Genomic DNA, 115,906 nt, shown 5'->3' with positions numbered 1-115,906 from the left:
CTACTGTGTTTTATATAACAAATTCCCACGGAGTTTTAAAGCTTAGTTTGAGTAGCCTATTATGAAAATGCAATAAATAAAATAATTAATAAATAAAATTCACCATTACACAATTTCTCCTGTCTATCCCCCCACCGAGATGTCTCACATACATGTACCATAGGTTGAGAACCCCTGAACTAGAGGGTCACACACTTCATTGCTTATATAGGCCAAGCTATACACGCAATGAGAGAGAGGAGTATATTAAGCTGCTGCCTTTGATATGTGTAGGCATCAACAGGGGGTGGCAGAGATTTCATTATCTGCAACACCAAATAGGCATGCTAGGGGCCTGATTTTCTCTCACTTACACCTGTGGAAATCAGGCTTTTGGGTTTTCCAATATTCACCAAAATCTGTAGAGTTCTGCCCATTGAGACCTAGAACATTGTCTGAAATCTTGGAATTGATGGGCTGTGGTATTCAAAAGTTATTGCACAACAGACAGACAGACAGACAGACAAACAGAGAATGCCACTGAGTTGAGCATGTGGCCTTGCTTTGCTTGGCCAAACAGACAGAGAGACACTAAAAATTATCCACCCCACTAGGTATAACACAGGACCCAGTGCATGCTGGTAGGAGTAATTTATGGGGTTCTTATACAGCTATCCCAACCAACAGAATATGTTTAATGTAGCCCTATCCAGACCAATAGAATATGTTGAATGTAATTTCAGGCCAAATTTTCAGTGGTACAGGTTTATGTGTACTTGACTTTTGACAATTTAGAATTTAAATATTTAAGTTTTTGTTGCTACTTTAAATGACTTAAAGTCCCTGTTTTCTGACATAAGTTTGCAGACATTTTCAGCTTAGTTGTTCTGTGAACCCCACCAAGATTTGAGCCTATTTCTTGCACAAAGTGATGGTGAAGGTCTCACTACTTGAGTATACTTCAATTGACAGGATAAAACACTAGGATGGGATTTTAAAAAATGCCTGAGGGAGCTGGGCACCAAAACCCTATTTAAAGTCAATGGGTGTTTGGGCTGGTCAGGATTCCTTCCCCACTCTAAACTCTAGGGTACAGATGTGGGGACCTGCATGAAAGACCCCCTAAGCTTATTTTTACTAGTCTAGGTTAAAAACTTTCCCAAGGCACAAATTCCACCTTGTCCTTGAACAGTATGCTGCCACCACCAAGTAAGTTAGGCAAAGATTCAGGAAAAGGACCACTTGGAGTTCCTGTTTCCCCAAAATATCCCCCAAGCCCTTCACCCCCTTTCCTGGGGAGGCTTGAGAATACTCTACTTTAAAGTTACAAAAACAGGGCTAAACCTCCCTCTTAGCACAGTGAAAATTCACATGCTAAAACAAAAGATAATCTAACACATTTCTTTGCTATTACTTACTATTTCTGCAATACTAGATGCTTAGTCCAGGTATGCTTAAGGAGATGTATTTTTCCTGCCTGGTTCCTTGCTGACTTGAAGAGAACAAAACAAAGACACAAACAAAACCCTTCCCCCACAGATTTGAAAGTATCTTCTCCCCTTATTGATTCTTTTGGTCAGGTGCCAACCAGGTTATCTGAGCTTCTTAACTCTTTACAGGTAAAAGAGGAATTAACCCTATACAGGGTAAAGAGGGATTTTATGCTACCCTTAGCTGTATGTTTATGACAGGGCCCTAACTCAAATACACATTTCTGAAATGTCCATCCCTGGACAGTATATTACAATCAATTGTCTGAGGAGGTATGTGTGAGAAGGGGTGGACTAAATAACTTGACAGGTCTCTTAAATCTCTCATTTATATGGATGCCCTTGGACATACACACACAACTTCAGATCCTGTTAAGTGCATCTGACATATTTATTTCCAACCGGTAGCAAAGAACATTTCTTTGTCCTTTTGAAGTCATGAAGTCACTCTGACATTTCACTTAACAGAGACATCACACAGTACTTAAGCGGAGGCAGAGAAAGTTGAGGCCATTACAGTTTTAGTGAGTATTGTATGAAATGACAAAATTGTACTGATTGAAAGATGGATGAGTCTATTTTTTAGTTTGGAGAGCTCTGACCTTTCCTTTGGTCAAGGATATATCATTGCTTAAATGTGTGCATCATGTTTTATGCTATAATTATCCTTTTTTACTTCCACATTTGCATGATTTTCTTTCAACAGATATCATAATTAATTACTACCTAGCCACAGAAATTCAAACCCAGCCTAGTGCCTATGTAAAAAAAATCATGTTGATTGTGAGCTGTAAAATATTACTCTGTGCAGTGTAGTTTCCATTTCTTTTACCATTTGACTCAGGATTTACCTTTTTTTTTTTGGAGAGATTTGAACTTTACAGTCTGATGTTTTATTTTGTCTTCCTACTCACCTATTTTATAGTTTTAACTTAAGAGCTGTTTTTGAAAAACAAAAGGGTTATATGCACTTTAGGAAATAATAGCAAACAGTGCAGTAGCTTTATCATATGCATGCAATGTAACTCCTAATAAGACCGAATTACATGACTTGGTGCTTCAAAGATTGTTTGCATTAATATTATACTCACGGGTTTATTATACGCACATGGTGTTACTTATAGCACGGGATTTCTTAAAGGGTAAAAGAAATGTCTTTTTTATAATATCTGCACTATCAACCATACAGATGAATTGTTCATTAATAAACAATTTATATTATACATTTTAATAGTTGAAATTTAAAACACTCACACACATATACCCTTATGTGCACTCACTCACTAACCTCCCTTCAATTTTAAAATGATCAACACTGCTTCTTCCCCTATTATAAGTTTCTGCTTTCTATAAGACAAGTTCTACTTAATTTAAGTCTATGGGTATTTTAGCTTTGACTTAGTTAATGGCAGGATTTGGTCCTTTGATTTGGTATTTTGCTGATTTTTTTCACAAGCTATAATCTATTTTGTTTACAATCAATTTAGATAAAAATTATTGGAAATCATTCACTTGTGTACATTTCTAAAATAGTCTAATAAGCTTGGTTTAGTTTTTCAAAACTATATGGGGGTGCAAAAGTGCATACTTAATTTGCATATGCAGTCATACCAAATGAGCATCTGAATGGCCATTAATTGATCAGTCTAGCTGGACCTTTGTGTGGTCATTTACAGAAATCGCAGGTGCAATCGTGGTAACAGTTTGAGCTATTGCACTTACAATTTTGCGCATGGATTTTTGAATATGTGCATCTTAATTTTTAACTTTGAAATTACAGGGAGAAATCATCCCATTTGGCCTACAAAAGCACAGAAAGGGGAAGAGCTGTCAAATGATATTCAGAAAATTGGATGAGCTATTTATGCTTGACCATCCTAATGAGCAGTGTGAAAGTTTCCCTGGGCACAAGGAAGAATGGCTCTTAGCTGAAAGACCACACCTTGTGCATTTAAAAGGATGCATCTGATCCATACATATAAAATGCTTTAACTCAAGTATGGTGGTGTTTTTAACTCGAGTTGGCTGGCCTGAGAAGGGGCATAGGCTCAAACTCAAGTGAGCACAACTCGGCAGGTGCTAACATAACCACTCTGACATGTGGACTCAGGCTGGTGTCACCTGAGTGTGTCACAATAAAAAGCCCCTCTTTTCCCCCTTAGGGTCCCCGGGGTAACCCCCAGTGTTGTATATTGCTAACGCCTTTATATGCATTGGAAAGTATCTGAGGAAGGGTTGAAGGTGTGAGTGTGAAGTGAAAAATTCCTTTGCAGGTTACGAGAGGCCGCAGACAGAGGAAGGGAGAAAGGAATGGGTTAACTCAACAATCCAGCTAGGCTCAAAGATAAGGAACAAAACTGCAGCCCAAGGCCAGTACACACAAACAAGCTCTCTGCTGCCAAACAGCCAGAAGCCTGTCTCAATCCTGGCCAGTTGTGAAAAAGAAAAACTAAGCCAGACAGATCGGAAGGGGTGCAAAACTTATAAGACTGCGAAGGTCAGTGAAGGACATAAATCCACACCGTGTAGAGGTCAAGCATAGGAGTTTATTACACAGAGCGCTGGCGGAGTGTCACCTGGCTTATCAGGCTCAGAGACACTGTCAATCAATTGATTACAATAGAATATATAAATTTTCCATGGGTGGAGGAAAGTGATGGGGTAGGCAGTTCCACACCCCGGGATAGGTTTTGCAGCAAGACAAGATAGCACATTAGCCAATGGTTAAAAGGTTACATAATGTCTCCACCCATGGTCTCAAGTTAGCAAGTTAACATGTAATTAATACTTTGATAAAATGTTGTTAGTATAAAATATATATGTTGAATTCTGATTTGGGGTCCATAGGAATGGAGCAACTCCTTTGATTGTCCAACAGGTACATTCCTAGGGGTTAAAGCAAAGAAACAGTGAAAGTATATGACAATAAAGATTGTTTTCTTTATGTCTTAAGGCAGGGATTGGTCCCTGGGAAGGGAGGTGGAAGGATGCCATATCTTATACTGACGTGCCAACTTTTCATAAACTCAAGGTTGGATCTGTGGAAAGAACGTTCCCTACAGAAGAGACTGACACAATAGGAACAGGGATCCTTTGTTCAATTTGCAACTCTGAATAAGACACAATTATTTAGTTCTTAGCTCCAACACCTGGCAATTTGCTGACCAGGCCTATTTTAGCAAAACAAGATTATCTGTTTACCCCAGCTTTCTCTTAGCTAATCACTATTTGCTAGGCCTCTGGTCTCTTGACCAAACTCTAGACTTTGGGTCTGAGAAAGAGCTGGCACAATCCATATACTAATGGAGTGGTTGTTATATAAAATGCACATGGATTTTAACCCTTCAGTCAGTAAGTTAAAAAACAACAGTCTTGCGACCCTGAGACCAGTGTGTTTTGAGAAAACTAAGGGAACCGAAAGGCTGGTTCGAACTGGTACTGAGAGCACGGGGGACAAGGGTCCCTGGACAAAAACACCCCCAGAAAAACCCAGGGCTTAAAACCCTCCCAAAAGCTAAAGCAAGTCAAAAATTTATAGCAAACCCTAAACAACCTGTGCACAAGGCAAAAATCTCATCTAGCCTTCCCCCTCTTCTTCTTACATTACACCCAAGCTTGGCCAGCCTTGAGTTGTGCGTGTGTAATTATAAAAGTGGGTTAGGGCTCGGACACTAACGCTTTCCTCCTTCCTTTAAGTAACGTGGGGCGCACCCAGCACTCACTGCTGTTATTTGGCTAATAAAGCTTTAAACTTAGTCAGTTGGTGTGCTCCTTCATCTCCTCCCCTAAAAATCCTGCGGCCTCAGCCTAATCACCTGAAGCCCCAGGCAAATTGGTAACATAAATCTGTCACAAGTGCTTCTAGTCCTCCTATACCTTCCCACATTTCTCCTTGTGTGCCCAGGAAGGACAGACAAATTCTCCCACAATACAGTGCAAAAGAATTCATAGAGCAGCTCAGCTTACTGCAGTGCCAAGAATCATGGTACTTGCCGCCAGAAGTCTTAGTGCCTCACATGAGTGAATACAGCCCCAGTGTGGACAAAGCAACTTGAGCTAGGCTAACTGGAGAGGAAAAACTCAAGTTAACTCTGCAGTGAAGACATAGTCAGAGAGACTAGTTTAGTATCTGCTTATGAAAGCTCTGCTCCCATTGAGGTCTCTTCTTCTTTTTCCTCTGGTAGGTTACACCCTTACCTCCTTTTGCACCTAGTACCACTGTGATATCCAGCTTCTTCCATTAACTCTAAGGATATTAACCCTTCAACACAGGGCAAAATGCATACGTTTGAGCTCTTGAGCACAGCAAAACAATGCCCTATGAGAGGGAGGGAAGGATATGTCATAGGTTCCTTTTCTTTTGTCCATTACCTGTTGTCATGTGGCAAACCCTTTTATTAGTTATGGGCTTTACTTGTGAGCCTCACTCTTGTTTTCTTTATCTGTATGCTCCTGTGCACCTCAAATTGCTTTCCTCTATCATTCACATTGCAACTTTGGCAGCTGGAACTGGAGTGAAACCACTAAGCTTATTTTACATGGCCCTCTGAAGAGTTGTCACATGATAGCAGCTTTCAGTCATTACCGAACTAGCAAGCTAGATGAAAGGATCCCTACCCTGTTACAACTCTCCTGAATCATCTAGTCTCCCTTATAAGAAACCAAATTGGATCTAAACCAGTCTTTCTTCCCTCAGCAGAACAGATGTAACCCACACACCTCCTGGGTTTGGTGCTCTGTTCCCTCTAGTGGCACCGAGACCTATAGGCACTGACTCCATGGGTGCTCTGGGGCTAGAGCACCCACAGGGAAAAAATGGTTGGTGCTGAGCACCCACCGGCAGCCCTCCATCAGCTCTCCCCATCCCCCGCCACTGCCTCCTGCAGATCAGCACCTCCCTCTCCCTCCCTGCATCTCCCGACCACCACAATCAGCTGTTTCACAGCATGCAGGCTCGGGGCAGGGCGGGGGTGGGGTGGGATGCGGGGAGGAGAAGCAAGGATGTGGTGTGCTCGGGGTAGGGGGCGGAACTGGGTGGGAAGAGGTGGGGTGGGGTTGGAGTGGGGGCAGGAAGGGAAAGGATAGAGTGGGGGCGGGCCCTGGAGTAGTGCTGGGGGTTGAGTACCCCCCAGCACTTTGGAAAGTTGGTGCCTGTTTCGAGACCACTTCGAGATTGCTGAGTCTGCTACAGCCTTAGCTAGGAGCCATGTGGCTTTTCACTTATGCAGTAGAAGCTCATACACTAAGCTCCAGAGGTCTCAGGTTCAATCCCACCCACCAATGACTGGGGTCTGTTGGTGTTACACAGAAACAATTTTTGTCTACAAATCAAAGAGATAATGCAGATTATTCTCCAATTGTCGAAAAATGCCTATTTGAGCATTTCTAAAAGTTTGTTCCAGACAAACCCACACACATTTCCTTTTTCTCAGTTTCCTGCCACTCAGAGGGCTAATTAACATAAATTAAACCATGTGTTGTCTCTGTTCCTCTCGTGGTCCCATAGGAAAGCTAGAAGAAAAAACTGAATTGTAAAAACACTTTGCAGGAAGTTTAAAGACTAGAGCTTCACAGTGTACTGTAATTTTTGTGTTCTTTTGCTGTGATTGTATTAAAAGTGGTAGTAGTTGGCCATTCAAATGACCAGTTAAATGTCAAACTGGTTACTTGTACATGTGATTATCATAATTTCATGCATTATCACTGTAATTGCATCCACAGCATGTGTACACAAACGTGTAGTGATGCAATCACAATTGAGCAATTCTGGCTCATAGAATTTTGTGATTCAGCTATGTCAAATTGCCAACCTGAAAATAAAAGAACAGGGAGTAAATGTGGAAATACATTGCCTAAATTTAAGAGCATCATTTGCATCCTCTTGCTATGCTGAATGACACACTTTATCTGTTTAAATATTTGGCCACATCACATTATAAAAATGTATTGTAATGGTCTAATGCAATATACCTTACAGTAGTGATAATCCTTTCTTTGGTCGATTACTGTAGAATACAGAAGGATTTTTTAAATGTTTTTGATTTTCAAAAAGTTCAAGTTCAATAAACTCTGACACATGAGTGAAAACCCTGATTTGTGCATGCATAAAAGTAAATTTGCTGTAAGGGCCGGCCTTTCTTACTTTTCCTTACTTCTAACATAGGTACACAATAGGTTTTGAGCTCCCAAGGTTTGCCTTTAAGTAGACATTATGGCTAAAGAATTGTAGAAAAGTTGATCAGAAATATCCTTGTTTAGTGCCCGTATGCTGATGAATAGCCTTAATTTATAAACTCTTTGTTTGAAGTGTTTTGCTAGGCACATGCTGCACAATGTGAAAACCAAGGCTTTACCAGCTAATAATCGGCAACTAATGACGGAATAACAGTTTACAGGGATTGTTCTGGTCCTCTGCCAGTACAATGATCATTACCTGTTTCTATCTGAAAGAAGAGCTATTTACATATCATTGCTCTTGTTCTCAGAAATGTGCAAGAAAATTACACTAGTAGTTGACAGGGATTGTGAAGAAAGATGGATACACCTATTTTAAATGGCTTCAGACTTACCCCATGTCAATTGGTTTCTGACTTTTTGTTGTCAGCATTCAAGAGTTTCATTTAGTGTGGCTGGGTACCACATAGCATGCTGTCTGCACCTCATCCACCTTCCTGGCCAATTAAACATTCTTGAGTAGCTTTTATGAAAGGTTGTTTGAACTCTCTCTCTTCCTCTTCCTTTCAATAACATATCATGCCATACAATGTGTAACAGGGTTCATGCCCCACCCCTCTTCCCAGGGCCCGCTTGCTGCCCCCAATAAGGCTCAGAGAGGCTTCAGGGTTGTGAAACACCCGTGTCTTTATTTATATAAGGTTCTCCCACCACCAGTGTCTATCTATATACAAGACTTGCAGAACTAGTCACCTCCTTTACAGGCAGAGTCGGCCTTCAGCTAGGAGGCCTCCCTAACTGACTTCTCCCTGGCTGCCCCCCACCTTCTGGCTCCCTCCCAGCCTTTATAGCCCTTGGCTTCTCAGGCCAGCAGGTGTTGCCAATCCTCAGGCCAGCATCCGGCCTTTTCCATCAGCCCCAATCTGTTTTCCCGATTGGAGCTGACTGAGCAGGGGCTAATTAGGTGCTTTTGCACCAGCACCCTGCTACAAATGACATTCACTTGACATGATACAACATGCCACTGACATGTAAAGAAATAATGTAAAAATGATATAAACAATATAAAATGGGGGGAAAACACAATAAAATATATTTCAAAACATAAATTTCATTTTGAAATGAAATTTTCCAATATGAATTTTTTCTCTTAAATATTTGTTTTCTTGGGAAATTTTATTGAAATCATTATTTTAAAAAAGAGTTTAATCCAAACAGTACTTTCTGACAGCAAACTGTTTCAACATTTTTTAATTAGCTCTAATAGCTCCATTTTACAGATGTGGAGCAGAGGCACAGAGAGAGATTAAAGTAAAAAATATCCACTAATCTTGGGTGCTGAATGTGAAACACCAAAGACCAGATTTTCTCAGAGTCGTTAGCACAATATAGTACTTCATATATTCACGCAAGCTCCCATTGACTTTAGTTGCAGTGTGAGTGCTCAGCAAATCAGGCGCCAAAGTCGCAAGCTGGGCACCCGTAAAATGAGAACCACAGAAGTAGTGACCGCATTTGAAAAGTTTGGTTTAAGTGACTTGTTAAGCATCACAGCAGAACCCTGTGGAAGAGGCAGGGATAGAATCCAGTTCTCCAAGGGAGCATTCAACTGCCTTAACCATGGGAACCTCCTTTCTCTTCCTGCGATCACCTGTCTTTCACTATACACCTTCCAGCTTCTGCAACAACTCTGTGGATGCTTTCTTTTCAACAGTAAAATGTTCGAGCTCTTGAGCACAGCAAAACATTGTCTTGCTGTCTCACATGAGAGGAAGGGGAGGATGTGTTGTAGGTTTCTTTTCCTTTGGCTGTGATACCATTTTAATGTGTCAAACCGTGCTTCCTTCACAACTGCTGCCTAGACTAGACAACCCTAACTTATCCCAAAGCAGGTGCATTCTCTGCACTGAATGAGGCAGAGAGTCCTCTGGAAAAAGTAGCATGTGATCATGTAATTAAACATTCTCAATGCATATGCATAACAGGACCAAATTAAGGTTGCCTGGGCAACCTTAATTCTAGCCTTTCCTAACTTTTAAGTGCTGAAATTTTCAACCTTAATGTTCTTTTTAATGTAGTGTTTTGGATGTAATGTGACATTTACAAAGCTTGTACAACTCTAGTATTCATCATAGATACGCTTTATTAGTTAGAAGAGGACCAGATTTTTTTTTTAGTAAGTTTCCGATAGCCTTCAGTAAAAAGCCAGAAAATTCAGTTCTTTTCAGCATGACATATTTTATAGTCCACCTTCATTCTGGCGTTTCCAAGTTTTTTGCTGCTAAAATTTCAAACAAATATTTTTCATGTATTTTTTGTGTACAATTTCCCATTATTTTTTTTAAAAAGCAAACTGAAAAAACAGAAATTCCATCACATGGCATCATATTGACACCCACATGGTTAATCAGGGTTGGAGCCTTTAGATCCACTGCATAGACAGCATCTGCCATTAGAGCTGATGGAGTAACTGACAGCAGTAGTTGTTTTTCATCCTCTCTGTGGAAGTGGGGATGGGACATACACTTTGCCATTGGGTTTTACAGATATTTGCTGACAGCAGGGGAATGATGAGGAGACACAGGAATCTTGGGTTCCATTCCAGGTTCTGGAGGGGAGCTTGCCGACTTGCCACAGACTCTTCTGCTTGTTCCTCCCAAGCTTGATTCTTTCTGCCCCGTGCCCTCTAACCAGTCCCTGTCCCAGTCCTAGCTCATCCTCACCTCTGGTTTCTTGTCCAGGCCCATTCTCCTCAACTCGCCAGTCCAGATTCTACTCCTCAGGCTTCTCGTCCTAGTCTCCTTGCTCAGCCAGTCCTAATCTCCCCCTCAAGGATTGCTGAGTCCCAGTCTCTCCCAGTCCCAGTCTCTCTGACCAGCCAGTTATAGTCACCCCTCCCAATCCTTATCTGATCTGTCTCTCCTCTTCCCCTTAACTGCCTCTCCGTCCTAGTCTCTCTCTCCAGGCTCTTCATCCAATCTCATTCTCCCTCACCTCCTCCCTCGCTCCTTGTCCCAGGCTCTTCCTCAAGCCAGTCCTACTTCTCCCCCTAGTACCCTAGCATTGTCAGATCTGTCTCTCCTTCTCCCTGTCCCTCCCACTCAGTCATAGTTCCACTCTCCTTCTTCAGCCAGTGCGAGTCCCCACCCAACTCCTTGTCCAATTTCAGTGTTCCCTACTACCAGCCAAATAGCTCCCAATCGATCCAAAGGCTTATAACTTGATCAAATATGGGCAGATTTTCATGGGAACAGCTAAACTGCTAAAGGCAAATCCCTACGCAAAGCCTGGCCCCTTCCCCAGCCAAATTTTAAGTCTCTGTTCAAAGCATGGAAGCACTAGAGAAATTCAAAGAAAAGATCTCAAGAATTTTCTTTTAACATGGCTAAACAATGTATTTTACCCTGTCTTGGTACTGGCGGAATCCTTTTGACTTAAAAAAAGAAGAATAAAATAAAATTCAGCCCGAGGGAGACACCCAATATGGAAAATTTCAGTCCACGTAGTTCTAGCTTGGCAAAGTAATACAAAACTGGAAACAAGGTCTCATAACATGAAGTGTCAGGCAACCTTAATGATAGACCAGCCCTGTCTGTAATATTAAACTATTCAAGTTACAATTACAGCCCCCCCCGCCAAATACTTTTGTGTGCTATTGTAGCAGATGACAGTGAAAATTCTGGCCCAAGCATGCGTGATCTTCTTTGTCACTTTTTATGAGTTATAAAATGTGTGTATGGTGATCACATACGGTAACATTGTTCTATGGAAATATGCTAGGGAACATGGCATTTTCCCATATAATTCTGTCTTGTCTTAGTGAGTTTGCCCAGGGAAAAGTGTAGTTGCAGATTGCCGACTGAAGGTGCTGTAAATGGCTCATGAAATGATATGCCATAAAGAATATTATTTATTTGTATTCAGGGCTTTGAATTTAAATTTGCATTAGGGCTTTGACCAGGAGGTGGGGACCCACTGTGCTAGGCACTGTACAAACATAGGAAGCTGGAACAGAAGTAGACAGACAACAAATTAATAAAGATGTTTAGGAAGTAGGGTATAGTGGTGAGAGCAAGGGACATGGAGCCAGGACTGTGGTGTTCCAATCCTGGTTTTGACACTCAGTCAGTGGTTGGTCTTCAGCAAGTCATGTGATCTTATTGTGCCTCCGTTTATTTATCTATAAAACTGAGATAATTAATTTAAATAGTTTAATTAATTATGTTGTAAAAGCATATTGAGATCCTTGAATGAAAGTTGCTATGGAAGGGCAAAATGTTATTCCAAATACCTGCTATCCTTTCAAAAGCCAAATGCAAGGTGCTTGTTTCATCTTTTTTTCTCATATTATTATGGAGAAAACAGTGCTGTGCTTGAATCTGTATTGAGAAAGTGTTGAAAGTGTTAAGTGTGTTTGCAGTTAGAACAGCCCTACAGGGTCATCCACAACTGTTTGTTAATAGCTGAGGACGCACTTTATTTCCTAATCAGCTAATTCTGAGTCCTGACTGGATGCTTTTCTTGGTATGCAGCTTTATTCCATACACGCTGACATTCATGCAGAATCCTAACCAGGCATAATACGAAGCCTGGATGAGATGCATGCTAATTAGCCATTTTTCCTTCTCATAACCACACTAACTCATGCAGAGTCAGCTGGACTGACGTCTTCCTAGGCACCTTTTCACTGTCTCAGTTATCAGCTCATTTTTTGTGATGGCTTCTTTGGGTTATGTTGTTCCAATAAGGCAGCTTCTAAAGATGGACAAGCACTTAAATATCCAGACTGTCTGATCCTAAGATTGATGTATTCAGTAAGCAAACTCACGCAAGACATCATGTGATAGCAGAGGCATGTGCGCAACAGAACAGCTGTCATTCTGCATAGCTCCAGGTAGGTGTTTCTTTACTTCTATGTTACTGGGCAGCCTAAAAAAAATTGGTCCTTGAGGAGGGCTCAGACTAGAGTAGCATAGTAGGGGTCCTTTTTTAGGCAGAGGATTACAGACACAAAGGATTTCTCTGGTCCTCTGCGAGTTATTGGAATGAAAAGCACAAGCTTGTAACACAGCCTGATAGATATTTAAAAGGCTGTGGATCTTACACAAAAAGACTAGCTGGTCAGCAAAGCAGCAGAGGCACTATTGTGCTTATAAATCATGAATCAGCAAGATATTTAAGCACGTGCTGAAGTGAGTGTGTGAACAGTTGTCCTATTGGAGTCATTGGTGCTATTCCTGTCACTAAAGGTAGGCCACTTTGAACAGTGACAACTAGCACAGATCCAGAACAATCTTGAAATCAATGGGACTAGCCACATACTTACAGTTAGGCACATGCCAAAGTATCGTGTCAAAATAAGTCTGTTGCCACACATGTTAAAGCCAGACTGATGGACAAAGCCCCCAGACCCCACCTAAAACATATGAGTTTAGATTGTGGCACCTATGCCACATCCTGGTATGGATCTGCAAAACTCCAAATCTGATCCAATACAACAGTTCCTGCGTTCCTCTATTCCACAGTCCTCACTGTCTGTGATTACTAACCTACTTCCATTGGTACACGGGCAGCTTGTTAGCAGTATTCAATGCTCAGATACCACTGGGAGGCCTTTTAAGTATCTGGGTAGACAAATAGATAAGGTTCAAATCTTGTTGTCATAGTTCAGGGCTAGCTGCACTTCTGTCCCCTCTTGGTCTCTCTGGTGCACCCCCGCAGGTGTCAGCTTTGTACCTTTCCCTATTCTGAAGTGGAATTCCACAATTCTCCCACTCTTAGGGTATGTCTACACTAGAAAGGTAAGTCACCCTATAGTGACATGCAGTGATTACTGAGGTGGTGCATGTCCACACTACCCTCCTTGGGTCAGTGGTGCATGTCCTCACCAGGAGTGCTTCCACTGGCCTGAGAGGGTCAGTGTGGGGAGCTGAGAGCCCAGTCTCTAAGCTCCACTGGCAGCTCCCTGCTGGGAGCCCGACTGCCCCACAGGCTCCTGGGCTTCCGGCGGGCTGCCCCTCCCCCTCTGGTCCCCGTTCCCTGACTGGAGTGGGGAGGAAGCCACCCGGGGCTTCTCACCTCCCCGTTCCCTGCCAGGAATGGGGGTATGGAGGGAAGTTGCTCAGTGCTTCTTTCTCCCCCACTCCCCTCCAGGAGCTGGGCAGCCTTGTCAGGGTGATGGGGGAGGCACTGCCTGGTCTTGTTGCCCCGTCTCCCAGCTGGGAGAGGGATCCAGTCGCCAGCTCTGCAAGGGAGCAGGGGGGCAGCTGGGCTCCTGCCACGAAATTGACAAGACAGCCAACAGCAGATGTAAGTACTACAGTGTCTACTCAGACATGGCCTTGCCCCAACTCTACCGACATAAGCTTTCTGCCTCTCGTGGAGGTGGATTTATTATGTCGTGTAGTAGGGCACTTAGGCAGGAGGAAGGCTGTAGTGTAGACACCGACATAAATTGGTTGAAATAAGCTGCCTTATGTTGATCTAACTGTGTAATGTAGACCAGACCTTAGGCCCTGGGCTACAATGCCCTGTGTATCAACCATACTTATCCAGCAGGTCCATGAGTTTGGTCCCTGTGGTTCTTCCCTTTGGGAGTCTGTGACCAGTGGCATTCAGTGATCAGACAGCCTTCTGAAAGCCAACATACTGTTTATTTTATAGAAAGCATTTCTAGACAAAGGATTTTAAAACAACACACACACATCGTTCTTACCTAAAGTCTTACCACCTCTGATGGCAACACAGGCCTAACTTCTTCAGATACCACCAAGTGGTGGTATCTCAGTCTGGTTCCCTTAAACAACTAACCCCCTCTCTTGAGTGAGGGACCTTTTTTTTATCTTGCCATAGTTCCTTTGTCCTTCTGTGTTCATGGGTCTTTTTCCTGTCCTCCCAACACTAGTTTTGTGGGTTAGCTGGAGAGGAGGCAAATCATCACACCTAATAGCTCTCCCATTGTCCCTTAACAACTCTTAAGTGTTTGCTGAGAGGAGGCTTACCTTGAGCCATTCTTTTCCTTCCTATCTTTTCTTCCAGACAGACTCCTGTAAAATTAAACCAATGTAGTCCAATAATCAGGTCAATATGCATTATCCATAAATCATTACAAAATAGCTCCAAATCTGTCACATTTGTCTTCTGTCTTTGTACTTCAATTATGATTTACTCCCAGTGCATATTCTTGCAGGTAAGATTGTTACATTTGTAGTGTGTTGAAAAAGTGCCATGATGGTTCCCATTATATCTGTTGTGAACACAGAGAAATGGCTGTGCCGCTCTTGACTTCTGAGTGTTTGATTTCTCAACCAGAATAGTGCACTAATGGTTGGCTATATACTAAAGTAAAGAGGTACCAGCAATAATTATGCTCATATATGGATACTGAGAGTATACTTCACATTTGTGGGGGAAGCTGAAGTTTCTTCATAGCATGCTACACTGTGCCTAATACATTTGATGAATATTTTAAAGGTAGCAGGGAGCTTTGGGATTTTCGGGACTTGTGGGTGGTTGGGCTTATTCATTTTGACTCACTGCATTTCTTAAATAAACTTGTTTAAAAGAAACAATGCATAAATTCTGGCGAGAGACTTGGGGGTCCCTAATGTGATTCATGAGTATCTTCGGCTGTTTAACGCCGATGTACATTTTGAAAAAACACAAGCAGTAAGTTGGTCAGAAGCTGTTCTCTTTCATCAGCTACATAAACCGAGGGACGTACTGGCCGCTGGCTTCCAGCAGCTCCCATTGGCCTGGAGCAGCGAACCGTAGCCACTGGGAGCCGTGATCAGCTGAACCTACGGACGCGGCAGGTAAATAAACCGGCCCGGCTCGCCAAGGGCTTTCCCTGCACAAATGGTGGAACAAGTTCGGGAACCACTGGCTTAAATGATCCATTACCATACCAGAACATGCCAATGAATCATCTAATCTACTCATTTTGCTCCAACTGGGGTTAATACCAGGGATTTCAGATGAAGATGGAAAATCCAAATGATGTATCTATTTATGCAATGCTACTTATTATTTATTATTTGTATTGCTGTAGCACCTAGGAGGGCCCAGTCATGGCCTCGCTGTGCTAGGTGCTGTACAAACAGAAAAATGGTCCCTGCCCCAAACATCTTACAATCTATGCATGAGCCAAGAGACAGCAGGTGAATACAGACAGGCGAGCATAAGGAAACAATGAGACCATGCTGGTCAGCATGGTGGGTTTTGGTCTCAGCTCTCCAACTGCCTATGCATGGTCACGCTTTTTAAAATACTGTATATTTGTCACTGTTTTGCTGGGCAATGCATAGACACACAGTGAATTGTAGTCTCTGCCCCCAACAGAGATCAGATTCTTGTTGTGCGAGGTGTAGCACAGACACATAAAGGGAGGTGGGGGCAAATGTTTCTTCCTGACATAAGGTGGTGATCAGTTCATGCCCACTGAATTCCAGTTCTCAGCATGAATTCATGTGTGGAGATAAAATAAATGATCAAATGCTTTTTCATTAATCCATTCAAAATGTTGTGACAATTCTGATGGTCAAGGATGTATTTTTCTGCATTGTCTCTGCCTCCCTGAAAATCCTGCTTTCTGAAAGCTTACATACTTCTGTCCTTGTGCTCAAGGCCTCAGCCACCAGACATATCACATAGCTCACTCAAACACCAAAAAAAGAATATCCTGTTTTACTAGATCTTGCTTTAAAACCAGACCTCTCCAGCTGCTTGTGACAGACAAAGCTGACCACACCAATTGTGTTGAAGACTCTTTATTCTATAATACTGTTGCCATTCAGGTTACGTTGAAGTGCCTTGATCCACCAATCACTCCAGCCCAAAAAGAAAAGAGAAAACAGGGGTGACGATAAAGGGTTTACAACAGAGAGACTGAGCATCAGTAAATTTCAGCGTATGACTGATCTAATAATGTTCTTCAGCTAAGAACACAAAGGAACTTTCATAACGTTATCATAACAAGCTGTACTAAACGTGTTTTTGTTCCCTTCCAGGTATGAATTATGTGACCCATACTCTTTTTTAAAATTGCTTTTCATTATATAAGTTTAATAGGTTTCTTCCAAGGAAAAGTTAAATACATTAACTAACTCCTCTGCAGGTATTTATTCAGAAGATCCAGGACCATAGAGATCTGGTCTCCGGAGAGAAGAAATTATCTATGTTCTTACCCTGTGCCTAATACTTCAGATTAGAAAAACTCTAGGACAGAAAGATTCTGTGCTGCGCCTCATAAGAAGTGTCGCACATAAAGGGTAGCCCAGGGGAAGATAGGCAAAACCACCTTTATGCCTGGCTGGGGACTGAATAAATTAGAGCAGCTTTTGGGGCTGCTCTATTTCATGTCGGCCTTACCAAAGTTACCTGAGGGCTGTATTGCAATCCAGAGCAAACTAGGTTTCCCATAGCATCGAGTGGTATGGGCACACCCGTCATGCCCTGGGACACCGCTAGATATCCCCACATGGTTATCACCCTGTTACTCTGCACCACATCAGCAGGGGTTAGCCACACGCTGCAGGCGGAGGAAATCACACACCCACCGCTGCTGGGCATGTTCCACCTGGGATCAGACTATAAAAGAGAACAGCTCGTCTCAATCTGGGCTGGCCACTGCTGAGAACAGGTGTGGGTTGCAGGCACTTGTTGGGAAACTGCCAGAGCTCCAGGACACAGAAGCCAGCCAGGTTGAGACTCCAGCGGTCGGACCCCCAGCCAACACTGATGGAGGAAAGACAGCAGAGGGCGTGAGACTACCACTGCTGCAATGATGAAAAATATTCTTGTGGGATTGGGTGGACAAGTAACATTATTTGGTGCTTTAGAACAGTGGTTCTCAACCAGGGATCTGGGGCACCCTGGGAGGCCACAAGCAACATTCAGGGGGTCCGCCAAGCAGGGCTGGCATTAGACTTGCTGGGGCACAGGGCAGAAAGCCAAAACCCCACCACATGGGGTTGAAGCCCAGGGCCTGAGCCCCGCCATCCAGTGCTGTAGCCAAAGCCTGAGCAATTTAGCTTCATGAGGCCCCCTGTGGCAGGGGCCTTGGGCAATTGCCCTGCTGGCTACCCCCTAATGCTATTTCTGGCTTTTATATGCAGAAAACCAGTTGTTGTGGCGCAGGTGGGCAGTGGAGACTTTATAGCATGTTGGGGGGGCCTCAGAAAGAAAAAGGTTGAGACCCCCTGCGTTAGAATAAAATGGAGTGAAACGTTACCTCATCACTTAAAATGCTTCTTACTAAGTATGTTGCATAAGGGCCTAGGAGAATGGCACTTTTAAAAATATACGAAGGACCATATTCAGCCCTGGGATAAGCAGGCCCAACTCAGTTCATTTAAACAGAGTTGTACCCATTTAGACAAGGCCAGAACTAAGGACAGAGGTGGCATAATGCTGTTTTTGCCCTTGCCTTCTCTCTTGGGCTGTGACTTCTGTGCTGCATGAACTTTATTTTTTAAAATAAGCTAAAGGGCCACACCCTGCTCCATTCACTTATGGGAGCAGTTCTGTTGAGGGCAGTGGGCCTACTTGTGTTACTGGTGAAGACAATGGGGAAGGAAATGAGCAGGATTCACCCAAAGTTTCATTTGTCCCACATTCCATCGAAAGAACTAGATCATCTGGGCCCTTGCTTCAGCCACTTTTCACATCTGCTAGCCCGGAGCAGCCACAAAGCTGGCTTAACTGGGGATTGCCCTCGGGCCAGTGACTTCTATGCCATTTCCCCTGCTTGACCCCGATGTAGGGCACATTGCTGGAGAGCCTTTCATTCCTGATTCCTTGGCTGCTGTCAGAGCAGTCCTAGGGTGCAGCTTGGCACTGGCCTAGGGACTGGAGAGGTGTATAGGGGCTGAAAGCCACTTTCATGACTTCTTTCTTCTGAGATGCACCAAGTAGTGAAGGCTGGTCTGTGGATCTGTCCCAAAGCTTTTGATTTTTAGTGCCTGTCACGGAGGGTTCTAGGCATAGGCACTGACTCCATGGGTGCTCTGGGGCTGGAACATCCATGGGGAAAAAATGGTGGGTACTGAGTACCCATCGGCAGCCCTACTATCAGCACCCCCCCACAGGCCCCCAGTGCCTCCCGCCCGCCAGCAGGTGCTCTGGATCAGTGCCTTCCCCCTCCCTCCCAGCGCCACCTCTCTGCCGTGATCAGCTGTTTCACGGTGTGTGGGGGGAGTTGGGGGGTAAGGATAGGGTACACTCGGGGGGGGGGCGGAACTGGGTGGAAAGAGGTGTGGCGGGGGTGGAGCAGGGGCGGGCCGTGGCGGGGTGGGGGGGGGGACTTGGGGAAGGGTGGGAGTGGGGGCGGGGCCTGGGGCAGAGCCAGGGGTTGAGCACTCCCCAGCACTTTGGAAAGTCGGCGCCTGTGGTTCTATGGGTAAAATAGTCTACTTCCATCAATGGATTTTTGAGCTATGGCTGTTAGCTCACATTCTATCCCTTACCCTACTCCTAGTCTATGTAACTGGCAGGATTTGAAGGAACCAGAAGAGCAGGGGATGAAAAAGCTGTCGTGGCTGGGCAGCTGCTGGAAATGCTAACTGCAGCTAGCTGTGCAGAGCAAGGCTGGCTCCTGGTCTGCAGATACTCCTGGTCCTGGCCTGCATTTATGGATCTCTGTGGTGGGGGTCGCAGAGTAGCTAGATGGAATTTTAGCTTGCCTGTTAGCCTGTGATGGATGGGAAAAATGCAGCATAGAGGATTCTCCCACCTGTTTCTGGGCTTCACCCCTTTTCCCCAAGCAGGCAAGTGGATGTGTGATGGCCACCATTTCAGCTGACATTGGGGATTGAACTGTGGACTTCCAGAACTAAAAGCATAAGCTGCTGTGGTTTGAACTAAAGATTCCTACTTGTGACACAGCCCCATATCACCTGTGTGGGGGGCATCTGAGGGGCATGAAGCCCTGTACCACACAGCCACCAGTGGTTTACAGAAGCAATGGGAGTAAATCTGTCTCTTCTCCACTCTTTATGAGCCCCTGTGGATGCAACGTGGATGCAAAAGCCTAATAGATATTTTTCTTTATTTTCACACAGCTCAGTGGAGGCAGTCTAGGATCCAGAGTTGCTTGCCAAACAGTGAGCTTACTATCCAGTAACATATAAAGTGCAGAATTCTCAGCTGGGTTTTCTTCAGATTATTTTATTCAACAGGTAAGTTTTTTGGTCAGCAAATTCAAAAAGGCCTTTATTCAGACCATCAGAGGCAAAGCACAGTAAATAAGTGTCACCAACAATCATTTTAAAAGGAAAAGGTACATCAGGTACAATAAGAGCTTAACACACACGAACCTGAGGCAGAATATCATAACGAATCAAGCTCTAGAACATAAAGTTACACAGAATAGGCTATTGTTAGGAATATTAACAACAATGTTCCCATTTTCTGAGAAAGTTTACTTTGAGTTGTGCCAGCTGGTCTCAGTATGACACAGCAGCCATTGCAAAGATAAGACAAAGTTAAACTAAGAAAACACTTACAAAGATCGTAATATTTCAGAGGTCATTGGATGCTGAGTGCCTATGGTGATCAAATAAATAACCTAGACAAGAGTACTATAAATGACAGCAAAGTGTCCCAGGAAACAACAAACAAACTAATGAAGTGTCTTGAGACTAAAACAAATTGGTTCCCAAGAGGCAAATCAATAGATTTTGAAATGTCTGAAGAGAATATATAACAGAGTTTATTTGCATATGCCTTGTATGCAGTTTCTGTTTGCCTATAGTTCTTGATTTTTACAGTAAGAAAGTATTTGAAAGCAACCAAACGTAGTATAAAATTTCAGCATGATTCAGTGTTTTCACATCTAGAATTGTCTGTCCATATTGCGTGTCCATCATAGTATATAGAATACACTTACAATGTACGTTCAATGACATACACTATTTGAAGGTCACTTATACGTTTTGCTTCTATGAAAAACACAGGCCACTTTTAAATATTGTAGTTCAAGGCATGCTTCACATTTTTAAAGGCTGCCAGCTTGCACATAGAGTGTTTGAAAAAGATATGCAAACAGTGAATTTGATTTTCCTTCCATATCAGGTCAATCAGGAGTCATTCCACTGAAGTCAATGCATTTACACCAATATACAGCCAGTCTAAGTACAAAGCAAAACAGGCCCACTGTCCATATCCCTCACCCCAATAATACTGTATTTTACCTATACATTTTATTTCTGACAAATGTTTTTCCCAGTCAAATTGCTGTCTGTAAAAAGTCTGTTTCCATTTACTTCTCAGCATAAGACAAAAGCTAAGTTCAAAGTGCAATGTATTTTAGCTGTTTTCTAGGTTTCATTCCAAGCTTTCTTTGAAACCATCTAGTGATAGATCTAATTGGTACCTTCTCATCAAAAGGTGACTTTCTGTGATTTTCTTTATTGATCTATCTAACAATCCATTTCTTAGCATATTATAATTACAAAGTTACTTCAGTGATATGATGTCCATGTACCACAGATAAGAGTATAAATGCCCAGTTAAATCACACCACTTTAACTTAGCGGTGAGCTGATTAGTTCACACTGTTGCTTAAACAATATGTAATTGCGTTGGTTTTCTTAAAGGAATATTTCAGCATCTCAGGTGAAATGTTTGCTTTTATCAGTTAAAGATTCTCTTAAGTTGCTTTACTGGCAGCAGCACAAGTGTCAATATAGTCCTTTCTTTGCATTTTTCAGATGTTTGTAAAGGTACCTACAACATGTTGTTACTTGTCAGTGTTCTGATTCCTCTTAGAAATGAACAGCTTTCAGTAGCTATCACTCAAGATAGCCCTTTTGGATTATATTGACTTGGTTGATAATGGCATAAAAATAAAACATTAGGGTAAAGAGAATTACATTTGTCTGTCTGATATAGCATTTACTTAATAGAGTCATTTTTTCAGAGTGATTGAACTCTGAGCTATTTTGCAAAAATGCTCTGGCTTCACTTCTGTTATCACCGTGTAAGCAACAGCAAATGATAAATCGCCTCCCCTTTTTCCTATTGAAAAACTTTCTAAAGACATCAAGTAAATTCTCTCTCTTTATTGTTTTTATTTTTTCTGTACCCTTCCTTCCGTCACAGACTGTAATGTGGAGCTGCTGATTCAGTTTAGATACATACACCCAGTGTGTGTATACCCTTTCCATACCAAGTACAAAACTGGACATTTACAGAATGCACCGTCCCACACTCATACCATAACAGCAACATACTAACTCTTTGAATGTCTTTCTCATTTCCAGACTCCGGAAAGCATAAATTAGGGGGTCGATGACCGAATTACACATAATCAGGACCAGATACGTGTTGAAATGTGAGGTGTAGCAAACACAGTGTGGGTTTGTGGGGCAAGAAATGATGAGAATGAGATGAAGGAAGAAAGGTGCCCAACAAACAATGAAGACCCCAAGTAATATAGTGATTGTCACAGCCCCCTTCATACAGGTCCGCTGATGAGGAACCCCATCCACTGGGAGGGCTGCGATCCGTTTAACATGCAGGCGTGCAAACAAGAACATGTGTACATAAAGGGAGGCCATGAGAAGAAGCATGGTAAAGAACATGGTGATGAGACAGACAATGACAGTTTTGCTTTCTGAGTAGACAATGAACATGATGCCGCAGATTATGCAAGCAATCCAAATAACCACAATTAGAGCTAAGGCTTTCTTTACAGTCATGATGCTGTGATAACGAAGAGCGTAGAAAATAGTAATGTACCTGTCAATAGCTATAACCAAGAGGTTGCAAATTGAGGCTACCAAAGAGATACAGATCATTGAGTCAAAGACATTGTCCATATGCTGGATAAAGTGGTCATCAATGATCAAGTAGCCATTGCTCAGGATCGCAATCATGATAGTCTCCAGGGCATTTGACATGCTCACTAGCATATCTGCCGCTGCCAAGCTGCACAGGAAAAAGTACATGGGGGAATGTAGGTTTCCGTTCTTCAGCACCGCAAGGATTACGAGGATGTTTTCCAGCAGGCTGATGATCCCTAATGTCAAGAAGACCTCGGCTTTAATGAAGACTTGCTCACAAAATCCATTGCTGCTCCTGTTGCTGAGGAGGATTGAGTCATTGAAGTCCTCAGTGGTATTAACCAGCACAGGCTGAAATGTAAGTGCACAGTGTGTAGTATTCATTATCAACACGGGACTTGATTTCACACGCGATTACGGAACTGGCATCAGTTCAGTTTGAAAAAAAAAATCCTTCCAAACTGTCTCTGGGTTTACCAAATGGGATCAGATAGGGCTTTGTTTTTGTTGTTAAAAATATAAATGTATAAAGTCTTTTTGTTTTAAAGTGAGTTTTTTTGTCAAACATTCAAAGACTCTATTTTTCTCCCTGAAATCAAAGTGAACAGCAAATTTCGCAGTCATCCGTCTGGGGAGAAAAAAAAAATCAGCAGCACTTTTATTCTCTTTCTAGTTCTCCTGTTGATTAAAAGTGAATAGCTTTCTTATCTGTTACCATGAGCTGGGACTACTGCAGGGCATCCTGGTTGGAAATCATGTTGCAGCTCAGTGAAATACCTCTTGCTGTTCAAGTGCAAGAAGTGGCGAAAAAAAAGAAAATCAAGGAATTTATACGTTCATGAAAGGAAAAACAACTCCTACTTAGTCTCCTGTACAGCACAATGGCCATTAGAGAGCAAGCTCCTTCCTGATTGACAGCTACAACCACCAGGTACAGCATCCCCACTGAAAAGTCCTCTTTAGTCGGATGTGAAACTATTTGGTGCCCTCTGCAGATCAGAGATATAATCTGTTTTCCTTTTAAAATATAGAACCGGCTGCAAAACAGAGGCTCAGTGGGAGTGAGAGGATAGGGGGTGGGGGAGCCATTTGCTGCACCCAGAGGTGTTGCTCCAGGATATGGGAGCACCTTGCAATAGTGGTAGGACAGCCAAATATGGCTACTTGTCTCTACTGTGAATGAGACCCACATGGAGAGGGAGTCTGGAACCAGTGCCTTCTGGTTCCATCTGAGAAAAAGGCACTCAGAGGTGCTGAGGGTGTATTAAGGAACCCATCCCAGAGACACCAATCCCATACCAACTGCCTCTATCCAACCCAATATTGTGAGGCTCCCGAGCCCCCCAGACTCTTGTTACTCAGGTGTGGCCCCCAGACCTCGCTGGGGCCCTCTTCTGGAGGAGTGGGACTGGATGTTGCTGTGCCTGCAAGCCATGAGGGAGCAGGCTTCTAACCTAGCTGTTTTCTCATGGGGGAAGGAGGAGCTGCAGGCTGTGCTGGGTGTTTTGGGTGTCTAGTTCCTCTGTATCATCTGTAGACTGGTCACTGAGCTTGCTTAGCCACATCAGATGTGTTTCTCATAAGATCTTTTAACGCTCTGCCAGATATAGCAGAGGGTATTTTATACACCGTACCAGCTAGTGGCTGAACAGTTCCTGGCCTGGCAATGGGGGCCTAACAGTGCCCCCACACCCAGCATTAGTGTGATGATTTGGGGAATCTATGTGCAGCTTAGGAATTCTGGTTGATCTTATGATATGGCTGTATCATTGAATATCTCGGGGCTGGTCTACTCTTAAAACACTACAGTGGCATAGCTGCAATGGTGTAGCTGCACCACTGTAGCGCTAATCAGTGTAGCCATTCACGACAACAGTGGGAGGGGTTCTCCAGTCAGCATAGTTAATTCATCTCCCTAGCTGATTACAATGGTCCCTTTTGTCCTTAGAATCTATGAATCTAGTGTTTCAGTGTTTTACCCTGAGCCAAAGAGGAGTCTGGGGCAGCTACTTATGACTCAGGTTATACTTAAATAAAACTAATGAGAAAGAACTGAAGTCTATTTCTTTCATTTTCTTTTATGCTATAATACTATGTGGTGATAGTTCATATTCTTTGCCACTGAAGTGCAACACAAACCATTTGTATTCATCTAGCTTTCCTGTACAGCTGGCCCAAAGAGTTTTTAAGCCCTAGAAATTCTGATTTACCATTGAAACGCTAATGGCACATTCTAATGATCCTCCATGTTTTTAATTTCATATAATGGCTGCACTCAAATTATACATGCACATGTGCCTCTTGCTTTCACTAATTTTTTAGTATAAGATTTTTTCCCACTTGAGAAGTATCTCTCATGTTTTGTTTCCTGTTAGTATTGCCATGGAAAAATAACAGAAAGTATCTAAATAAATTGATTGATGAAAGACTCTCAGTAACTGCACGCATGCTTCCAGTTTCATTTCAGAAATACTTTCGTCTAACTGTCACAGAAGCTAGCCATCATGGTTCGTCTTATTTTTATCAGACGCTCTTGGTATTTGTTTACACCATCTTGCTAGTTTCTTGTTTGTTCTGTTCTCAGTCACGCCAGTGCAATGCCAGTAACTTCTGCAGAATAACCAAGAGCGGAATTTGGCCCAATAGTTACTGATTTAGAGAGGACAGATGGCCTTGTCATGAAAGCACCAGACTGGGACCCAACAGATTTGGATCTAATTGCCTGTTCTGCCACAGATGTCCTGTGTGACCTTGGACTAGCTGCTCCATCTGTCTAGGCTTCATTTTCCCTACTGCAATATGGGGGTAATAATACTTCTTTTCTACCATCCTTTGTCTCTGTTTAGGTTATTAAACTATTTGGGGAAGCAGCTGTCTCTTGTCTGTATGTTTTTACAATGCCTATCATATTGGGACCACAGTCTGAGTCTGGGCCTTTAGGTGTCGTAAAACAAAAAATAAACATCCTCACCACAAATACAGCAGTTTACACAATGTCAGAGGCTGAGGCAGTATTGCCCAGTGGCTGGAGCGCTGGACTGGGACTCAGGAAACCTGTGTTCAATTTCTGCCTCTGCTACGGCTGTTGGGCGACCTTGGGCAAGAAACTTCTCTTCCTCAGTTTCCTCATCTGTAAAATGGACATCATGATACTGATGTTGGTTGTGATGCCCTTGGAGATCTGCTGATGAAAAGTTAGGCATTGTTATTAAAAATGTAACCATTTTCAGCCAGTATTGACATTCTAAACCAAATTTTCAGAGGAGCCTCAGAAACAGCCTACAAACTCGATGCATGTGTACATTCTGAACTGATACAAGAGGCTCCTGTGATTCTTTCATAGTGATACTGAGCCCTGCTTGCTCTGTCTATGTTGATTCTCTCTCTGTCCTGGCTTGCAAATCAACCTTGGCTCAGATTTTCAAAAACTGCTTGGCTGTGCAATTGAATGTGCACAATGGGTGTGTTAAGTGTGTGCTAGTTTGCTCATATATACCATGGTAGCATGCACACATCAGGTATCAGCATGCACAAATGGCTAATTGGGCATCTTTCTCCATTCATCCATTTGCATATGCAAATGTAATTATGTGTGCTTTTTGTACAGGCAGGTACATATCTGAAGTTTTTAAAATAGCTGACCCCTTCTCTGTTTTAATTCTGCAGAACTCAAAATTGCTATTTTATAGTAAGTAAGGCAGCTTGTGAATTTTTGCCCTGGATTCTCCATTCTAACTTGTAGACAAATATATTGACATTGAGCCACTTAGAGAGTTCAGATGCTACCCTAATGATACATTTTGAAGTGTTGAATCCTGCTGTTCTGTAGTGTGAAAATGGCCTACAATAACAAGTGACCCAGTTAGGATGATTTTCAAAAGCACCTAAGTAACCAAGTCTGACCTGTACCTCATTGTGGTGGAGGGGATTGCTCGTTGGAGCTACGCCAGCAGTGATGAAGGCTTGTCCGAAATATCGCCTTGGGCATTATGCGAGGTGGACAGATCCAACGTGAACCCTGAAAATGATGGTTAAGGCTGGTGGTGAAGATGCAGGGCAGCAGCTGCACCTAGCTACCCAAGGCGAAGGAAGTCACTGAGAGAGACTCAAAGGCTCGGGTCACACAGCGTGAAGCCAGTACTGGTAGACCAGGAAAAGGGTTGCGTTACTGCGCCTCCAGCTCATCCCAGTGGGATGAGGTAGTTCCCAGGATAATCGTTCGCTCTTGGGTTTTTTGACCATGAATAACTTAGTACTCAGCACCAGGGTTAAAGCCCCTGCCTTACTTTCAGCTGTAGATGCCTCGTCAGTGCTGTCTCCCCACAATGCAAACATGACAGGTTTGTGTCAGAGCCCCACTGGGGTTGCACGTCCTCTGACGTCAGCAGGCACGTCTGCAGTACATTGTGACAATGCATCGAATTGTATCTGGGATCTCCGACAGTCCACCAAAATTGAAACGTGGAATGTTGCAACTCTTCACAAGCATAATCATCAGGTTGCATGGATCTCTCGTGATGGGGTCACTCAGAAGGAGTTGGACTACATCATTACACATGATAGGCATCTCTTCGCCTCCGTAGAGTATATTGTTGGTCAGAATGTGCGGCGAACACAGATCACATCTAGCGGTCGCCCGTATGGTGTTGATGCTCCAACAAGCAGGTAAGCCCTCTGCGACGATGAAGAAGTTTGACATCAAGGCACTCCATGTGCCAGGTTTAGCCAACAGGTTTTGTATTGACGTCAGCAACAGATTCTTGGCTCTAGCCAATCTGCCAGACTACGTAGAGGTTGCATGGTCCCTGTTCACTTCTACCCTCAACGAATCTGCTGAGCAGATGATTGTCTATAGGCTTCCAGCACACCGACCATGGCCATTGGAGGAGGCCTTCCAGATACTTAAATTGAAGGTTGCAGCCCGCTAGCACAGTGATAAGCGCACTTGTAATCAGCTGAAGTGAAAATTTAACACCTAGCACTCTGCGATTGCAAGGCATATTATAAGCAAGTGGCAGATGATGTCAAATTTGGCTTAGCCAGGGGTGACTTGAAGCCAGCATTCCGTGCCATTTGCAGCCTCAGTGGTCAAGAGGTAGTCACTACAAATGGCATCCTGAACAACAGCCAAGGCCATCCATGTAAATTGGATGATGACTTTCTCTCACGTTGGGTGGAACATTATCACAGTGTCCTGAACCATCCTCCAGCTGCTGCTTGTTTCAGAGCTGCATGATCTGGCAGTCACTGCGGTTCTGGATCCAGACATTTGTACTGATGCACCAACACTGGATCTATTGAAGTGTGCCCTCGCTAAACTGAAAAATGGTCACGCAATCAGTGCTGATGGCATCCCCTCAGGGCTACTAAAGTGTTCTATTGATCCTGTAACAGAATCACTTCTGGCCATATTTCATCTGGTGTGGAGAACTGGAACCCTGCCAACCGCCTGGAAGGACGGTATTGTAATCTCACTCTGTAAGGGCAAGGGACCACACAGTGAATGTAAGAGTTACAGGTCGATCACCTTGCTCTCAGTTTGAGGGAAGGTGTTTGGACATATTTTGCTGGTACACCTGGAGCCTTTGCTACATCAGAATCGTTGTCCCCAACAGTCAGGCTTTACGAGAAACATGTCCACATTAGATGCCATTTTGGCCCTTCACTTGTTGTCATAGATACATCGTGAGTTCAGGAAGCCCCTGCATGTAGCATATGTTGATCTTAAGACTGCATTTGATTCAGTAGACTGTGTCACGTTCTGGAAGGCCTTAATGGGCGTAGGTGTTCCTACCACTCTTCTGGACTTGATTAGAGAGCTGCATAATGGAACCCCTACCCGTGATCGTCTGGGGATGCCAGCACCTTTTAAATCAGTATCTGGTGTTAGGCAGGGCTGCATTCTGTCCCCTGCACTCTTTTGTTGGGCAATGGATTTCATAATTCACATTCTGTCAGGTCTATAGGCATTGAGATCGGTGATCTCTCGCTCACAGACCTTGACTACTCTGATGACGTTGTTCTCTTAGTACAGAGCCCCGACAGGTTTTGTGAGGCACTCCAGCATATGGAGGAGGAGTCAGCTAAGGTTGGTCTCCATGTTTCATGGTAAAAGACAAAACTGCAAAATCTAGGACCAGGTCCACCCGCGACTCCAATCTCTTTGAACAATGAAACCGTCAAATCAGTTTCCAGATTTTGCTATCTGGGTTCTATACTTACCAGCTCCTCCAATTCTCACACGGAGGTTCTCCATTGGATTGGCATCACAGCATCTGCCATGGGCCATATACAACGGATATGGAATCAACATCATCTTTGTAAGACAACCAAGTTCAGGATTTATTCAAGCTGTATCCTTCCCATACTGTCGTACGGCTGTGAAACATGGACACTACGCCGCGCAGACTGGACAAAGCTGGAGGCTTTCCACACAAAATGTCACTGTTGTATTTTGGGCATAAAGTGGAATGACTTCATCTGTAATGCAGATGTTTGTGGTCGTTCAGGTCTACAGACTACTGGGGCCATTGTCCGCAGGCGGCGCCTTACGCTTTTCAGACATGTCGCAAGGATGCCACAAGACGTTCCAGCGAACACTGTTTTTTGGGTGGCTTGTAACACCCAGGATAAAATTCCACCAACCGAGGGGTGGAGGCAGCCCAGAGTCAGACCCCCTCTTACATGGGTTTATCGAGTCTGTTCCGATGTTGGACACTCAGGCTGTCAAGCCTTTGCGGTTGTGCAGGAACGGACCAAATAGCAAACGATCGCTACAGCCGACTGTCTGGCTAAGGGTTGAAGAAGAAGAACTTAGGTGCACAAGTCCCACTGATTTCCAACGGGACTTATTCTCCTTAGCCACTGAGGCAGTTCTGAAAATCCTGCCTGTAATATTTTATAAACTGCTCATTGTGAGCAGATATGGTGCCACAATAGGAAAACATATATTCATGTACCTTATTAATTGGGAGCATTTAGCTCAGTGAAGATGACTTACGAGGCATGTCACTTCTTTTGAGTGTCAGTCCAGAATTATTTTCATCTTTATTGTTGTAAATTATTGAAATCAGAAATGCTGAATCATGAAATCGAAGCAATCCAAATTGTTGAGTTGGAGCACAAAGTGATTCCAGGCTTCCTCTTTCTTTCATTGGTGCTGCATTCCTCTTTGCTACGCATTTCAAAGAGCCATGTCACAGATTTGTCCAGCTGTAAGCTCTGATTTAAGTTCTGGAACCAAAAGTCATTAAATAACTTTGCAACAAAGTGAACTTAACTTCCCAATGTGTCATACAGCCTACATGCCATTTGCACTGAGGGCACCAAGTGCAAATTGAATTTGTTATGCTCCAAAGTGAATTAATAGTACTACCTACTGAGCAATTTATATGCTAAAAGTGGCGAGGGCTTGGAAACCAAACTCCTGTGATGTTTCTAATGCTTGCAAGCTCAGGCTCAGGTTAATAAAGGTCAGTAGAAAAAAATAAAATGGGAGAAAAGCTGTGTCTGCATAAGAGATAACGGCATTTTGGCTTCTCTACTCTCACAGTGCTGCAGCAGCACTCTACCTATGTCAAGGGGAGAGCTTCCTCCATCAGTGCAGGTACTCCACCACCTCCCCGAGAGGTGGTAACTATGTCGATAGGAGAAGCCTTCCCAGTGACATAGTGCTGTCTACACTGGGTTTTCCACACCCCTGAGTGATGTAGTTATACTGACGTAAGTTCCTAGTGTGTCCCAAGCCTTAGGCCTAAGTTTTTAAAGGTGTTGTTCTGCTCAGAGTTACAAGGCCTAAGTGACTTAGAAAGCTAAATCTTATTTTCTAAAGTGATTAGCCACTGATGGCCAGCGTTTTAAAAGTGTTTAGTCTTCTAGTGGATTTTCAAAAGCACCTAGGCATCTAACACCCATTGAAAGGAGTTAGATGCCTAGAAGTTTTTGAAATTTCTACTAGATGCTAAAATTGCTTTAAAATTCTGGCCCTTAGGAACATAAGCTCCAGTGACTTTCAGTGGGACTTAGGCTTCTAAGGGCTAGATTCACAAAGGTACTTGGGCATTGCTACACTCAGCCTTGCAACACCTAACCGCTAGGTGCCCTGCTGCCTAGTAGAATTCTGACTTAAGTTAGGAGTTAGGCACCTAAGAAAGGGATGCTCAGAAGCCAGCAATCTGAGTGAGAAGCTGCCTAAACTAGCTAGGCATGAAATGGAGAGGAAATGGGCTTAGTTGCCTAACTCCCATTGATTTCATCCTTCCTGTGGCTGCTGTAACCTTTGCCACTTGAAATGAGACAACAACCTACAAGGGAGCACAGACTGCTTGTTCCAGCCTATTCCTCCTCCAAACACTGCTGAGGGGGGTCACAGCGCGAACACCATGGAGCTGGCACAGACCACCTATGTGGAATCCCCAAATCTTGCCCTCGACATAACAGTTCAATGAAGTCCTCTGTGGCTGCAAAGGCGGCTGTCAGACTGGCCCCTGGATGAGATCATGAACTATGTTGCTTGTTTGGAGGGTTACTTCTCTCTTTTCCATTGGATCCTCCAGTTTAAATGGATGGAGATTTAAGAGGACTTGGTGGTTGATTTGTGACTCTTGCTCTTGTGTTTTGGTGAGTCTCTGTGAGATTATGAGTAGATTTGGGTAGAAAACAGTTTTCCTGTCTGTAATAGGTTACTGGACCTTTAAGACTAGAGGCAGTAACGTGGGACCAGTGCAGTTATCCCATTCCAAGTGTCCAGAATAACTAAAATGGACATTGGTTGAGGGGATGATAGTTCCTGGCAATAGTTAGTGTCTGGGAATATAAAGATATAGGGAAAACTCAGGCTATTGCTCCTTTAAGGGTCTGGAACTAGGAGCCTCACAGACTGGACAGAACAAGCTTCCCCTCTTTCCCTGCTGGCCCAGAAAGGTGTTTGAAGTTATTGGACACACCTGGGATGGATTAAGGGCCTGGTCAGATGACTGGGTGGGTGAATTTTAAAAGGAGGCTCCAAGCCTCCTGAATGAGGAACTACTGAGGGGAGGAACTTAGCACACAGTTCCTAGAAGGTGGGCTGTGAAACCCTGATCTGAAGGGGTGAGTTCATGGGCTGAGGAAGCAGGACTCATAGAACACAGTCCCAGGAGCAGGGCTGTGGAAACCCTGAACTAAAGGAGCCAACTTGCAAGCCAGGGAGGCCATGACTTGAACCATATAGTATCAGAAGGAAGCTTATGGAAACACTGAACCTGGGGTTTGGTGAAAGGGGGTCACTTTAGAGAGGTGGATTATATTGACTAAATTAGATCTCAAGAGAAGGGAAGTATGATTTTCAAGACTTGCTGTGAGTAGATAATTTCTGGGAACCTCAAATGGAAACTGGGCACCCTAGGCCACAGTAGGGCACTCCAGGACAGCACCTGGATACATTGTCCTATGACTGTTTTTGAGTTTGAACACTTTTCCCATCCAAATTAAGATTTTTACTTTTTAGGGAAAAATCTGTTAAAAAAAATAAAAATAAAGTAAAAAACTTGAATGTGTTTATGAACTAAAAAATTGAAAAAATTTTCAATTTGGGTCAATTGAAATGTTTTGCTTTTTGTAACTTTGAAACATTTCATTTTGACTTCAACCCTTTCTACCCCCCCTCCCTTTTAAAAAAATTAAATTGTGATTAGCTTACTTCTCAACAGAAAAGTCATTTTGAACCAGAAATTGTATTTAGAAATATGATGAAATATTTTGGCACCTCTGAAATGCTTCTCAAATTTTTTTCAAGTTGCGGGGGTTTGTAACTGACCCTGTCTCGCAAACAGTTTTGGTTTTGCTGAACTGGTATGGTTCACAAAAAAAGTTTCATTGGAAAAATTCCTGACCAGCTCTAGTTACAAGCTTAGTGGGGCTTGTTTGAACTGCAACCTCACTGCAGCTCTGTTAAAGTATAGAACCATTATTTTAAATAACCTTTTTACTTTTAAAATTGATCAGTGAAATAGCTCTCTCACCTTGTCTCCAAGGTTTTGCAGTCCATGATGAATTTCCTGGTATTCTCTTCAAATGCTCTTAGAAACAGAGGTCTGTCTGACACCCAATGAGCAATAATGTTCTCCTTTCCACTGTGTAGTGCTCACCTGGGTTCAGACAGCAAATTCACTACCTAGTCTTTGTCAAAACCATTGCTGAACCACCTGATGCTTTGAATGAGAAATACTTTGCTAGCTGCACTCTTAGTTGCTATGCAGCTATTTCCTCTTCTCTGTTCAGTTCTGACTATAGATTTAAATAATGACTAGGGCCCCCATTCTGCAATATGATCCACTAGGGCCAACCTGTGAGGAATGATATGTTTGCAAAGTAAACCGAACACTTCATGAACCGTACCTAACTTTGGGTTTGTATGGAAGCATTAAAGTACTGCTGTTTAGTAGGAACATTTCTTGGCTCTGTGTACCTTTCATCCTAAGCATCACATTTCACTGATTTATCCCCAGTTTGTTTTAGGTTTGTTACACAAGTTCCTATGGTGTAAAAGGTGCAGGGAAGACTTTCTGGGTCCCTGATTGGCTAAGCCAATTTCACATGATCAGAAGGGACAGCCATGTTGCTAGTTGTGATTGGATATTCAGAAAATGTCCTGATTCCTGTTGGCAAAAGCACAATGCCAGCTCTCTCACATACTCTTCTCCTATAATATACTTAAGTCTGCAGACACACAGAATCTTTGTGTACTGTGATCAGGGAATGAGACAGATGTTATGTATTTTTCATTTGTGCAGTGTGGAGGGTTTTGGCCCTACAGATGAAATCTGAATGAATAGGTGTGGGAGACAGTTCTCCATAGAGCTTGCCTCTTTCTGGGCTTCAGAAGGCTGGTTGGCCCTTTCTCCTCCTGAAATCATTTGTGGTGCCTACTTTGAAGGCCTCTTCAAAGCCTTGGATAGCTAGAAACCAGAAATCCTGGCCCACTTGGAAAGATAACTTTTCAAAGAGTCTAGAGGCCAAAATTCTACTGCCAGAACTGTTCTTTGTATGAATGCCAGCATACTACTGAAATGTTTTTCGATTAGGGGAAACAATTTTTGTAGCCCTATGATGCATTTTTTTCATATGCCTAATTGACTTAGGCATCTGAGTTATTTTCAAAAGGGACTTTGGGCTAGAGTCACAAAGGGATTTAGGTGCTTAAAAGTGGCATGCCCCTAAGTCCCTTAAGTTCTTTAAAATTATTACCCCTTGTCTAAGGACATCCTAAGCCAGAGGTTGTGGTTTCATGTCCCATCTGGGGTGAAAAACTCCTTTCTTCTTAGGGGGGATAGCTCAGTGGTTTGAGCATTGGCTTCCTAAACCTAGGGTTATGAGTTCAATCCTGGAGGGGGGGCAATTTAGGGATCTGGGGTAAAAATCTGTCAGGGGATTGGTCCTGCTTTGAGCCAAAGCTTGACCTAGATGACCTCCTGAGGTCCCTTCTAACCCTGGCATTCTATGAACTAATTGCTTTTTCATCATCCTTTAAGTTCTTTTAAATTCTCCTAATTAGTCTCCCACAAATAGCCTCATTCCTGAAATATTAGCAAGAATAAAGAGAAAGCGTAAGCATGTATTGACTGCTAACAGAAGGATTGAAACTCATGGTAAATGTTAATTAGCAAGATTTTTCATTCAATAGCTTCACCAAGGAAAATGTTTAGAATATATTGTAACGTATTTAGCAGTAAATGCAATGTTTTCTCTTGCTCTTAAGGACTGAACAAAATAGCTAGTGAGGGGAAGTGGAATGCCTGTCATAAGATATAAAAATAGAATTCTTAAATAGTAAAACAACACTTCTAAAAAACAGGTTGAAGATATTACAGAGGAAAAGGAATTCATTGTACAGTACCTTATTGGCAATAATGTAGATGCAATAGTAATCAGCTCACTGGTAGCTGAAGTCCATCAGACAGCTAAACAGAACTCTGTTATTTAGCCCACAATAGATTGCTGACTACCGGGGGTGGGGTGGAGTTGAGGGGTGAGGGAATTTAGAATGAAATTGTGGCCCCATTGAAGTCAATGGGAGTTTTGACATTGACTTGACTGGGGCCAGGATTTCACCCTTGGTGATGAGGACAAAGAGTATTCCCGAATGCCTTCTTACACTACACGCTAGATCATATTACAAGAGAAATCCTCTGTTGAGCATGGGCTGTTTTTGTGTACATAGTTTGCCCTCATACCTCAGAAGAACTTTGATAACAGCCATGAGTGTTCCTGGAGCCATCATTAAAGTGTGTAGTGAGAGATGTGTTAGTTTACTACCAAGATGAGGGATTTAAGGGCTGGGGATTAATTTTCTGTTTGGGGGAGTTACATTCTGAAGAAGCCACCAGCATTCAAAGTTAAGCAGTACGGCATGCCATGGTATAGAAGGATATTAAGTCATGTGCCTCGTACTTCATAGAGTGCTGAACTGAACTGAACATGGCATGACAAGATGACTTGTGGCATGATTACTACATATATGATTACTGGCATACTACAGATGTCCTTAGACAAGTGGTAATAATTTTAAAGCACCTAAATCCCTTTGTGACTCTAGCCCAAAGCATACTTGACTGAAAAACACTTGCCAGCACCTGCAGATTCTGTGTCATATTCAATAGACATTAAGTGCTTCAGAGTAATAAATGCTGAGGATCAGTTATGTCCTCTTGTTGACTTGTGAAGAAAGACATGTAGATGTGATTGACACAGCTGCATTCTTCTGGTCATTTTCACTGGTGACAGATATCACTAGCAGTGGTTCTTATTGCCTCAGCTGTCAATGGAAAATCTGGGCAGCAGTGCTGTCTAACCATTCCCGTTGACCTGCAAAGCTGATTCTCGGTAGTAGGGAGTAGACGGATCATGTTGGCTGTGAGTAAACTTGAATATAGCTGATTTGAGTGCAAGGTTAAACTGTATATGAGGGTGTGACAGGCTATGTGCTGAAGACAGTGTTTTCAGGCTAGTTGAGAAGTGGGAAAAGCTTGACAGATAGATAAGGTGAGTACATAAGTGATTGGTCCTTACATGTCTGGACATTGTAAAGATCAATTATATTAAGTAAGTGTAGATGTTAGTAGCTAGGGAAAATGTATATAAATGGTGTGATGTGATTTGGAATTGTGGGATCACCCTGTCCTAAACCCCCTGCATCATGGCCTAGCCAGCATGGGCTCAGAGCTGTTACATGCCTAATAAAATGACCTGACTGATGAGCTGGAGTTGAACTGAGGTGTGTTTTTCAAATACCAGAGAACTGGATGAAGTGCTCTCCCAGAACAGGTGAAGTATTCTGGATAAGCCATGTGAAAAAGATCTCTGCGGGAATCCCAACATTGGGTATGCTCTGAATTGAAAAGCCACAGGGTCTGATCCTAGATGGTGCTGAGTGACCGTCACTCCCCCAGAAGTCAGTTGATATTATTTATTATATAGGCCAAATCCAGAAGTTCCTATTCAATCTTTATTCAGATTATTGTTTGTGAGACAGTAGCAGTGGGCAGTCCCAACTGAGATAGGGGCCCCATTGTGATAGGTACGCTACAAACCCATAGTGAGCGATTGGTCCCCATCCTGAGGAATGTAACATCTAAACAGATCAGGCACACGAAGGATGGTTGGGGAAATAGAGGCAAAGACAAGTGAAGTGATTTGCCCAGGGTCACAGAGCTGGTCAGTGCTGAGAATAAGTGTGATCAGATCCTACTGTGCTATTTCCACAGGTAATATTGCCACTGACTCCTGCCCAGCACTAGTATCAAGATGTAAGACATTCTTCCTTTGAGTTGGAGCCTTTCACTTTTCTGTATTCCAGATTCATGCATCATATTTCTAGCAATGTTTGGCTTATCGGACTGGGAATTCTGGTATTTGCCTTAATATTTATGTGCATCCAGAAGTAAGTACGATAGGAAACAATTCACAGGAACCTCTTCAAATAGAAGTCACAATACACTTGTCAGTCTTGTTCAAGTAATCTTTTACATATTACCTGTGGATAATAAACATACATGAAAAGTGCTTAGCAACTGTACAGTGAAGCCATTTCTCAGTCATTTTTTCTCCTTACCATTGTAAATAAAAAAAAATGCATGTGGTCACTTGCACAACATTCTTCATATATTGCAATTGTTTATAATTAGCAGCTGCAGTGTGGTACACTTTTCTGTTCAATATACTGAAAGTAATCTGTCACTCAACATGAGCAGAAACCTTGTGATAAAGTGGTGTCGTGCAAAGCTTATATCTGTCATTCATCTTACATAATTCCTGATGACAAGGAACATTATATTTAATTTCAATTCACCAAGGCCACTTCTGTTGACTAATTTCAGTTAAGAACTTAATGTTTTATAACCTTGATATTCTTGATGGGTTCCTGAACTGGTACAAGCTGGTATAACTCCATTGAAGTCAAGTATAGTACTTTGATTATTCAAATCAGAGTAATATTCAATCTATGCTTTATAGTGATATGTGTGGGGGGTTTTATTTTTTATTTTGTTTTGTTCTTCCCAAGGCTATGTGAGATGGCTGCATAAAATCAATAGACAACTCTGAAGTTGATAGAAGTTTTGTTGTTGGGTTCACTGGGCACAGGATTGGTTCCATCGTTATTCTAAAGAGCCTTACTGTTAAATCAGCATTGGCAAGGAGAAAGGGTGGAAGATCTAACAGGGCTTTCTCCTTGTCTCGGACTTCTGTGGTTCTTGGTCACCATATTGATGGATAAATCTGCTCTTACAGTGCATTTGTTATGATGCTACTTACATATCTTGCTAAGCATTTTCTGTATGTGTGAGATCTGGGCCAAATTCTGCATTCAATCCACCATGCGAGCCCAGACTAACTGGATCTTGTGGAGGTTCAGGAGTGACCATGGTGCAGAGTACTAGCAGAATTGTTTGCCACCCACTGCTGCAACCTATAGTGTGTACTTATAATCTGTAGTAGCTGCCACAATCATGAACGGAGAGAGAGAGTCCCTGCCCCAAAGAGTTTACCATCTAAATAAACAAGACAGTCCAATGGGGTGGGAGAAATGAAGTTTTATCACCATTTTACAGAAAAGACACAATAAGATTGTGTCTTGGCCAAGAGCACATAGAATAACTGTGGCAAGTGGCATGACTGAGAATTAGACCCAGATCTAACAAATTTCAGTCAAGTGTGTAAACCACAAGATCTTACCATGCCCGCCCCCCCCAGAATACAGAAATCTATATGGTCAATCTTTAAGTCTGGGCTTCACATTCTCAATAACATTTTGTGAATCCACATAAAGCGGGTGAGATTTTTTTCTTTATAATCTCTAAATGTTCTCAGACTAAATGTGAAGCTGAGCCTAAATGAGGCTGTGACTATTAACCTGTCCCCCCTGTTTTTTAAAGTAATAACCCAATGATGCGTAATTCTGGTAAAATTGAAGCTGGAATTTTGAAAAGCTTTTAGTGAAAATTGGCCATTGGACAAACAGTTGGTGGCTGTAATTCGTAAAGGGAAAAAGGCTAAAAATACACATAGAGAGTGCAGCAGAGTGCTCCCCACATCCTAAAATATAGGATAATGATAGACACTTCCTGGAGGGCAAATCAGCTATACTGAAGCAGGTTGAGATCTTGGTTTAGTTCATTTAATCTTTCCTCTGTTGCTGCTGAAGAATGTCCTTACACCTCAATGATGCAGACTGTTCTCTGTGTGTTACCATCTCAGTGATCTATAACTGCCACAAGGCTTGTTTCGCCTAAATGTTAACACATTAATCCATCAAAAGTTTACATTGACATAGCTGATTCAAAAAGTGTGCATTCAAGATGTGCAAAGTTGTACTTTGCATGCTAATTAGTCAGGTTGCATGTGAATGCTCGGTAAAATGATACAACTGGCCCATTAGATACATAGATCCTGATTTTCAAAAGAGATATGCAGCTGAGCTTGCAGATGTCTGCATAACTGCATGCTTAACTTATTCATGCAGTTACCACGGTTGTATTTAGAGAAAAGGTAGGGTGGACATTCAGCTTGCCAACTAGGTGGATAAGTGGTCTTTTGCTTGCACAGCAATCTAACCAGAGCACGTAATGGCAGTAATTACATATTCAAGTTAGATACACAATTGTGTGCATAACGCTTTGAAAACTGGGTCCTAAGTGCCTAAATTATCACTGGAAACCTGAAATTTAATTCTTAGCCCTAGTCACTGAGGGCTGGGTTTATGTCTACAATATGGGGATTGTACTGCTGTAGCTATGCTGCCATAATGCCATAGTGCAGATGCAGCCTACATTGATGGAAGGGGTTTTTCCATCACGTAGGACCCTAGCTACCAAAATGATGGTAGCTAGGTTGACAAACATCCTTCCATCAACATAGCTGTGTCTATGTGTCTGTGGGTACGTCCAGACTACCCGCCGTATCGGCGGGTAGCAATCAATTTTTTGGGGATCAATATATCGCGTCTCATCTAGACGCAATATATCGATCTCCGAATGCACTCCTGTCAACTCCGGAACTCCACCGGAGCGAGCGGCAGTAGCGGAGTTGACAGGAGGAGCCACAGACGTCGATCCCGCGCCGTGAGGACCTGAGGTAAATCGATCTAAGATACTTTGACTTCAGCTACGCTATTCATGTAGCTGAAGTTGCGTATCTTAGATCGATACCCCCCTCCAGTGTAGACCAGTCCTAAGTTAATTCAGCATAAGTATGTTGCTCAGGAGTATGGATTTTTTCACCCTCCCGATCAATGCAGTTATGTTGACTTAAATTTTAAGTGTAGACTGAGTCTCGGTTTTTAAACAAAGTGTGTGTGTGAATGAACCTTCTGGAAATGAGGATAGACATAGAGGCTATCACTCACCAGTAAGGTCTCACTCTGCCACACTTGCATTAAGCATTAATTTGTTTCCCTAGGAGTAGCATTTTCTAGAGCTGGTCAGGAATTTTCTAACCTAATGCTTTCCTCAGACCTATCTGGTACTCCCTCTCTGATTGTTGGAACCCGCTGCTCACCCTACAGGTGCAGTGCTGACTCTTCAGACTCACCAGTACTTGAACGTGGTCTACACAGAACTCCTCCCAAAGGTGAGAAGTGTCTGATTCACAGCTTTTCTCTCAGGGGCACACAGTAGTTCTGAAGCAGTCCAACCCTACCCCAACCTCAACCCAGCCCAGTCTAACATCTTTATGCTCTTTTATTTTAATTATGCAAAGCACAGGAAAGCATAGATCATACAAAACAATAAACCCTCCTGAACGCAATGTCTAGCTCACACTTCCCTTGGAGGATCACTTGTGTTCTGTCAGTCAGGCAGGATCCTCTACCCCACTGCCTACTCTGTCCCTGATCAGCCTCCCTTCTCTTTATATGGTGCAAAATGGCTCTCCCTCAATGTATGTCCCCTCACCCTTCCCAGGACACCCTATACAGACTCCTGCTGGGGCCGCCTGCTTCATTTTGTTTTGCCTTTTGGTAATTTTTCATTACTACTTCTCCCTTCAGACAAGACGAGGAAGTGACTTCTCCCAGGTAGAGCAAAGCAAGCGTCTCAAGGTGTTTTACTTTGAGTAGATGATTGGTCAGTGATCAGCAGCACTCCCCATTGTCTCTGGCCTGGCAGAGACATGCCACAACCCTGCTAACCAATAGCAGTGAACCTGCAGCAGCAGCACTGTCTTTGGCATGGACTAGCTGCGTGAGTAATTTCCCAGGGTTCTGGTCAGGCTAGTGCAGCCCATGCTGCCGCAGCTTCACTGCATCAGTATCTGAGCTAGCCCAGGTATGTCTAGGCGAGGTGCAGTCGCACCCTGCAGTTGCACTGTTAACAGGAGAGGAGGCAAAGCTGTAATTTTACAGCCCTTAATTAAGTGCGATGTGACTAGTGAAGCTGGAATAGTGGCCTTATCCCTCAACAGTGATTTCATCGTACACTGGGACCACAGTTTAGCATGGTGCTTTGAGAAGCCTGCCCTCAACGCACCCCTAAAACAGGTGCATGTGGGACCAATGTGGAGAACCTTTCTGGGGTAACTGGAAGATGTGGAAGCTCTGAAACTCTACTGGTTAACTTCCAGTGCTATGTAGTGGGCTTTGCTCACAGGCTGATCTGCATCCCTAGAGTTAGTTACAACACTCATGTATGGTTTTTAGTTTTACTCCACTTTGCAAACTGGATTTTTAAAAACATCTTTAGTGATGGTAAGGTAGGATCTGGCACCACCTTGTGGCGTGGCTGAGTATTTCTAGAATTATCAATGAAAGTCCAGTTAAACTTTAGTGGGCACACACACATTTGGTGTTATTGCATGTTTACTATGAAGAAAAGCGAGGTGCTGTGGGTCTCTGCTTGCTTACAAGAAGCTGCTCCAGCCACGCAGAGTGTGGCCCCCGGAAAAGACTGTTTATGTGGACTGAGATAGCCCAGGAATCCTCCATGGATATCGCTAGGAAACTTTCATGGAGGTACTCTGCAATCCTTTGCGGAAGGTTTTTGAGCAGGGCAGTCTTATTTCTTCCACCATGGTAGGACACTTTCCCATGCAACTCCTGAATTAATTCTGCTGGCATCATTGCAGTACACAGCATAGCAGCATAAAGACCGGGTCTATAGCCAGATGCTTGCAACATCTCTTTCCTTTCCACCTCTGTTACCTGCGGGAGACTGATATCACATAGGGTCGCCTAGGGGAAATGGAGAAAGTCCTCATTAAAAGTGCTCTTACACGGGAAAAAAAGGGCATGTAAACCCCCCCCCCTGCCCCCCCACATTCCAGATCACCAAACCATGCGGCAGCTAATGTGCCTTTACTGCGCTCGGCATGGGTCAGCAAGTAGTTTAAAGAGGATCATAGGGGACTGGGGCCCCACATGAGAGATTTCGCAATTTGGGAGTGAAAACGTTCCCGCCACCCCATTCGTAAACAGCTTCCCATGGTGCTACAGGGAAGGGCCATTGTTCGACTAGCTACCTCTGCTCCTGATTTGAGCCTGCCATAAACTTCAATAAAAGTGCGATCACCCATGACCTGGGGGGGAGGGGGCATACTCACCATGGCTGGAGCTGCAAAACAGCACAGTGAACGGTTATGGATTCTGATTAAACTAGGTGCAAGCCATAACGTAATGTGTGGTTTTTTTTAATGAAAATGGCCTTGCTATGGAAACATTTTATTCATGTACAATGGCTCCTTTATTTTTTCCCCTGGCTGACAGCTGGAAACGTGTCCTTCGGCATGTCATCAACACCCGAAAGCAGACTTTTGGTGATGAGAAAGAGAATGTGCAAGGACATATTCACCGAGATAATGAATGCCTCCAGGACAGTTGACACCGAGCTGAGATCATGCAGGATTTCACTGTCTGAGAAGTTAGACATGTCTGAGGTTCCCCTGTTTATGCATCCAAGGATCATATTAGTCCTTTTGGACCCAGCGCTCATATTCAGTTGATGATCCACCACAATCCCCAAGTCTTTTCCAGAGCCATTGCTTCCCAGGATAGAGTCCTGCATATTGTACGGAGGGCGTACATTCTGTTCATTTACATTTAGTCATACTAAAACACATATTGTTTGCTTGCACCCAGCTTGCCATGTGATCCAGATCACTCTGCATCAGTGATCTGTTCTCCTCATTATTTATCATGCACCTTTGACCTTCACACCTGCCTTCTGCCAACTAAGGTTTTGCCCTGGAACTTCCTGCAAAACCCCATCTGCCATTTAATAAAATCCAGCTCTCACAATGTTAAAGTTTGCTATTCCATGACTGCAGATACATGGTGTCAGGAAAGATTGAAAACTCCCATTGACTCCAGTGAGCTTCGGATCAGGCCCTAATCTAATGATAACTAGAAGCAGCAAAGAATCCTGTGGCACCTTATAGACTAACAGATGTTTTGCAGCATGAGCTTTCGTGGGTGAATACTCACTTCTTCGGATGCAAGCAGTGGAAATTTCCAGGGGCAGGTGTGTATATATAAGCAAGCAAGTAGCAAGCTAGAGATATTGCTTATATATACACACCTGCCCCTGGAAATTTCCACTGCTTGCATCCGAAGAAGTGAGTATTCACCCACGAAAGCTCATGCTGCAAAACATCTGTTAGTCTATAAGGTGCCACAGGATTCTTTGCTGCTTCTACAGAACCAGACTAACACGGCTACCCCTCTGATAATGATAACTAGGTGGCTGAACATAACACAAAGGAATTTTTGTATTTAAAGACACCATCTATAACTTCTGTTTTAAAAAGAGAGGCTGAGCATAGAAATAACCAAGGCTGAGTGTAATGGGGTGACATTCCTCTTTAATGGCCAGGAGACTGGGGCTAGACAGTTCTATTCAGTTGGCCCTGCCTGTGCCATAATTAGATTCTGCCCTGCCTGTGCCCTAATTGGCTGCATAATTAGGAGGCAGGACTAACTGGGGTGAGATAAGGCTGATAAACTCACAGGCCTCATAAAAGGGCAGAGAACTCTTGTTTGGAGGAGGAGGAACCACAGGGAGTCAATTGGGCTGCTATGGAAGGCCCTGACATAGGGGCTGGAAGAAGGAGGAGGAGTGTAGTGGGATGGTTACCTGCTCCTGCCTTAAAAGGCTTAAAATAGCCCAGGAAGAGGGCTGTGGCAGGGAAGGAAAAGTGGGGCTGATTGGGGAAAGCAGCCTCAGCTGGGGGCCATGCCCAAATCAGGCCCAAGCTGGCTCAATGAGGGCCTAGCTGGCCCTTATAAGAGGGCTGGGGCCACAAGCCAGAGATAGATTCTCTCTAGCTTTGAGGGGAGGGACTTGACTGCAGGGAGCTGAGAGATGGTACCTGGAATGGATCAAGGCTGGGGGAAGGCCAAGGGAGCTGGGGATAGAGGGTTGAGGGTTCCCTTGGGTGGAGAGACCCTGAGACTGTGGGGGCATTGCCAGGGGGCAGCACCCCAAAGACAAGGGGCACTGGGTCCTAGGAGGGACATGGGGGCCAGCAGGACACTGGCCTGCAGAGGGTGCTCTGGAGGCTGGGCAAGAGCTAATTCCCAATGACCAGCAGGAGGTGCTGCAGCAGTGAGTCCCCCACCTTTACCAGGGGACTCCAGGGAAGCAGCCTGGGAGCCAGGGCTCTAACCCAGAGCGGAGAAGACTGAAAGGTAGCCTAGAAGGGGCTGGGAATGGGGCCCAGAGAGTGGGCTGAAGAGGAGCCCAAGGAGGCTGGAAGACATTTTTCATATACTTGGACTTTTTGTTATCCTGGAAAGGGGCTGAATTCCGAGACTGACCTAGCTACAGGTCTGAGCCACATGACTCCCTGAAAGGGATGGCAGCCCTTGGTGAGGGGAAATGGAGGAAGAGAATTCCTCCAGTGCCACACTTGGCCATCCAGAGGTGCTATGGGGCATGTGACAATAATGTAGGTATGATACCTGTCTTTTAGTTAGCTGTACACGCTCCTACATCCTCTTATGTAGGATGCTAATGCTGTTTGTGAGAGAATTTTGTACTGATTGGTGATGTCCACTAGATGTCCCTGTTGCCCTGCTATACTTGTGTGTACAAAACTGATGGATCAGTCAGAAGTTTGTATTTTGAATAAACTTTTTCCCTTCTTTGTATGTGATGGACAAGGGACCCTCCATTATCTAATCTGTTCATAAATATTTTTCTTAATTAAAACCAGGATCAAAATCAGGTCAGATAGAAGCATCTTAGTCTTTCAGTCCTATGCCTGGGATGTTCACCTTTTTTTTTTTTAAAGGGTGTGGGGGAGGGAGGTCCTCATTTAATAAATCTGGATAGATTCTCAACTTCCAAAACAAAATGAAGCTGTTATAACATATAGGCAGATAAGGGCAGCAATGTAACATGTTAAGGCAATAAAGCAACAATGCCCCTCTCAGTCCACAATGCATTTAGCTTTGCTGCCTAGTGAAAATGTTTTGCATAAGTTTAAGATTATAGTAGTTGTCTCATAATGTGATTTTTTTTGTTTATTTCATTGCATTTTCCTTTAAAATTGACAGTGTTTGTGTTTTGATAGTCCATGATTTTGTGCTGCACCAAACTTCTTGTTCTATCCCCAAAGGGCAGGAGACCTCTGTCTTGCTCTGAGATCCACTGTTTTCTTGTGACTAAAATTTCCTGAGTGGATGCAGAAGGTCTTGAAGATACCAAAAAAACCCAAACCAAATACCTGATCTTGACTATAACAGGGCTTAAAAATTGAACTAGATAAGTTCATGGAGGATAGGTCTGTCAATGGTTATTAACTGGGATGGGATGGTGGCCCTAGCCTCTGTTTGCCAGAAGCTGGGAATGGGCAAGAGGGGATGGATCACTTGATGTCTGCCTGTTCTGTTCATTCTCTCTGGCACTGGCATTGGCTACTGTCGGAAGACAGGATATTGGGCTAGATTGCGGTGAGGGCCACATCTGGGAATAGAAATGCTCACAAAATAGGGGTTGGGGTGTGGGAGTGGGTGAAGGCTCTGGTTGGGGGTGCAAGCTCCAGGATGGGGCCAGAAAAGAGGCGTTCAGGGTGTGGGAGGGGGCTCTGGCTGGGATGGTGGAGTGCAGGGTGTGTGTGTGGGGTGGGGGTGTCAGGGCTTTAGGATGGGGTGGGGGATGAGGAATTTGGGGTGCAGGAGGGTGCTCTGGACTGGGATCAAGGGGTTCAGAGGGTGGGAGGGGGTTAGGACATGGGGGTAGGTTCAGGGGTGCAGGTTCCAGGTGTCACTTACCTCTGCTTTCGGGAATCGCTTGAGGTATGTACCTTCTCCAGCTCCTATGTGGAGGTGTGGCCAGGCAGCTCTGTACACTGCTGTGTCTGCAGGTGCCACCCCTGCAGCTCCCATTGGCTGTGGTTCCCAGCCAATGGGAGCTGCAGGGGCAGTGCTTGGAGTGGGGGCAGCATGCAGAGTGGAGCCCCCTGGCTGCCCCTTGGCATAGGCGCTGGAGAGGGGCCAGGCCACTGCTTCCAGGAGCTGTGTGGAGTGGCCTCCAACCCTGCTCCCCAGCTGGAGCATGGGAGCAGGGCAAGCCCCAGACCCCACTCTCCAGCGGGAGCTCGAGAGCCAGATCAAAATGGCTGGTGGGACGGATTCAGCCCACGTGCTGTAGTCTGCCCACCCCTGGGCTAGATGGACCTTTGGTCTGACTCAATATGGCTGTTCTTATGTTCTCCCGCCACCCTCCCAAGAAAACAAACAAACAACCCCAAATCCCAGGGCTGACAAATAAGAAGGATGTGGCTGAATTACTTTGTTTCCTATTCATTTGTGAATGCAGGCCTTGAATGTTACCCCCGACCAGTGAGCCAAGCAGTGATGTCAAAAGGGGGATATATAGTAGTAGGATTTTAATGTTTGTATTTTCTATGATTTAGAATGAAGGAAATTGTAGCATGTATTAAATCTTTTGGTGTATGATTTGATCAGATCCTGCCAGCCATCCTTTTTGAATAGCAGAAAGGAATGGTCTAATGGGCCATTTGGTAAAGATGCATCAGCCAGAATCTTTCTGGGCTGATTTCAAGGCAGTAACAGATGTTTTAAGGTCACTATTTGGTTGTAGATTTAGCATTTTAAAATAAGTAAAAGAATGCCCTGATTGCAATGCACAAGAAAACAATCTGATGTTCCTGTTCAAAATGTTCTGTGTAAATTCTGTTGTGTGTAAATGAGGAATGTATATGTAAAGAGATAAGTGTGAAGGCCATTGCTGAGCCAGATGTACGGGGGAGGAGCCGGAGACAGATGCCCCTATTGAAATGTCAGAGGAGGGCAGATTGACGACTCTAAAGATGAGACAGGCACATATCTTGTCCCCACTGATATCTGTGATAAAGAATGAGAATGACAAGCTTGTTAAATTGTCCAATAACAATTGATTACAGCATGACAGTGCAAAACTCATTGGTCCCAATGAAGAAAAATCACTAAACAGGGTGCCTTGCCATAAAACTTTGGTTTCCTGCCAAGACTTCCCTGGAGTATCGTGTCGTGACCGACGGAACCCTGCTCCTTCCTACGGGTGGTCAACCTAGTGATCCAGACTCTGGACTGGTAATTTATAACATCAATTGGTGGGACAGTGTGTGGGGTATGATTAAATGCACGCCCCTCTTTAATGTTTGTATCCAAACTATTAAAATAAAGGAGTTACATATAGGTTGTCAGCATTCTCAGCAAAGGGGCTGGGACTGAATGGACCTCCTGGCTGTATGACTGTCATGCCTAGTGATAATTTCAGGCCTGACCCTTGACTGGTGTTACTCAGCAAAGTTCCACCGACCTCAAAGGAGCCATGCAGAATCTGACCCAGGGTAGCTCCAGGTTGGGGACTGAGGCTACACAGGCAGGGCAGTGTGTGTGGAAGCTTACAGGGCCCATAGTATTCTAGGTCTGTATATAAAGGACATCAATCTTCTCCCACTGCCAAGCTGGCAGCTTTAAAATAACAACTAAAACCAAAAAATGGTAGAGGTTACAGATTGCAGTGAGTGGAGGTTTGAGTGGGAAGCCAGGGTTCTACGGTACTTAAGCAGCCAATTGAAATACAGTACAGTCCCAGTGTTGTAGTCTTTATTTTTTTTTTTTTACTGGTCTCCTTTTATATAAATGTTTCTCACCTTGTCTTCTCATCTTGCCCTGCAGATCCATAACTGTGCGAAATGCATCATTTTCCTCTTTTGTATGTTGCAGTTCAATGCAAAATCTCTGCTTTGGTAGCTGAACTGTACATGTCACTCTTTCACTGTGACACTGTCCTTTCCAATCCCTCTTAGTTGGTTCCCTGATGCACCCCTTAGCTAAGGCTGAAGAATGGTGTTTTCAATTGCACTATATTTCCTTTGGAATACGTCTGCCACCTCTTCTGATCCTTTCGTGGGAGCTCAGTGAACCTTTCTTTTCTCTCTTTTCCTCAAAAAATTGACCTGCCTTTTTTTCTATTACACTCCATTTCTTTCCAGCTCTTTTTTCTTTAGTTTACTATGACTTTGTCTCCCTACATCTTTCTTCCCATTGATAGTCCTGGTACAGTTTCCATTGTACTTGGTTAAAAACAATAATAGTGCACATAGCATCATTAGGGATTTTGGTCTTCTCTTTTCAGAGGCTGCTCTAAAGAGGAATACACCCAAGGTGTAGGATACGCTTATAGAAAAGCTGATGGGGAATTCAAACAAGTAGGAAAGAAAGCTACCACTAGTGTATGACTCTTGTTCCTGGAATTTGTAGTAATGCCATGCATGGTAGGGTTGATAGGTGCTATTGTAATACAAAGAATAAATAAGTTACACCCAGCATTGCAATGTTTAAGTCCCTTTTGTGAATCTGGCCCAAGGTGTGCACTGTATTCATTGAGTTCTTGCTTTGTGTTCTCAAGTCCCACCTCTCAAAGGAAGTTAGGTCCATAATTGCAGCTCTAATGTGTTCTACTTTGATTGGCATAGGGACTAGAACCCAATGCCTTTACATCCCACAGGAGCGTCTCTACCACTGGGCTATACAGTTGCTCAGGTGCTAGCACCCTTAATATTGAATTATTTTATACAAAGTGGAAGAGTTTCATCAGCAGAGGATGAGAGCACTGTCCCAGGATTCCTGTTCAGTGCTGTAACAAGGGCGAGGCGAGTGAGGCACTTGCCGTGGGTGCACAAAGCAGAGGGGCGCAGCTCTACCGCAATCGGTGGCGCTGCTGCTGCCGCTTCTTTGGCGGCAATTTGGCGGCGGGTCCCTGAGTCCCTCTCAGAGGGAAGGACCTGCCGCTAAATGCCGCCGCCACTTCATTTGTTCTTTGGTGGCAGTTCGGCAGCAGGTCCTTGTCTCGGAGAGGGACTCAGGGACCTGCTGCCGAATTGCTGCCAAAGAGCCTGGAGCTGGCCCTTGCCTCGGGTGCAAAAATTCCTTGTTACAGCTCTGTTCCTGCTAGTCCAGTGGTTAGGATACTTACAGGGAAAATAGAAGACCTGGGTTCAAGTCCTTGTGTCTCTCAGGCAGAGAGGGGAGATTTGAACCCAGGTCTCCTATTGTCATGAAGGAAAGGCGCTAGGTGCCATTAGCCCCACTCATGCCCTATATGTACAGTTACTACTTCTTGTATTGTCTCAGGGCCTCAACCTGCATAATTGAAATCAAGGGGAGTTTTTTTGCCATTGACTTCAGGGGAGGGGGCTAGGATCGAGATCTCATAACTCTATGCTATGGCTTCCTACGGTTAGTGCTCCTGTGCTCAGGAAAATAGGACTCTGTACATTCTTTGTAAATAGCAAGTTTTCATCAAAGATACTTATCTCCAGCATCAATTTATCCTCTTACAGATATTAACTGGTAGGGTCAAAAAGAGGTAACAGTATTTTGTTAATAGTAGCAGCACTATGGGTCAGGTGTTTTCCAAACACATAGGAAGATGCTTCTTAGTTTGAGGAGCTCAGAGGCGAAGCCTGGACAGAAATTAGGGAACAGCAATAAGACATTTATATACAACTCAGATAAGTTTACTGTAAGCAGAATGGCAGAAATGGGTACTCTGAACTCCAAACGTGGTGGTGTCTTTGCATGGAGGTTTAAGTCCCACCTCTTCAAGAAGCTTTTGCTCATAAGCGAGATTGGAAGAGGAGTTTATTTAAATAGAGAGTGTTCCCAAGTGTTTGCTGCAACCCACAATCCTGGCATATGTTTGAGTCAATTAACATAAGGCCTTGGGGGAAAAAAAATCACACGAGCAGTTATTAAAGGAAGGTGTAGTTATCGACTTCAGATTAATTGAAAATGTTTGCTCTAAAAGTAGCAATTGAGCTCCATTCTGATTAATTGCTTTCTCACATATTATGAATGTTGCAAAAAGTGCTGTTCTGTAGACTGTAGAGGGAGCATGTCTAATGATTCCACTGAATTTTTATAAAATAAACCCATAATTGTGCAATGCTAAAATGTTCTGCAGTGCCATAATCAGATTATCGACAAAGTTCCATGGGATTCCTTCATTCAAAAAGAAAATAGAAGTTCTTCAGGAGCTGGAAAGATTCTAAAGGGAAATCAGATGTCTAGATATTTAATTTTATGAATAATGTATGTTTTTAATTGAATGATGGTATCAAAATGATCCAACAAATTCCATAAAAATGGGTAAATATATTGTCCAAACTGTCACTTTTTAAAATAATAGCTTCCACTCCATCACTTTGGCTATCAGAGCAACGTGGGTTAAAAGTGTTTGCGAAGAAAGAAAATCTTTTATTAAACTTTCAACAGAGCAGTGCTTGCCAGAGCTACTGAGTCAACAGCCCGTGTCCAAGTTAACATCCTTACTAAAATAAGCCCCTATGCTTTGTCTATTCAAATTAGGAAACTTGTTTTTAGCAACATTTATTTGCATCTCTATTATGCCTGTCCTCCAAGGATCTCCAAATGTTATACAGCCATCAAACCTCACTGTTATGAAAGGGTGGAATAGCTCAGTAGTTTGAGTATTAGCCTGCTGAACCCAGGGTTGTGAGCTCAATCCTTGAGGGGGCCACTTAGGGATCTGGGGCAAAATCAGCACTTGGTCCTGCTAGAGAAGGCAGGGGGCTGGACTCAATGACCTTTCAGGGTCCCCTCCAGTTCTATGAGATAGGTATATCTCCATATATTTAATTTCTTTTTGGGGGAGAGGGATAGCTCAGTGGTTTGAGCATTAGCCTGCTAAACCCAGCATTATGAGTTCAATCACTGAAGAGGCCATTTGGGGAACTGGGGTAAAAGTCTGTCTGGGGGTTGGTCCTGCTTTGAGCAAGGGGTTGGACTAGATAACCTCCTAAGGTCCCTTCCAACCCTGATATTCTATGATAAAACAGGAAGGCTTTCATTATGAGAACTGCTCAGAAAAAATTTGATGAAACACTTTTTTTTGTCAGAAATTGCCAATTTGTCAACATTGAAATGTTTACAGAGTATGATTTTGATGAACTTCCATCAGATCCAACACAGGTTTTGGAAGCATGTGGCGATCTGGGATCTAGGAAGACTGCCTGCCCAATGGGCTGCTGGGGAAATTAGGTTTCAGGGTCTGCAGGTCTGGGGCAGCTGACCAGGATGACAGCTCTGGGGTTGGGAATGCCAGGGCTTCTAGGGTCCACAGCCACCCGCCTCAGAGTGAGGGACTGTAGGGCTTCTATATTTGATCAAAGGTAGTGCATGTACATCTACCTGAGCTGGAAATTAGAGCTTCAATGTAGGTGCATTTGTGCCCTTGCTTAGTATGCACATGCTCAAGTTGCAGTTCGAACACATGCACTTAGGGTTGCTGGGTATGCACTGAACCATACTGAAAGTCCAGTCCCGGTGGCAGGAACATTTACAATTTCTTTGGAAGATTGTATTATATTTAGTTTTTAACATTGTTTTAGCAACATACGTGCTTTGAGTTCACATGGAATCAGTGTCTAATAATAGAGTATAATTCACTGATTTCAGGAAGTAACTAAAAGATAAGTATCAATTCAAGGGAAAACAAACAATCAACTTCTACTTTTTCTCTTCTCACAGAGCAGGCTTGCCATAAGGAAGCACTGCACCATTCTAGTTTCTGAGGTCTCAATGTACAAGGAAGTAACTGTTAATAATCAACACTCGCTGCAAGATCGAGAGAGAGCTGTGCTGCTGAAAAGCAGGTGTGCTTCATATAGTGTGTAACCCTATGGGCACTGATGAAACAAATAGAAGTTTCGCAGCCATGGATAATACAAGGACTCAAGACACTATTCCACAGGTAAAGGCAGAAATTGTTATTGCTTATGCAAAAGTTGTGTTAGTTGTGCATAACTGAAGAGACAGCCTTGCAAAAACTGAGAACAACTTTGTATTGTGTTGGCAGGGAATTTTTCAGTAGGACTGTTTAGCTTCAGTGATTAGTATGTGATACCAACCTTCACTGCTTAATATGTAATATTAGAGACGGTGTGCACTAGGGGTGGTAAGTATGTCGTCACAGGAACTCTGCTTCTTTAATCTTAAAAGAGCTAAAGAAGCAACTTTCTATTGCTATAAAAATAGCTGTTAAATGTAATGAACATTGTGCAAACAGAGAGAGAGATTCTCTACCAAATCATTTCTTTGGAGGATTCCTTGTTAATATAGAACCTGTAGGGTATTTTCACTAAAGACCATATACAGAGAAAGTGGAACATATGAATTAAATTGGTTTCTGTTGAAAGCAGATAAGCTCCCTCAATACCAGATTCATACCTGGTGTAAGCAGCTGCAACTCCACCAAAGGCAATGAGGTTTCACCACTGACACCAGGTTTGAATTATCCCATAGTGCCTGCCAGATATATATCTTTGTAGCGTAACATTGGGTTCAGCAAGTGATATTATAGTTACAAGAACTTGCATGCTTAACTGGATTGGGCCCAGATTCAGATCCAGGCCATAAATGGCCAATGGAGAATTCCCCTTGTGGAGAGGGACAGTGATGGTGTATCCTTATGGGGGTTTCCTGGTTTAATGAGCATGCTGGGGGAGGGGAGTATCAGTAGCAGTTGGCGTGGAGTGGAGCTATACCAGCCCTCTACTGGCATAAGTTAGAGGAAGTAGTCCCTAGGCCAGGGGTGGGCAAACTTTTTGGGCTGAGGGCCACATCTGGGTGGGGAAATTGTATGCAGGGCCGGGGCAGGGGGCTGGGGTGTGGGAGGGGGTGTGGTGTTCAGGAAGGGGCTCAGAGCAAGGGATTGGGGCAGAGGAGGGGTGCCAGGTGTATGAGGGGGCTCAGGGCAGGGGGTTGGGGTGCAGGAGGGGTGCAACAGGGGGCTCAGGGCAGAGGGTTGGGGTGCACAGGGTTGCAGGGTGCAGCAGGGAGTTCAGGGTGGGGGGTTCGGGTGCAGGAGGGGTGCAGGGCGTACGAGGGGGCTTAGGGCAGGGAGTTGGGGTGCAGGAGGTGTGCGAGGTGCAGGCAAGGGGCCTAGGGCAGGGAATTGGGAGGCAGGTGCAGGAGGGGTTCAGGCTCCGACCTGACGCCGCTTACCTAAAGTGGTTCTGGGGTGGCAGTGGCGCGCACCGGGGCCAGGGCAGGCTCCCTGCATGCCTGCCCTGTTCCTGGCCGTGCGCCGCTCGAGGATGCGCTGCGGCCCCTGGGGGAGTGGGAGCGGAGAGCTCCATGTGCTCTGCCCTTGCTGCACCTCCACATACCTCCCCCGAAGTTCCCATTGCCCATGGATCCCTATTCCCGGCCAATGGGAGCTGTGGGGGGCAGTGCCTGGAGGCAAGGGCAATGCACGGAGCCCTCTGACCCCCCCACCCGGGGGCCACAGGGACGTGCTGAGTTGGGGCCAGCACAGAATCAGAAATCTGTAAACAGCTCCCTGATGGCCCTGAATCCCTCCCCAGCCCCCTTGCACCAAGCAGAGCTTCGATGCTAGGGACAATTGAGTCCTATTTGTGAGGCTAGTTTAACTTTCACTAGGAAACTTGAGAAGTTCCTTGGATAGGCTTACTAAAAACCAAACCGCATGAAGCAGAATGGGGTGAAGACTCCTCTGTTACTCATTTGGCCCATGGGAGAGAATGAGAGGCAGATGACTAAATTCTGCCCTCAGTGACACCCACACAATATCATCAGAGTCACTGAGGACAGAGTCTGGTCCTCAAAGCTTTTGCAGAGGGATGTGTATTTGGTCAGCCAAAGGCTGAGCTATTCAGCTTTTGCAGTTGTTGCACACCAAGGCCTGATCTAATATAGAACATTAGGCCAGCTTAACTATGTCGGTCAGGGGTGTGAAAAATCCACACTCTTGAGTGGTGTAGCTACGTCCCCGTGTGGACAGCTCTAGGTTGATGGAAGAATTCTTCCGTCAACCTAGCTACTGCCTCCCCAGGAGGTGGCCTACTTACACTGATCAACGTACCCCCCGTCGATGTAGGTAGCGGCTACACAGAAGCGCTACTGCAGCAGAGCTGTGCCACTGCAGTGTTTTAAGTGTAGATGAGCCCTAAGAAATAACACCCCATCTTTGGTTATATTGCATGTCCCATCTTGCACCGCTTAGTGTAACAATGTGCTGAAGCTTCAGGCCTCATCTAGAAAAGCTTTGACAATGATGTCAAGAAGGCGCAGATCGAATCTTAGCAACGTTCTCTCTCCTCACTGTCTACCGTCTGTGTGGTGTTGCTCAGCACTGTATATCTATACAGCATTATAGAGCAAGTGGGTGCCAGCCTGCCAGCCCGGAGCAATAGATCCGGGCTAGCAGGGGTCGTTACTAACATTGAAGATAGCTGTGTATAGAGCACTTTGAAGTTGCAGCTAGGGCTGGAGTTTGGGCTCCGAAGTCCAAGGAGAGGATCCACGCTCCTGCCTGAACGGCAACTTCAAAGAGCTGTCGGTATAGCTGTTTTTTAGAGCACTTGCCTGAGCCCTGTGAACCTGAATACATAGGTGCTGGAGCTAGGGATGCTGAGGGTGCTGCAACATTCCCTGGCTTGAAGTGGTTTTCATTATATACAGGGTTTACAGTTTTGTTAAATGGCTCTCAGCACCCTCAGTGACCCACTATAAAAATTGTTCCAGGGCCCCTGCCTGAATCTGGATGGAGAGGTTGCTCTGGTGCTGTGCAGGCATTCCCTCCGAGGCCAGAGTAGTATCTTGTGAATCATTAACAACATTTCTTGCAGCATCTAATATGGGAACAGTGAAACGGGAGGGGGGGCAGAGAGTTGATGTGCAAATATCCTGATGCTTAATACAAGTTAGGGTTTGCATGCACACGTCACTATGCAAGTGCATAAATCCCACTTGTGCACTGAGGTATGTGAATGCATAAAACAAGCCTGCAAAAATGCACAAGCCTTTTTTGTACACCTGTTTGAAAATTTGGCCCTAAATCTCCCTTAAGGCCTCTTATGTAAGTGTTAACTCTACCTGTCTTGTGGGAGCTGATAGGATCACATTGCTAGGTGGTATGGTTGTAGGTGAAATATTCCCCTACTTCCTTCACACCCTGTTTTGCTTTAATTTACCACTTTAAAGTACCATATCCCCAAGGCTTTCCCACACAATTTTTGTTAGATCTTTAGTTAAAGGCCATTTCTCTTACGTGATTGTTGGTGTGTGTGAGTTTTTTTGCTGGTCCTTTGCAAGATTGCTTAAGGCGGGTTTTTACTGTATACTTATCAAGGGATCAATTTCATTTAAATAAGGCCAAATGAATCTAATTTTATAATATGCATATTCATGCACATGTACCTGGCCTCTGGAGTAGTTCTGGTAGCTCGAAAGATGGACTATTTTCATTAGAATCCCATTCAGCATTCTGTTGTCATCCTGCTCAGTTGGGACCTACTATATGACCAGAGATGGTGATGCAGCACCGCCAACTCCTTCAGCTAACTGCTACCGAATGTCAAACATAGCACAGGGTAGAACAATTTTTCTGCTCCCACTGGTGGTGTTCAGATTCATTAATGTTTGCATGGCACTTTGAGATTGTTTGGATGAAAGTTGCCGTTTCACTGTGAAATGTTTTGGGTTTCCATCTGCATTTAAACACCAAGCCACCTGCAGATATGATAACAAATCTACTTGCAAATGATTTGTCATATGGCCCACCCTCAACCTCCTTTCTTCATTTTAAAAGATAGTGATGTTGGATTCCTTGAGCATGATTAAAAGAAAAATAACTGCGAGTGTTGCATTTCCATGCATCTGCTATCCAACATGAAGGATAAGGTAGTGAAGAAAGCCTCTGGGCAAACTAGAGATGAAAGTACAGATTAATATTTGCTGGAATTCCTGAAGCCTCCTGTCACTGAGCCCTTTGGAGCCGCCTTGAGAGATTTGTTGTTAATGGACTGTGTTTTCTCCACAGCACTGTACAAGATCCTGACATTTGGATCCCAGTGAGCATAACATGGGTGTCTTAGAAGGGAAATACAGGTGGTCTAAAACTAGGAAAGGGCCAAATCAAATAGCAAGAAACTAGATAACCCTAGTGAAATGACGCTGAGAGAGCTCAGACTGCGGCACTGTATGGCTATTTCTAGTTTACTTGCAGGGAAGCAGTAAAAGCATAACTAATATGCATAATTTTGTGATAACGTGATTGAAATGCAAAAGCAGAATAGCAAAGAGAAAAGTCCCTTCTCCTTTTCTGAAATAATAAATGAGAAACATTTTATTTAAGACAATTATCAATTAATAAACCAAATCCCATCAATGTGTCATTCAGAATGAATGGGTTGGCCAGAAATTCTTTCCCATCTTTCTTCTCACCCATAGTTTGATGCATGGACAGGGAATATTAGTAAAATAATAGAAGATATTGGAAGAGGGACCACCCCATGACTGGAATTATATTGACTCTGAATAATCAGTGACATAACTGTGTCAAAACACTTGACTCAGAGCAAAGGGAAAGAGAGAGCACTGTGCAGGCATGTTGTGGAGTTACAATCTAGTCTTATGCCAGTAAAATGAGGCATTTGAGAGGAGAAACTGACAAGGACAGAACTAAGAACTAGTCCCCAAATTTGTCAACAGCCACAGGTCAATTGATAACCTTAACTCCTTGGGCCTTGTCTTGACTAGGATTTAAAGGTACCAGATATGCTCATTCATAAGCTGAATTTTTTTAGTAAAAAAGGGAAGCACCAGAGAAGGGGTCGGCTTATGAATGGGTATAGAGAGGGAGATCCCCAGCCCCTCCCCCCAACAGAGGGGGCAAGGAGAGGCAGCACAGCCAGCAGAGCCAGAAGGGAAGAGGTGGGGCCAGAGTCTCTCCGCTTCTGGCCACGCTGCTCTCCCCGCAGCCTCCGAAGCAGCTGCAGCTCTGGGCCAGAGACATCTCCCTGGCCCGCCACAGATAAGGTGGGATGAGATGGGGAGAGTGTGGGGGTCCTGGGCTAGGGGTGGGGGAGGGAGGGGCTATACAGGGAGGGGTCATGTGGGGGAGGTCCCGTGTTAGGCGTGGAGTCGTGTGGGTGGTGGTCACAGGGGTTACTCCCCTAACCCCCAGCTTCTTCCCTCCCCTGTAATTTCCCAGTTGCTGTCTCAGCCCGTCAGGATGCACCACTGGCAGGCTGGGACATTTTGTTGACATTGTTTGTTAGGTTTACCTCCGTGCCTGCGGATGCTCAAGGTAAACAAAGTGTCTCAGCTCACCAGCGGCCTGTCCTGATGGGCTGGGAGACAAAGTTTGCCAACCCCTGAATTATAGGGTCGGTTTATGAATGGGTCATAAAAATTTGCCATTTTTACTTATCCATCTTGAGCGGGGGGTCGGCTTATAAATGAACGGGCTTATGATCGAGTATATATGGTAAGTTATTAGAACAAATTGGTAGCATATTCTAACAGGCTCTAAAACTCATGAAGGCAAGGGAGTATTGACTTTAGAATATGCTAAACTGATTGAGTTAAAGCTTAGACTTCAATTGACCAGCTTAACACACATGAAAGTCTCCATTGCCTTTTATATGTTAGACTATGGGATCATGTTAGTTAGAATGTATTAACTAATATCATCCAATAACACACCCTTAAATTCCAGTTAAGAAAAACCCCTGGTATGGTTTGACCAGAATTTCAGAGATCTGGCACTGGCAACCAGATTCTTCTCTGATGTATATCCTTGCTTTAATAAGATATGATAGAATGAGATGTGATCGCATACAAACTTACAAACAGAAATACTCATACTTTTCTCCAGAATAATTAGATGTCTCTGCATAATAGCCTGGTAATCATTGTTTCATCACAGAACTAAGTGGACTATCATGTTAATAAGCAAATATGATAATCTTTATAGTTCTTATCACTGTGGATTATTTTAAGTACTGTAATTAAAAGACACAGGGCATTATTACTTTAGTAATGAACTGATGCAGTGAAATATCAGCCACTTTCTATAATATTTTTTTTCAGTCCATTAAGTAGTAAAAATTGAAAGTTGCACCTGGGATCTATGCAACTCTATAGAGAAAATTAACAGTAAGTTTGTAAGGAAGTATGTGCTGTTTTGAAATCATAGGTCTGGTCTACACTAACGAGGTAAGTTGATCTAAGTTATGCTAGTTAGGTTACGTAAAATATGTAACTTAAGTCAACGTAGCTTAGATCGACTTACAGTGGCGTCTACACCGTGCTGTGTGGATGGGAAACGCTCTCCTGTCAATATAGCTTCCGTCTTTTGGGGAGGTGGAGTGCTGAAGTTAGGGTCTGTGAAACTTCAGCATATTTCTTATGCTGAGCTCCTTTGCTGCAAAGGGCTTCTCTCTCTGGGTCTTGCACTTGATTATTACAGTAATGCCGGGGTTGCATAATAATCAACCGAGCACTGTCAGTTGTAAGGGAGTAGGATATGCTCCCTTGCAACAAGGGATTTTTAAAGAACATCCTTCTTTCTGGGCCTTGAGAGCTTGCTGCAGTCAAAGACTGTGTTATCTTTGTTAATCTGATTATCTGCCAGGCAGTTTTCCTAGAAGCTCCTCATTGGAAAAAGTAATGAGACTGTCCCACATGTCCAGATTTTGGTCTTAATATGCAAAATAAATATGCAAAAGCTATAACAAGTAAATTGTGGTGTGTGTGTGTGTGTATGTATAACATGCACATGTGCAAATAGTATGGCAAGCAAAGGTAACAATAGGTGCAGGCACAGAGCAAAATCAGTAAGGGATCTATCATCCTAAGGCTTCCACTAGGCTTTCCCAGTGCAGATTTATAAGGGTCTGTTTATACCAAGAAAGTGACCCAGTGGTGACAAAAGGAATCCAGGATGTTACCTCCTGGCCCTTGTTGAATTGTTGTTTCAGCAGGAGTCCACTGTGTGTTTTGGGAGTTGAAAACGGTTTGGTCCTGTCTATCCAAGCGGCCAATTGTAATCAACCCTAGATGATGTTAGGGCAAAGGAGCCCTTTTCCTAGTATAAGGGCTACTTTAGGGTCTAATCCTGCAAATGCTTATGCAGTTACTTAATGTGACTAGTCACATGCATAAAGTTCACTTGATTGGGGCTGCTTGCAAAAGTAAAGCTGTTCACATGCTTAAGTGCTTGCATGACTGGGGCTTTAGGCTATACGCTTCTCAGAGTAGGGACTGTGGGCTGGATTTACAAGGGAATCATTGTGCCTAAAGATGCATACACATTTACTAAAGTGGCTAAGCAGGTTATGTGGCTATCTCCCATTGATCACACTAGACACCTATTGTCATCTTAAGGTGCCTAAATACCTTTGAAAATCTGGCCCTGTGTATTGTCTTTTAAGTACCATGCAACTTTATGCCATGAAAGGAAAAAATAATAATATATCCTTGGGCTTCTTCTTGCTCCTATTGAGGCCAATGGCAAAGCTTCCAGGGACTCCAGTGGGAGTGGAATATATTGTGATTGATATCTTCTATGAATAAATGTTGACAGATATTATTCAGCCAGTTGCAGAGCTGGTCAAATAATGCAAAATATTATTAGGCAATTTATCTGAGGAATAGAAGCATTGTTCAAAAAATAGCATTTGAACAGCTCCTCAGACGTTGACTGAAGACAGTGGTGCCAGTGAGGAATGTCACATCAGTCATCTGTACTGATATTCATTGTAAATTAAGTTAGCTCAGAAATGGATGGGTTTCAAATATCCCCTACTCATAAAAGCCAGAAATGAATGTGTAGGGGCAAAGGGTTGGATGCTCTGCACCAGGTTGAGACCTGGAGTAAGTGAGTGCTACTTAACTGATAACAATGGAACTGAATCCCTATGCACCAGCTCTGAATTTGGCCATATGTCCATGAATTCACTTAAATACCATCTCTGATTCCCCAGCAGAATGGAGTGCAATATATTATGGTGAGGTATGGAAATGCCTAGGCTTCTTTGCCACAAACTAAGCCAGCTCCCTTAAAAAACATACTGAAACAAGCTATTCTTTTTTTTTAAGGCATAGGCTGGAACATAGAAGCTGCTATGATAAATTTCATCACAAGTCAATAACTGCACTACAACTTGGCATTTATTTTTAAGTTCACCCACTAAACTTGTTTTGCAGAAGGCCCTGTAGCTGGAAGGCACTGAGTCAACAGGAAATGCCCTAAAGGCTTTACCTCAAAGTCACTTTATCCTGCTTTGCCAGATAAGAACAGACCCTTTTATTGTTTCTTTAAGATTCTGTTTTGAAGCACCAGCACCTTAAAATGAATGAAAGTGCAACCAGATGCTGGATATAAAGAATCAGGCTGATGTGCTCAAATAATTTTCCTTCCTGTGTTTATTTTTCCAAGATTGGGATTTTCTTTTCTCTTGTAATGGCAAATTTTGAGAATCCAGGAAATAATGCAGATGTAAGGCTCCACTTTAATTTCTTATTAGTAAAATTAGAAATGTTACCCATCTTGCTATTCCCTCTCCTTTTACCAAGTGGTGGTAGCATCCCTGGCTGCTGTACCGATGCAATTGCAGGACGTCCTCCTTAGGTATTAGTACCTCTTACAGAAGTTGGTCCAATAAAAGATACTACCTCACCACCTTGTCTCAGGCAGCACTGACACTCAATCAAACTTCCATTCAGAAATTCATGGGATGTGAACAGGGGCGCTGGAACAATTTGTATAGTGGGAGTGCCGAGAGCCATTGTACCCAACTGTAAACCCTGTATATGATGGAAACCACTTCAAGCCAGGGGGTGTGGCAGCACCTCCAGCAGACCTAGTTCCAGCACCTGTCTGTGTAAGGGACAATAAGGAGGGCAGTCATTCCCAAAGCATTGATTCTGTTGAGCACCAGAAAGAGAGGGAACAAGTTCTCAGCATCAGTGCTGCCCTTTTCTGGAGGCCCCTGTAGCCAGGGGTCATTTATTTTGGTTCTCTTCCTTTGTGTAAACCTAGAGGGGAATGTTGCTCTCAGCCTATAATCAAGGCAGCAAAATCTCTCATTGATAACAATCCACGTTTTCCCTGGCTTAGAATTAAAGGTCTGTTTATATGGAGAATAGGATTTGGTTTCACATTGACAATGACGTGGCTCAGTGCATGGCTGGCTGTGATTTTCAGCTAACTAAACTTGAAAGGGTATTTTACTGTGGGTATCCCCATTGATTCTAGTAAATTAATTGAGATCACACATATTTGACTAAACCCATTAATTAGCTAGACAGGTTCATTGCCGCACAACCCACTGTGTTTTGCCTTGGTGTTGGTATGACAAATAATCTCCAGGTTTGGATATTTTCTGTGTCAGATTGCCCCACTTTTGTTATGATCCAAATACTGTTCTGGTGAGATGGGACTTCACATGAAAAGAAATAACCTGAGCACCAGACCTTGCATGGAATATCCCTAAGGGGAACTAGAGTTGGTTCCCCTTTGCATTTTGCCTGTGGGTACATAGCAAATGCCCATTGTTTATAACTAAATGAATGTTGCAGATTAGAGATGAAAAAAGTTATAGGTCACTTAGTCCATTTTATTCCCAGATTGTTTTCTTAGCTGTGTATATTTTCTATTGCTTTGTTCAATCTAATTTGACATGACTCAAGTAAAAGGACTAAACTTCTCTTCAGCGTATCCATATAAGATCTGGAAAGATTCAAGTAAAACTTATCCTGATGTGGAGAGCTGGCTCAAAGCTTTCCATAACACTTAAGGCCCCGTGTGGGGCTGCACTAGGGTGAGGGGAGAATGACGGAAAATCCTGCAAGAGGTCATCTAGGGTTATCCATGCCAGCTGCTCAGAGAAAGCAAAGGGTCACAAAACCCACCATTACAAAGATCCATTTTCACCATACCCAAGTAGCATATAAGCACATTATCCACCATTCCAACCTGTAGGCAGAAGTACTGGATACATGATGAGTTCCTGCACCCTTTCCTCAGTTGAGAATAGATTTTACTTTCAAATCACCCAAAGTCTTTAGACACATTAATAATAAATATCTAGCTCTTAAATAGCACTTTTCAGTAGTATATCTCAAAGCACTTCACAAACTTTTAATGTAGTTACCCTCACAAACCCCCTATGAGGTACAGAAGAATGATCATCACCCCCATTTTTATAGATGAGGAACAGTGTGGTTAAGTGACTTGCCCAAAGTCATGCAGGAAGTCTACTGCAGAGCAAGGGAATTGAATGCAGGTGTCCCAAGTCCTATGCTATGGCTCTAACCAGTGGACCATCCTTCAGGTAGAGATATAGTGAACAAGCAACTTTAACCTGGCAGTAGCAGGCCTATGTTATTAATGGAATTATTATTTATTTCCATAATGTCTATTTTCTGTCATAAATACAGTTTAATTTTTCTTTTCAAGCTGCTTTGTTGCCCAATGTTGGATTAGAATGTTACATCTGGTTGCACCAGTCACATTCTGTTAGACAATATAAAACAATCTGACTTGGTGACATTTAATGGTTAATTTGAGGAAAGCTGTTTTCTTTTTAAGAAAACAACCCTCCCTCCCAAACAAATAAAAGCATAAGCATTACAGAAGTTGTGACATGATGAGAGAAAAGTCTCTTTCAATACTTAACCATAAAGGTCAGGATCTGCTACTCATGTCTTGTTTGCAAGTAAAATAGCATGCTACCATGTGGCTGTCAAAAACCTCAGCAACCCAGACAGATTTCTGACAAATAATTCTGAGAGATCTCACCAACTGAAAAGCCACCTTGTTTCCTCTTTTGTCTTTAAAACATTTCCCCCTATTGACAGTTACAATGGGAGCAAAGTAATGGCATTAGAAACTATCATGCTATTAAAAAGAACTATAACAAGCATTATATTTTGTGCTTTCTGGGGAATTTGTGAAATGGCAGCAGCCTAACTTAGCAATTAATAATTTGAAACTTCTGACTCGATAAACCGCTTGCTTCTCTGTTGCAACCATTAGTCTTTATGCATTATTAAAAAATTAAAAGATGTACTATGTTCTCATGTCTTAGGGGCTCAGTTTTCCTAATTTAAAGAAGACTTTTGTCAGCGAAATGTAACTGGTGAGACAAAATGCAGAGCTGGATTTTTGTATGCACAAATGTTACTCTTTTCTGTATACCCTGTATAAGTGAGAAAATACACCAATGCATGTGCACAAATTAGGATTTAAACACATGCATTGTACAGGCATACAACATGGTTATATGCACAAATCCAGACCAGTGCAAATACATTATTTTGTCCACTTAAACTGGGATTTGAACAAGTGAGGTGAAATCCTGGCCCTGTTGAAGTCAACGAGAGTTGTGCCATTGACTAGAATGAGGCCAAGCTATGACCTTTGGACTATACATTTCATTCCTGTTCAAAAGTTTTGCACCTTTTTCACATAACAATTTTGGCCACACTAAGCAACTCCTTATAGGGAGATGGTTTGCTTTGCAAATGGGATATGGTAGTTAAAAGTTGGCAGAATTTAGCCTTAAGGAAACCATTTTTTAAAATTCAAATATATTCAGATTCCTGTTTGTTTACATTGAAACTGTTCAGTGGGGGGATCATAGTGTTAAGAGATAATTGTATATGTGTGTGGTAAATACATGTACCATTTAAAATTCAAATACAGAATGGGGAGGCTATTGTAAGAACTGTATGTGCCTAAGCAGATATGAAAGAATTATCATGCTTTTATTCACTCCTCACAGTTCGTATTACTATTTGGAGCTGTGCCATAAATTACCTTTGCATTTAGCATGAAAAATGCCAAGATCTTAGAAGAAAAAAAATATGTATTAGTTTTATTTACTTTCTCTATACAATACCTATTGATACAAAAGCTGATTTACCTGCTGAGGGTGATTAACATAAGGTATGTCTACATTACACGCTTTTTTCAGTGGCATGTAGTGTACCTATGCATGTAGCTTCCTAGCATGGATATAAATAGCATTGTAGCTTGTGAGGTGCAGCTTAGGCAGGTAAAGACACGCCTGAAGAGAGCAGATATGTATGTAAATACATACCTTACGTGACTCTCTACTCACCCAGATGTGCCTCCCTGTCTACATGGCTATTTTTAACAGTGTCATGTCCGGCTGTCTCCCCACTGCTGGAGCCTTTCTCCACCGTAAGAAAAGGCTCTGGTCAGGAAAGCGTCAGGCAGCTGGAGTCTTTTCCAACAACAGAGAGAGATTCTTATCAATGGGAGAAAGCTCTTGAAGGGGGTTTCTCTGACACATGTTGTTACACACCACAATGTGGTCGAGGCCTGCTTTTCACTGCAGCATGAAGCTACACATACACTGCACGTCACCATCACTATGAAATAGTCAGAGTGTGGCAACCTATGCATAACAGGAGCAGAGATGGACTTCTGTCACGTGACAGGGTATTGACCTATTATAACCTAGGCCCGTGTCAGGTGATTAGGGCTGGGAAATAAAAACAAAAACAACACCTCAACACCTAGCACCAGTGGTGGGCAACCTGCGGCCCACAGGCCGCATGCAGTCCATCAGGGTGATCCTCTGGTGGGCTGCAAGACAGTTTGTTTATACTGACCATCTCCCAATGGCCGCAGTTCGCTGTTCCCAGCCAATGGGAGCTGGGGGAAACAGTGCGGGCTGCAGGGATGTGCTGGCTGCCGCTTCCCGCAGCTCCCATTGGCTGGGAATGATGAACCGCGGCCACTGGCAGCTGCGGGTGGCCATGCCTGCGGACAGTCAATGTAAACAAACTGTCTCGCAGCCCGACAGTGAATTACTTTGATGGGCTGCGTGCAGCCCGTGGCCGTAGCTTGCCCACCACTGCCTTACACAGTGTCAGAAGAAAACTGAGGGGGGGGGGTTCTTACTGCCCACTCTGCCCCTGGACTTAGCTATACAGGCCTGGGGGAGACCTTCTCCACTGCAGATGTTGTGTTGGACTGTATCTCCTGGACCCTCACAAGACTCAGGGATGGTACTTTAGTTTGTAGCATCGTGGCGTTTTGGCTTATGCTGCAAGGGGAAACCGTTGTAATTTAGCAGCCCCTGCAAAGTGCTGCTTTGGCCCCAAGAGCAGCCTGAATTGGAAGCGCCCCTGGCTTGGGCTGTGCCTTCTGTACAGCACCTGGAGGCCTCACACAGAATCCCAAAAACTGGAACAAAGGAATCTTTGGGAGGGATCCTAGCAGGGAAGAGGAAGAAGTGACTGCTGTGTTCCCAACTCTCCTGGAAAGCAAGCGATTTGGAGAGAAATTGGAGAGTGAAACCCTCCACACTGCTGCGTGTGGCAGACTCAGACCTCCTGGAGATGTACAGTATGCTCCAATGGGAGTATGACGGAGACAGCAAACTGCAGTTGGAATGATCAACTTTACTCCCCTGTTTCTTTCTCTCTCTCTCTCTAGCAACGCTAATGAGACTGTGAGGGTGTACCCCATAAAGCTTCATGGGAATATGCTTGTGAATGTATATATAATATAACTGGAATATGTTTTATGCCACATATGCCAGGTAACATATCTGTGTAAAGGTTCTGATTTTCTGAATACATTCCTCCTATTTATATGCATGTATCATTTTTGTACTTGAAGTTAGGAATATTGGCTGTATACTTGCTTGATAGCCTTAGTAAAGCATTTGGTCAGCTTCTTAATTTGAACATTCCTTTCTCAAGTGCTCAATCAAGAACCACTTAAGCCAACAATAAACTTGAAGATGCCAATCCACATCGCAGCTTTCCCAGGAATGTGGCTTGGCCGGTAAGAAACTCAGTCATGTATGGACATGTGACTTGCCCATGTGACTCCAAAACTCCATCTTGGAGCTGGACTTTGCATAGGAGAGAAGAGGGGGTCTCCACCCTCAAGAGAGAGTCTACTTAAACCCCTAGGAGACCCCTTCATTTTGTCTTCAGCTGGCTAAAGAGACAGCCTCTCCAACCCCAAGGATACCTGAAAGAGACTGGAACAACAGACAGTAACTACAGGGGGTGTGAGTGATTGCTGGACCCAGACTAGCAGGAGACTAGTCTGTAAAAGGAAGCTTACTGGAACTGGTGAGGTTTTATTTGTATTCAGTTTTCTTAGGCATAGACTTGTGTTTTATTTTATTTTACTTGGTAATTCACTTTGTTCTGTCTGTTACTACTTGGGACACTTAAATCCTACTTCCTGTATTTAATAAAATCGCTTTTTACTCTCTCTCTCAGTGTAAAACAATTTATGAGTTTGCCCTGTATAAGCTTTATACAGGGTAAAATGGATTTATTTGGGGTTTAGACCCTGTTGGGAGTTGGGCATCTGAATGTTAAAGACAGGAACACTTCTGTAAGTTGCTTTTACTTAAGTCTGCAGCTTTGGGGCACGTGGTTCAGACCCTGGGTCTGTGCTGGAGCAGACTGGCATGTCTGGCTGAACAAGACAGGGTGCTGGAGTCCCAGGCTGGCAGGGAAACCAGAGGCAGAAGTAGTCCTGGCACATCAGTTGGCAGTTCCCAAGGGGGTTTCTGTGATCCAACCCATCACAGAGACTTCAAGTATTTGTTCCCCTTTAAAGGAACACTGTCAAGATAAAAGCTGCACTCCGAAACAAAATCCTTCCCTGAGCTACTAATAATCCCCTAGAATTTTAAATAGGAAATTCACTTACATTGTTTGTTTGCCTTTTGCATTTCATTCACTTTGGATAATGATCCAATCAGTTTTAACTCCTGGGGTATTTGCTGTAGCACAATGTCATTATGTCTGAGTTTCCAGCATGTCAGGAAAATGCTTTAATTGAAGAGGAAAAAACAGGTTTGCTTTGAAAATTTTTCTGTTCATATTAGGTGAGTGCATGTGTGGGAGGGAGGTGGGGGTGAACTACTCCATAGTGCTGCTCGAATCTAAATGGATCTCTCCTGGGGCTTCCTTGTACTTGTTAGTTTGACCATTAGACTAATCACTGAAGCCCAGATATTTTAAGATAATTAGGCATTGCTCAGTGTTGCAAGGCCTAATTTAGGAGCCTAATCACTTTTGAAAACGAGACTCTGGCTAGTCAGTTAGGCCTTGTAAGGCTGAGGAGAGCAATGCCTAAATATCTTTACAAATCCAGGCGTAATTGTCTGGAGTTAGAAAGCAATTCCCCCCCCCCCCCATGTATGTGCTGTTGCATATACTTTCTCCTGGGGAGTGGATACTGGACTAGATCAACCACTGGTCTGATCTGACATGGCAATTGTACATGGTGCTACAAAGAGAAACCAAGTCCGTGAAAGTGCTCTGCTAACAACATAAGCTATTGTAGTTCAAGGTGTCTGTTTACTCCAATTTCCTTTTTTGCCTTGCTTGAGTTTTATCTGATAGTAAAGCCTCCACTAGCTTCATTTAAAAACAATTTTATTTATGTTTAGACTTATTAACAATGTTACCTGTTGTTTATGTACCACTGAAATAAGCACAGTTCTTTGCTGTTTAACATATTTTGACAAGTTTCGATGACAGTTAGACCTGGTGATACACAGCTCAAACTCTTTTTTTCCAATCCCCCCTCAAATTTCTGATGGTACTGATTTGCTTTCACACTGTTAGAATGCAATACTCTGCACCATGGCTAAGACACAGGCATGCACATAAAACTGATATTCTCACCTCTTGCTAAATTTTCGAAGTTTAAAAAAAATAAATTCTTCCCAGCAATTTCAGCTCCAAATATGACCAACCCTGTATTCTGAAATTGTACAAGCACTTGTATATTTGATATCTTACTGGCTCACACTTTGTTTCAATGGGAGCTTATATTCACCAGCCAGGTTGCCGATTAAAACAAAATATGAATGAAATGGAAATTTTATGGCAGATATTGTAGCTGTAATTGTCACAGGTTCTGCTGTAGCCTCACTAGCTTAGTGCCACACTTCTTAAAAGCACTTCTGATTGGTTTGTGCTCTAGCTAAGCCAGGAAAAAATCCTGAAAATTCTGAACATGGTGAAAAATAAAGAACTGAGCATCGAAGGAGCTTTGGATTTGGCACAGAAAGAGACTCATGCAGAAAAGGAAGCAATGAATATGGCATTCCCCATGGTAAGATCGCTCACTTTTAAAATATATTCTACAATAATTTCAAACTGTTTGTGTGTCTAACACGCGTATATGCTGGGACAGATCCAGGTCCCCCTCTAGCTGTTTTGTGTCATTCTGGCAGTGCACAGCAACTGCAAATGGAATGGATCTAGTTTCTGGGGATTCCTTCAGTATAAGAGTCCTCAAGAGGGGTATGGCAACCATAGGCACTCCTGTGGTGCCAGTCTGTATGGCAGCTAGTGGAGGAGACATGGCTGGGAGTAAAGGGACAGGTCCCCGGCCTCCGAGGGTAGTCTGGTGTAAGTTAGAGCAACTTTTACTTATGCCTGGGATTGGCTTGGTCCCTCGCCCACCAAGGATAAGGGGAGCATAACAGTGGCTTAAAGGTGCCTTTTGCCCTATCTGGATCTTGTACTGAGCACAGGTCAGCTGAGCCAAGGGAATCTAGGCCCAGACCAAGGTATTTAGGTTCCTAACTTCAGTTGATTTTAGTAGAGTTCTTAGGGAGGTGTCTGGAGCCATTTCTACACTATATGGGTGCTACGGAGGCATAGCGAGGGCACTGTAGCTATGCTGCTATAACCCTGTAGTGTAGATGCAGACTACACCGGCAGAAGGGTTTTTTTGATTGCTATAGGAACTTCCCTTCCCCGAACAGCAGTACTAAGTTGAGGGAAGCATTCTTTCATTGACCCAGCTGCGTCCATGCCGGGGGTCAGGTTGGCTAGCTCTGGCACTCAGGTGTGTGGCTTTTCCACACCCCTGAGCACTATAGCTATGGCAACATAAGTTTTTAGTGTAGACCAGGCCCGAGCACAGGAAGAGGCACGCTCCATTTGACTTGGCACAAAGACTGGATTTATTTGCCACTAAAACCTCCACTAGGTTCATTGAAAAACAATAAATAACTGATTAACAACTTCCCCTTTTGTTTATGACACATGGAATAAGCTGACACCACGCAGCTCAGGTAGGAGTAGAAGTGAGTTGAAATGGAGCAAAAGCACAAGCTCTATGCTGGTTTCATGTAAAGTGTGGGTTTGAGTCCAGACACTCCTCCCCGATCCCCCGGTTCTTATCCTCTTCCTCCAATGGGCATTTCCTTGCTCCTACTTCTCAATCTGGTCCTTTCCCTTCCTACTCTCCTTCAGTTCTTCCAGGTATCTCCAACTCCTCCTTCTGCTCTCCATCTTTATCCCATGGTCTCCCTCCAGTCACATCAGAATTCATCAGGTTTCATTAATATTTCAACCTCTGGAAGCCCCTTAGGGCTGGATTTTGAAAACTGGCCTCCTCATGGGAATGTCTATGAGAAATCTTCACACGATAATAGCACAATTTGAAAATGTTTTATGTTAGAGAAGCTGTTAGTGATTTTTGAGAGATGGGAGTCATCAGGCCTCTTCTAGATTCCTTTTGGGTTTCCTTTTTAATAAGTTCCTACGCTGCTTAATAAGTGCTCTGCTTGCATAAAATTCATCTAGAAGGAGGGAAAAAAGTAAGCAGCAGTTTGGTGTCCTCTTGCAACACAGAACTGAACAGTCTATAAGATGGGGATTAGCCAGGAACATAGAGGGCTGCATGGACATCATTTTCTTCAAGTGATGAAACAAAGTGAAGTTAGAAGTAGCAATTATGGACCCAGATCTTGATGGTTCTTACTCACTTTTTTACTAATTGCTTTTGCCCAAGTAAAAAATGGAGTGACTGAGAACTGGGTTGTGGTGCTTATAGTTATGTGATATTATCAGTTAGTTTTCTGTGTACAGCAGCTTAACATTTTTGGACAGTTGTCAGCAGAGGCAGCTGCCATTTTGTGAGTCTTTCTGCATTCCCTAAATCTAAAGTAAAAGCAGTTCATACTGTAAGTAGATGGTTGCTCTCTGTGTACGTAATTCAGAATTTGGTTTCTGGTGGTTTAGACTTTATAGCTCTGTGGTATGAGATAGGAGAGCTGTAAGGATGATTGTATAAAAAATTTCAGGTTGTATGACTGTCTCTCTTTAATTTTACAACACTAAAGAGGTTGTGTTGATGTGAGTTAATACACAGAATAAGTCTTTGTTGCAGCGGAAATTCCCTCTCTTATAGTATATTATCACTAACAGGACATTTATATGGATGATGTGTTCTAGAAATAACACATTATAAGTGGTTTCTTCGCTACTGCCCATAGTATTATAGTCTGTGATAATTAAACTGAGTGCTAAATCAAACTTGAACACAGTTATATCCTCACCTTTGGTGCACAAATACAGAGCACATTATCCTATAGCTTGTAAAATCAGTACATGTAAGTGCAATAGCCAATTTTAGAAGCCAGGTGATAAATTGTGCACCCCAGCAATTATGGGCATGGGCAAATCCTATATCTCTAGTTCTATTTCATCCTGTTCAGTAATCTGATGATGAAAGTGCCTTTCTACAAAGGTCGATGCCCTTTTAGTTTGCTAGTTTGATTAATAGACTGGCTATTGCATTGTACGAAATGCATTTATGTTGTTTTAAGTACATTTAGTAGGATTCTGAGGTCTCCCTTTCAACCTTACTACCAGTTCTCAATTCTGTTTCTTCCTCTTTCTCTCTCTTGCTCATTCCTTCTCCCTCTCATGATATCGCCTTTAGCTTCAGTTACTTCAGTAGGATTTGTTGATGCTTGGCACGTGTGAAAATCAAGCCATTATGGTGGCACAATTCTTCCCAGTGCAGAGGTCCTGACAAAGCCTCTGGCACCGTTGACATATTGCACAGAGGGGGACTTCACTCAAGAGTCTTAATGAATTTCATATTAACATGTATTGAAAGAACATAAGATTTTAGTTATCAATAATGTTTTCCAGGATTCGCAGGATTTGCTGACTGGTTCACAGTTCAACTTCAGTGTCTACAAATACAAACGATATAGGTGGCAGAAACGAATTTTGCAGGTAACTTCATGAATACAACCCCCTGCCTCTGCAGAAATATTGCGCATACTATATTTTTGCATAAATGTGAATGTGGGTTTAATATACTCTGTAGTCCAATATATCGCCTGAATTAAAATCCAGTGGAAATGTTTGAAATATTAAACTAATTCTCTGCCTTTTAGACCAAAAGTTCTGTGCAATTAATATTTGATACCTCCTCTGTTGGGGAATTATAACCTGTCGGTTGTAGGATGGACTTGAAGATCTAAGACATCTTTCATCTCTAGCTATTGTGCTCCATGACAAAAATATTTGATTGTGATGGTTTCCCTTTGCACACTGTTCTTCATTTACAAGTTGACACTTATAAAAGTGATTATTTTCTTTTAAAATTTCCTTTGACAGCATGTCTCTGTAGTAATGATCTATAAATCCTACCTGTGCACTTCAGAACTAAGGAAGAGATTTTCAAATATGCCTGGGGGACTTAGGTACACAAGTCCTATTGAAAGTGGGACTAGTTGCTCCTAAATCCTTTGTGCATTATTGAAAATGTCTCCCCAAAGTTCTGATCTACAAACCATTAAGTTAAGTTTTAGCTACTTTAGTTTCTAAAACATTCAGATATTTTTCAAATCACAAACCTGATTTCCTGATTTATCTTAGGGTATGGCTACACTTGAGATTTGCAGCGCTGGTGGAGGCTTTCCAGCACTGCAATTAGTAACTGTCCACACTTGCAGGGCACATCCAGCTCTGCAACTCCCTGGCTGCAGCGCTGGCCGTACACCTGGGTCTGCTTGGGGTATAATGATTGCAGCGCTGGTGCTACAGCGCTGCTCGTAAAGTGTGGCCACACACCAGCGCTGTTATTGGCCTCCAGGGTATTAGGAGATATCCCAGAATGCTTTTAATTAACCTTAAAGTCTATGAGTCTGAGTCTATAAATTACTCCCTTTGTTTTGTTATGCTGCCTCTTTGTTTTGTTGTGAACTCGGGGCTCCCGGAGCTGCTTATCTAAAAAACAAACACAGCTCCTATTTGCTGTGATCAATCTGTAACTGACTGAACAATCAAATGAGATAAACCCACTACCTTGCTGTGAATGAGGCAGGCAGGGGGATCCGAGTGTTTGCTTGATGAGAGAAACAGCGGGGGCAGGGGTGAGAAAGCTGCTTATCTGGTCTGCAGGCTGTTTGCAGTTAAGAGTAAGGGGTCAGGAAAATTTTCTGATTTTGCAAGGCAGGGAGCTGATACAGTGTCGGCTCCAAAAACCCACTCTCTCTCTCTCCCCCGGTCCCTGTCACACTGCACCCCACCCCTCTCTTTTGAAAAGCATGTTGCTGCCACTTGAACGCTGGAATAGCTGCCCATAATGCATCACTCCCAACACCGCTGCAAATCCTGCAAATGTGGCCACACTGCAGCGCTGGTAGCTGTGAGTGTGGCCACACACCAGTGCTTTCCCTACACAGCTGTACGACCAGCGCTGTAACTCCCAGCGCTGCAACTCTCAAGTGTAGCCATACCCTTAGAAAGTTTACAACAGCTTCACAAACCCAGTAACACAGCAAACTATCCCGCTCTTCCCGCCTGCCCCTGCCCTTGACTGGGCCAAGCCTTTATCTGGTGTAAATTGACATAGCTCTAATTGACACCTCATTTAACCAGCAATGCCCTGTGTGCTCAGAAGGGATTCACCCGGTCTGTGCTGGGATGAAGTGAGCCCAGTCAGAGTAAGGGCTTGTCTGCACGCAAAATATTCTGCTTTAACTAGACTCTGTTTCTGTGCAGGAAGGATAATAACCTAGGCTATGTCTACGTTAAAACACTACAGCAGCGGGAGAATTCTTCTGTCAACCGAGCTATTGTCTCTGGGGGAGGTGGATTAACTACAGTGAACGGTGAAACACACCCGTTGCTATTGTGAGGCCTGGTCTAGACTAGGAAATTAGATCAGTTGTTGTAATGACATCGCTCAGGGGTATGACAAATCCACACCGCTGAGCGACACAGTTAAATTGGCCTAGCCCCAGAGAATTCTCACATCGACCTAGCTGCCACCCTGAAGCCCTCCCATCGGCGTAGGTAACGTCTTCACTGAAGTGCTGGTGTTTTAAGTGTAGACATAATATCACATTCCAGGGTGCAAGCCAAACAAGTGAGGGGTTGTCACCACCTGCCCTGCAACCTTGGGTGCCTCACAATGCTTTGCTGTTGTAGCTCCCACACTGGGCTGTTCACAAACAGCCAGACAGCATGCTGGTCACCCCCTGAATATCTGTGTATAGCTGCAGTTCTGGTCCAGTGACACTGAATCCAGCAGCCTGTCAGCAACACTCTGGCTTCCAGCAGCCTTGGTTACTGCTTGCCAGGCAACCCCAACATATGTCCAGTCCTGAGTTTCCCCCAAAATGTGAGTTCTGTACTGTGCAGCCCTCTCCTGGGTGGTTCCGATATTAGAAATCCGTTGTCCCTGTAAGGGGTCAATGTACAACACTTTGCTACTGTATTAGTAGATTAGTTCTGATTAAAGAATAAAACAAATGTATTTAACTACAAAGAGGCGGGTTTTAAATGAGTACACGTATCAGGTATTAAAGTAAGAAATGGTTACAAGAGAAATAAGATGAAAATGCTTCCTAGTAACTAAAACTTAATAAACAAGACTTGGATCAAGGTAAAATTAGTGCCACATATTCTCAGCAATATAGCTGACCAAATTCTCAAGTAAGGATCTGCCCTGAAAGGCCAAAGGCAGGTTCCTTTGTCGTCTTAGGTGAAAGAGAAAGTGTGTGTGTGTGTGTGTGTGTGTGTGTGAGAGACAGTATATCTGGGGTGTTTTTTGCCCCTCACTTTTATAGACCAGTCACCCTTTGAAATGTATTTTCCTGAGCGTTACCCGTAAATAAAGTTTGTTCCCACTCTGAGGACAGAGACATGGAGCCGCATGGTGAAAGAAGTTCCATGCTGTTGTTTGTTAAAATGCAGATCAATCTGTTTTTGCTCCCCTCCATTGCTAAAGAATGGCCACTTGACTGGTGATTGCCAATCGACTTTGACACCTGGCTAGAGGCATCAGCCTGTTCTTTGCCCAGTAATTAATGCTCCAGTGAGAAGATTATTCCACTAGCCTGTGTTGCTGCTGTAGAACAAGCTCTTGCACTGGGGTTTATACAAGATATGTGGAAAATTTCAAAGAAAACAATGCTTCAGAATGATGAATTGATGTATATTTATCAAAGAGATAAGGAAAACGCAGATGCAGTAAATATATATTTCTTTGGTAACTACAGTAAATACAAGACAGTGGTTGGATAAGAAAAAGTTTGTTCTTAATTCTAATTGTCAACAGAACAGATACATTTTCTCAGTTGACTCTTTAGCCAGGAACCAAAATATTTCATGTTAATATTGGTGATGGGCCCTTCCTTGTTAATGAAGGGAAGGGGTGAAATCAAATGAGAAAGATCTTTCTCTTCCAGATTGATTTTAACACAGAGACCATTTTTAACATTGAGAAAGGGATCATCAAGAAACAGTTCCCATTTTCACAAGTTAAATCCTATGAAGACAGTGAGGGGAGGCGCTTCAGCATTGCATTTCATGGGCGTGCGGATTATGAGCTGGAAGCAATGTCTCTTGAAGATAAAAGAAAAGTATGTTAATCTGCTGTAATAACTTATTTATTATCATCAATTTAATATTAAGATATGCTATGTGTTGTGCAAATGGAGAGGTTGATATATCCTTAATATATTTTTTTTAACAGACTTTCACCTGACTTACACCTTAGTGATTGCACTGGGTTTACATGGGACATAGGAATGTAAATGTAGGGCAGAATTCAGCATCAAATGCTTCTATTTTCAGACAGACCTATAAGGTGGCCCATTGGAAAGGGGAACCCTTTAACTCTGAAGAGAGAGTCCCTCCTGGTGAGAACTAATTAGTAGGTACAATTTTCCACCGAGTCAATGGATGAGACATTCCCTCAGTTGTACAGTTGTGTTCTTAGTCAGCCTCCTTTAAGTCAGGGGCATGTGGCATATGTAGTCATGTAGCTGTTACATATTTCGCTTTTGTGTGCTGCATCTTTAAATGACTAAGGAGCTGTCTGTCTGTAGGAGCAGCTGCCATTTTGTTTGTGCAGCATGCTAGCAAGAAGACACACTATGCTCTCTCAGGGAGACATCGCATTTCTTATTTCCCTGTTTTGTTCTTTTCCTTAATCCAAATCAAAAGTCATTAAGTAAATGGCTGCTCTTAGTGTAGGGAAAGCATACCATAAATGAAAGCTGAATGTGACCTGAGGAGTTCTTCTATAATTCACTCTAGTGTTAAAGAAACATGTCCAGCTTTGTGATTGGAGGTCCAGCACAAAGAAGATGGATTCATTTCTCTAATTTTAGCTGGAATGTGGTTGGGTCGGGAGACTATTTAAACAAACCAATTAACTTCTCTCCCATTACCTGTACTTGAACTCAGACTCAAGCCTAAACTTCTCCAGGCCGCTGTTTCCTCTTTATATGAGAAAAAAATATATGTAGATATTTGAGAAAAATGAGCCGAGCCATCCTTGGGTTGCAGAAAGAGCCAGAGGCTTCAGTCTTTCCCCAGTAAAATACAGTGAGTGGCAGGAGCTAAAAGTAGTGGGGACAGAACATAATTGAAAACAAACTTGGATACAGTTACTGGAGCTTGCAGTAACTCTGCAATTTAACATTGCAAGGACTCATGCGAACCCTTCTTTGGTTTGGAGGCTTGCAACTGGTGAGTTTCCCTTTGAGTTTCAGGTTCAGATAAATCCTAAATTTCACACTGAGTCTAGATAGATATGGACTGAAGCAAACTCTCCATAAGGTCAGGGATGCTCAGGTCTGGAGATTTGATTCAGCCCATTATATGGGAGGCATTAAAGCCACCTGCAAAGTCTGAGTTAGGATTCAAACTTTCACAATGCCCATGGTTGTTCTGATTCAGCCTGATGTAGAAGTGGACTCAGCTAGAGAGTTCAGGTCTGATTCTGAACTCTCCCAAAATGTGGAGGGATTTTGGCTCTTGGGTTTTCGCTTGGGCCCATCTCTAATTGGAACCTTGCAAAGCTTTTGAGAGTTTGCAGGTTTTCCAAACAAAACCATATACTAGTTTAGATTTGCTCATTTTTCTGTCCAAGTTCATTTGAGACTAAGCCTGGATTCAACTGAAATGGGTCACAAAGCTGTCAGTGAAGCCGCTCCGAGTCTAGAGTTTGGAATGAGACCTCAAACCAGACAAATGTTACCTGTGTATTAACTGAGTGCTTGGAGATTTGCAGAAACTCTAATTGTACATTAAGTAAGGAAACAATATGAGAACAGTAACAGAGATCTGTGTTTGACAATAAGCCTTTTTAGGAGGAGGATATACCATGCTCACACATCTACATGTTTAGGAGTAGAGGCATACCAGCAAATTTGCATTGAGCTACATCACTTAGTTTATGTAAAATGAAATTAATCTCCCTCTTTAGATGTCCATTTTATTCATGTTTAAAAAAAATCCAACCCATTAACATAGGCTGCAAGGGTGCTGGTATGTAAAACATACACTAGCTACTGTCATTTACACAGATATCACACCTGGTGAACAAAGTTACCCAGAGTAATTCCTACAGGAGACCTGCAGAGTCCTGCTCTGGAAGACCTGCCAAAGGTGATGTGATACATGAAGGACTACTGGATTTGCAGCAAGACAGTTTTGCATCTATTAAATGGGTGAAGTATGAAATATCTTTTTCTTTTCGTAGCAGTAATTTCTATTTCCCAGTTGCAGTAAGGGGGTGGATCTTTCACAGGCTCAGATAATTATCTAACTCTAGGATTTTAACTTGTGGATCAAGAAATGTTGTTTTGGTTCACTTTTTGGATTCAAATTTAGTGAATCAGTCTATCTGAAATGAAGAACATATAAGGTAGGTATTGTTAATAGGCTTGCAATAGCACCTAGCACAGTGGAGTCCGGGTGCATGACAGAGGCTTCTAGATGCTACTGCAATACAAATAAATAAATAATGATTTTAATAGGTGAGCCTGAAGAATTTCCTTCTCCTTCATCTTCACCTTTTTTTCTTTTTACTTTCCTAACCACCCCATTTTCAACCACTAATGAAAAGAAGTAAAACTTCTGTCACAGCAGCTAAAGAAGGTAAGTGTACACCGTAAGTTCTCTGCTAGAGGACAGTTTTCTCTCGATGGACAAATGGCTGTTCTGCAGCCAATAAGTCATTCTCTGTTCTCCTCTTGGCTTCCTGTAGAGATGACCAGCCACTGCCCTAAAAGGAGGTAACTTTAGCGCTATGAATAATGATGTGCTAGGATTTAGTCTGAACCTCCAACTTACAGAGGCCACTGAATAGCCATCTGCTGGTAACAATGACTTTTTGTTACCCCTTGAGCTATTATTGAACTAGGACCCTCTCAGTGAAGGCTTTAAAATGCCTCTTCAGTTTGTTCTGTTGTTATGCCAGGTCATCCTGTCAAAAGATTTTTGGGTGGGGGTGGGGGAAAGAGGCCTATGGGGACCCCTCATAATGCAAGAAAGAAAGAGAGAAAACATTTAACATGGTAATTATCTGCACATAGCAATTACCTCAAAAGAATTCAGAGTTCCAAGGAAATGATTTTAATTATTTTTAAAAGGCTACCACTGTATGTCTTGTAAACAGTATCCTCAAGAGCATCTTAGGATTTGCTACCCTGCTACATTTAACAGGTTTGCTAACAAACAAAAATTGACTTTTATTTATCTTGCAAAGCAAAGCCTTGGTTGCTTCCGACATTATATTAATCCTCCTTCTTTTTTTGGAAAAGTAAATAATGGCGGAGACACCCGGAGATCCTATTAAGCCATAAGTCCCCGTTCTAAAGGAAGGAGCGATCAATATAATTGCCAGCTCCATTAAATAATTCTTATCAATTTAACTCAGCATGTAGGCATAGCTATAACTTACATTTAATGTTTTATGTTTTCTTCTTCCATAGTAACTAAACTTGTTTAAATTATACTCTATGGCCAGTGATGGGACAATGGATGGGGAGGGTTCTGAGTTACAACAGAGAATTCTTTCCCAGGTGTCTGGCTGGTGGGTCTTGCCCACATGCTCAAGGTCTAACTGATCACCATATTTGGGGTTTGGAAAGGATTTTCCCCTGGGTCAGATTGGCAGAGACCCTGGGTTTTTTTTGCCTTACTCTGCAGCATAGGGCCCAGGTCACTTTCTCTACAAATTGAAGTCTTTTTAAATCATGGTTTGAGGACTTCAGTAATTCAGCCAGAGGTTGTAGGTCTATTACGGGAGTGGGTGGGTGAGGTTCTGTTGCCTGTGTTGTGCAGGAGATCAGACTAAATGATCATGATGGTACCTTCTGACCTTAAAGTCTATGAGTGTAATTCCTTATAATTACTTAATCAACCTGTCACACCTTGGGGAGAAGTGGGAGCGGAGCACCCAGGGGTGAAAGTAATTAAAAGGACTTACCGGTACTCCGGAGTCCGTAGGAGGGGGTGGTGTCTCGACTGGAAGAGGCGTGGCCTCGACTGGAAGAGGCGGTGCCTTTAAATCCCCGGGCCCTTTAAATCAGGATTTAAAGGGCCCAGGGCTGGGGCTGTGGTAGCAGCAGCTGGGAGCCCCTGGCCCTTTAAATCACCACCAGAGCCCCGCTGCCGCTACCCCAGGGCTCCAGCAGTGGGGCTCAGGTGGCGATTTAAAGGGTCTCGGAGGGTAGCAGCAGTGGGAGCCCCGGGCCCTTTAAATTGCCACCCGAGCCCTGCTGCTGGAGCCCCAGGGTAGCAGCGGCAGCCGGGGACTTGGGCGGTGATTTAAAGGGCCCAGGGCAGTAGCAGCTACCAGAGCCCTGGACCCTTTAAATTGTTCCCAGAGCCCTGCTGCTGGAGCCGGCTGGGCTCCGGCGGCTATTTTAAGGGCCAGGGCAGTAGTGGCTGCCGCAGCCCTGGACCCTTTAAATAGCCGCCGGAGCCCCGCCACCGCTACTCCAGGGCTCCAGGGACAATTTAAAGGGCCCAGGGCGGTAGCTGCAGCAGGAGACCCTGCTGGGAGCCCCAGGCCCTTTAAGCTGCTACCAGGGGAAGCCTATCCGCCCCGGTACAGTGCACCGGCTCTTGCTGGTACGCCGTACTGAGGCATACTGGCTTACCTTCACCTCCGGGAGCACCGATGAAAGCAGTGTCAGCGTGATAAAGAAGCAAAATAACCCCCAAGAGAAAGACTTTTATTAAAGTAGGGGCTAGAAGGCCCAACCAAGGTTGTGGCCTTTTTGTGGTAGAGGCTGTACGTAGTGTGACAGTGCTTAGGAGCTTACAGTCTAAATAGACAAGAGAAAGGGGAACAGCCACAGAGGGGAAGAAATGTGCCCAAGGTCACACAGCAGGTCAGTAGTAGAGCTAGGTTTACAACCCAGGGCTCCTGACTCCCAGTTCAATGTCCTAACCACAAGACGACACTGCCTTCTCTGCCTTTAATTTCAGTGAAGTGTTGTCCTTCTCCTATATCGTTTAACTTGCATTCACTCATGTATTCTCTCTTCCTCCACATTGCAGAGGAGATAGTTCTTAAGTCAGGGAAAGGAGAGGTGGGTCAGAAACGTGGCTAGTATTTAGAGTAGAGGAATTTGAGCCTTATGTTATTATTTAACACTTATGTTACAGTAGAACCTAGAGGCCAAGAATCTCAAAACCCCATTGTGCTAGGTGCTGTACTAATGTATAGTAAATGATAGTCCTTGCCACAAAGAGTTTACAATCTAAAAGATTAGAGACAGTAGGCAGATGAGAGAAATAAGCAGTTGGGGCTGAGTGGAGGGAAGATGGCATAACAAAAATAGTAGGATGTGCACAGTTCTTAGCCCTTTAGTCAAGCTTCCTGGGCTTTGCTCCTGGATCTGTCATTGGTTCACTGTAATATCATGCAAGGCATTCACCTCCTTTGCCTCAGTTTGGCCATGTATTAGATGGGGGTAATAAAGACTACCTTATGGGTGTGGTGTTAGGCTTAATTCTTTAACTTTGCTGAGATGCTTTGTGATCCTTGGATGAAAGGTGAAATGGGAGTATGAAGACTTCTTGATAAAGGAATGTATCTTCTGCTATTTAAAGCAGAAGGCAAGGCTAATGGTGATAGCGGTTAAGCAAGAACTGTGCTGATATCTCTGTTCCTTTGTCTTTGAGATATTTGGTGCAGCTAAGTGAAGGAGAACTGAGTTTATCTTGCATCGGCAACAATGGAGAGAACAAGAATGCAGACCCTGTAGCAAAGACAATTAATTTGTCAGATGGAAATGTGAGTGTCATTAAAGAGAATGGATATGATACTTTCTCCGTCCAGACCAAGGAACACAATTACTTGTAAGTATAGCTAGTAATTAATAATTTGATAAACAGGGCAATTAAAAATAAGGTTGAATAACCACGTCTCTAGATGCCCAAAAGTAGAATACAGCAGCAGGAAAAATCAGGCTGTCAAAATCACGTGGATAAATGATTGGGTAACTGAGCTGTATAAGTGGGTCTCAAAGTACCACAGAATGAAGTCAAATGCCTACGTTTAAACCTGGGTAACAAAGACTGTCTAGTCGTCACTTTAGAGGCCATGGAGGGATTTATCCTTCAATGGCTATCTTAGTTGTAAATAGTTTCTGACTAGTTTGTACACTAAGCACAAAGGCAATACTGAGGGGATTGTTCATCTTCCCCCATGAGGAGAAGAGGAATTATGAGGAAACTGTACCATAGAGTCAATATATGGCAAAGCTTCAGCTCTCTAACTTTAGAAACCTAAGCAATTAACTCTGACTGAAAAGGTCAGAGTCAGCAGCGCTGGTCTCCTTTGACAAGTAAAGCTGTCTAGCACCATTCTGCTTAAATCAGAAATACTTGTGGTTGTGTTAGTCAGCATGTTATTTACACTTTCTTGGGTTTATATAATGGCTTTCTTAAATTTTAGGTTTCGAATACCCTTTACTGTCCAGAATAACAGGGCAGAGGACATTAGCAAGCTCCAGAATGAATGGGTATCGCTTATAGACAGGTATTGCATGCTGTGGAAGAAGCGCTCAGAGCCTCAGGATGGCTTTGGAGAAGGCACCTCAGAGGCTGTATATGAAAAACTCATCATCTCTCCAAATAAGCGGGCAGAAGGAGCCCACTGTCTTGCTGTGGGTTCCGAAGCACCCCCCCAATCAACCCCCTTCACAGAGCAAACAACGCCAGGATCATCATTTCCGCTTTCCAGAGTTCAGGCAGTGGTGCCACCACCACCTTCTTTCCCTCCGCCCTCCCGCCTCTCTCCAGCATGGAAAAGAACAAAAGCTTTTCACTGGGATGTTGTTCCTCAAGACAAGGTCAGGATAAAAGTAACTGCTCTTCATCATGATCAAGTAGCTGGAGTGGGAAGCGGAAACATTTAAAAAAAAATGACAGGACATGCAACTATGTTGTACATGCATATAAACTATGTTGCATGTACTACTGCAGTAATTATCCATGCAAGTGGAGTAATTGTTCCATGAAAGAACCTGGTCACCTAACTGCATGTGCAGTTACCCAGTTTGCAAGTGGGATTGCAGCAAATATTCATTCACATAGGTTGTGAAGTTGTACATGCACATTTTGCACAGGCAGTTGTACACTTGGTTGAAAATCTATATGTTAATGTATTTAACAATTACCAAGGAATGAACCTGACAATGTTCTCATGCCAGTTTTTTTCTTAAATGTTGAGAATAGGCAAAATCCACAGGCACATTAGCTGAAGATGTTGTCACAGTTCAGGGCAACTGCACCTGTATTACTTCTTCACGGTCCCTTGAGAGCACCCACTCTAGGCTCCCAGCTCCTCAGCCATCACCTTTCTTGGGCCGAGACCCGCATCTCTTCCCCTCTGGACTGGGTTTTTATAAAAGCTGCCCAGTTCCCTGCCCACACTGTGATATTCTCAGCCAGTATCTGTGATTTGGTTTCTCTTCAGAGTTAAGAACAGTGTAATTGCCTGCATTACAGAGAGAACGTATTAAAAACAACAAAATAACCAACATGCATGCTAAAAAGCATACCAGAGGTCACCCCAATTCCAGCCTTGGGCCGTGGTAAATGTCAGTCCTTTAAAACCCACAACTGGGTTTTCCCTGTGGTTTCAAGTTCATAGCCATCTCAGGTTCAGAAGCAGAACAGCTATGTTTTCCTGTTATACAGCTTGGGGTTTTGATCTTGGCCTCACATAACAGGAGATCAGCAGACAATGACTATGCACTCCTCAGGGCATAGTTTCAAACCGCTGGGTTTTTGCATAACTGTAGAGGGGGAATTTGCATTCACCTCCCTCCAGATATTCCACTGCAAAATCTCTTAACACTTTCTGTTCCAAAAGTCCATTCTTGTCTGGCACACTGGTCAATATAGTCCCTTGAGCTCCCAGGTCTCACATCTGTCATGCCTCCCCTCTCTCGAGGTTACACACAGTCCTGTCCCACAATAATACATAAACCATTCATTTAATACAATGGACCCCAAATATACTTAAAGTGAATTCAATAAGGTCTCCCAAGGCTATGGCAGGTGATTGCCATATCTGTCAAAGATGGAATTTGCCCATCCCATGCACATCCTTAATGGCATCTTTCAGCCCACCTGTTCTGCTGTCTCTGTCACTTCCTCCAGCCAGAGCTAGTGTTTACTTAGTCACCACTGGTGGTTGCCTTGAATTCCCCAGTATGCTCCAGAATCCTTTGCCCGAGTGACACAGGTGCGTCAGAGAAAGCAGTGCTGCACTCAATATTCTGGGGCTCATCAGAGCACCAGCTGCACCTAGAAATAACAGATGGGGAAGAGACCTATCAAGCCACCTATTCCAGAAAAGAAAGGAGGGGGTTATTGGTGGGAATTAAACTTCATATCTGGAGAAAAGCAGTTTAGGACTAGTCTGCTGCTGAGTGATAACAGCAGTATTAGTACTCGTCAGACACTTCCTTAGATGTGACGCCCTACGCTGCCACATAGTCTATGCCTAAGGCTGCACCTGATAATACATGATGGCTTTCCTTCCACTTGCTAGTCCTATTTTCTCCTTGAGGAAAACTATGCACGCAGCATTGGGCAGATCAAGCCCGGTTACTCTGTCCATTTTCTTTATCTGACTCTGCCTGTTTGGCTTGGAGCCAATGTCCTGAAGCTCACAAGATGAGAACAGGCTTTCCTGTGAGATGCCCAGAATTTCCTGCTTCCAGCAAGCCAGCAGCTACACAGAGAATGTTCCTGTAGTATTGTTGGCACTGTACTTCCACTTCAAGCTGAAACACCAGGCCTTGCCCTTACCTGTGACAACTCATCCATTCTGAGCTAGCTCCTTTGGTCTTAGTGGCACCCCCCAAACCCTGGAAACACATATGACTTTTGACCTACAGCTTCCCAACTCAGAGTCTCGTGCTGTGCTTTCCAGCAACATAGTCGGAGGTGAGCTAAGACAGACGGGGGGGGGGGGTGAGAGAGTGAGAGAGCACAGTACATACCATGCAGTTGGGGGTAACTTGGGTGAAAGGTGGAACTTGGGAACAGCTGTTCTCTGTAGAACACTGCTCTGGGAACCTTGTGGTTGTCTAGGTAGCATCTAGCTTCAGCTGCATACCTGCATCACCTTCAGGGAGGTCTCCTGCAAAAGGGAAGATGTGTCAGAAACTCTGCAAGGTTCAACGCATACCTTCCCATAGGAGGGTACATTATGGCCACTCTACTTAACCACACGTGCAGATTGTTTGCAGCTATACCCTGGCCCACACAGAGTGATTTCATGTTTCCATGTAGCTGGTACTCCTGTTGTTTTCTGGTTTTGTCATTTCAAATGATGCTGCCACTGTAAGAACAACAGTAATTTAAATAACCTGTTTGCATGGAAACTTTGTGATAATGTTACTGTGACTTAAATTTATCTTGTTGCTCCTGTATTTTTAGATTCAGAAATCAATCTGGGCATCATGTAGCCAACATAAGAAAAAAATAGATGAATCTAGAATCTACGACCAGTTTCATATCCAGGACATGGCGGTATTTTCAGGCAACGAACCTTCAGTGAATCGGCATATTATGTTAAATCAAAAAATTGCGCATACCTTCAGTAAGTGTAATAATTTGAACCATGTGCACATATTCTGCATGCATAAGGCAAAGCCTGCCTGCAGCTTGTATTTACGGTTACCACAATATCATGTGTAAATCAAGTAGGTTCATATGTAAATATCTAAATAACGATTTTAGGACTGCGTGGACCAATTTCTCTAAATTTGACTCTTAAAGATTGTGTGTATGTGTGTGTGCGCCCCTCCTCCTACCCCCCTTCCCCAAAAGATGCTTTGGGAAGAAGGACAAGGGCACTGTATACAAATATTTGAAGGGCACAAGCACCAAAATCAGAGGAGAATTATTTCGGGTGCTGAGGTATACTTAGCAGCAGTGGGATGAAACTGAAAAAAGGGGAAATGTAGGCTGAATATCAGGAAAAGCTTCCTGACAGTGAGATCTATTAGGCTGTAGATTATTTTCCCAAAGGAAGCAGTTTTAAGCCTCATGCTTTGGACACTCAAATCTAGACTAGACAAAACATTTGAGCAGGCCCTGCAGAACATGGTCCTACTTGGACAGGGAGATGGACTGGATGATGCAAGCTCTTTTCTATGCTCCGATGCCAGGAGTCTCCCTGCTTGCTGAGGTTTTGGCCTTATTTCAGGAGGGTCCTCCATGGCCACAAAAACTAGCTTTAAAAGTCACAAAGCAAGCTCAGTTGCTGTTTACTGACCTTTTACTTTTAGAAGCTGGCTCTCTCTAAGAGGTGACTATATATCTGTATGGTACAGCTGTACTTCTCTTTTGTGCTTTGGGTATATATTGCATCTCATCCCATGATGTCACAGAAGATGGGCATATGGGCCTGATGCAAACCCAGTGGAGTCAGTGGTGGGACTCCCATTGACTTTGAAGAGCCTTGCATGAGGCTAATGGCACCTGTCCCTGGTACGGGGTGGTGGGGATAGAGTGAGGTACAGTGTATCAGGAAAACAGTGGTACAGTTAATATTCTGAGTGCTTTGGAAATGTGAGAATGCAACTCATAGTCAAGGTTGCACAGGTGCCAATTTGTGGAGCTGCCTCCATAACTAGCCTCAGAGAAGCAGAAATTGTTCATAACTTCCTCTAAATTTCTAATAAAACACACACATGCTGTTCAGATGTGCCAAGTGCACTAAATGTACAATGTCTTTTGGTGAATTTAAAGCACTGACACACAAAGAGCTGGAGTAAGCTAGTTCATCCACCCTTTGGATCAGTAGTGGGCAGCCTGCAGCTTGCGGGCCGCACGCGGCCCATCAGGGTAATCCACTGGCAGGCCGCCAGACCATTTGTTTAGACAGGGGTGGCTCTAGGAATTTTGCCGCCCCAAGCACGGCAGGCAGGCTGCCTTCCGCGGCTTGCCTGCGGATGGTCCGCTGGTCCCGCGGCTTCGGAGGACCTTCTGCAGTCATGCGGGAGGTCTGCCGAAGCCACGGGACCAGCGGACCCTCTGCAGGCAAGCCGCCGAGGGAAGCCTGCCTGCCGCCCTCGCGGCGCCGGCAGAGTGCCCCCCACGGCTTGCCGCCCCAGGCACGTGCTTGGCGTGCTGGGGCCTGGAGCCGCCCCTGTGTTTAGATTTACATGGCTGCCCGCAGTTCCCAGTGGCTGTGGTTCATCGTTCCCGGCCTGTGGGAGTTGCGGGAAGCGGCATGGGCCTGGCCACCTCTTCCAGCTGCTCCCATTGGCCGGGAACAGTGAACTGTGGCCACTAGGAACTGCGGGCAGCCGTGTAAATGTAAACAAACAGTCTGGCGGCCCACCAGCGGATTACCCTGATGGGCTGCAGTTGCCCACCACTGCTTTGGATTATTTACAGACCCCTGCAGGGAGAGTACTGGCTTTTTATCCATGCAGGCACAGGAGGTTCTAATTACTAATGTAAGATACCAGTCTGAATGACAGATCATCAATTGGAGCCTTCCTCCTTGTATCTGGGGTACTACTCATTGGCTCTGCAGAAGACCTAAACTGCAACGAACTCTCACAGCTAATGAAACAGATCAATGGGTTAACTTGACCTGACTAGTAAGATGATGGGAAACTCTTTCAATTACTCTAATGAGGAGGGATAGTTGTAAAAGGATCAAGAATAATTGTTTTTCAGAGACTATTTTGATTTCTCTTACAAGCTGATCAAACTTTGATCACAAGTTAAATTAATTCTAAAAAGGAAGCTAGATTAATCCCACAGTAAGTGCTGGCAACCACAGTTCTTAAATAAATTAATGAATAACAAGATGAGTCTCAAAAAGTCGTTAGGTTATAATTTCTTAAAAATTTGCGTGTTTTTCAAAGCAAAGAGAGTTGGAAAGGAATTGGAAGAGAAAAAAGAATAATAAAGCACACAATATAGCTTAAAATATAGCTAGAATTATAGCCCAATATAGTTTACATTATTTAATTTATTTTTAGCTATTTCATGGTTTCTTGTAGAAGAAATAAACTGCTCTAGAACCTGCTTATGTGTGTCAATGTGACAGAGACAAGAGCAGTACTGTCAGTCAGTGGTTCTCCACAAGGGAAGTGGACATCAAGGGCAGTGGTTCTCCACAAGGGGTACATGTATCCCTGGGGGTATACAGAGATCTTCCAGGGGGTACATCAACTCATCTAGATATTTGCCTGGTTTTACAACAGGCTACCAAGAAAGCACTAGTGAACTCAGCGCAAATTAAAATTTCATATAGACAATGATTTGCTTATACTGTTCGATGTACTATATCAGCAGTTCTCAAACCGAGGGCAAGTTCATTTTAATGGGGTCACCAGGGCCGGTGTTAGACCTTCTGGAACCCAAGGGAGAAAGCTGAAGCCTGAGCCCTGCTGCATGAGGCTGAAGCCAAAGCCCAAGTTTTTAAGTGAGGTGAAACTTGGCTTATGCACGACAAATCAGAATGCTGAAAGGGGTACAGTAGTCTGGAAAGGTTGAGAACCACTGATCTAGGGCCACAATGAAAAGTTTATGCTAATGGGAAAATGTGTGGTCTAATCTAATGGATAAATTACTGGTGTAGGAGTTGGAAAACCAGACTGTGCTGTGTGACCTTGGGCTTGCCACTTCACCTTTCTGAGCCTCAATTTTCCCATGTGCAAATGAGGCATGATCCTTTAACTGACTTTGGAAATGCTTTGAGATCTGTAAATGGAAAGCTCTGTAAGGAGAGCAAAATATTATTCCAAGGAGCTGTTGGTAATACATTTAATTTTGAAGGAACTGTAAAAGTTTCTGATGGTGACATAGAGTTAGGGAAGGAGAAGTAGAGTGGAGATTTGGGTTCAAATACTATGAAAGTTAGGGGGAAACCTAAAAAAAATTGTGGCTATTCCCTTGAATAAACAACTCAATTCAGTTCACCTTTGTGTACATCCTTTTTGTGTCAGATTTCACTGATTATTCTAGAAAATAAGTTCAATGGCACCAATGTTTATGGACAATTAATTTTAAGCACCTATTAGAGAATATTAGTGGAAGGCCAATTCTGACCTCAGACCACAAATATTTGCACCAGCAACCTGATTCTAAGAGTTCTAGAAACTGAAGCAAGCCCATGTGACCTCTGTGACTAACCAACATACAGCAGCTTGAATTTTAGCTGTTAAATACTTACATTGGACTGCTCCTGACCAGAGTTAGACAGATAATGGATTTTTTTGGTTCGTCGGCAACTGAAAAAAATCATTGTTTCAATTTTGAGAATTTTTTGTTTGAAAAATTTTAAAGTTAAAAGAAATTTCAAAACAAAGTCATTTTGAACTGAAATGTTTTATTGTGAAAATGTCAAAACAAAAATGTTTAACTTTTTTAGAATTAAAAAATTTTCTTTTTGACCAAAACAATTTGATGAAGTAAATTCACAAAATATTATGGTGTTGGTGAATCTGCATTTTTCACCAGAAAAAAAAGTTTGAGTTGAAAAATTTCACCTGTTTGCAGACCAAAAATTAGTCAGTGACTAATTTCAAAGTCTGAATACATTCAAGAAAATCACGAACCATTTGAGGACAGTTTGTGATCAGGAAGAGGCTAAATTTGTTGAATAAATCATTCAGTGCATAAAATTTCATCTCTTCTTCCCATCTGCTCTCCTGTCTCCACAGATTCACTTTGGGCCAAGCATGTGTATGAAATGTCACAGTTCTGATCCATTTGTATTTCAGGTCTCACACCAACAGTATTACTTAAGAGAGAGTTGGAACAGGAATATATTCTAATCCTGATTCGTCCTTCGTAGGCTGCCATGACACCAATGCAGTGGGCGGAAAAGGGTGGGGGGGGAAGGAGGCACAGATTGAACATGCTATATTCCATCTCTTCCCAATTGGCAGACAGTCCCTTGGGGTCCATTGCCAGCTGGTGCAACCCCCCACCTAAAGCTACTGTAACGTGGGTTGGGACCAGGCAGAGAATCAGTGAACCGTAAGTGTGGTTCCTGACAACCCACTTCTGTTGAGCTCCAGTCCAGCAGAGATTCTGAGCCAAAGTCCATAGCAACATTTAGATGCATGTTTAAGCGTCTCACTTTTCCTTCTGTTTCTAGATATATTTTCCCCTTTGTTCTGTGGTGATGACGCTGAAGGCTGAGAACACAAAACCAAACAAGTTATGGTATTATGGGCTGTGCCTTTAGGGGCTGAACTTTGATATTCACAGAGAGATTGGCAGTCATTTTTTCCAGGTAGTTAGCTTAGAATGCGGGATCTTAACCTACCATTTTTGGGAACAGACAAATAAGCCTGTTTGACTATTCCCATTTCCCGTTTGTGGCTTCTAATATGAGCCAGGCTGTCTCTAGCACATTATAAAAAAAACCCCAAACTACCATATTCAGAGCATGGAACCCCAGGAAATGGTGTCCCTTAGAGTATGTCTACATTGCTAAAAAGGTGTGTTCTTAACTCAAGTTAGCTAACCCAAGTTAAAATAGCAGTGAAGACGTGACAACTCAGGTTAGCAGCTTGAGTGAAAGCCTATAGTGGAGGCTGGGGTTGAACTTTAGCTGAGTTGCCATGTCTTCAATGCTATTTGCAGATGACTTGGCTAACTTGACTTAAGAGCGCGCTTTTTGCAGTGTAGACATACCTTTAGGGGTGGCCCTTCCAGGGGAGGGTTGAAGTGCAGTGTAGGGGAAGGTTGCATTGCTGCTGCCTTTATTTTGTGGATAAACAGATGACTAGTCTGCAGGGCTGTCAATTGGTACCTTTCATGAGCTTTTAAAAAAAACAACAATAAATGGAAGGTTTAATATCTTTGATGTTCAAAGCACCAGAAGAAATAAAATAAAGATCAGTGTGTAATTGTATGCTGTTTTTTATTCCAAACAAATGAAAGTGTATTCTGACTACTGAATTCAACAGGAATATTTAATAGTAAGCACTTGTGTGCCTTCAGCTGACGGTATCTTGATAGTTCTGTCTAATGCAATGACTGCATTCTAACAAAAAATAATATGGATTTTTGATGCTCTATTGCTATTTGTACTTGCAGAGAATATAAAGACAGGGGTTTTCACCTGAACTTTTAGTGGCTGCTAAGTGAAAACTAATTTTATCGGGGAAGTGAATGTGAAATGTTCCCGTGGTTTCCCTCCCTTGTACATTTATCTCCAAGTAATCAAAGAATCATTCTCCCTCTAGACATTTTTCTGAAAAGTTTTCATATAAAACCAAACCAGCTGAAAGAAAAATTATACATTCTACATGAAGACGGTGGTGGACTTACAGATGAGCAGATTACAGCCCTAAGAAGGTAACCTTTTGGATTCAATTCTTTATGATATCTATTACCAGATTCATTTTCTGCAAATAAAGGGAAATTCAGGGAAAGTGTTTACCCAGGCATCTGATGTACCCTGACTGCTGCATTGAAAATTAGAGGAGCATGTATAAATGTCATTGTCTGCTATCCATTGTTCCCCAAAGAAACCAGCAGCCACCATGCTATTGCTAGTGCAAGCTTCAGGAAAGCAGGAGTTTAGGAAGTGACAGCAAGTCAGACATGATTTTGGGTGTAGTGGTTATGTGTAGTGGAAAGTTAGTGAAATGATGATGCATTGGGTCAGTGGGATTTCCCATGTCCGTGACAGCATTATCTTTATGGGGAAAATCTACTACACCTCGATCCAGCTTGGTATGCCATCAGTTATTTATCTGAGAAAAAGACAAACAAAGAGAATTCTCAAAAAGAACAGGAGTACTTGCATGTCCGAAGAAGTGGGCTATAGCCCATGAAAGCTTATGCTCAAATAAATTTGTTAGTCTCTAAGGTGCCACAAGTACTCCTGTTCTTTTTGCAGTTACAGACTAACACGGCTGCTACTCTGAAAAGAGAATTCTGTTTCCCTTCTGAATACTGGTTTGGAGAGGGGCAAGGTGGGCAGGTCTTATAAAAGTTTTTTTGGACAGACAGGATGTTATGGACATCACACACAGTATTTATTAGGGGTAGAGATTTTTTGATCCAACACTGAATATGAAGTTTCTGTAATTTTTAAATTTGTGCTTATTTATATCCATAGGGACAGATTTTCAAAGGCACAAGTAGGACATAACTGCTTTCAGTGTATAGGAACTGGGTAGTATCCCTTTAAATAGTTTGTGAGCCTGGATGCCTAACTGCCCTTTTTTGCCTTTGAAAATCTTCCCCATAATACATACAGATGTGTATGTGCCTATTCCAGGGGTTTGGTACCTTAGCCATAAATTTAAAATTCTCATGTAAAAATCAACGGCAGCTGCTTCTCTTCCCCAATCAAGAACATCTTCAACTTATTTGATCAAGACATTGTTGGAGAGGTGAAGGAAACAGGTGTTTAAAGAGTTATTAAAATACTGCTCCTTCTGCTTTAGAGCGTAGGTTTAAATCTGGCCTTTGAAAAGTGATTTTGGAACCCTGACCTACTCTGTACTGGGCGTTTGTCCACATCACACACCACTTATAAAATGTATGGAATTATATCTATGCTTAGAAGATGACCAGAACTGGAAGATCAGTGATATTGCATATCTGGAATGAGATGTTTGTACAAAAACCTGCCTGCAATAGAAGAAGATTTAGAAAATTCAATAACTCCCCTATATCATGGGCACAAACGAATTCATATTAATGTTTTTAAACGCATTGATATTCTGGTGAAAGATTTCCTGGTACCTGGGTGCAACTCAGTTACTAGTTTATGCAATCTGTGGGCCAGATTCTCAGCTGGTGAAAACTAGCCTAGCTCTGTGGAAGTTAAGGGAGCTATGCTGATTTACACCAGCAAAGGATCTGACTCCGAAGCCTTGGTTACAAAAAGTGTATTCTCTAGTTCCTAACTATCCTGACCAAAGTACATGCTGACGAAGGATTAACTCTCCTGAAATACTTAGTTAATACAAGCAAACAGGTGGGTGGAGCTAACAGGAATGAACAAATGCTACTGGTCACATAATCTGGCAGAGTGCACAGAACAAGTTCAACCCTACTTGCAGGTGGCAACTAATGTAAACTCTCTCTTAGGAGAGAACGCACTAGTTACGGGAACTCTTATTGAAATTAAAGGAGGGTTTTCAGGGAGCATTTTTATCAAGAATAACTCAGATATTAAACAATCCCCATGACTCAGGATATTAAACAATGCCCTTGCCGTAGACCTACCCTGTATTTGCAAACACATATAATCCCCGAATATATACCCAGTGTTCAGACCTCAAGACACCACGCTATATTTATGCCAGCATCTTCAGCTGATTTAAATCAGTTCAGCTCCATTGAAGACTGGGGTGCTACACTGATTTACACTAGCTGGGGTTCTAGCCCATGAAGCAATGATATAAAATGGAAGAGGATTTTTTTTCAAGATTTCAAAATGCTCTTTTATATAGTGATGATGTTGAGGGAAGCATTAACAGATGCAGCTGCATGTAATGTTAGATTCTATAGGAGGGCAGGTGTTCTGTTCTGTGCTAATGTATTGTCAGAGTCTAATAGAGTTACAAATTTCAGCAAGAGTTTGAGAGCTTTTTTTCTCCGTATATGAAACAGATTTCAAAATGTTACTGAACAGACAATACGTATACATTTCAGAATCAAGGGCTGATTTTCAAAAGAGCTCAGTGTCCTGCAGTTCCCGTTTAGACACCTAAATGAAGGGGGCAGATTTTCAAACGTGTTCGGTACCTAGCAGTTTCTCTTCAGAACACTGGACTCGGAACAACAGAAACTGCAAGAAAATGATCATTTCTGAGAATCTGCCCACTACATCTGGGTGCTGAAATGGGAACTTTTGAAAACTTGTCCCCAATTATTTAGGAAAACAGGAGCCTAAATACTGTACACGTTTACAATGAGTCAGGAAACTTTTTCTGAAGCATTCCTCTTCTGTGTAAAATGAACCTGTTACAGTATATAAACATCAATGGGAAATCCAAATCCTACTATCCAAAGGAAAATGCACAAAATTTTACAGCTAAATGCAATTAAAATGTTAAGGTCATGGCCAGTGGACAAAATTCTGCTTTTAGTCTGGTGTAAATATGAAATAAATTAATTGCAACCAATTGCATTGGGGAACTGGATGAATATTATTGGACAAACATAGGCGTTATTTTGATTCAGAAACCATTCCTTACTTCTGTGAGTGAATTCTCTATTCATGTTTTGAAATCAGTAGCAAAACACAAGGATTTGCACCCGTCTCTATAGTGAGTTTGATTGTTCCAAGCAGTATTATGAGGGAGACTTTTGGGAAGTCACATGGACCAGAATTTTCAGAAGTATATGCTATATTTTAGTGTCCAGCTTGAGACACCTGAAGCATGATTTTTCATAACTGCTGAGCACCCACAACTTCACTTGACTTCAAAAGTTTCTGCAGATGCTCAGCACCTCTAAAAATCAGACCCTAGGTATCTCAAACTGGGCGCCACCAAGTGGAGATGCCAAAAATTAGTGGTCACTAAAAAAAATGTTGATATTAATGTCTTTGTGCCTCAGTGACAGGACCCTGGTCCGGGGGGGTTAGTGGGGGTTGGCCTGTTAAAAGTGGCCTGACAGAGCTGGGCTGAGTGGCTGGGTGGCTGCGCTGGAGCCCTGCCCCGGGGGGAAGCTGGGGAGAAGAAGAGCAGGCCCAGAGAGCTCTCTCTCAGAGAGAGAGGGCTGAGAGAGAGGAGGCTGAGGCTAGGCTGCTGAGGGAGCTGAGCAGGGGAGGGAGGGGCTGGGGGGGGCAGAGGAGAGAGGAAGCCAGCAGCTGCCAGGGCTGCCAGGCAGGCAATAGGGCCAATGGGGGGGGAGGGGGGGGGGGCAGGGCCAGGGTAGGACAGGGGGTAGGGGTCCCACCCAACCCCTGCCTGTGATGAGTGGCTGATACTGCAGTCTGCCCTGGGGTGGGGGGTGGGGCTGATGACTGACAGCCACTACTGAGGGGGAGGCGGGGATAGTAGCGTGGGGTTCCCCTGGGGGGAGACCACCATAATATAGGGGGGGGGGGGGGGGGGGGGGGGGGGCCAGGCCAGAGAACAGGCGGGTCACCAGCCTGCTGAGGGCGCTCCAGGGCTGGACCGAGGAACACTCTGCGGCCAACCAGCAGGAGGCGCGGCAGGGGTGAGTACCGCCCGCCTACACTCAGTTTCCCCATTTGTAAAACAGGGATAATTCTACATACCCACCTTTGGAAAGTGCTTTCAGATCTACAAATGAAAAGCCACTGCTTAAGTACTGCATATTATTAGTATTTCCCAGCCACATGTATGTGTTTAACTGATTACTGTGATCACCAGATACTGATTACTGTAATCATTACTGTGGCCACTTATTGTTAGCTTCCCCTGCAGTTAGATTGAACTCCTGGGAAGTATCCTTTACTAAATAATCCGAAACAGAACAAGTAGAATATAATACACAGTACCAGAGGTGCAATATATGGAATTGACAAACTGTATCATAATACAATATTTTTCTGGGAAAGAGAGTGTCTTATTTTCATTAATTATTTTTCAGATATCTGCCCACTCCAAAAGATTTAGAAATGTATCAGTCCTTCAAGGGATCTCCTTCAGAGCTGCATGTGGTTGATCAGTTTATGTTAGAGGTAAGCAAATGTAGCAGTCATTAAAAACATGTCAAGTGAGATTTCTGGGATGCTCTTTTCCAGCATGGGTTAAAGTACGTCAAGAAACTGCCCGTTCTATGATATTTTGGCATTTATATTTCTAGTCCCAGACAGGGATATGGAGGGGCACTCAGGAGGGAGAGCATATGGAGAAAAGTTAAGCAAATCTTATGATCGTCCCTGCTCCCACTAAAAATAAGGAGGGATTGGATTGTTTTGGGCCAGATTTCCAGAAACTTTAGACCCAGAATTGTGTGTAGAAAGAGCCCATTCATATTCCCAAGAGGTCGGTGTCATTGCTTTTAATGACATCTGGCCCCAAATGTGTGTGTATATCTGTGCTTAATTTGCACATGCTCCTTATGTGTGCAATTGCGTGACTAAATTTTTAAGGGGTAGCGTAAAATTAATACATGAGACTAGAACTATAAAAATCTGCGCCTATGTCTGAATTGGCAAACCCATTATTAAAAGTACATGTTTGATGAACACAATATTTGCTGGATGATCATTTCACAACTGATTCAGATTCCATCTTGTTCTATGCAGATGTGTAAAATTCCTCATTTAGGCCAAAGATTGGATCTTTTGCTTACGATACGAGAACTTCCCGTGTGCATAGGTGATCTGGAGCCTGTAAGTGACATGACTTGCTTATGGTTTGCATTTAACTCTAACCCACCAGTTACATATTAAAGCACCAGATGTCTCTGATGCAAATTTTAAAAGTTAGTGTATGTGAGGTGAGCTTTTTCGATGGGAAAACAGTTCACCAGCCATAATGTTGACAGCTCATATTGTAATAATGCAGGCAGCCTGAAGTATAAGATGTCATTTCACTGCATTATTCAAAAGCAATGTGCAAAAAGGTTTTGATCTATATGGCTCATGGCTTTTATAGCCAAGGGAGTCGAAACTAGCATGAAACTAAATTAGAGATGGGCTAGATTTGAAATACAATATGTACTACCTGCTGGTGTGTTTAAAATACCCTAGGATAAGCCAAAACTTGAGGTCATTTATTAACACAGTGCCACCTGCAGAATGCAGGACCTCAGGAATGACATGAGACACAGTTCAAACCAATCAGCACAACTGACATTTTGCCTGGAATAAATTTTTAAGGCACTAGATGGGTGAATCTTCTTCTTCTTCTTCTTCTTTTTTTGTTTTTAAAAGCCACAGTTGTCTACAATAATAGTCTTTCCCTCCAAAAAAAGCCTAAACTAGAACAGCATCTATTAGTGACATTGCAGTGTTTGGGGAGCTGCTATGGTAAAATACTGTAGTATTTTTTTTAAATGCTACCTGCTCTGTCTCACCCTGGTGTTGATTGGACTGGCAGTGGGAAGGACAGCCCAGAGTAGAGTGGCAAGGGGAGAGTCCATGCCTGTGACGGTTGGGTTGGGCCCCTCCTCACACGCTTCTTCAGGTTCTCCGTCTCCCATTGGCCAGCAAGCAGGAGAAGTGCTCCTCTGTTAATTTAAATCCCTTCCTGAGTTCCAGGGCCTCTTGCCCCTATAGCTGTGGGAATGACATTAAAACTAGAGCTGGTTGGAACAATTTGGTGAAATAAAAATGTTTCACAGAGATGTATTGGTTTTGATGGGAGAGAGACACACACACTCAGAGCTAGGTATTCGCTGACTCTATAGCATAGTTCAGTGATTCTCAGATTATGGGTTGGGAACCCAAAGTGGGTCGCGACCCTGTTTCAATGGGGTCACCAGGGCTGGTGTTAGACTTGCTGGGGCCGGGGCTGAAGCTGAAAGTTGAGCCCTATAGCCTGGGGCTGAAGCCAAAGCCTGAGCCCCACCACCCAGGGCCAAAGTCCAAGTCAGTGCCTCCCTCCACAAGGGCGGCAGGGCTCGGGTGGGCTCAGGCTTCAGTCCCCCTCCTGGGGTTGTGTAGTAATTTTTGTTGTCAGAAGGGGGTTGTGGTGCGATGAAGTTTGAGACCCCCTGGCCTAGTTAGAGTACTGGCCAAAGAGGTGGGATACGCAAGTTCAAGTCCTTGCTCTTTCTGATTCAGAGTAAGCTAAGGAAAAAAACTTGCAGGTTCCAGCATCTGCTGTAGTATGGATCTTCCCAGGCCTGAGCCCTAATCACCAGGCTGCACACACATTTTGAGCTGAAAATGGACATTTTGGCAAACTCGTTTTTTGCAAAAATGTTCAAAAGATTTTGTTTACATTCTGCATTGCAGTGAAAACAAATGAAAGTTGCCACAAAATGGAATTGTCGTCCCCCGGCAACTCTAATTAGGCTTGCACGTATTACTGGAGGTTCCATCAACATGACATCATCTTTAATTCCTGGAGACTCTAGGACAATCCTGGAGGGTTGGCAACCATAGCTCTAATTAAAACCATAGTAACACTGAGCACAATTCAGAACAAGAATAGAGAGAGAACACTGGTGATACACACACACACACATCTGACCCTGTCTAGCTCAGTGTTACACTCCTGCCATCCCACACTGAAACCAAATAACCGTGAATATTTGGGGAATGTGGTATAATGATTGCTTTGAAGTTATAATACAATCAAGGGTGATTTATTACTCACTGCACGGTATATTAGTTCCCTAGGTGTCTTATTACTTGGGCATAACATGTGTAGAATTTCTACATAAAGTAGTAGTGTATTATCAATATACTTTACTACATTGCCTGACTCTGATGTACAGGCAATATTTTAAAAAGGGTTTTTCCCCCTTCCCACAAACTTTTTCTGCTTTATGTGAGGCACTGGAGAATTGATTCACTTGTTTTTCCTATTTTTAAAAAGGCTCTCTTATCCCTAACCATAGAAAGAAGGCAACCTCACTGGGCAAACAGTGATATTAAGTTTGATTGCTGGAAATGATGAAGTTTGTTCCTGGAAAAAACATGTCTGGAGTATTTTGATAAAATAGCACGGTGCTCAGCTGGTATACCTAGAAATGGGCAGGAGTGGGGTGAAGGATAGAGACATTCTTCTGGGCTCTAGGCTATCCATTTCCCCTGATAATTGGTGCAATCTGGTATATTCCAATAGCAAAGTATTTGCTCTTCATGGCATTTTTATGAGACTAGGGATAAATCCTTTCTGGCATGGATAATTTGGCAGGATTCAGGAAGGGCATGTCCTCGTCAGAAGCAGGCAGATTGTGCCAACACTCCTTTTATCTTGATGGCAGAATTTTAACATGGGGTTCATGAGAACCTCTGGCCTGTTCTCCAAGAGAAATTAATGGAAAGACAGGCGTACAACAGCTAAACTATAGCTTGTGTACTTCAGCTAGGAACAGTTAGACCTAACAAAGAGAGAGAGAGGTGAAGACCTCATTTTACTCACACCTTCCAGTTGAACTGAAGTCAGGCTCTTGTGTTTCAGCTAATAAACCAGAAGATCCGAGCGTGCAAAGAGCTGCAAGCCAGCCAGAAATTTGTTGCTGTGTTGGAGTACATCTTAGCCATTGGGAACTACTTAAATGAAAAGGCTGGAAGAGAGATGGCTAAAGGATTTCGATTGTCTTCTTTGACCAAAGTGAATTAACATTTTTCCTAGCATTGAAAACACTGTGTTACAGCACATTAACTAACACAATGTTAAACTTGATTTTCCTTTAGTGTGGGCAAGCACAGTTGGGTTTAAAAATGGGGTAACTAATTGTCATTAACCTCTGAGAGCTTATTAACAAGGCTGTAGCCTGCTGTCCCTTGATCCATAACCCCTTCAGGATCCCTTGCCAAGGGGGCAGGGCCAACTCAGGGAGAGCAGCAGTTTAACAAGCTGGGGAGTTTAGAAAGCTCGAGTGAGAGTGCATAAGACAGAGTGAGCTAACAAGGTAAGGAAAATTTGGCTGCTGAGTGCTCAGCCGCAGAGGAGGAGGCTAAGGAACTATAACCTAAGTACTAGGTGGGTGCCAGAAAAGCCTCCCAGAAAAGAATCATGGGAAGGAAGAAAGGGGGAGGGGAGAGAGAGAACTCCCCCCTCCCCATACATCTAACAAACATACTCTAAACTTAGGCCAATAACTCTCCCCAGCAAAAAAACCTGCAAGAGTAAAAATAATGCAGACAGAAGCTCAGCAGCAGAGTCGGGGCTATCTAGTTTATTGCCCTCAATTCAGCATGTACAATTACCTTCCTCAGGGGCTGGTGGCATAGGTAAGTATACGGTACAAGCACCTCATGGCCCTCAGAGAGACAGTACGGGCTCTTGAGGCCAGAGTGGCTGCACTGGAGGAGCTAAGGGAGACAGACAGGTATGTAGATAAGACTTTCAGGGACACAATAGAGTGTCACCACCCGCAGTCAGACAGCCTGTCAGAGATCCACAGGATCGGTGCTATGCCCATAGCTTTGTGATAGTCTCTAGGAGGAACCCCTTCAGTGTGCCAGACCTCCAAGAGTCTGACTCTTCCTGCACAGGCAGGGCCGGCTCCAGGCAACAGCTCAGCAAGCAGGTGCTTGGGGCGGCCAAGGGGAAGGGGAGGCAATTTGGCGATGGGTCCCTCGGTCCCTCTCGGAGGGAAGGATCTGCCGCTGAATTGCCGCTGAAGAAGAAAGCGGCACAGTGGAACTGCTGCCGGTTGTGATCACGGCTTTTTTTGGTGGTGGTTGTTTTTTGCCACTTGGGGCGGCAAAAACCCTGGAGCCGGCCCTGTGCACAGGGTAGGCCATGCGGACTTACCGCCCCCTTAGTCTGAACCTCTGCAGCTGCAGCACTCCTGTTTCGCAGCCTCCATGGCTGCATTCTCTGAAATGGCCCACATGCGGAGGCAGGAAGAGAGAGAGAGAGAACTGCAGGGTCTCAGTGCGTGGATGAGACAATGGTGCAGGGAGGAGGGTTTTAGGTTCATCACGAACTGGGGAACCGTGAACCTTTTGGGAAAGAAGAAACCTATGCAGGAAGGATGGGCTCCACCTAAACCAAAATGCAACAGACTGATGGGATCTAACATTACAAAGGTTCTAGAGGATTTTTTAAACTAAGGGCTGTGGGAAAGCTGCCAGGTGCGGCAGAGCTGTGTGGGGGTGGGGGTGGTACCTGCTATGCCTTTTCAAAGGCAAAGGATTCAGTCCCCCCAGCACAGCTCACCAGGCTCTCCATTCTGATATATCCGTTCTGGGCTGCTCAAAGCTGCTGGCCAATTTAGTGCCCAACTGGCTCCGCGAGGCACATTAACCCTATACAGCCATATCAATCCTATGCCCTTGCCACACTTGCCTTGGGACAACCATAATTTGGCCCTTAGTTCTCAAACAATCTCTTAACTAACTTTTCTATCACATCTTTCCCTGCCTCATCAAAATTTGCCAGCAGAAAATGTTGCCACTGAGCACAGTTCCCGTCCATACACCTGCTTCCTCACGCCACTCAGCAATAACGGAATCTGATCTGATCCCAGAACTAAGAATTGAATTCATATTCTGTAGGATGCTTTGAACCTTTTAAGAATATTATCAGATTATGCCTCATCTGTAAATAGAAGAGAGGGTTTTTTTTGTTTTTTTTTTAAATTATTCGGATTTCTTTTCCCACAGGAGACTTTAGTGTGTGTGTGTGTGTGTGTGTGTGTGTGTGTGTGTGTGTAATTTATAATGCGAGTGACAGTTCTGAGACAGTAAATTTTTTTTATAAGTACTGTAATGCCACATCTATTATAATGAAAAATGTGTTCAAAATCATTTTCTGACACAAAGCATCTCCCCAGATTCTATTAAGAAACCTTACTGTCTACATGAACACCACATAATGCTTTTAAATGGGACCCGGGGCAGGAGCATATTTGGAGATGCAGAATCAATTGCAGTCAATTAAGATATCTTAAGTTTTTTAAAAAAGAAAAATGAGACATTACAAAGGAACAATAAAGAACCTGAGAAAATGCAAAGTTAATTTTAAGCAGAAATGTATGTGGGATGGCAGATTGAAAAGAGAAAGGTTTAATTCCATTGTGTTTTCTATTCCTGTCAAATTTACCTAGGAGCTATCAACATCCCTGCTGTTCCAATTTTTTAAAAATGTCTAATAACCTAGACTGTCAATTTATTGCTGTATTCTATTTGTAGTTATCACTGCTGCGGGGTAAGGAGAGGAAGATCACCTTGCTTCATGCCCTTGTGGAACAGATCTTCTTACATGAGCCTGATTTGGCTAAATTTTCTCAGGAGTTGACAGAATTTGAAGCTGTTCCTGGTGGTAAGAGGATAAAAAAAAACCTTTTGCAAAAGTCCCCATCTTCACATTATTTGCATAATTTTTATTAACATTTTTTTCCTCCCTCCAATCTCCCACTCTGTTCCTTTCCAGCATCCATCAAAGGCCTCCGTGCTGAAGTTGATGGTATGTAAATACGTTTTCTAAATTCACAGAAAGACTTTCATACATTGTGCAGTCACTCGAAACAGGTTTTATTGCACTTATTTTGTAGTTTGTAAAGAGGTTCAAAATATTGAGGTAAGAGGTTGCCATGGCTATATATAAACGTCATGTTATCATGTGGAATTTTAAAAAGAAATATTTGTGTGTCCATATGGTTTAGAAATGATCTATCGAAATATACTGTCTGATAATAGCAAAATCCATTAAGTTTGCCTTAAACTCAGATGTTAAGTGATACAGGTGCTCTATCAAAATTACTTCTAGGAGAGTCACAGAAGGCATGCAGAAAAGCAAGGGAAAACTCAATATAGTTAAGTAATGAAGTTCAAGAAGCCATTTTAGCTAAACCAGTATCTTCAGTAAGTGGAAATGCACCGCCAGTGAAGCTGGTAGAAAGGAGCAAAACTGGGAGGTCAAATATAAGATAGCAATTGGGAGGGTTTTGAAGGAATTTGGGGCTAGATGTAAAGGGTGATTGAATTCATCGGTGTGAGGACCATTGAAGTGAATGGGCTTTGGATTTGCCCTTGTAGAGCAACAAAGGCATAAAAAATAAATATAAGTGTATTTCAATTTTATCGGAAGCAGGACGCTTACAAATGTTTAATCTACTTTTTAAAAAGTGTGCTATGGATGATAATTGGAACTGTTGACCAAGAAGTCCATTTTCTATGCTAGGCAAAATGACAGAAGCACTAACTATAGGGGGAGCTGGTAGTGACCCCTATATTTAGATTGCCATTTTTATGAAGGACGGAGAAACTCTATGCTTTTCTCAGAGAAGCTCTATGCTTCTGTTTGCACCAAGCGTTTGATCGGGTGTACACCCCCTGGGTTACTGAAGTGCCTTTTTAGTTCATCCCATGAAATTTTACTCAGATTTTGCTGAGCTATAAACTATTAAAAATCACTATTTCCCTTCTGTCACTTGCGTTCCTTGGGAGCATTTTGGCAGCCTGCCCAAATCACTGGCTATTCTAAGGCCAGGCTCATGCTGCCATGGCCAAATCTGCAACAACAGACACTGTGTACTTGGAACTACCAGGAGCTGCCAGATTATCTGTAGTGTTGAGGGATGGGGGAAAGAGAATTGGACTGGGCTCACCCATCAACCTGAACCCGTCACATGATGCATTCCCCTTCCCTCTAGTGACACCAGATGTAGCTCCCCAATTCCCAAGGTGGAGGGAGGAGAAAGAAAGATGGGTCAAACTCCCTGCTCAACCAATCCCATACCCAGCCTGCAGCCCCAGGGGCCAGTCCTACCTCCTGGGGGCACCACATAAGGCAGAAGCTCCCCCAACTCCTGGAGTAGAGGAGAAAGAGGGCTGGACTGCATTCCCATTCAGCCCTCTGGAACTCAGCACCCAGCTCTAGTGGTCCACCCCACCTCTGGGATAATAGCTTTCTCTTGCTGCCATCTACTGCAGTTAGTCCTATAGCTCAACTGGTAGCAGCCAGTGCTATGGATCTGGAGGTTCAAGTTTGTATGATTTTCTGTGAGGCATAGCAGGCCTTTACACAACTTAATGAGTGTTTGTTACCAAAGTTCTTGAAATGTGTCAGTTCCTCTCTGTTTTGTGATTAGTGTTAAAGAAAGAATTGGAAAATGTTATTCAGTACAAAAAGTTTATCAAGTCCAAGACTATCAAGGCAACAACCCAAGAGTCTCAGTTCTACAAGGAACTAAAGGTAACATTGACCAGAACTTTATTTTAGACTGGAGATAGCTGATGAGTAATGTATTTTACTTGGTTTGGGCTCAATATAACCTGGCTTTCCAGCTGACGCAGGGTGTAATAGGATACAAACTGACGGTTATGTCTCTGTGATGGCTACTTACTCGGGCTGGCTGGAAACCAACATTTCTGTTCCACAGAAATTTTTGAGATTTCAGAATCTGGTTTTGTTCTGATGCAGAACAAATTCCATCCTGGGCCTGAGAAACCTTCCCAAAACATTTTGGTTTTGATGACAAGGCTTCGCAGAGCTGCTACGTCCCTTCCCCATGCAATTGGGTAGGGTGTGGTGGCAGAGACCTCCTCCTCCCTCACAATGCACATGGCGTCAGAGCTGTGCTGGCACGGTAGAGAGTACACTACCCCAGGAATAAACCTGGTAGAGTTTACTCTGTCTCCAAACAGCAGGGAGACTGGCAGATAAACTGATTTCCCACGCCACTGGCTTCTCCAGAAGCAATGCAACCACATGCTATCCCTTAGACTGGGCAGACTGGAGTGTCATCTTTTAGCCATTGATGAGTACTAAGCTATTGTAATAATATACATTGTTTTAATAAGATTAATTAGAAGAGAACAGCTGTTAAGAAACATCCCCAGTTTCAAAATTTAGATTTCTGTAGCCTTATTTCCAGCAGGTAACTTGAATATAGGTACGTGCAACGTAAGCCATGTGTTTTTGATGCACTAAATCCTGTATGGACAAGTGTTAGAATGCAGCAACAGTGCATGCAGCTGCACATGCACCGTGGCTAATAAAGCTCAAGGACCCTACAATTTTGAACTTGCATATTTTACTTTAATTGTTTTTAATAGATTTAAGTCATCTCAGTGGACAAACTCCTGAGAGCTCTCAAATTCTGAAACTCTCTTATTGGCTTCATTAATCTGATATTTGTATGGAAATGCAGAAGATTGTGAATAGGCTTATATTTTGCACATCTCACAGTCTTGGTGGCACATGGAAAATTTGACCTGCATTCTCTTTTTTGTTATCAGTAAATCATCTGACTGCTGTCAAGTATTGCTTTCATACTGTATCCTTGTAGCTACTCAACATTGTGGGTTTTTTAAAATTTATTACAGGATCTAATTCAGAAGTATGAAGGACACCTTTCCCAATTGTCAAAAAGATGTGATGAAATGAAGAAGCTCTACACTGACACACTGGTACATATTATATTAAAACATAAGTGAAAGAAATCTACATTTTTTAAAAGCTGTTTTCTAAAAATGCACAAACTTCCATAAATGGAGTTCACACATGTTTTAGATACACTTCCCTCAGTACATATAGATTTAGGTGCAACTCTGGTAAGAAATGCCATATCCCACCTTGTGTATAGTGGCAGAATGATTTGAATAAGCGTTTGCCATTTCTTTTTTCTGAGGGTTTATAGCCTGAGTTTCACTGGCGCTATGCACCTCCAGCTACTATTGATGACAACAGGAAATGCAGGTGCTCACCTTCAAAATTCAAGCCATTATTATATAACAAACAGGGCTCATTGTAAACAAAATGAATACTTATTTAGCACTTTCATAGACTTTTCATCTTCAAGGTCTTTCCAAAACTTAAGTCATAACACCCACATGAAGTACATCCCAATTGTCCTGGAGAGGAAACTGAGGCAGAAACTCTAAAGCTTAGTCCAATGACATTAAAAAAAATCTCCTGGCATCGTAGTATCACTGGCTCAGCTCCGCTGGCTGTAGCAATAGTGGTGTTATGCTGGAGGTTATTTCAGTGGCTGCCTGAAAACATCTTTGATCTGTGAGCTATCACAGACCTCACAAACTGAGCATGCCAGCTACCTTTCATTCAGGTGAAATGAGGAAGCAATTAAATGCCCTTTTCTTAGTGATAGCTGAAACAATAGAAGCCACAGTCCAAGGCACTAGACTGCATGCAAGCCCAGGACAGAGTCAGGACTGTGTGGGCCCAGAGGGTTCCCTGGGACTGATATTTTCAGGTGTGTGTGTGTGTGTGAGAGAGAGAGAGAGAGAGAAAGCCAGGAGACCATGAGAGAAGCAGATGATGTGTCCTGAGAGAGAGAGTAGAGATGGAGTTTCTTGGGTACAGGACTGGCTGGAAATCAAGCTTGGATTTCTGAACAAGGAAACTGCCTCCTGATTGTTCCTACTCTGTCAGGGAACCAGCACTTTGTCTGCATTCATTTGTAAATAAACAGGCTTGCCCCAAAGAAATATCCAGCTCTTATCAATTTCTCCTCCTAATGGAAACAGCCAAGTGAGTCCCTGAGTATTGCCTAACCACTCCGGCCAATGGAGCAGCGGTAGGAACACTGGTGACTACATGCTAACATTTTTACCACCATAGCTGCTAGACTTGCTCCAAGCATGTTTAGAGGACAATGGTAGAAACACCTGCAGCCAGCCTACAGTAGCACTCTCGCCATTTGCTAACACTGATGGAGTGATAACATTAGAAGGTTTTGTTTTTTTTAAAAGTGCCAGCCTCAATGCATTGCACATGACCACAGACAGGTCAGTCTTAACAGCGGGAACAATAAGATCTTGTTGCCAGTCCTGTGCTCAGAGCACCAGGCCGACACCTCTAAATCTTTTTTGTTTTAAAAAAAAATTGGCTGTATAAAAATAGTTAACACTAAAAGTATGTTTCTTCTTGTTGTTCAACGTGGTGGTAGGCAAAATACTACAAAATATGATGACATCTGGGTGACCTTGGGGGACCCTGTCTGAGCATCAGCAGAAGATTAAAGAGATGTTTGACCAGGAAAATGTAATTAGTAATGTTTTACTAGCAGTAACATTATAACAGAGTACAAAGGTTCCTTGGTGTCTCTTGTTGCTTTTGAAAAACGGAACAGCCTCCATCTAGTGTAACAAGCCAAATGTGAACTACAGGATATACACAAAGCATCCTATCTTGAGCCTGCAACCAAAGACTGTGTAAAAAGAAAACAGTAAAGAAGTGGGAGAAGTAGGAAAGGATCCTTATCCTCAACTCGGAACTAGGGCTTGGGTCACTCATGGATAGAGCTGGTCAGAACATTTTCAGTGAAATTGCAGCAACAGCAACTCTGAGGCTATAGCCTGGTGCTTAGGGCCACTGGTCTGCGAGGTGAAAGAGCTAGATTCAAGTCTTTGCTCTGCTTGCTTCAGAGTGATCTGGGATGGAAAACTGCTCAGAATCAGGAAGAGCAAGGACTTGCACCTAGGTCTTCTACCTAGGTTTTCCAGGTCCATGCCTTACCCAGCATGACATGCACCTCCCTGAATTGAAAAACCCAAGTTTTGGTTGGAAAACAGACATTTTGACACATTCCATTTTTGCAAAAGCATTCAAAAGAATTCCAGTGCCGAAGGAAAACAAATTTTGAAACCTTGCAAGTTGCCGCAAAACAGAATTGTCTTGCAGCCAGTCTACCCATGAAGCTGCACCATGTCACACGGTCCAGCTGCTGCTGGATGTGGACTGCTGCTCTGTAGCCCCACCATCAGGATTTACACTATACACATGCACCAACAAGCCATCATCCCCTATAGGACCTCTTTGTCCCTCTTTCGCAGGAGACCCACAGGTTTCAAGCTGTCTTGTGGACAGAAGGTGCCTCAGGATTTGGTTTTATAATTATATTTCAATATTGTGATTTTTGGCTTCCTCAAACAGAAGGAAAGGAGTGCTCTTTTCTAGAGGGTTCTATTCTGGAACATGGGTTTATAGGACATTGTCTAAAGCAAACAGACAACTGTGTGTGTTTGCATGAATCCTATCCTATCCTATCCTATAAACTGGACAGCACCCATAGGCAATAGTACAGGGGATACACGTTCTGGAAATATCTTGCAGGTGCCAATAAAATAGACCCCCACGGGTCTATCTTTATTATTTCATTTCTACTTATGAAAGCAGTAATGACCTTAGCACATGGCATTTCTGTGGTATTATGATAAACTGGGGATAATTTCCCATGGTGTAGCTGTGGGCTGTCAACTGTTCCCAGATGGCTCTTAGCCCTAGGAAATGCCTCACTCATTATTGCTTAAATAACAGTACACCCCCGGTGTGTTGAGAAAGGCCTGCCAAAGACCAAAGGCTTCCAGCACCCAAGAGGTGCAGTTAGGAGCACAGTGTCAAAACTACTGAGCTGATACCAACCAATAATGTTTTGGGTGGTCCATCTCCTTTTCTCTAGATGCTAGACCCATGGTCGCAAATAGGAATCTGATTATTGGAATGATGAAGTAGAGAGAGAGAGAGGAAATTGTTAATCAATCGAACAAGTAATATCTCCTCATTCAGATCATTCATTCTGTTTCAGTTGCAGCTTGTAATACTACTAGAATGCTATTCAGTCTTGGGAGGACTGTTGCTCTCAGTTATAGACAAGATAAAGCCTTGAAGAATCACAAAATGCCTTTTTAAACTTCTCTTATTATGAACCCTTTGAGCAAGTTCTATGATTTCTCCTGATCTGTTAGAAAAGCCATTTCTAGCACTATAGGGTCTTAACTTATTGATGACATAGAGGAACTGCCCTTGAAAATGATGACAAACCTCCTTAATTAAACCCCAGTAAATGATTTAAAGTTAAGAATCATCATATGCCCTAAAGCCAGAGAACTGATATAGGGTTGTAGTTGATCTGAGCCTTGAATCCCATCCCTAGCTCTGGATTTTTATAGGCTGGCTGCTTTAACTTGTTTTCTAATAGATTGCACATTGTGTGGATTATCTCTAGAGAGAGTCAAAATTCTCCCTCCCCCTTTTTTTTGGGTGGAATTTGTGTTTTTAATTTAAATGAAATTCTTCTAAGGGTATGTCTGCACTGCCCGCTGGATCAATGGATCCAGCGGGGGTCGATTTATCGTGTCTAGTCTAGATGCAATAAATCGACCTTGAGTGCTCTCCTGTCGACTTCTGTACTCCACCGCCATAAGAGGCGCAGGCAGAGTTGACGGGGGAGTGGCAGCAATCGACTCATCACAGTGAAGACACCGCGGTGAGTAGGTTGTTGAGTATGTTGACTTCAGCTACGTTATTCATGTAGTTGAAGTTGCATAACTTAGATTGACGCCTCCGCCCCCAGTCTAGACCAAGCCTCGGAGTGTCTGCTTTCCGCAGAATTTTTTTTATTTTTTATTTTTCATTAGAAAACCAAATGCCTGAAAACAAAAATATTTGGGTCAAAGCAGAAATGTCTCCATTTTCTTCTGTGCACCAGGACTACGCCTCCTGTGATGAACCAGGTCCAGCAGCTCCCAGGATGTGCTGCTAGAGGGGATAAAATGGTGCATTGCAGGAGATGCAGTCTGACCAGGTTGCTGGGGACAATGGGAGCATGGGGAGAGCTATGTGAAGATTAAGATTATTATTATTATTATTATTTATTTTTAAGTTTGTTAGCAGCTAAAAAAATGAAGAAAAATTTTGGTTCTGGTCTAACTGAAACTGATTTTTTTCAGGATTTCTGGTGACTCAAAATAAAAAAGTTTCAAGTTGAGCTAACTATGTCAAACTAGTTGTGTTTTTGTTTTAACGAAAGGAAATTAAGGGCTAGAGAAAGAAAACAAAGGATGAGGTAATGACACCCCTGCTTCTACTCAGTACCCCAGTGGTTAGGGGACTGATGTGGGAGACCCAGGTTTGAATTCGCACTCTGGAGCAGGTAGTTGAACCCTTTCTCCCAGGAGAGTACCCTCACCACCAGACTGTAGGGTTTGTGTCCACCAATCTCTGTTGCTGAAGCTGTTCTGTTTATTGCAAATAGTTAAATATTAATTGGAGCAGGGACTGAAATCCAGTTCTGCCACCAATCTAGGTGAGTGCCCTAACCACATGGCTGTGGAGCCGTGGTGGGCAACCGGTAGCACGCAGGCCCATGAGGCTAAGCTGATTGTGAGCCGTGAGACATTTTGCTGATGTTGACCATCCGCAGGCACGGCCCCCCGCAGCTCCCAGTGGCCGTGGTTCGCTGTTCCCGGCCAATGGGAGCTGCGGCAGGCCGGGCCTGTGGACGGTCAATATCAGCCACATGTTTCGGGGCCCACAGTCAGCTTACCCTCATGGGCCACATGTGGCCTGCGGGCTGCAGGCTGCCCACCACTGCTAAAGAGTCATTCTCTGCCTCATTGTCCCTCACAGTGATTATTCCAGCATTTTACACAAAGTAGAACAGTTTCAGCAAGAGTCATTGAGAACTTTGCTGTTTTAATTTGAGCTGGTTGAAGTGATTTGAATTTTGAAATTTATGATGAAAATTTCATAATTTGAAAAAATAATCAAGAAAACTGTAGATAAGACTTTCAGTTACTCTTCTCTTTTTACCAAATCTAGAGCTAGTCAATTTTTAAAAAATGATTTTTTTCAATAAAAAACAAGATAAGATTTCCTTTTTTCACCATTTCCCCCCTCTTTTTATGAACAGCTCTATTTTTTGTGGATTAGCTAATTGATTTAATTAAAATATAGAATTAAAAATAGTCTTAACATTTAATGTGGTTATTGTGTAATCTGTTAAATTGCTATCCCTGGAACACAAAGTTCTACATTTAGCCAAATTGTAGGCAACAGCTATATAATTTTAGCCACGCTGCCCCCTGTGTATGTCTCAGTTGGGACATGAAAAAATCAGCGGGATGGATAACTCAGTTTCCGTGGCTATTTAATCTTTTCCCTCAGTTGTCACTATGGTCCAGTGATCAGTTCTGATGATTTGTGGATGGACCTGGAATTTTGGTGATGTATGAATTGAAACCACAGAATAATACTAAATTAAGGAGAAGGATAATCTTGAGCTAACTGCAATGTATTGAGATGTGGGAGATCTGGATTCAGTTACCAGCTCTGTCAAAGATTCTTGTATCACCTTGGGCAAGTCATTTAATCTTTCTGGGCTTGATCCTACACCATTAATGTCAATGGAAGTTTTTAGGATGAAGCCCTTTGTTCTGTATTACCCATCTGTAAAACTAGGGTAATTATACTTCCATTCTCTGACTTGTCATGTTAGATTTTAAGCTCTTTGCGGCAGAGACCACCTGTTATTGTATATTTGCATAATGTCTGGTGGAAGGGAGCCCCAGTCTCAACTGTGGCTTTTAGATGTTCCTGTAATCATAATACCAATAATAATGAATGCATTTAATCTTGGGCACTGATCTTGAAAATCTAGGATGCTGTTCAAGCTACTTGGATAATGTTAAATATTTAGTATTTTTTCTCTTTCAAATTCACAGGTAAAATTTGGGGAATCACCAGATCAAGACTCTCAAGAGCTATTTGGCTGGATTTCTGCATTCATTAAGGAATTCAGGAAGGTCTCTGCAGACATTATGTCATAAAGTCACCAATATAATGTTAAAGGAAAATAACTTTTTCTTAAATTTTGTGCCATGGAACTGAGAGCTTTTGGGGGTACTTAGATGGTATATAGAAATTGTACTTGCTCTCTGAGCAGGGTTGAATTTTGCCCTGTGTGGTGTAGTTAAAGTAGATACTATACACTTACAAGGTTTTAAAATTTGACCTTCAAAATCCCGGATTATCTATGTGCATCTTCTTGGTTTTGTTTCTAACTTTCTTACCAATGCATCTATTTTGGGGGCCAAAAATATTTTATCCACTGAAATGTCCGTACACTGAGAGGAGAAAATCTTAGCATATTATAAATTCTCTTTTTAATATTTTTCTTTGATACCCAGTCTTTTGAATGAATTTTATGGAGTCCTCCCGAGGAAAGAATAACTGTGTGGTGTTCTAATTTTTTACTCTCCTTACTGTAATTTTACTAAATAATGTATCATCTGCTTTGTGATGAAATGTGGACTCTTTACCCACAGAGGAAAACGTTTAGCAAAAATTCATGTTCATCTGCATCTATTACAGCCGGGCAACTAAGAATGAATAATGAGAAGAGTGTAAGGCTGCATAATTTTTTTTTTATAAAGCAGTACAATAAAATTGTGCTTTTTTCATGACTAATGTTGTAGATTCAGGTGACATGCTATTGGAGTGACTGAAGATCTGAGATTTTAGTTGTGTTGGCAGGCAGGGTACAACATCAGAAAAGCAGAATGAAAACTTGTCATGAGGCATCTAAGTAACGGATCCTGGGGAAGATCATCCATGATTTTCAACATGAAAAGCACTTTGGGTGCATTAGTTGGGAAAACTATGGTTTTGAATTTGAATAATTAGCAGAAGCGCAACAAATTACAGAAGGGGGGAAAAAGTCTGTAACTGTAGTAAAACCTTTGTCTTGCATATTGTAACCTTGAAGGGAGAAAAGTGGTACAAGCCCTTTATTGATTAGCCATTTTGTCTACTGGTGCTGAAAGCAATGTTGATTGAGAGGACTATGTATCTCAACTTATTTTAGATCTAAATGTCCAGTCCTGGAAGATGCTACTTACCTCTAGTGAAGTGCTGAATTTGACTTCCGCATCTAAGGCACTTACAGCCTGCAAACACACACTTGCTTAGCTTTTGGCATGTCATTTGTCCTTTTTGAAGACCTATTGCCTGGGACTACTCATGCTTAAAGTTCAGAACAGGCAAAAGGATTTTCAGGAGATGGGGATTAACAGGTTTGAAACACTCCGTCCCCCACAAGGAAAAGGAACATGACCCTAGGGGAAAAAAATCTACAAACATCTGTGCTACATTTTACTCAGATCAGCATTAGGGCACCACAGTTAGGCTGATGTTGGAGTCAGTGAGACTTAAGCATGTTGCTTAAATGCATTGCTGAATTGGGGCTAGATCACTGTTTCCTCTACATAAGGCAATCCTTTGTCATTTTTATGCATCTCCATTATTATTATTGTCCACATATTCTATAATCAACAATATGCAGTTATTACAGCCACATGGTTTGCTGTGGATCATTAAATTCCCAAATCTGAATCATCTTCATTTATATGTGAATCAGGTAACATAACCCTGAATACAATTGCCATTTCCATGGTATCCAGATCCCTGTGTCCCTGAACAGCATCCGTGATGGTCATGATAATTTTCATGTTTTTCTTCCATTAAGTTAGCAAATAGTTTTCTTTTTGAGAGATGCTTCCTTCCCCCCTCCCTAGCTGTTTTTGTTAGAAATAATAACAGCTTTCACTTTCTTATGGCTCAGTTGACATGGTCTCTTCCCATTAAAAAAAAATCATACTCTGTTGTCAATATCTACATCTTTGTATGAATATCCTAGCGCATTAATTAAAAACAACAATATCCAAGTACTTCATTGGCAAGGTGTTCTAGCCCCTGTAGCGGGAATGAAGCTTTTTTCTGAGTGGAATCTGATATAAAGACATGTTTCAATTTTCTCTAACAGGCTACTACATCAGTGGCCAGGAGTTTCAGAGCTCTCCCTGATTTAACTTCAGAAATCCCCTCCTCTTCCTCTGCCGCCTTTATTGACTTTGCATCTCTCTGACAGTTTTCTAATGTCTGCTGAAGTCAAAAGTATTCCAATAATTTAATATTTACTTGTAAAGATAAAGAACTGCCACATCCGTGCCCTCATTTGCTTTTCTGATGACATACTGATCATGGTTAGGCATTCCTGGCTATTTTGAGCATTTCTAAATCTTAAGGACTCCTAATCTTTGAGCTCCTAGAAGATGACTTCCATAAGATTCTGAGAGTCCATTCCTGCCAATCCTTATTCGTGAAAGTAGTCCTCCTTCATGTGACCCCTTTTATACAAAGTCACCAATGGCAGGAAATGCAGACTGCTTCTTGCTAACAAAACTAGAAATGTTGCCCTGCAAATATATAGTGTAAACAAAAATACGATCTGGGTTATGAACGTTCTTAGATTGTTCTGAGCCTAACGCCTTAATACGCAGAAATGATGCTAGCCTTTTAGTTTGACGTACTACAATTCAAATATAAATGCAAAGTGTGGCAGAAGGGAAATTATATCAAAGAGAATCAAACCATGGGGCCTCTAAACGAGCGCATACTGTGCCCTTGTTGTAGAGCATAAAGAGGCTGGTGAGTATTCCTAGAAAATGCCTATTTCCTTATGCCAAAAGTCACTGCTGCTGATTCCTCAGCAGAACCACAAATCAACTTCAAGCTGCTCACTTAAAAAAAGAATATGTCAGCAAAAAAAATCCAATCCAAGCGCTGATTCTGCGTAGTGCTGAGTGGCATAAATTCAAATGGTGAAATTCTGGGTGAAATCCTACCTCACTGAAGTCAATGGAAGTTTTACCATTGACTTCAATGGGACCAAGGTTGAGCATAAGTTAATTTCCTAACTGCCAGAATGCTTACCAGTAATAAGAAGTTCTATTGCCAAAAGTTCTGTTGGTCAAATAAATTCACACTTCCCTTCTTTCACTATTATTGGTTGTTGTACACTGTAATTAGAACCAGCCATGATACTATGAAGCTGAATAGTCTATTTCGTTCAAGGAACTTCTAATAAACAAGGAGCACCTTCTTGGAAATCCCTTCCTCCTACTCCTGCACCATAGCTCTTACTCACATTTGGGTGGCCCATGTGTGTGAAACAGTTTGCAGCACTGAGCCCGGGCAGCGTACTTTGAAAACAGTAGCTGACACGACATAAATATGCTCTAGGAACATTACTGCACCTCTTTTTGAAGCAAAATAAAATGAAATGACTGGAGTTGTACTCTGAATAACTATATTGGAATTGAAAATACCTCTGCTGATGTTTTTCATTTATACCTTACACTTACAGGGTGAAATGCCTGCCTCTGCAGGGGTGTAAGCAGGCCTTGTGCTGGCTGCATGCCCAGGGATGAATTTCACCCATGAATTTGATTTCAGTAAAGAACAGTCAGCGATAATTAAGTTATGAAAAACTCCCACAAGGTAGTAAACCTGGCTTTACAAGCATTTTCACAACTGGGGCAAATGAGACACACACAGACTAATGTCCAAATTTGTGCATGCAGTATGGGCTCTCTGCATGTGTATAGGTATATGAAAATCTGGTACTAAGTGACTGGCTTAAGGATATACTGCTAGCAAGTAGCGGAGCCGGGAAAAGAATCTAGGAATTCTGATTTCCAATCCCAAGCATTAACTCCTCGATGATCATCCCCTTCATTTGGTTGGGTTTATTGGTTATTTCAGTTGTTTTCCATCTTTATATCACAGAGTGCCTTAACACAGTGCTTAAAAAACTCACTTAAAATAAAAAATGCATAGGATAAAATATAAGGCCCAGCTTGACAAAGTCCTGGCTAGGATGATTTAATTGGGTTGGTCCTGCTTTGAGCAGGGGGTTGGACTAGTTCACCTCGTGAGGTCTCTTCCAACCCTAATCTTCTATGATTCTATGATTAAATATTGCAGTGCTTACTCAGGCAAAACTCTCTGTGTAGCCAATTTAAATTTTGCCTAAGAAATGACTTCAGACTTAGCACAGGAAACACAAAAGTGATTTAAAATAGAAATTTGTTTGCCTCTTCAGTGGTTCTTCAAAACATTAACTCCAGTCATCTAGTAACAGTCTGTCATTAATGCTGAAATTGGACCTTGTTATTTGGAGCCTTGCCATTTGAAACAACCCGACGTCTTACTCTGTTGGCAGGAATTAAGCTGATTAAGAATATTAAAAACAAACAACCCCTTTTTCATTATGGATGTCATGATCTTGCCCTACCAAAGGACAAGAATAGACTCTGTATTAAAGTACAATCGTTATTGCATTTGATGGCGTAACCATGTAGAATCTTCAATGTGCTGAGCTAACGGCATCTTTTCTGCCATCTTTGGACATATAATGTAGAGGGCCTAATTGTGGCTGTTACCCGGGGTTCTTTCAACCCAAAGCTCTTGGTAACTTTACTCTGTGCGAGAAGGTGTCAGGAAATAAATCAGGGGAGATGCGGCCGTCCGACCGATAGACGGCTGGCACAAACAGGACAACACACGTGTGCTTTCACTTAAAGCTAAACTTTACTAGTCTCAAGCACTTACACACATCTGCAACAAGATTAGTAAAACACCCCCAACCCTTGATGATTACCAACACTGAGTGTGGCTTTCGAGTGATACAGCGGCAGCCCCTCTGCTGCTGGGGAAAACAAGATGCATCCAGAGGGAGAGACCAGTCTCCAAGAGTCCCCAAATGAGTCCCCTTATTTATACATTAGTAATGGAATGACATGTCCCTTAAAGAAACCTTGTTAAGGAAGCAGTTTCAATGATCAAGCAAGAGGCGCCTGATAATTGAATAACCAGGTGTGGGTTTTTCCAGAACTTGCAGCCTTGAGACCTCAATAGACATTCCTGGGGCACATCCTACTCTTTTAAAATGCCTGTATCAGCAACTTCAACACAATTCTTATCAGGAAGGACGTGGGGTCAAGCTGTCCTTTTGGTGGCACCCTAAGCCTCCCTCCCCTCCTGCCTTGGTCAAGATGAGACTTGCCTTTAACAGCTTGCTGACTAGGCTGGCTTTAACAATAGGCCATAGTGGTTTCAGGCACTTTACTGGTTTGCCAAAGTCTCCCCGTACAGTGGCCACTTCAGTGCATTTGCACGAAGGGCGAGAGAGAATTCCCCCGGCATACTCACACAGAAGGTAGCTGTGACTTGTCTGAAGGCCTGCAGAGAGCAAAAAGGGGGCAGATCTAGTGCTGTCTACCTCTGGATGCTTGTACATGCTTTAGCCCTTCCTGATTTAGAGTAGGACCAAGCGTAGAAATACTATATTATCACCAGAAAGTCTGTTTCTGAATGATTTACAAGACACATTGAAATCATGCAAGAAACTCTGTTCTCTGTAGTTTTAAAATCTTATTTAGATCACTGGGGTTCAGATAATTCCTTAGCAGCATCAGACATGCTGGGCATGTCCTATACAAACCCTCTAAGCACCGTAGGAATTAAATAGTGACCAAGCTGAAGTCAATGGGACATTTTCCATTGCCTTTAACAAAGCCAGGATTTCCTCCTGTAAATCCAGTACAGGTATCCTCAAAAACACTCACAACTTGGATCTGGACCTTCTACTCCTTTCTTTCTTGAGTTGTTTGTCTTTACTATTTGGGTATCCCCATAAAATACACCAGTAACTATTGTATCATCTGCATTTCAATAAATCTTAAGACAGACATTTTAAGAGAAGAAAAATGACAAAGGAATAGCAGTAGATAAAGATGTCTATTCTCTGAATGATAGAAATTAGTGATTTTTATGGACAGTATTTGAATGAATGGAAACATTACACTACTTAGTTGTTAGATGAATTTATTATTTTCCTCTTTTCCCCTTTTTAAAGCATTTATTTTCACAGTTTAAATAACAGATATTTGTTGTACTTGACAGCTTTTTCTTTGAACTAGAAAGGTTTGCATGAAAATTACAGAATGGAAGATTTGGTAAAATTATCCAAAGTTTATGGGAAATTGCTATTCTTTTTTTCATCTCAGCAGGGGCTCTTTTGGGGGACCTCACAGATGAATCTGTCCTCCTTGAAATTCCTCCTCCAGACTCACTTCTTCAAAGCCTTCCATGACTGATCACTCCAATACAGTATATGTCTCCATTAGAGTGGCTGATCATTGTTTGTATTGTGGTGGTCTGAATTTGATTGTAAATTCTTTGCTCCAAGGACATTTACCGCTGGTCTGTTTGTAAAGTGCCACAAATACTTACAGCAGTCTATAAATAATAATGAAAAAAAGTAATAATGAAAAATGATTGGAATTTTTTTATTGAGTTTATATACTGGAATAGCAAGACATGTTAGGAACATGGTTTATCTAATTTACTGCCAATGCACTATTTAAATGCTAAAATGATTTAGGAACAAAGTAAAATACCTTTTATAATCTTTTAGCAAGGAAATGATATATGCACAGTACAAGGGAAAAGCAGCACACATGGCGTTGTGCCTTATTCAGTGTGGTAAAATAGTGTGCAGCTGCTAAATAATATGGACGTTCCTAGCATGATCTTCTTAATATTTAATTCAATCCTTAGAATCTGTGTACCCTTTTTTTCATCCATGACGCATCATATACTTTAACAGGGATAAATCAAAATGCTGTTTTATATTCTAATTTTTAACTGCTACTTTCTGTGAAAAAAGCAAAAATTGTAAATGATCCGCACTGCTCTTCTTGCCAAAGTCCTTATATCAGTAGAGGAGTTTTGAAAGTTTGTAGGGGGAGCATATGGATGGAAAAGCTCAAATATACATAATATTTGCCTCGGCACTAAATGAAAGGTCTTCTTTTCTATTAGTATTCTTTCCTAGTGATATGCAGGGCTGCCAGTGTTGAGGCCTACCAGAGGCTA

The 115,906-nt window shown here is 43.0% G+C and overlaps 2 protein-coding genes across 4 annotated transcripts; one reads left to right on the top strand and one right to left on the bottom strand.

Moving 5' to 3' along the window:
* Positions 1-19,794: 19,794 nt before the first annotated feature.
* MC3R (melanocortin 3 receptor) lies at positions 19,795-23,206 on the bottom strand. The gene has a single exon (XM_039497363.1). It carries the CDS (start codon positions 22,808-22,810, stop codon positions 21,830-21,832), a length of 981 nt encoding a protein of 326 aa, XP_039353297.1. The 5' UTR covers positions 22,811-23,206; the 3' UTR covers positions 19,795-21,829.
* An 8,247-nt stretch (positions 23,207-31,453) lies between these two features.
* On the top strand, positions 31,454-110,236 carry LOC120379849 (formin-I-like). 3 transcript variants are annotated; one of them, XR_005587615.1, is made up of 19 exons: positions 31,454-31,516; positions 50,955-51,177; positions 67,234-67,365; positions 70,206-70,292; positions 73,760-73,933; positions 75,887-76,035; positions 79,500-79,676; positions 80,275-80,671; positions 83,274-83,436; positions 89,060-89,171; positions 93,399-93,489; positions 94,060-94,146; positions 96,890-97,042; positions 99,574-99,703; positions 99,815-99,847; positions 101,475-101,578; positions 102,712-102,795; positions 104,295-104,389; positions 108,850-108,960. XR_005587615.1 is itself a non-coding variant. In XM_039497372.1 (18 exons), exons 2-18 carry the CDS (start codon positions 51,106-51,108, stop codon positions 108,952-108,954), a joined length of 2,250 nt encoding a protein of 749 aa, XP_039353306.1. In that variant the 5' UTR covers positions 31,454-31,516; positions 50,955-51,105; the 3' UTR covers positions 108,955-110,236. The 3 variants fall into 3 exon arrangements, 2 of the variants coding, with proteins under 2 accessions (XP_039353306.1, XP_039353307.1); XM_039497372.1 differs by lacking the exon at positions 104,295-104,389 and having other exon boundaries at positions 108,850-110,236; XM_039497373.1 differs by lacking the exons at positions 96,890-97,042; positions 104,295-104,389 and having other exon boundaries at positions 108,850-110,236.
* Positions 110,237-115,906: the final 5,670 nt, after the last annotated feature.

Source organism: Mauremys reevesii, linkage group 13 (genome assembly GCF_016161935.1).
Source record: "Mauremys reevesii isolate NIE-2019 linkage group 13, ASM1616193v1, whole genome shotgun sequence".
Taxonomy (NCBI): Eukaryota; Metazoa; Chordata; order Testudines; family Geoemydidae; genus Mauremys; species Mauremys reevesii.
The sequence above is the reverse complement of the archived record's forward strand: the minus strand, read 5'-3'. Positions and strand labels throughout refer to the sequence as shown.

Excerpts from the sequence above, each read along its gene's own strand:
- MC3R (XM_039497363.1), bottom strand. The coding sequence starts at position 22,810 with ATGAATACTACACACTGTGCACTTACATTTCAGCCTGTGCTGGTTAAT.
- LOC120379849 (XM_039497372.1), top strand. The coding sequence starts at position 51,106 with ATGGGCACTGATGAAACAAATAGAAGTTTCGCAGCCATGGATAATACA. Across the intron at positions 79,677-80,274 it reads ACCAAGGAACACAATTACTT|GTTTCGAATACCCTTTACTG; the intron begins GTAAGTATAGCT and ends CTTAAATTTTAG. Across the intron at positions 89,172-93,398 it reads CAGATTACAGCCCTAAGAAG|ATATCTGCCCACTCCAAAAG; the intron begins GTAACCTTTTGG and ends ATTATTTTTCAG.